Raw genomic sequence first — 144,179 nt, 5'->3', positions numbered from 1 at the left:
ATGCGACGTTTCGAGGCCCTTTTTAGGGCCTTAGATCGATAAAATAGGCTCAGGATACGGATACCGATCGATTTTACCGAAAGTAACGAGTAACGATACGATAGTAACGAGTACTGGTTCACCGAGTAACGAATACATACGGGTACACAATTTCTCGTTACTTCTACAGCACTATTCAGAAGCCATAAGTAGTAGCACGTGATCCTCTCTTACTGCTTTGTACACTTTGCTGCAGTCTTTTAGCAGGATGATATTTAAAGTCATACTGCAGAAATGGTCAAACTGCGGCTCTCCGACACCTTAACTGCGGCTCGAGAGCTGCTTGCGATCCTTTGATTGTTAATTTAATTTCTAATAATACGTATGTAAAAATTTGATAGATTTTAAACTGTTCACTGCTAGCTTATCGTCAGAGCAAGAAATACGTAAAATTACAAATAATTTCATTTCTGGTAATAACTGTTCCGGTTACTCTACTTTTTGATCATCGAATACAACAGTACGAAGTTAATCTAACACGCAATGCTAATAATTTTATTAAATTATTCTCCCTAATATGTTTTCTCTCCAGTTAATTCTACTTCAGGCAGTATTTGTTTACATTTCTGTGTGATTCCATTGCCCACAACAGTTGTGATCCGCCTTGAAAATTCACTGTTCGTTGTAGGGTGGACGATGCTATTCGCACCTCCGGTGCGATTAACCACTTAACCCAGGACTTAAAAGCTCATAGATCGTTTCCCCCTGAAACAGGCAGTGGGGAGTGATGACGTAGCCATGATGACACTGAGCGCGGAGATGCAATTGACAACATAGAAATTAGCGTTTTTAATTTGAAGAACCAGCGTTTAAAATGAGCTGTGTGTGAAAGATAGCTATAATTTTGAAGAGACAATGTTACTGCAGTATGCATTTTACACTTGTAATGTTGCGCGCTCCCAAGCTGCACGCAACAATAGTGGTGACTGCTATGAACTGGAAAGTATACAAAGTCTTGAGAAGGGTTTAAATCCCTTTTTATTCAACTTTAGAAATTACAGATGCGTGCTCTTGACGCTCACAAACTACGCCGACCCGGCGGTAAAATAAAAACAAGAAACTCAAAAAGAATAATGACAAGTGACTAACTACGAGGCTCTCTAAACGTAACTAACCTAACCGCGTTCTGAGATACCGCTGATGATTCAGCAAACTTCTGAATATTACGTTGAAAGATTCAACAATCTACCGAGGCAAGCACATAGGCTGAAACGCGCGGTTCTTCAATTTCTAACTAGCCACCTCCACGCTCGTGAAGCAAGAAAGCACACTTTCGAACTCGTTTCCCTTCTATTTAACTCAGATTACTTCCGCTGACAATTTGAATCCTTGCGCGTTCTACTAAAATTTACATACTCTAGCATTGGCAATTCCAGGGGAAAGTAAGGCTTGACAGGAATGATAGTTTAAACTTAAAATAAATGTTAGTTAAAATAAATATAAACCCTACATTTGTCGCTGCCAGAATTTGGTAAACTTGGAAGCAGGTCCTAGAAACGACCTGTTGAAAAGTTTCCACAATTCTGAACTAAAATTTAAGAGCCTCGTTTACATAAAAAACTGTTTTCTCACAAAAGGTAGAATAAATTTCTGTAGATACTTATTTAACTCTCTCTTCTTACAGCAACCTTTCCTGGACTTCAGCAATCAATCTGTTCTCTTCCTTCCAGCATCTGGAAGGAATAAGTATCAGTATCTTTCTAAATACATTATAATTTACACTTTCTTGACACTGAATAAGTTTTTGTTTCTGATCGATTTATTCTTCTTAGTTACTGCTTAATTCACATTCATTCAAGTATTCAAACATGAATTTAACTTTACCCTGGCTCTCCACCATGTGTGGTGTCAAACGGGAATATTCGTGTTTTAGTATTGCAACACTTCCCCTAACCACAATGATTTGTTAGAATTCAACGACCAAATAGACACACCTTACTCGACATTCTACAACTCGATAGGCTATTTTAACATTCTTAAAATTCAAGTGTAGGTGGAGAACCCTACAAAACACATTCATTCTAACTTCCCCCTCATTCATCTTTAGACATGCAGGCTTTCGCTCTAAAGCATGATTTTATCTACAGTTTAATACTTAAATTTGAATTCATTTCTTTTGAGCATTTACTTTTAGCATCTAAAATTTTATGCTTCTAGACGAAATTCTACTTTTACATAACTTTCAAGTATTTACGTATATTTACAAAATTCTAATCCATATGATTTTTACAATTTACCATAAAATGAATAAGAGAAAAATAAATTTTTACTTTACGCATTCTTCGCCAAGCTGGCAGCACTGAAACTAAATTTCTTATTAATACAAGAATACGAAGTTATTTTTATCTTCGGCCAAATTTTGGCTTTAACATAACAGAATTAGTCTTTCGACCAACAGAAACTGCTTGTTCTTAGATTTTATACTTAAAGAAAATAATACTTTTGCCATAGCTAAATAAAGTAAAACAAAACTAAATCTCAACCGAGACAAATTGACTTCCGTCAAAACATAGAACTTCGTATTTACGCATAACATTTCGGAACAAAAGAAAAAAAATTATAGAAGATTTTAACTTATCTTTTAGTTTTCGATGATTAGAACTCCGACATCCTCTTCTGGCAGAACTGCTCCCACGTTATAGATTTCATCGACGTCAGTCGTCTCCTTAGTGTCCTTCGAGTGTCCTCCACGTTGCTTTTTCTTTTTCGCCCTCTGCATGCTGGCCTCTTGGAGTGGTAGTCGTCGGGTTGCTGTCTTTTTCGTTTTGCCCCTGGACGGCTGGTCTTGGCGCCCTCCGGTCTGGAATCATGCTTGAATTTCTTCTGTTGGTGGTGGTCTTTTCGTTCTTCCTGCTGTCTTTTAGTTCTCGGGAACGGCGGCCTTGTTTGCACCTGACACTCTGGCCCTGGAAGCGTTCTCCTCGATGCAGAATTTCTACTGCGATACGTTGTAGGTGGTCTTTTCCTCTTTACCAAAGCTCCTTTACGCGGCGGCGTTGCTTTCCTTATTTCTTAAATGCTGGAGTCTGAACGTTTTCATCTCTTCTTTTCGGTACCGTCGCATGACTTGTAGAAGGGCTAGGTTTCTCTTCAGTTCTCTGCTTCTTGGGTGGTGGAGCGGGTGACGTTACTTCTGGACCTTCTACTTCTTTTACCCTTGAGTCCTGCAAGAAACTTTTAAGGACTTCAAAATCATTTTGATTATAATATTTTTTCACCTGGTCGGGACTTGCTTTACAGAATTCCCCTCTCTCGTTCTTAAGGTACAATACGACTCCCTTGATTTCATGAATTACATAGGGGCCTTCAAATTTTGGAGCCAACTTTGCAGTGAAATTGTCTGGGGCACTTGATAAAGAAAATTTCCGCTTCAACACTTTATCTCCAACTTTAAAATCTGCTTCACGGCATTTTCTATCATAGTATAATTTTTGTCTATTTCCCTCCGTATCCGAGCTTTTAACCGCCTGGTCAATAAGTTTTTGCGCATCTTTTTGTTTAAATTCTTGCTCTCTTTGTTGCACAAAGAATAATTTATATAATGGCGTAATTAACTTCCGTCCTAAAAATAATTCTGCTGGAGTTTTTCCCGTAGTATCGTGATTTGCCGTTCTTAAAGCATAAGCTAACTCATTTATGTAGCTATCCCAGCGCTTGTGATGTGTGCTAACATAACTTCGAATTATTTTTACAATATTTTTATTAACTCTTTCTGCTATGTTTGCCTGTGGTCTATACGGAACCATTTTGATATGGCGTATGCCAAGTCCAGTGCATATGTTTTCAAATATTTGGCTAACGAATTGTTTACCGTTATCGCTAATGACTTTTATCGGTGCACTGTATTTTAAAATGTATCTGGGTAAGAATGCATCTGCGACTGTTTCGGCTGACGCGCGTTTAAGGGGAACAATTTCTGTCCATTTTGTAAAATGATCTACAATTACTAAAAGAAAACGATTTTTATTTAACTCACTCTGGGGGAAAGGACTAAGAAGATCTATGCCTAAAATTTCATTCGGAAATGTAGCGCGAATGGCAAGCACACAGGCCGAAACGCGCGGTTCTTCAATTTCTAACTAGCCACCTCCACGCTCGTGAAGCAAGAAAGAACACTTTCGAACTCGTTTCCCTTCTATTTAACTCAGATTACTTCCGCTGACAATTTGAATCCTTGTGCGTTCTACTAAAATTTACATACTCTGGCATTGGCAATTCCAGGGGAAAGTAAGGCTTGACAGGAAAGATAGTTTAAACTTAAAATAAATGTTAGTTAAAATAAATATAAACCCTACACACTGAACATTAAAAAATTTAATAGTACTTACTCAATTTTAAAATAATAGATAAAATGCGCTACTCTTAGCATAAAGTTCCTTTTTTTTTTTTTTTTATTTGCAAGGTTTTTTTTTTTAAATGCCTGTTTGTTTCTAATCATTTCTTTATCTGAATGTTAACTAAGAGAACTGTACTACTGCTTCTAAGATAACTATAATAACGGCCATTTAAAATTAATCAAAAAACAACCTTGAATTGCCATAGTTTTAAACATGTATGGTTATATATGGCAAAATTTCTGCTAATCTAAGTTTGAGTTTCAGCCTAATTGTAAATTTTACATTGGCATATTTTTCTCCCGATTCAATATAATAACATATATATTTTTTTAATAATTTTGTAACTTAGGCTTACATCAATATTTCATTTAAATAAATACATGTAAGATTGTTATCTTAATTTAGATAAAGCAACTTTACTCATAGTACCTAAAAAAATTATTTAATTTTTCAAAAGTGGTAGTTAAGGGGGCAGGTCTTCTTATGCCAATTACTTTAATGTTATACTTTATATATTTTTTATCTAGAATGCTAAGCTAGCACAAAATCTAATCAATAATAACAGAGGATACAATAAAAATAACTGTAACAATAACTTAACAGAATTAGTTCTCATTTGAAATATGATTTACGCTATTAACTTCTAAAATGTCATCTATAAATATTTCAAATCAAAACATATTATATATGCTTACTTGTACAGTCGCAATGCAACTACAAGTTGTTGGAACATTATTTATTGGCTGCCACATTCGAAGCAATCCCTTTTTTTTCCTTTTGAGTTGCTTTTCTTTGAAGAAAAAACATATGCATTTCTATTTAATAAGAAACGTATTCTAATAAAAGTTCGCACTCTGCAAAATAAACTAATTGCTTCTTTGTTAACTTCAGGATAATGTTTCTCCAGTTTATTAATTAAAGAGCCAATTACATGCTTCCCTTTATAGTAAGTTGTACCATGAACTGCACAAAATATGTTTTCGAACTCATAAACTGTATTCATCCATGAATGAGAAGGTGTAGTCAAACCTCCTAAGGACAATAATTTAATCCATTCTGAATTAAATATTGGTTCATCAGCACTATTTTTAGATATTGTTCCCAATGATGGGTCTTTGTCTCACACACGATAGGCAATGTAATCTGCAATATATGTTAATGCTCCTTTTTCGGCGGTCGAAAATTGTCTGTCGGAATTCAATTCTAATTCCCAAGCCACAGGAGAAGGTTCCTCTATGAAATCCAAATCCAAATCATCAATAGTATGTAATGGAAAAGCATCTTCCTCCTCAGTTTTCAAAGCCCTTTCAAGTATTTCTGATGTTAAATATGATTCAATATTTCTGCTTTCTTTAGTCATGCATAGTTTTGGATATAAATTTGGCAGCTTATTAGCGAGTATTAATTGCTTTAAGCGGCGTATAACTTCACTAGGTGATGGATGGTCATTAAACATACCAAGCCCTCGAATCTGACTAAAGAGACTTTCAAGTGCATCCTGAGTTAATCTAGAGGTTAAAATATATTTAGCATCATACGATGATCCTGGTGTAGGCCAAAAATAAGAATTTATTGAAATTATTATTCCTTTTTGGAAAGGCAGTAAATTGGCTTTTCCCTGAACTCTTAATCCGCCAATGACGTTTTTCATTAATTCCAAAACTTGAATTTCTTTTTCATGATGTTCATTTAATCCAAATGCTGCTTTAAGTATTTTATCTGAAGGAGGGTATGTTTTGGTACTATTCATAACATCGAAAAAATTGTCGATTAACTCAAAGAAGTCGGATGCTTTTTGATTTCCTGTGAGGTGGAGTATTTTGCGGTAGTTCTTGAAAATAATGTTTTCGCTGGAGCGACTTTTTGTCTCTCGTTTGCCTTGACCATTAAATAATTTGGTTTTAGTTTGTGACACAATTTAATTTCTCCTGAATCTTTATTTAAAACATCTTTAATAATATAAATATTTAAAACAGTTCCATCTTCTAAAACATATCCTTTATCTAAAAAGTGGTTTATCAGTAATTTGAGGTAGTGCGCTAAATCTGCAAAAACCCATATCTTTTTCGTTTGCAATACTGGATTTGGAAACTGAGAACTATTGATCGAAACCTGTAACTCTTTCCACAAAGTACTAGATCCTCCTAAAGCAGACTATTGATTTCACTCCAGATGATTGAATATGTCTTATGAGTGAAAAAAGAAGTTCTTGCTTCATTGGAGAGTTAAAGTAAAAAAATATTGGTTGTTTCCACTGCGAAATGAGACCTCTGATTAAAGCAAACTGCACTTTTTGAAAAGGACAGAGAATTTGGTCCAGTTTAGAGTCATAGCAGAGTTTAGAATCTATGTGCATTTCGTCGAAACTGAGAACGCATATTTTTTCTACAGACTTCAAATATTCACATCTTTCCTTCATTACAACAAGAACATCACTCTGAATTCCTGGACTACATGAAAATTTAGCGCACCATCTGTTTAATGTGCTAGTGCTAGGTAAAGGAATTCCCATTTTTTTCTTTCCAAAAATCGTAGCTTTTAGATGACAGAGCTCTTATGACAATGCAACGTGAAATATCTTCACTAGTCCACCTGATTTTTTCCTTCTTTTATAGCAATGCGTTAATCTGTGTCTTTAAAAATATGCTTTAGATGTTTTTCAAATTCTCCGATCTGTGCTGTTTTTTCCTAAATTTCGCTGTTTGGGATTTTAATTTCTGAATTTCCGATACAAATTTCTTTCTAGATGTCGTCCACCTTCTTTATCGCTGAGCAAACATTCTAAAATTTTTCTTTTCTCTATTTTTCAATATTTTATTACAATTTTCTAAGGATATTATTTTGTTCTTCAAATTACCAATACATTCTTGTTTTCTTTACACTTAGGGCATTCAGGGATATTATCACATAGGGCATTGTCACTTGTGAGCTTTATTTCAAAATCATTCACATTTGATTTATTATTGTCAGCTTTAATTTCGTTCTCGGCCTCAAAAAAAATTTTCTTTCGGCTTAATTCGTAAAGTCTTTCAAAAGCACTCTGCATTAGATTTCTTTTCAAATGTCTCCGATTTCTTGGTGTTATTTCGTTTACTGCACACGATAAATTTACTTTCGGCACAGTATTGCATTTCAACAGTTTCTTTTGAGGCAATCCAAGCAAGCGATTTCTCATGTCTTCTTCATAATCACTGCACAGAAAATCTTCGCTGCAAATTCTTGCGTTTTTCACATTAATAGAATCCTGTCTTCGACATTTATGTATCCATTCTTTCGTCAAAAGCAAATTGCCCTTGGGGAAAGCATGAAATATAATATCTCTTCCTTTCGTATTTCTATAAGTGTTACGGCACGTTGTTACAGCACAAGAAGCCATATTACATAAAGGATACTTTAAATATAGAATTTAAAAGGAAAACTGACTAAAACTATATATATATACACCAATTATTTTTAATATTTGCATTATTAGAAAACAAATATGTATGATTAAACCATTTTATCCCACTGTCCAATATAAATAACAGCTGAAAAATAACATATAGAAATCAATATTTGCTTGGTGCGAATATTTTGCCAGCTGGAATATGTAAGGATATGTATTAGCATCTGCTTGCGTGAGTTATGTGTCTCGCTCCCCTCCTACTTCCTCTGGACATTTTGATTATTCATCGCATTAGTGGGCGTGGTTTGTATCATCTCTTTGTGGTTGCAGAAATCGTTTTCAGTTTACTTTGGACACTCGGCTGGGCATTTTGTATGTGAAAGTACTCTTTCCTTATCATCCTGGTGGTTAATGAAAGCTTTATTGTTATTAGGTGACTTTTAGCGCATTGTTTTTTAACTGTCTTCTAAATAGGACAATGGGACGATAAGTATGCAATTGACGCGTTCTTTCCCTCTTTATAAATAAGAGTAAAAAAAAATTCTAGTGTTTCACCCCTGCTGAGTTATGTCAGTGCAAAGGTTTCTGAAGTTAGAGGAAGCATTAGAACTATTCAATAGTTTAGATTCAGATGAGAGCGAAGTTGAAATTGTTGTGTTGCCACCAGATGCCAGTGAACTAACTGACGAAGATGAAGGGGATGAGAATGAAGTAAATACTGGTGAGATTACTGTAACCGATGTTCCTGGGTCTCTGTAGGTTTAAACTGAAGATAGTTTCCAGCCTGAACCGTCCACAAGCCTAGTGTCCACGTCCTAGTGTTTCCACAACAAAGAGTAAAAAAAAACAAAAAAGCTAAAAAGACACCAGTCATCTTGGATAAAGAATAAATCACCACAATATACAAAATTGAAAACACAGGATGAATCAATTGCAAGTGACTTGTTCAAGCAGATGGAAACTGCATTGAAAGGTAAAACTACATCAGAGCTTTTGAGCGGTTTTATTCTAGTGAAGTCTACGATCTCATTGTAAAAGAAACTGTGCGATTTGCACCAGATGTAAAAAACGAACACGATTTCTTGACCACTGCCAACGAAATGCGTGTTTTTATCGGAACTTTGCTTCTAACTGGTTATCATTCAAATATCTGCGAACGTGACTACTGTCAGATGCGGTAAAGAATTTGGTGCGAGAAATGATACTCCTCTTGGTACTCGGTTTGTGATGAAACTAACACAGAATATTGTGAATCCTTCAAGCTACACTTTATATTTTGATAACTTTTTTACTAGAATTTATCTTTTCAAAAGTCTTGGTGAACAGGGTTTTCGAGCTACAGTAACCATACGAGAAAATCGGATAAACCATGAGTTTCCTTTAGAAGAATCTAAGTCTATGCGGAAGAAAGAAAGAGGTACGTCTGATTTTACATTTGACGAGAAATCTGAGATTTTCCTGGTGCGATGGAATGATAATAGTACTGTCACTGTTGCTACAAATTTCAGCACTTCAGAACCATTCTTTGATCTGAAGAGGCGAGTGAGAGGACACAAAGATAAAATTAACGTAAAGATACCAAGTTTAATTAATTCTTACAACAAACATATGGGCGGTGTGGATCACCACGACTAGTTGGCTGGACTTTATTCCATTAAAATTCGTGGAAAAAAGTGGTACTGGCCAGTTTTTATACGTTCGTTGGATATGGCTATGGTAAACGCCTAGATAATTCACAAAACTCTGAACAAAAATGAAGCTCTAAACTTGAAGGAGTTCCGAAGAGCTGTAACAACAGTTTATCTAAAAGAAACTGTAATAAGAACAAAAGGTAAACCTAGGATCTGGACTGTACCTCCTGATGCAAAAGAAGACATCCGTAAAGATAGTGTTAGTCCTTTTTTACTAAAGCGAAAAAAACAGCGTCGTTGTCAAAGAGAGGGCTGCAAAGGAAAACCAAAAACATACTGTGGCAAATGTGACAAAACACTTTTTCAGGCTTGTTTTGGACCTTTCCACCAAGATTAGAGTGAAATTCATCTGAAAAGTGAACTATCTTGTAAATAAGGAAGTATTAGTCGAATAAAGTAAAATTTGTACACGGAAATCACTTTTCATTATTGAAGAGAACACTAAAAACATGTAAGTGCAAATTTTAACCCCTTTATTCCAGTGTCCTATTTAGAGGACGGGCCAGATTTCTTATATAAAATATAAAAAATTTTCTAATTTTGTTATATTTAGTTTGTTTAAGTTTAATTAACCTTAGAAAATATCATTCTTTTCAAATTTGAACAAAATTAATAAATTGGGATAAAATGGGTTAAAATTAATTTGGGATATGCGACCTCCAGAAAATCGTCTCGCAACTGAATGAAACTACAGTTTTAAACGCGCGAAATCAGAGCAGGTGCAACAGAGAAACGTCAGATTACTTTCAGTTCACCCCCTCCATGAGGCTCGCGTCGGCGAGGAGTCGAACAAAGGAATGACCTAGCCCTTCTATTTAGCCCTGACTTAACCTACTCGCACCACCATTAACCACGCATGCGCATTGAATTATCAGATCCGTAACGGCTTCCACGTACGAGAACTGCCTAATCTTTTTTTTTAAAGGCGAATTACTACTTTGGCGTAGTATATTATTTTTTAAGCAATGGCGACTTTCAAAAGTTTTGAAAGAAAAATGGGTTCATTTTCTTATAAAAAGAAGGAACACATTTCCTTTTATATTTATTTCATAAATAACTTTGAATATGGCATTTGAACCTACAAACATGAGTGGATACTGAAAAAGTGATGTATATATAAGAATATTATAATTTTCAGTAAGTTTTCTTATTGAATAATAAATTCTGACAGTCCTATGCTATAAGACTAGGGTCTAAGTTTGTATAAAAATTCCTCTGTTATATAAAAGAATTTAAGTAATTTCTGTAGCCTTTTTGTCAATACACTAAAGATTTTTTAACTAATTACACGTCCTCGCTTGCAGTTAGAACCATCATTAAATCGCTATTTTATCTAATCATTTCCTGAACATTATCATGTATATAGATTGACCTCGTCTTTGTAACTGATAATTATTACTTGCAAATTATTCTCTTGCTGGTGAACTATTTACAACCCTTTCTATTGCAGAGTTAGGGTTAACAATCTTCGCTCTCGCTATCGCCTGCCTTACGGAAATCGGCGTAAAATGCTGGTACCTGGGCTAATTGTGCGCATGCGCAAACGTAGGTGGTGTGAATCAAGGAGGTTAGAATTGGTCTGATTAGCCTCTTAGCTATTCGAACCGCCGGTGCGATTAGCCACTGCCTTGTAGTGTACTACTTTTATTCAGTCCTTGAATGACGTGAGTAATTGCTGAAGAAACCTGTTTTGCTTTCCAATCCATACAGAGCTCATTTCATCTGTGGAAGAATTTTACGAATATTTTATTTTTGGTGGAGCGAACCTTCAGCCTCTTACTTGTTAGGCCTGTTACTTGTTACTTGTCTCAATTCCTCCTTCAACTCAGTACTTTGCCTCTTCAGCGTCAAATTTGTACTTCAGCCTCTTACTTGTTCCTCTTACTTGACTTGTCCCAATTTCTCCTTCAAAATTTATTTCTTATCCCTATGCAAGTCACGCGTTTTTATGCAGTTGCTTCACGGATTTCGCAACCATTCACAATAATATGCTTAATGAATACTGCTTCCACATGAAACTCTATATTACGTAATAACTCCTTGGTAATCCCAGGCAGAGATAATAATTTTTTTCGCCGATGGTTGTGCATGCTAAAATATTTGGAGTCATGAAAATAATCACTGTTTTGACAATGAATTATATTTTAGTCAAAATGTTTAATTCGCATTTTATGAAATATTGTAATTCCAGTAGAGACCTTTCACCTCAGTTATCAAATCTTCATATCAATAGCGTTGCATCAAGCCATGAGAGATCAACAGAACAAAACATCTCTCTTTTTCAAAGTTTCTCTCAAAATCGGTATATTGATATTCGTGAAATCTCTTTAGCTTGTGATATTTTCTCATATTTTTCGATTTCTTGTTTGATGACCGTCTTTCTTTCTACCTCGCACTAAGTTAAAAGCATTTTGCTGCATTAGGTTAGAGTCGCCGGTAAATATCGCTCTAGGTTAGAGGCATTTTGTTTACGTCTACAAACGTTTATTTTTAGTCTTCTAGAGAAATTAGGAATTTTTTTTAAGCAGAAAATGTGGAAAATGTGCAATGCCCTCGCCAAGACTCGAGCCTGGATCTCTCGAATACGCGCAGAGTGGGCTACCGTTATATCCCCAAAGCATGCAGAAAGGAGGGATAAAATACCTTATTTACTCCCTCTTTTAAAAGACGATTTAAAACTATTTTAGCAATCCCTTTACTTGACCATCTCATTTTCCATTTAAAATCTCAATTTTCAAATTTAGAAAAGACTGTATCATCCTTGCTTTTAGTAAAACCATCAGTTTGCGCTGATCGTGCACATCAGGGTTTCTTAAACTGTGGGTCGCGACCCCCAAAGGGGTCGCAGGACCTGCAGCACGGGGTTGCCAAAAATTTTAGCAGTTTTGATATTTCTTTAATTTATTATAATAATTTTACAATTACCAAATATTTAATAACTATTCCAGTATATATTCAGACTCAGCCTCTAGCCTCCAGGCAATCCAAGGCACATGTAGTAAAAATCCACTCGTCAGGGCCATACAAAAACTAAGATCACCTAAATACTATAGGCCTGAACTCCAGTGGGTACCTGCCCACACTGGAATACTGGGTAATGAAATTGCAGATGCAATAGCCAAAAGAGCAGCAACTGACCCCCACGTTCGCACACTTGACGTGCCTCTCCAGGGTTCTTTCCTAAAAGCTGAGCTCGAGAGAGAATTACTCAAACGTTGGCAACATCTGTGGGAGACAGAGACCACCGGCAGAAGAGTTTACAGATTTTTTCCAAAAGTCTGCCGGCTTCAAAAATCTGGCTCGTCTCACTTCACTCAGTATCTAACAGGACATGGTCCCTTCATGACTTATCTGCATCGCTTCAGACGACGCGAAAACGAGCATTGCTCATGCGGGATGGTAGGAGATCCGTACCACTATCTGTTCGCTTGCAGAGAGACCGCCAAATATCATCTTAGGCAACCAGTAGCAAACCACATCCATGCATGGGCCGAAGCTACTTCAAAAAATCGCAATGAATTGAAACGCATATGCGATTGCATAAATATTGCACGCAAAATCTCAGACAGGGTGGAGTAATTCTCAGCTACCATCCTCGTCACCAGCACAGCCCTTGTATGCTCTGTACCTGTAATGAATTAATTTTATCTTAAGTTAGCTTATTCGGCTTTTCTTATTCCCTGTATATATTTATCTCCTTGAATTGTAAACCTTGAATTATGTATTTTGCCTTATTTTATGTATTGTTTTCACTGTTTTGCCTTTTTTTATTTTATGTATTATTTCACTTTCTAGTACTTTACTTCTTATTACTTTTAGTATTTATAACCAAATATCCATAACTCTGTAAATATGTAACTGAAATTGTTCTTCTCACTCGCAGTGCATCCTTCTTCCATTACTGCACTATCGTCTACGTCCAGCATTTGTTTGCACTGCCCCCAGCAGTCGTCTTGAGCACAATATGTATTTATAAGTGTGTTATTTTGATCAAGTTATTTCCCTCAGCGGGACTACCTGGCCGATATGCTAACTACCCAGTGGACCGGCTGCCTCGGAAAGAAAGTGTATCTCAAAATAGATAAAGATAAGACAATACAGACAAAAAAAAACTTTTCGACACATTCTTTTTATAATATAAACGTTTACTTTCCTTGTTTTGCACGTGACACTGTCATTTCGTCTGTTATTTAAAATTTTCACATTGTTCAATGTCTTAAAATTAGAAATTAAAGTTAACGACCTAAAACTGCGACAATATACAGTCAAAAGTAGTTAATACGGACTCGTCGGGACTTCGGCGATTCCGGATTCTCGATTTTTCCGGATTACAGATCATCAGTTTAAATCTGGTAAGATGGCATGCAGAAATTATAAAATCAAAAATATGAAACCGTAATTTATGAAATAAAGAACAATTATGATCTAAAGGGTATCAAAATTTACAAAAAAAAATAAGCTTAATATTTATTCGTTTACTTTACTTTCTTCGCTATCGGAAGCGAATTATAATGACGAGGACTTAAATCATATGAAAGACGGAGTACATCGATATGAAATACTACATTTAGTAAGGAATTATAAGCCAAATAAAATAAAAACATCTGCCCTGAAGATAAGGATAGTGCTGACAGATCAACTTCCAATTCATTGCGCGCCGCGGCGTCCGCCCGCCGCAGAGCAGCGTGAAATTGATAAACAGATTTCGGAATGGTTAGATAAACAAAGGATATGCCTTTATACATTTTTTGCAGCAATTCCACTTTTTGTTTAATGGACTTGGAAACATACTTTCGCAATGTAGATCCTTTACATATTTGTAAATATATATCGGAAATTCTATTTGACATAATCGAAAGTTCAAGCTTACTTTTATAAAATTGCTCTAACTGTCTGCAAAAAATAATAAGCCGGATCCAATTCGAAGATTAAGAAACAACGCAATCTGCAACATTAACTGAATTAGATAATTTTAGCTTAGCTTATACCGTCCGTTATACATTAAACGCGCATGCGTAAAAGTATTTTGGGCATACGCACACGCATATTCGCTGCCGTAAAGGTCTTACGCGCATGCGTCAACGCGACGCATGCGCAGAAAGTTTGTAGCTTTGAGGTCCGGATTATAGATCATTCCGGATTATGGGTGTCCGAATTAACGACTTTTGACTGTACTACAGTACAAGTGAGAAAATTGACAGTTTCACTCACGCGTGTGTCGAATTTGAGCAATACTTATGGTGTCCGACAAAAGTTGTGTAAATGTTATGAGGTCCCGAGGATCACGGAAAAATTCTCAGTTATAAAAAGGGGTCACGACTGAAAAACATTTAAGAAACCCTGGTGTACATGAAATTGCTGTACATGAGTTGAAGGTGATATATAAAGATGATTTACCCTCTCCGGAACTTCTAAACGAAGAGACGAAACGTTGGCGACAGCTTTGTATGTCTATTCCCAAAGCAAAGCTCCCAAACACACCAGTTTTGGCTTTAAAAGCTTCGAATAAAATCTTTTAACCAAATATTGATGTGCGTTTGCATACAGCAGCTACGCTGCCGATAACATCTTGCGAATGTGAACGTTCCGCAAGTGCTTTGAAAAGGATAGGAAATTATAATAGAGCTACTATGAATGAAGAGCGCAGAAATTCTTTGGCATTAATGCACCTTCATTATACCAAAGAAATATCAATTGAGAAAGTTACTGATATATTTGCCAGTTTACAACCACGAAAAATGGAATTCGGGAATATTTTTATTGTCGAACCAAAATAAAAAGCGAGAAAAATGTTTGCCACTTTTTTAATATTTTTATTTGCAATTTAATTTCATGTGCAAAATAAATTATGTATTTACAACTTTTACGTATTTAATTCAATACCTTTATAGCGGTTCCTTGATAAGAAACCTTTATAGAACCTTTTTATTACGTATTATTCAACACCTTATATCTATATATATGTTACTGGCAAAGTATGAAACGCCGGCATTCTATAGAATGCCTAGGCATTGTATATAATACCGGACGATTTTAGTCAAAGTATGAAATAAGTGAATTATTACTTACTTTACCTAGCATTGTAGATAATACAAAGGCATTCTGCCGAATGGCAAATGCTCTTTAGGCAAAGTATGAAAAATAAGATTATGATAAGGCTATTATTTAAATGACGTTCATTCCTCTAAAAATGTTATTTTGAAAAATTAATGAAAAAAATTAATTAAAATTAATTAAAAAACTGTTCTTCGAAATATGTAAAAAAAAGATAGTGAGGTGATCTTGATACAGCGTAATAAATTTGTATTTTCTATCTGGCTGAGACTAAAAATCTGTAAAATCTACCTGACAACAGAAGTTAAATTCAGAAACAATCGTAAGTTTCACATCAGTACCCTTTTTGTTTTTTTCTGGCAGGGTTCACAAAGGTTGTTGTTACAGTTCAATATTGTTACGAAATGTGCAAGGGGTGAGATAGCTTCCCCGCAAAGCAGTTTTAGGGTTGCCATAAAAGGAAGCAAGGGAAGCAAGGTTGCCACATTTGGCGATATTTGGCGACAAAATTGGCGATATAGCATGGACGGATGGAGAACCTTCTGGAACGAATTCTTACCGGTTTAGCCCAGAATGTGCTCGAACACAAGCCGAAAGCTATATAAATTCTACTGGTCCGCAGTCAGTTAGTGCCTTGTCGAGAGGGCGAGTGCGTGCGTGCCTCGAGAAAACGAGATAGTCTCCAGTTAGTTAGTATCGAGTGTGTGTCTCGTCTAGCGAGCTGATAGTCAATCATTGAGGGAATGTCTCGAAGTCTAGCGCCGAGTGGGTCGTCGAGTGGATCGAAGAATCTCTTAGTGTATCGTGGTTAGTGCATCGTCGAAAGAAGGTGTTAAACTCCGGGAATGACCGAACCGAAGAGTCAAAAGCTGTGCTCTGTGTGTCGTCGAGTGCATCGCGAGTTGTAGCATGGAGAGTCTCGAGAGTAGCGGGGGAGTTCCGAGAACGACCGAGCAGAATCGGGAGCTGTACTCTGGTGCTTTGCAGTGAAGCTGTGTCCACCGTGATAGCCTGATAACCTGAAGGTTGTGTCGCTGATCGTGTCAGCGTGTTTATAGTAGTTCATCGACGGCTGCAAAACGTGTTTTGGAGCTGTCCTCACAATACTGGCTAATAAAGTGTGTTTCGATACTTTATTAAGTAGTGTCGTCATTATTCACTCCAAATCCTCACGAACCCCGTATGAACGTGAAGGAAGAAAATAGCGTAACAACTGGTGTCAGAAAAGAAAAGCGCAACAGTTGGTGTCAGAAGGGGAATTGCGAGTGAATGCCAGTGACCCGCCTGCAGAGGAAAGCCATGACGGAAGAAATGAAGACTTTGATGGACCTTTTAGCTAAGTTGAAAGCCAGACAGGAGGAGATAAAAGCTGAGATCAAAGCCACACAGAAAGAGTTGAAAGCGGGACTATAAGAAAGCCGGGGGAGAAGAAATAAATGTCAGCCAAGAAAAGGTGCGAAAGCTACTCCAACAGCTGAAAGTAGAGCTTGCAGAAGAAATTGGAGCCATAAAAGAAGATGTGAAAATGACAGTAGTGGTAAGAATTGTAAGAATTGGAGGCTCCCTTCAGCCCACCTGGACACAAGTGTCCCCATAGCTCAAAAGAAGGGCCCCGTATCTCCACAAACGAGGGCAGCCAGTAACCCAGCCACCCCCAAACAACAAACAAAAATACTAAATCAAAACTAAATAAGCACATCTAACACAATATTACAGACTAACAAACAAACAAAAAAGTCCATAAACACAAATTCACAACATAGAACACCACGGATATCCAAAACCCATACAAACACAAAATTCAATTTTAACAGAAGATTCCTACCAGCGCCCTATTTTCATTCATAAACTTCATTAGAGCAATAGAATATGATTTAAAAACTTTAAAATTAATGACACTTACATTAAAATCAGTAATGTTAAAAATCTGTCTAATAGGGGCTGTTAAACTACAATCAACCGCGAAATGCCTAGCATCACCATCAACCTGACAACTATTACATAATTTATTTTCCTGCAGTTTAAATCGGTTGGAATAGAACGGAAACCTACCATGTCCAGTTAAAGCCTGATTAACATCAATGTTGTTCATACATTTCATTTTATTTGTGATTTTAATTAGTTCCATAAATCCTTTGTTTCTAGGTGAAGAGAACCACTGTATTTTCCATTTGTTAACGTAATATTTTTTCATTCTTCGAATTGCAATTCTCTTCGAACCTGTTACTTCAATATTCATTGCACTGACATTTGAGACCGCCTGCTTGGCCAGGCTGTCGACCCTCTCATTACCAATAAAGCCTATATGGGCTTTAACCCAATGTAGCTTAATATTTAAATATGAACTCAAAGTTTCTAAATGACTCTTAATTTCGACAATTAATGGATTAAAATTGTCTGGGCGGGAGAGCGCATGGAGAAGTGATAGGCAGTCAGTGTAAATATTTACAGACGTGGGTATAAACAAGGTATTTTTAATCCATAATAAGGCTTGTTTGAACGCTTCACTTTCAGCCTGGAAAACTGAATTATATATATTCAACTTAAACATTCTATAATCCACCTCAGTCCCATAGTAAAAAACAACAAAAGCAGCTCCTACGCTCCCTCCGACCCCAGAACCATCTGTATAAATATCAAACACATCAACAGTTGGATTACATTTATCAAAAACAAAACCAATTCTATTGGAAGGGTGTATTAAATGAATATTAAATTTTTCAAAAACATTCTTTGTAATTAAATAATCTTCATACATTTTCAGTTCCATTCGTCCAGTTCTAAATAAAAATTTCTCATAAAAAAATTCGTATAAAATTGAGAGAGGAGGCAGCCCAGCCAACACAAAGACGGCTTCGGTAGGCACCGTTCTAAAACATCGGGTTAAAGCTAAACCCCAAGCTCTCTGAATACTGTCTAACTTCATCCGTAATCTAACCAGTTCCCCCGCCCTGGATCCCCAGGCTCCAATTCCATACATGATGATTGGAAGCACTACATTTAAGTAAATCTTCAGAGTGGAGGATTTCAAGGCTAAAATCTCAGCTGAAAAGGCTCTTCTATAATTTAATAAAATCAGATCAGTTCGTCTTTGTACCAACTTAAAATGTTCTATAAAATTTAATTTGTTATCAATGATAACGCCAAGATATTTCATATTATCTACAAATTTGATTCTTTTGCCTTGATATTTCAAATTTGGTGGTCTATTCTTTTCACCTCCTCTGGGAAAAAACAATGCACATGTTTTTTCAATATTAAATTGCAATTTTTCTTTCTTTTTACAATCACTTAGTATTAGAGCAGTTTCATCAAATAATTTTTCCATTTTTTCAAGAGAATCGTGTTTCATAAGAATCATAATATCATCAGCATATGCAATTAATTCCACATTTTGAGGAAACTTCTGCTTCAGCAAGTTATCCACAATAATGTTCCAGAGCAGGGGAGCACTGCAGGAGCCCTGAGGGCATCCTTTATAAATATTCATTACTAAGTCTTTACTCTTATCCTTAAAACAATTAAAAACAATTTTCCTATTACTAAAATAACTTTTAAATAAATAAAGAAAGTTTCTAGGTATTTTTAAATCAATTAAACCATGCAACAAGGAAGACCAATCAACAGAGTCAAATGCAGCTGAAATATCTAAATATAGAGAAATCAAAGCTACGTGTTGTTCACCCCTAAAACGTCTGACATATCCAACAACCAGGTAAAGTGCATCCTTCGTACTTCTTCCAAAGGTAAATCCATATTGAAACTCGCTAAGTGGACATTTATTAACCATAAAGTGTAAAATTCTATTAGTTACCAATTTGTCTAGCACCTTACCCAAAATATTCAAAAGTGTAATGGGTCTTTGCTTTCCATTAGGCTTAGGGATCAAAATAATTCGACCAATTTTCCAACAATCTGGAAAAAGAGTAAACTTAAGACAGGCATTATATAGGCCAACAAAAAAATATGAGTAATAGAAAAATAATCTTTTAATCAACACAGAATGTATGCGATCCGGACCAGCAGCAGCCATATTCCTCAAACCCAATATAATACTCTTAACTTCATCATATGTGAATGGTAAGTCATTTTCACTACATTTCAAAACATCATCTTCTAAAATATGTATGTATCCTGGTTCACCCAAATCAAGTACCTCTTTAACATACACAGTATTAATATCTTGCTCATCGCCCATACCATCAGGTCTCTTTACATTCAGCTTTAAATTTCGCTTTCCAAATGCCGTCTTATAAAATCTGTCATAATAAACAACGCTTCTTAAAAAATAATTCTCTTTACATACTCTCTTGGTCTTCCTAATCATACGTTTATAAATAGCCAATTCTCTTTTGTACTTTATCTTACGTAAAATTCTAGTATTATCATCTAATCCAATCACTTGTAAGCTTCTCCTATATGCACGGATACGTCTTTTAAACTTTTCCAATTCGGGCGTCCACCATGAGATTACATTTGGAGTCTTCCTCTGTATCAGCAGATCGCAATCTATTTTCGCCTGAAGCAACATTTCAAAATCGTTTACTACACCAATCAATTGTTCACTGTCATTTACAACACTAATTCTCTCACCAAGCCTCATCATATCGACTTTAATTTTCTTACACAGCCTGTTGACTCTTAGAATATTTCTCGATACCAAGGCCTCTCTTCCATATTGAAGACAAGAACCTGTCATTTTGAAGACAACATAACGATGATCGCTCAGTGAATCATCAGTATTGATTTCAAGTTTGCATTTGTTACTATCCAGATTGCTGGATCCTATAGCTAAATCTATCCAACCTTGTCCGACAGGAGAATTAAAGGTGGCAATAGAATTAAAGTCATTAAACAAAATTAAATTATTAGATACAATAAAATCAAACACCAATGTTCCTCTTGCATCGATCAATTTGGCCCCCCAACTAAAATGCTTTGAATTAAAATCCCCCATAATTAAAAACCTCTTATATAGAGATAAAACCTCTTCCAATTTATGAAGATTCACAGCAATGTCCTCTGCAGGAGAAAAGTATGCTGATATGAAACTCAATTCTTGGTCTCCCATTAATACAGTAATAGCTGTTACTTCATCCATTTCATAATCCACTATAAAATCAATTTCCTCTTTTAAAACAAGAATTGCAGTTCGCCCTCCAACTTCAGATGCAACTCTCCAACCATTCTCAATAAATGCCAATTTTCCATTAACCCAATAGGGCTCCTGCAGTAAGATCAGATCAGGACTAACACCAATAACATTTTGGAGAACAGAGAGCTGGGCAGCAGCTAAGGCGCAGTGGTTTAGGTTGATACTTAAAATAATCATACAAATAAATTTATACAGTAAAATCATGTGAAAATGGAACAAATATACATAAATGAAAACACAGCTGCTAAAATCTAATTATATAAAATACTAGAACCAATAAGTACATACATGCTAAAATTCATAAAAATTAAATCATACTGGTCATTATTTAAAATTAAAGTCCATGTGACCTCTAATAAATTCAATTTCTCTCTTTAAAGAGGGACAGTTCTTATCAAATGCACTGTGATCATGTTTCAGCTCTATACCATACTTCCGATTAGAAACCACACAGTTTACGCATTTTCTACCTTTGTCTTTATTTTTACAAATAGTCGCAAGATGATCTCCAGCACATTCAGCACAATGGACTTTACAAAATCTCTTAGAGTGACCGTATGCCAAGCATTGTGTACACTGTCTTGGTCTCAAAAATAATCTCGCAGAGAAAGCACGCCATCCAATTGCCAGACGTTGCTCTTCCAGTATTTCCCTTTGACAAACAGAATCAACAGAATGTAGTGTCCTACCCAGTCCTTTCGTAGGAATATCAAACAAATGTCTAGCACATTCGGCATTACATACACAGTTACGTTTCAAGACATCTACAAGCTCTTCATTCTTAAAGGTCTCCCCCACACCATAAACAATAATTTTCGGTTTAATAAATCTACGCCTCCTTGGTTTAATATACTTCCTCAAATTTTCTTTTTATTTAATGGCACTTTCAAGCCTAACTACTTCATCTTTACTACCTAGTTTCAACAAAAAGTCTCCATTTTCTCTTCTTATGGACCTTTTAATCTTAACCTTGATATCATCTGGCTTGATCATGCTGCTAAGTTCATCGAATACATCAACGCCATCAGAGGTAGGCTTTATCACTATCTCATCATGACTTTTTTCAAGAACCGAAGAAGCCATTCTTTTCAAGTTCGACATCTTATTTTCACTTAGGCAATCCATTCGTTCCAATAGGGAGACCCTAAGACCAGAAATTTCGTGTTTAATGCTATTGATATCATTTCTATTACCGCGTATAATATCAGCTTCTACCATAAGGACACTCTGTTTTAGAGCAAGCTGAAGAATTTTATCTAATCCCTCGATTAACTTATCTGGCAACGTACTGGCAATTTTCTTTTGGCTTTTAATCTTTTCCACAATCTTAAGTGATTCTCTAGCCAAAGTAACAATATCATTGGCTTCATTCAGAGCTAAATCAAAACCATTATCTTCACCAGTGACTTTGCTCTCAGGTGTAGACATCCTTCCAATATACCCTTACAATCAAAAGTATTACTACTTATATATATATATATGTATATATGAATGTATCCAAGATCATCTCAAAATTTCAATACACCAATTAAAAATCTAAAATTTCATATTTACAATTAAAATTCATAAAACAAATTTAAAATTCACTATATACAATAACATATTTTGCATTTAAAATCATATGAATTCAAAACATCTTTTATAGCAGCCGGTTTTCATAAAAACACACACAATTACATCACCACATTTAACAAAAACACAGAATAATGCCAATATTTTGATAATAAAATCTTATTAAAAAGCACTTCAAAATAATTTTCAAACTTTAAATTCAAAGTTCCAGCAGAAAATTTTAATACCTTGTCCAACGGGCAGGAAACCACTACTGTTAGGCACTCACTGGTTCAAATGTAAACATTAATCCGTCTGGTTAGGCTTAAATGCCTGCAGTAATAAAAATGGTCCTAATACATTAGATATAGCGTGAAGATGCACAATAAGGATTAAATTCAAAACTGGATAAAGAATTAACACAAATAATTATATTTTAGCGCATAAATACAGTGAATAAATTGTAAATCACAAGCACACCGGTCTCCGAACGTCAAAAAATCGCGTCCATGTAGACATCTCTCACTTGAAGATTTAAGATGATCACCAATCCTTAAATTTGGCGTGTAAAATCAAACCAATCACTGAAATAAGTATACGAACGAAGAAAGAACACAAATCAATCGCACTTTTGCACTTTCACAAACAAATCACCTCAAAAATAAGCAAAATAATGCAGCTGACCGAAACTCACACAGTAATGGCGCAAGCATGCGCGATACTTATGCCTAGTATAGTACTTATGCCTTAGTAGTGGTATATGGAGAATCCAGGGATGAAGAAATGAAGGAAGTAGCTAATGAACTGTCTGAGAAAGATCAAGAAATGAAGAATGAAACATCTAACGAGATTAAAGAAAGAGAACGAAAACATGAAAAAACAAAAGACGCGGAAGAAGATTTTGATTCTCACGTGCCTCAAGTAGAGATAGAAGAAAGTGAAAATGGGAGTCAAGATCGTAGAAACTGATAGTGAAGTTACGAAGTCGCAGTTAACAAGTATTGGTTTGGTTTGGTTTATTTAATTATGGCAAAGCACACTAGGGCTATCTGCCTAAGGGGAGGGATGCCTTGTGGAGGACTTTCTAAGGGAAACTGTCTCGTATACACGTTACACATGGGGAAAACCACGAAAACGCCCATGCAGCCAGCCCGTTCGCGGGATTCGAACCTCGGACCGAACTACCAGTGTTCAGCGACTTTACCGCTCGGCCGCTGGTGGGCCGTTAACAAGTATTGAAACATCTGAAAGTTTATATGATGCTGAGATGGAAGAAACTGATGTACAACTTACGCCGAGTGCTCAAGTATTGTGAGAAAATTCACTCATTTCGCCAACTAATGTGTGTGTCTGATAGTGCAGATTGTGCAGACAAGGATTTTATTCTAAACCAGGATACTTGTGTTTATAAAGAATCGGGTTCCGTTCATGAATCTGATGCAGAATTTGGAACTGACTTTCAGGAAATAGAGGTATATAAGCATGAACCATTTGCTAAAAGTATCAAGGTGAACTGTACGCATGATGCGGACAAACTTCAGAGTGGTGAACAAAATGTATCAGATCTTCTTGTGGATGAAAAGTCTGAAAGGACTGAATCTGCAGACTGTAGAAAGAACACAAATTTAAAAGCAAAGCAGGAATACATCTGAGAAATGCAGTGGAAAAGTATTTGACCCGGGTATATCTTAATGAAATTCATTCAGAACTTTAATTTGTATTATTTGAAATTGTTATGTGTTTAATTTGCGTATATAACTTGTACACAATGTAAATATTTGTTTCTTTATATTCTTTGTTTGTTTTCTTATGTTTCGTTTGTATCGAATTTGGCTTCTGACCAAGGGTTGTACTGCCCGGGACATGCAGTCCTTGGGAGGGGGCAGTGTTACGAAATGTACAGGCGCAGTGAGATGGCTTTCCCGCAAAGCAGTTTTAGGGTTGCCATAAAATGACAAAGTAAGGCAGGGTTGCCACATTTACCCATTTGGCGACAAAATTGGCGATATACCATGGACGGATGGAGAACCTTCTGAAACGAATTCTTACCGGTTTAGCAAAGAATGTTCTCGAACACAAGCCGAAAGCTATATAAATTCTGCTGGTCCACAGTCAGTTAGTGCCTTGTCGAGAGGGCGAGTGCGTGTGTGCCTCGAGAAAGCGAGATAGTCTCCAGTTAGTTAGTATCGAGTGTGTGCCTCGTCTAGCGAGCTGATAGTCAATCATAGAGCGAGTGTCTCGAAGTCTAGCGCCGAGTGGGTCGTCGAGTGGATCGAAGAGTCTCTTAGTGTATCGCGGTTAGTGCATCGTCGAGAGTTAGGTGTTAAGCTCCGGAGAGCTCCGAAGCATCGTCGAGAGTTAGGTGTTAAGTCGCGAGAAGGTGTTAAGCTCCGGGAACGACCGAACCGTAGAGTCAGGAGCTGTGCTCTGTGTGTCGTCGAGTGCATCGCGAGTTGTAGCGTGGAGAGTCTCGAGAGTAGCGTGGGAGTTCCGAGAACGACCGAGCAGAATCGGGAGCTGTACTCTGGTGCTTTGCAGTGAAGCTGTGTCCACCGTGATAGCCTGATAACCTGAAGGTTGTGTCGCTGATCGTGTCAGCGTGTTTATAGTAGTTCATCGACGGCTGCAAAACGTGTTTTGGAGCTGTCCTGACAATACTGGCTAATAAAGTGTGTTTCGATACTTCATCAAGTAGTGTCGTCATTATTCACTCCAAATCCACACGAACCCCGTACGAACGTGAAGGAAAAAAATAACGTAACAACTGGTGTCAGAAAAGAAAAACGTAACAATATAGTTACGTGTAACGTTTTTGTAATTGGATGAATGTTCTTTCGACAATCTGTCACGTCGTTCCTGTGCAGTACTCAAATGAGTTTTCATGAAATACAGAAAGTAATTCAGCGTCCGTGACGCAATACTGCATAGTACTGACGCTTTCTTTAACAGGTAAATGAATGTAGTTTTGTTTTCGGCAAACATCACAACCTAGCGATTCTGCGGCCAGTAGTCCCGTGGTTCCGTCTTAGTAGTCATTTTGGCTTTTTTACATAATTTATTAACTTCTGGTAAGTAGTTTCGGTTCTTCGAAACGAACCCGAAATGTATTTTATACTTTGCCGGTTTGTCATTTGGTATTCTATAGAATGCCTAGGAAATGTGTGAAATATGAATCGTTTCATACATTGCCGGCTAGTTTTAGGCATTCTATAGACTGCCGGATTTCATACTTTGCCGGTAACATGTATATAAGCGAAATACCACTGACTCATCACGAGATCTTCAAAACTATACACCCGATTGACTTGAAATTTTCCATAGTTACCTTTCCACGATGTAGACGCGCACTAAGAACGGATTTTACTTAAATCCTGTCCAAAATGGATTATTGTTATACAATAGAACAGGGGTTCTCAACCGGTGGTACACAAGGGAAAAATAGGTGGCATGCAAAGAAGCAAAGTATTTTTAACTATTAAATTCAAAAATTAAACCCCCAACATCCTGATTGAGTTTTTTCTCTAACACTCGTAAATGTATGCGATCTGAAGCTTTGTTCCAGAGTGGTGGTGGTAATAGTACTTTGTAGTGGTGGTACTAAAGGTTTTTCAATTTTTTTTTTTAGATGGTACGCGTTAGTCAAAAGGTTGAGAACCGCTGCAACAGAAGTTTCTCATACATTTGGTTTTCTAATCCAAATTCAGAATTTTCGTTTATTATTGCCAAAACTAGATATGAAATACAATGTTGCCAATGAATGCATTTTCTTTTAAAATTATTAAATTGGTAAATAACTTCCATCTATCCAATGAATACAAACAACCTTTAAATAATAAGGTTAATAATAATATTTATATTTAACTGTTATCATAAGTTTCATGAAAATAAATGTTATTATTAAGAGAAATAAATTATTGCGATGAAAAATGAAAATCTTGTTGTTATTTATAAAAATTGCCTTACATAAAAAATCAAGGACAAATACTCATTGATTAAAACAATTTATAACAAAGATAATAACATTTATTTTCATGAAACTTATGATAACAGTTAAATATATGTAAACCTAGTTTTATGTTGGCAATTTTTCGTGGTGTAGGCCTACTGGAAATCCGGCCACGTTAAATAATGGGGATGCATCCCAATACACATTACCTCATGGGTGATGAGGAAATCTATGTATAACAGATTCACTGACTGGCACTATATTTCCCGACTTTAAATTAAAAAAATTTGCATTAATAATCAATTCGAATTCGTCCATATAAGAAGTCTACGTTCACATTCAAATAGATAGTATGCCCAGCAAAGCGGGCGGGTATCAGCTAGAATAATTATATACAAGAGAAGTATGAATTTTATATATTTATTTACCTTTATAGTTGCATTATGAAACCAAAGTAAGATGAATTTCAAAAATCTTTTAATATTTTAATAATAATGTTTGATTAATTGAAAAATAAAAATATTGAGGTACGCATTTAATATGTTTGTAAGGTAATAATTAAAAATATGATACTTAAATGCAATATATCCATAATTATGTTACATAATTTTATTATTAATAAAATTCATAATATAATTATTATTTATATTAAGATAACTGTCACTAACATAATATATTCGTCACATAATAATTACCTATATACTTGAAGATGCTGTAATAGGTAGAACAGTTGTAGAGGCATTAGGTTAACTGGAAAAGCCGGAGAGATGAAAAATGAGCAAATGCCTTCGCCGGGAATAGAACCACGGACCTCTGGAATACCGGCCCAGCGTGCAGAACCACTACACCACGAAGGCACGCTAGGAAGGCGGGAGAAATACCTTATGTACAACCCCCTTTTAATTGGTGACTGGGGTTTTTAGGGAACCCAATCGCCAAATCCTGGGAGTGGAGAGTCATCATCTGCAACCCTTTTAGTTCGGGCGCCACTGTAGAGTCATTAGGGCTTTTGAAAGCAAGAGAGATTGAAAAATTACCAACGCCTTCGCCGTGTATCGAGCCACGGACCTCTGGAATACCGGCCCAGTGTGCCGAACCACTACATCCCGAAGGGACTCTAGGAAGGCGGGAGAAATACCTTATACAGTATGGCCATAGGAGTCGTAACGGGAACCCCCTTCCTGTAATTTGAGTTGGCTACGCCCATGCTTGAAGAGCGATGAAGAGAAGGAGAGAATGGATTAAAATCGCAATATCAGAGGAAAGAACCAGCTATTTTGTCAAATAGTGTTTTTTAATGTTTTGTAGGTAATATTAAATACTTTGATGAGATAGTATAATAACGCATGAAAATATGCGTAATTCAAGAAACTGAATTATTATCATTAGTAGTATGGAATTATGTTAATATTTTACGGATCACAATATGTTCAGATAAACTTTGAAGGCTGCCACTTTTATTTATTTTTTTCGTATATAATGTTTTTAATATAAAGAAGTGTGGTTAATTCTTTTTTATAAATGGAATGTTTTAGTGCAATTACAAAAAGCCAGTTGCTTTTAAAAAACAAGGAACGGAGGCCTTTATAAATAACTGCTGCGAGCATCCCTTAATCATCGGTGAAAGTTTATACACTAATTCGTTATTGTAGATTTGCCCATAAGAAGGAAAGGTTTATATTAAGAGAAAGCTGTGGGGTCTTCCATTTTGTACAAAATAAGTAAATTAGAAATTTTGGTAATAGTAGTATATTATTTCAAATGATGGTTCAAATGAAAATCTAACTACATTGTGATTTTGTAATGTTAATGGATGTGTTTGTACTTTTTATATTTGAAAAAAATATAAAGGCCTTCCTTAAACAGATATATTTATGAAATTTATTTTCTTATTTTATTTGCACAAAATTATATGGTCCATATTATTATTATAGGGCAGTGTAGAATTTAATATATCTTTAATTTTTGCATATTTTTTCCCATATCGATTAACTAGTTTGAAATTTTTATGGCCGTATGTTATCAATGTAAACTATGATAATTATACAATCCTGGAAGCCAGTTACGTAAGGAATGGATGCTTTTATGTGTAATTGTATTTAAGCATCCCACAGCCATCAGCAAGCTGTCACACTGATATGCATTGTAGAGGATTTGCCCATTTTTATCGAAGTTTATTTTATTGTTGTACAGAATTATATGACTTGTTATGTATTAAGTTCTAAATTCCATTTTGCATTGCTTTACAATTAAGAAAATGTGGATTATTTTATAAATAATTCATTTAAATTTCATGAATCTGTAAAAGAAATTTTGGTCTTATATTGACTACAACAATTTTTACGGAGGATTTTCAAGCTAAGGACTGCAAAATATTATGGTTATGATATTCAAGCAAGGATTTTATAGAACTGTGACCTTTTCCCGTATTTCTTGAAAAAAATTAGGACATTCCTTCAGTGATTTTACAAGAAAATGTACTTGCAGACTTTCAATTTGAATTCATTATTAAAAATGATAGCTATAATTTTTTTTTATTAAAAAAAATATTTATATCAAATACTATCATATTTTTCCACTATTGTATTTTCCTTTCTTTTGCTACTGCTGTAATATTTTCTTCTAAAAAAGGCTTTCTGTCGCCAAGCCGTTTTCTCTTTGACGGGGGGGATATGCAAGATAAAAAATATGTATATCAAAATTATAATTTAAACTAACGATAATCCTTTAATTCTCCCTCTCTGTTTTACAAATCGTAATACCTTCTCTGTATTGCGTCATTTCCAGATCATTCCATTTTGCGCGGCCTGCGCAGCGCTGATGACGTAATAATTGGGAATTGAAACTTATAACTCAAACCAAAAGCTTTCTTTAAAGGACCATATCACACGGCGTTTGTTTCACACGAACAACTGTTTCGGACAGTTTTTCTGCCTGGTTTACTATTGAAAGAAAGACGAACGACTTTTCCCTTCCTTTGGAAAAAAATTGCAAGTTGTCCGTTTTCAACCAATCAGCTATCAGCTTCGAATGCTATCAGCTTGTTTGTAATGGGGAGCCAGTTTTCCCTGTGTTAACCCCAAAGCGATCTATGGTGACTGGCTGATGTGACAAAGCAGAAAAATTGTTCCAAACAGTTGTTCTTCCGAAACAAACCGACGTGTTAGCCTGCTTTAGGCCTTAGCCTTTTAGTCTGCTTTCATACGGATAACTATGCCCTTTAGCTTTTGCCTCTGTAGCGCTTAGACGCTCTTTCATTCTAGTCTGTTCCTATCGCAACAATATCAAAATTTAAATTTTCTTGAATAGGCATGACTATAGTGCCAGGTGATTGTGGCCACAAACCGTCAACTGGAAAATAAAAATGGAATTAAAATCGCCTCGACTGCCAAGCTTCTTAGATATTACGAACTCAACATTGTTAGTATACTACGTAATCAGATTTCTCCCTCTTCAATATGGATCTACGATCTATCGTATAGAGCTATTACGCATCAACACTGCTCCGTCTTTTTATTGCTATTATTATATATATAATAAATAGATAAAAATGGTAGTCCAAACATTGAATACAAGTCACATTGCTTACTGCTACCTTGAGACACAACTTGAGACGATAGTAAATTTCTATATATTTCTTAGAACATCATCAAAAGACAAAAGTAGATATGCATACACAGTTCAAGACTACAGCAGCAAAACAAAACCAAAAAAGGACGGGGATATTCATAAACAGATGCGTTCAAACTAAATAGCAGTAAGTTAGAACTCGCTGTGAAGCTTTAGATAAAAATATTAAATATTTGGAGTAAATCACCAAATGTTACGAAGTCCCGAGTCCTGAATAACGGAATCTTTATAAGCCACAATGACTCCTATTAGTAACGGTAAAAGGAATAAAATTTACTTGATATGATCAAGAAAAATCAGCTTAAATATTTCAGAGTAAGACTACAGAGGGAAAACATTCCTGGAAATAAATCACGAAAGCACAAGTTAAGCTTAAGAAACAAATCTTAAATATAACGGAGCAAACAATAATCCCTGCGAAGACGATAAAATTTAGAAATCTGAGTATGAAAATTTTATACTAAAAATAAAGGAATAAGTTAAAAAATGCTTCACGTTGTAGTGTTCGTCCCTTTTTTCTACTAAGTGTTGAGGAACCTAGTGAACAGTTAAGCGAATAATCCCTTAAGTCCAAGAACAGAAGCGTAAACTTAAGAAGTGTTAATTATCCTGTATTTGCTCAAAATGAAGATATACAGACTGCCCCTTTCCTCAGGGCGTATAAAAAACCTCCACTTGAACTTAACTTTAAATGTAAGAAATAAGAACTATCTAATGACTAACCAAAGTGATTTAGCCTAAGCTAACGCAAATTCTAACCTAGTTGGCCCGTACTATTAAGATAGGCAGCGATGCTATCAAAAGGTAGGAATACGGCCGAGTATAGTGACAGCTAGAGACATAGCCATAAGGCAAACGCGCCTTATGGCTATGTCTCTATTCAGAAATCCTAACTTTCTCTCCCGAAATCAGCGGAACTTTGACTTAAATACTATCTGCAATTCATTTGCATTTAACGCGATTCTAAAAACTTATTCTGGTAAGGAATTGTAATCTGAAGCTAGAAGAGATAGGAAAGGTGCATAAATTTAAAGTAACTGTTATAAAATTAGGATATACCTTTCAACGTACGTGCGCATTCCTATTTTTAAGAAGAAAAATTCTCCCCTTTCCCTCTTGCAACAAATACAAGGAACTACAGTCTTTTATTCCTATGTTTTTCGTGCTCTTCAAGTTTGCTCCTCCAAACTAGCCCTTGATGAAGAACTAAATTATTTAAAAGCAATAGCTATTGACAGGGGCTATTCACCCAACATTATTAATCAAGCAGTTAAAAAATTCTCCTCTCAACACACCAAAAGGCACACTCTTGTTTTAGGAGATTATAAAAATTCTATTGTCATTGCCTTCTTTCCATCAATTAGCTATAAAGTTGCACGTATTTTGCAGAAATTTAACTTTCGGGTCGTTTATTCTCCCATCAATAAAATTCCGAGTTCCATACTTAAGGACCCCATTCTGGATATGAATTCCAGGTGTATTTACAGGATTCCTTGCCATTGTGGTTTAATTTACATTGGCCAAACTAAGAGAGCCTTAAAATTTCGCGTTAAGGAACATGGGGCATATGTTAGAAAAAAGGAAACACAGAAGTCTTCTGTTGCCCAAAATTGTTGGTCCGAAAATCCCACTTTCAAATTTTCTGCTGCCCAAATTATTGAAAAAAACATCTTCCATTGGTGAATTGGATTTTCTAGAGGCATTTCACATTCAAAAAAACTTTCTGTTCTAGTTACGACCGTAATTTCAATCCATCTTTGCCTTCAGCCTTTAAAGAAATTATGTTTTAGTTCTGGTTTCATCAACAGATGGCACCAGTAGCTTATCTCATGTACAGGCTTTCTTATCTTATCTAATCATTATATCTTACCTCCTTCATTTGTGCTTTTGCAGCTGAGGATGATGGTTCGGTAAAACCATCGAAAGTAGTCTTATGAAAATTTGAAAATATGACGCTGATTTTTCTTGTTTAACTTCTAAATTAATACTGTCTTTGTCAAGAAAGAAACCCTTCTTCCTACTTAAGACGAAAGAGGGAGGAGATGAGAATGTAAGCAATTTCCGATAGCGCTGGTACGAATGTAATACAAAAGGGAACTATATGTATACAGAAAGTTTAAAAAAAAAAAAAAAAAAAGAATTAAGATCATAAATGATGAAGAGTAAAAGCTAATATAAATGAAGAAGAGGAAAGGAAAACTTCCTACCTTGACCACGGGAGTTCAGATTATATTCATAATGGAATATTTTAAATTCTTGGAAGGAATAGAGACTTAAGCTAAAGATTAACTTCTGCAACTAATGAAGAACAATAATGCTCGTCAGGGATTGTAAAGCAATTAAATAAAACCCTGAACTTAATTTCCGAATAAGAAAATTAAGAAAAGACGAATTGGGTAACAACTCCAAGACACATCCTTCACACTCTCTCACGCCTCTTGGAAGTTGTAGTGCTATGATTACAGTTAAAAGTTAAAAAAATTAAGGAATATTTTTCGGAGAACAGACTTGGTGGCGATAATTTAAAGACACACATTTTTATTTAGATAATTTGCTTCTATTTTGTATTGTTCTTATAAAGTTAATTAAGGCTTTTAATTATATACGAAAATTTCATCTTCATTTCTTTAATTCATGTGATGTCAGACACAGTAGCGTAGCTAGAGGCGGCTATTCCGCCACCGACAACATAATTTGGAGGCGCCAATTTCATATGAAATAATATTTGATGGAGGTTAGTCCTGTGGATCTTTCAAGCAAATAAAGAGCAATACGATTCTCAATTACAGTATGAAATTAATTTAAGAAGAAAAATTAATTTTTCTGTTAATCAGTATCCAAAGGTATCACCGCGAGATTTCAACAGCTACGCCCTCTTATACCATTTTTATTCATTCAAAACTTGAAAATTACAAATATCAACTAAAGTGTGATCTCGGTGCATTAAGCGCTGTAAACAATTAATACTTTCTATTCGTTCATTGCCTTCTGTAGATTTAGTAAATTTCTTTTCCAATATTTAAAAACGCTGATTCGCTTTTCGATAAGATTATAAACTCAAGGAAAACAATTATTAATAATGAAAGCTAACCCCACCTTTTTTTTTTGTCCTTGTGTTGCACTGGTAATATTTTTATTCTTGTCTTATTTAGGAATTTTGATTTGCGTATCTGCATCAGATAGTATAAAATTTTTACCACAATAAAAGTAGTAGAAGCGGTAAAATAAAAATATAACTCACTTTTATAGTCAAATTTTTTTGTGTGATAACTTAAGATGATCACCTTTTAAAATGACCAGTCTTTCTAAAAATATGCATAAAGCATTGCTTTTAAACAATCGTCTTCATAGAAAACCAAATATTTTAAACAATTTGAAGACTGACTTCGAAAGGCTATATTCTATTCTGTACATATCTTCAATTTAAGTGATATTCGGCAAAGCTAGAACATTTGCCGCCCGGGGCGGACCCTGAGTTTGTCCGCCTAGGCAGTCTTTGAATTTGTCTCTCCTCTTGGTATAAGCAAATGACTGAATGTAAAAATGACATATAGAAAAATAAATTAAAAATCTACCTTTACTTCTGAAAAAAAATTTAATTCCATCATTTTAAAATTGTATTATTATTATTATGTTTGTTCAAAGTCACCTATTATAGAGTACCATGCTGATAGTACAGAACTATTTCTTAAATGCAAAATTAATCATTTGTAGACCTAAAATGAGTTTTATTTAAAAAATTCTTATCACAACTAGAAACACAGCAGTTATGAAAAAAATTCTCAGCAGTAAAAAATTACATTATCTGAAGAACTGTATTTTAGAACAAATAGCAAATTGTCATCAGGACTCATCTTCCACATTCCTGTCTCGTTTTCTTTAGCAATAATAACGGAAATAAAACTTTGAAACACTTCTCTCTAACTGAGGGAATTCTTCTTTATTAACTATTTGATGGTCTCAAACGAGCTCATATTCCAGTTTACGCACTGCAGTGGACGCACAAAATCGCAGCTCATATTACAAATTTACCTCCGATAGATATCGCTCGTATTTGGAAAGAGATAATTGCTCGCTACCCCCGTAGGTTTAAACATTACACAAGTGAAAGACAATCACTGAATGTATATCCTTTCTGCTTTGAAAAAGACCCCCTATGAAGTCTTTTTTCATTCTCAGTATTCTAAATGGTGTTCATAGCTTAAGGGGTTGTGTTTGGTTATCCGGCTCACTAGTGTCAACTCTCTTTGGCAAAAAAATTCCATTTTCACCTCCGCGAGAACCCTGCCAGAGGTAGCAACCCGTTATTCTGATGTCAGAAAACCAGTGCAACGGTCAACGACATCTATTGGCAAAAGGCTACATTCATGTTTCTCAAAATTCACTCTTACGGATGTGGGCGACATTTTATTACGCCAACGGAAGTAAATATCATGTGTATCATCATCTACCATAATAAGCTAATTCTCCCTTTTTTGGCATCAAGGCAGTTCTTCGAAAAATATCGTAATTAAGTTTAAAATTGCATACTTAGCAAGCACTCCCCCTCGTTTTTAAATTTATCACAAATATATCGATGGAAAGACAACCTGCATAAATCTTAACAATATTCTCTAAGTAATACTGGTAAAAGTTTACTATTGGGTGCCCCTTGTTATTTTGGCGATTCTTTTTTGACGCCAAGATCGGCGCAAGGAAGGCACAATTTCAAGTTGGCGCTACACAAAACCAAAATAAGAAGTCAAAGAATTGCACAAACTCTGTGTCCATGTACACATCGATCTGTTTTCACTTAAAAGAACATCCTAGAATTGCACAAACTAGGCATTGCGCATTGCCTTAAATTTGTCCATGTACACATCAATCTATTTTCATTTAAATAAAATCAGGAAGCTAAAACTAAGTTAAAACTATCATGGTAACTAGAAGTGAGGTTTCATCTCCAAAAGTTTTAAAAAATTGTCGCTAATCGAAGGGACCGCTTAATGTCACCGTTAACCTATTTATTTTACTTCTATATGCTAAATATCTCATAACTTGACTCGGGTAGAGTAGATGTTAAGGTACTCCTTGTATTATGGCGAAGTTGTTCTTTGATTTATCGCCAAGTTGTTGTTTCATTTATGGTAGCCTGAGTAGTTGAATGTTATGGAAACCCTATTGTGACGTAATTGGGTGAATGATTCTGGGAAATTTTGAATCATGGGATGTTTTGTAAGCGTTTTTGTGGTGTATGTTGGTTTGATTCTTTAGACTGTAGAATGGCCGAATGTAGTAAGATTAATTTGAATTTTCTGTACCATTTGGAGCGAAAGGGGAAAAGAGCTTTAATTGACTGATGTGTAAATGAAATACTTAGTAGCCGTTTTATATGCAGGAAGGATATGCGTCTAGTCGAGCGTAAAAACCGTTCAGATGGATTTGAAGGAAGAAAGGTTTATATGGTCACTATGTGAAGCGTTCGATCAGAAAGAGTACCTGGTTTGAAAAAAAGTCATTTGAGTATGATTGATATTGCTTTTTACGTGGCTCTGGGTGTACGAAGCGAACTCGAAAATCATGGTAAGTGAATATTTGCTTTTGGTAGTGCTTAAATGTATAACGTGTTTTTCCTTTTTTATGTTATTTTATTGTTTGGTTTAAAATTTATTTTATTGAGACTATGTATTTTTTGTTTGCCTATATTTTAGAATTTGGTGCTCCTTTCACTGGTAAAATCCTAGTATACGGTGCAACCTTGGCGCTATTTTGAAAATTATCGCCAACACCAAAAATGATCCAAAGAACGTCTATATATATACTATACACTATATACTATGTGTGTGTATATACATAGTATATATACTATGTGTGTATATATAGTATATATTATGTATAACCATATATATTCTTTGAATGACCTGTTTACTACTCATCGTATATGTCGCGTTTTTACTGCTCATCATCAAGTCGCCAAAAGTAGCCAAATCCCGTGTGCACCGGATACTAGGATTAAACCCTTTGACTTTTTAAGTGAAAATATATCGATGTGTACATGGACAAAGTAAAGGAAGTGCGCAATGCTAGTTTGTGCAATTCTGGGATTTTTTTTTAAGTGAAAATAGGTCGACGTGTACATGTATAAAGTTAAAAGAGTGCGCAATGCCATTTTTGTGCAATTCGGGGATTTTTTTCTTAAGTGAAACTAGGTCGACGTGTACGTGGATACCGAGTTTGTGCAATTGTTTGTCTTGTTATTTTGGCTTTGTGTAGCGGCGATGTTTGGCACAAAAATCGCCGCTTCGCAAGCCAAAATAACGAGTCAAAGAATTGCACAAAATCAATATCCATGTACCGCCAAAAATTGCCAAGTTTCGCCAAGGGGTACCCTAAACTATAATTTTACCCTTGACTGTACACCGTTAAAATCATGGCTTCCATATGCTAAATATCTTGCAACTTAACTATACATTGCTAATATCACAATCGATTAGCCGTTGGCGAATAAATACACACCACCGCCAACGGATCCTTTGCGGAAGAAAACCCAAAATTATTTCAAAGCACTACAATGCAACTGTATATTCCAACAAGCCACCAGAATATGAGATGGAATTGACAGTTTAAGAATAATACTTGTAAAGGCAACAACTTTAGATGGCCAAGCATTTCTAAAGAAACAGTGTCAAAAAAGTTACAATACATGTTGAGAGGATTGGGATACTCATTTCTATGTACATCATAAAACCAGAACAGCACACAATGAACATTTATACTTTTATCAGTGAAATTTGAAATATTTCTACTTGATTTAATATAGTATTAGTTAACTTTATTTTTCAAATTATTTCCAGTACTTTTTTGAAATCTCAGGAATCATTTGCAATAATTCTGTATACTGCAAGAGGAAATACATAAAATAATGTTATGCATGTTGTTGTTCTACACTGAAATATATATATATTATAATTTTAAGTCACAATTTTATCAGCCTGACAAGCACAAGATGGTTTTCAAAAATGTTAGACTCAAATGTCTGGAACATTATAAATACAGTTGCCCTAAAATTATGTCATGGTAATGATACTAATATTATACACAGTTCAAAATTAATAATTTTTATTACGCCAATTTGTACCTCTTGAAATTTAATTGTTCATAACTGACTCTAAATCTATAGATAGCATGAACTTCATATTAACATGTATTTTTTATATTACAGTATAAATGTCAAAAAGAAAATTGTATGGATTTTCACAACTGAGTTCGCTGTAATTCTAGCTGTGAAATTAATAATTTTTTGGTGATAGATATTTCTTTATTTCATAATAGAAAGCGATAAAAAATACTAAATTTATGCGTATTGATTAAAACTTGATTATAACAGCCACATTATTAAAACACAACGTGATGAAATTAATAAAAATTCAGTGGTATAACATGTTCTATGGCACTGCAATTAATAAGAGAAAACTGGCTTGGTGTTTATGTTTTTGCAAATAAGCAGATCTTGCGTAAATTCTACTATTTCAATAATTTAGAACAACTATTCATGAACTATTAACCGTTTAATCCTAGTATCCGGTGCACACGGGATTTGGCAACTTTTGGCGACTTTTATGATGAGCAGTAAAAACGGGACATACACGATGAGTAGTAAACGGGTATTCAAAGAATATATATAGTTATACATAGTATATACTGTGTGTATATAGTGATAGTATATAGTGTATAGTATACTATCACTATATATACATAGACGTTCTTTTGGTAATTTTTGGTGTTGGCGATAATTTTCAAAATCGCGCCAAGGCTGCACCGTATACTAGGATTTTACCCTATTAACAAATATTTACATTATTATGTTTGCATTTTAAAATTTGGAAAACATTATTCAAGGTCTCGGGAATATTTTTTAACCATTGATATACACTTAATATTCCTAATAAAAAAAACATGAATATTGGTAGGTATTCATGCATAAAAAGAAAATTTAGGAATATTACCTCATTTTCTGCAGAAATTTTCACAGACGTTTTATAATTCATTGTTTTCTTCATTTCTGCCTTAACGCAGCTTATTATAAATGCCTTACTATCTGGCATTACTTTAAAACAAATGTTATTCACATGCTTTTCCTTGAACTAGAGAAGACCCTTTTTATTAACATCAAGAAAAGAGAAATCCTTTCCAAGAGTACTTTTTAATTTTTCGCAATAGCTGTAAATTTCTAAATTAGGAAAACAAATTAATTTTAGTGGTACATCGGCTATAGACTCCATCGTAAACAGCGCACGTGCGGTCATTGTTGTTACTATACCACGTGACCGCTTTTTTCCTCTTCTTCTCTTGTGGAATGTACCTCATTCTACACTAAAGCCCTAATATTAACTAAATAAGTTCTCAAAACTTCAAAAGTGTGTTGCTTAAACTCGTTCAATTCAATATAAATATTAGACACAGGGCTTAATTTCTAAAAGTAGAAGTGCCGGAACTCTGTGGAAGACCGTCAGTATAGAGCAGAAAGAGTAAATAAATAAATAAAATGGCTATTAAAATCATTAATAAATTTAAACTTAAATTGTGAATACATATCAAATGAATTAATAATGATCTAATTGATATTAATAATTAATATTTATTAAATAGCATTTATTAATTCAGAAGTCAAACAACAAAAATCAGCGTTATATTTACAAAATTTTCACAGGACTAGATTCGATGGTTTTACCGAACCACCATCCTCAGCTACAAAACCGCAAATGAACAAGATAAGAAATAATGATTAGATAAGATAAGAAAGCCTGGACAAGAATAAGCAAGTGGCGCATTCTGTTGGTGAAACCAGAACTAAAACATACTTTCTTTAAAGGCCGAAGGCAAATTTGGATTGGAATTAGGATCGTTAACTAGAACAGAAAGATTTTTATGAATGTGAAATGCCCATGTTTTGTAAAAAAAGGTTAAAAACATTTCTCCTAGTAATTTACTCATGGTTTCTTTTGATGTAAAATCATTATTCACCGATGTCCCAGTGGAGGGTGCATTAAGATGTCTAAAAACCAGACTTCGCGAATTTCATTTCTCTTGCATCGAAATTGATGAGCTAATTTCTCTCACTCAACTCTGTTTGAAACAAACACATTTTGTTTTCCAAAATAAATATTACAAGCAAACTGAGGGATTAGCCATGGGAAGCCCCCTCAGTCCCATCCTGGCTGATATGTACATGCATTACTATGAATCAAAATTGTTTGAAACTTTAAACTTCCCGGCATGGTTCCGCTACGTAGACGATACTTTTACCCTGTTTGAAGGTAATAAAGATGATTTGAATAAAGTTATTTCAACAATGAATTCTATTGATCCTGCTATTCAGTTCACTTTTGAACTTGAGACTTGCAATTCTCTTCCGTTTCTCGACATTCTGGTCACACGTAGCACATCCAACTTCAGTACTACGGTTTACCGTAAACCTTCATCGGTTTGCCTTCCACCACAATTTAAATCATGTCATCCGACTAAACAAAAGTTAGCTTCATTTTGTTCCTATGTTTTCCGTGCTCTTCAAGTTTGCTCCTCCAAACTAGCCCTTGATGAAGAACTAAATTATTTAAAAGCAATAGCAATTGACAGGGGCTTTTCACCCAACATTATTAATCAAGCAGTTAAAAAATTCTCATCTCAACACACTAAAAGGCACATTCTTGTTTTAGGAGATTATAAATATTCTGTTGTCATTCCCTTCTTTCCATCAATTAGCTTTATAAAGTTGCACGTATTTTGCAGAAATTTAACTTTCGGGTTGTTTATTCTCCCATCAATAAAATTCCGAGTTCCATACTCAAGGACCCCATTTCGGATATGAATTCCTGGGGTATATATAGGATTCCTTGCTAGTGTGGTTTAATTTACATTGGCCAAACCAAGAGAGCCTTAAAAAATTTCGGTTGATCTTTACATTATGGTAAATTGGCGTTTTTTTGGCGAAAATTTGGCGACCAACTCTCCTACATTTCTCTATCATTTAATTAAAATATAATTAAATTCAAAAACACTACTTAAAATATAAATGAGCACATACATTAAATTAATACATACATAAATACCCATTTCGAATTCACTTTAGTTACGGCCATGGGATCCAAAAATTCACGAACACTGTTTCACACAACACAGAATAAAGCCAAATACAAAATTTCCAGATTTTTTCCCGATTTCCCCCCTTTTCCGATTAAAGAACCGTAATTCGTCCATTAATATCACATGACATATCCCATGATCTCTCATTTCCCTCACACAAAATAATGCGTAATCGGAACTGAGTACTGCTCACATTATTACCAAAGTGCCAGGTAGTAACCTTTATCGCCTCCAAAATGTCGCCAAACTACCAGTTGCCATATTGTAAAGATCAACCAAAATTTCGCGTCAAGGAACATGAGGCATATGTTAGAAAAAAATAAAGACAGAAGTCTTCTGTTGCGCAACATTGTTGGTGCGAAAATCACATTTTCAATTTTTCTGCTGCCAAAATTATTCAAAAAACATCTTCCATTGGAGAACTGGATTTTCTAGAGGCATTTCACATTCATAAAAATCTTTCTTTTCTAGTTAACGATCCTAATTCCAATCCAAATTTGCCTTCGCCCTTTTAAGAAATTATGTTTTAGTTCTGGTTTCACCAACAGATGGCGCCACTTGCTTTTTCTTGTCCAGGGTTTCTAATCTTATCTAATCATTATTTCCTATCTTGTTCATTTGCGGTTTTACAGCTGAGGATGGTGGTTCGGTAAAACCATCGAAACTAGTCCTGTGAAAATTGTGTAAATATAACCCTGATTTTTGTTGTTTGACTTCTGAATTAGTATTTATTCGGCATGTTATTGTGTCTTAAATAGTATTTAGTTTATAATTATTATTTAATTAATTCACAATTAATTTATTAAAATAACTAAAGATTAAATTGATTAAATAATTAGAATTAAATAAAATCTAAAGAGATAAATTAAAATTTAATAAGATATTTTTTATGCAATTTTATTGCTAAAAATAAAATTTTCTGTATCAAATTTCTGCTGAAATAATTGTTCAGTTACATAAAAAAGGTGCCGGAGCCTTCTTATTTAGGGCTCCGGTGAGCTCCGGCGCAATTTAATCTCTGATTAGACCTTCTACTAAGAAATAAATTGCGGGCATGATATTCATGAGAACGATTGCATCTAGACTTTCCTTAGAATCATAATTTCGTTCTCTCTCTTGAAATTCATAATTGTACTTCTTTCTTTGCTTGCACGAGAAAATGATTTTGAAATACAAAAATTTTTGCGTGCTTTCAACATTTAAAATTATTTCTCTGCTGTTCTTATTTAGATATGATTTTGCAGAGAATACTTCATTGTATGTATCACTGCTAGTAAATGTTTAAAAATGTTTAAAAATTGAATTTAGAAATTAGAATTAGAAAATTTAGAAATGTTTAAAAATTGTGGGACATTTAATTTTCTCGAAGTAAAGGATGATTTTGGTGTCTGTACGATAAGCTAATGACTTTTTCAAAAGCAATTTTTTTAAATCCTACATGGGTAGTACTAAGTAGAAATTACACTATATTTTGAAACTTTGTCCTTTTTTTATAATTCTTTCTTTAAAATTTATATACCTTTGTGAGTAGCATACCTTATCTTCAATTTCAATATCTTTCGGATAGTATAAATTTATTGAAGAGCCAACTGCTTACATTCAGTTATGACGTATTTTATTCAACCAATGATGCCACGTTTGACGATTGTAGCCCAACAGTCCCTGCAGAAATCTAAGTTCGCCTTAGTTCTGAAATCGCAGTAAACAGCCGTTGGGCCTCATAGGCGCACGAAGAGGTAGTATCTGTGATGACTTCGGGTCGCAATTTAAATTGGAAAGTTTTATGCAATGAATATTTATTTTCGACAAGTATAGTAACTATATGAGTCTACGATCTAACGTAGATTTATATATTTGCTTATAAATTATTATAATGATATTTTATGTTGTTTGTCCTATTATTTTTGTCTTGATCATCTGGAAAAATCACGGTAGTGAAGGTGAGCGATGTATTTTAATACTTTAGTGTTTAGTTTAAACTGTTGTGAGATTTTCCACTTTAATTTACGAATTGTTTATAAAAATCTAAGTATTAGAAATTACATGAGAAATAGCTCATTTCGCTTTCGAATGTCAAATATCTAGTAATGTTTCATGCCTTGACCTTATACAGTGCTTATTACATCAGAGAAAATTTTTTCAATATATAATATTTGACTTTGTAAATTAAAGCATACCTGTATTATTGGGTGTAAGATCTTGCCAGTAAATTTTGCTTGCATTTTCGTGTGTAAACAAAATGCGAAATGCTGGTCGGTTTCACATGTCCAGAATTCACGTACATTGCTTCCAACATTTGAATATTTTTGAATGCGAGTGCTCATATTGACTGAAAAATGAATTAAAACTATTTTTTGAAGAAACTTTTGCAGTGTGTTATAAATGATTTGGTGTTGAAACATTAAATGTATACTTCTTTACCTTCATTCTTATTATGTATTTCTCTGTTCATAGTCTTTCTAATCGCATTTTTAGCCTTTATAGTCATGCATCTGATAATATTTAGCAGAGCAATAGCATTTAGTAGTACAGTTTTAAAATATTTAATTATAATATTATGGGCTGTTATTCACAAGCAGTCAATGTTGAACTAGACCTGTCTGCTTTTTAATGAGTAACATGTTTTGTATTTTTGATTTTAGTAACTAAACATGAAATGAATCTAGAGGAATATGTATATTTTTTTAGAATAATTATTTTAGCATTATTTCATTTACTCTTTTCATTCATTTATATTTTGTATACTAATTTTGTTTTAAACAAAAGTTTTATTTTGCATAAAATATAATTAATTCCAGTTAGCAGTAATTGCATTTCATGAACGAGTTATGGAATCAGTCTGTACTTTTATTCCAGTTAAGATCTGACATTCTGAAATCATGATAGGAATTCTTAGTAGGAGACTGTAACTCGTGAATGAAAATAATTTTTCGGATTAAAAAAATTGCTTAAATTTTTTTATATGCAGTCATATTTTGTTACAGTATTTTCAAATATTATTTCTGCTGGTGCATTTTTAATAATTTCTTGCAGAAACTATATTTTAAATTTAAAAAAAAATTAAACATGGTCAGTAGAAAAATATATAAAATTACATTTTATAAGGACTATTATTTATATGGGTAGGAATTTTTTATGTAGATGAAAGTTTATATTCAGAATACATTTAACAGCATTTAGTTATATAGCTAAAATATAAATGATAAGGCTATGTTTTAATGACATAATGGCAGTTAGTTACAGTAATTTATATGATCTCATGTATTTTCAGAGGTTTTTATGCTGCGTGGGTTGCAGATGATTTTTCTGTTTTGATATGTGTAATATATGATATCTTTTAAGAATTAAAGGAATGGTGTAGATGTTTATAAAAATTATCTTGAAATATTACAAATCATATGAATTAGATTTATTAAAAATTACATCACTTAAGAGACTAATGAAAGATAAAGATATAATTTGTTAAGAAGTATGCACATTGCTTTTATATTGTTTATTTGCTTAAGCAAGATGTTGTTCTAATATATAATATATTCTAATTGAATGTCAAAAAGCAGTACATCTGAGGAGTGGCAGTTTGCCAGGTGATGTGTCTGCAAAATGAAAGATTATATGTCTTGTGGAATGGTTATACTTGGCATACAGTGTGGGTTATGAAAGCCACAATCGCTTTATGTAATCTTACTTACCGCTAAGTTCTATGTTATCACTCAATTATCCATATATTCTGTCTAATTTTAGCATATTATAACATTCATAATTTATTTTCTTTAGGGTTGTTATTAAAATGCAGTAATGACATTAAACTTCAGAAAGGATTTAAATCAGAATCCTTTTCAGATTTATATAAACATTTTTTGGGGGAGGGAAGATTCCTCCTCAAGTAACCCCTTTTAGAGGGAATAATCTTTCTTAGTTATGTTCAAATAAGTGCCAACTTTTAGGCTATTGATTTTTCAGGGTTCTGGTTTATAGAATAAATATGTAAATTGATTCATTTGTGAGATATATCAAAATAGGTTATGTTTCAAATTGAGCAGAAAAGCTACCTTATAGTTTGGCGTGGATTTTGAATAAAATTATCAGTTTTGAAGGCAATGAGGACCTTGTGTGAATATATTGAAAATAGAGTTTTATTCAAAATGTACGTCAAACTAGTTTTTTAGGGGGGGGGGCTAATTTTAAATTTTATGTTGGCATATTTCTCTTCTATTTTGACATCATTTATAAACTAAAAGGTCTCAAAATATGTTTAAAAATAAATGATACTTCCATATTATCCTGTTGACTGTAAAAGTTGGCTATCCAAAGCTAAACTCCAGCCAAAGTTTTGCTGATTATTCTGCAGAATTCTAACCGACACTTTTATCTGCCTCTAACAATAAAACATTTGTCAGTTTCTCTCGCACAGTTCGTCTAATTCTATGAATTATTCAGAGAATTTGGTGCTGAAATTTTTGACTTGCTTAGTATTTATGCTTCATTAAAAGGCTTTTGTCGTTTTGTCCTATTTTGCTAGACCTTCCGATTTTACCTAAAGTCCTGTTTCGAAAGCCATGACTACAAATTTTCCACAGGTAGATGTTTCAGCATATTACTGTTTTGTCAGCCATATTTAGCTGTTCTTTCCCTTTGCAATAAGTGTTAATTTTCTCGCCTAGCTGTAAGTGAACCAGCGTGCACTCACAAGTGTGATTTTACAGACCTTCAATCCTTCATTTTAAATGCAAGGAAAAATTTCGTACTTGTGTATTAACGCAACCACCTTGATACAGTATGGCTGTTTTTACAGAAGAAAATGGTGATTTGATAAATCTTTGGATTCCAACTTACAATAGGTATGGTTACCTAAAGAACTGTTATGCACATGGTTTTAGTGCAACCACCTTGATTCAGTTTGGCAGTTTTTTCAGAAGAAAAAGGTTATTCAGTAAAGTTTCGGATTGCAGCATGCAATAGAAGTGATGACCTAAAGAACTGTTATGCGCATGGTTTGCCAGAGTTTGGCAATTTCTGCTAAGGTGGTTGTGATAATACATAAGCACTAAAAGTACAGCAGTGGCAGTTAATTTATGGCTTTGTTCATAAAAACAAAAAATAGCTTTGAAAAATCAAACAGGTCAACAAAAGCATAGTTGTTATGATTGTGTTGTGACATCATGCTTATTCATAATTGGCGCTAAATCTCACTGCTTGGATACAGTTCAGGGTCGATGGAATAATACATAAGTACCAAAAATTCTGTTAGTAGGAAATTAAAAGTTTTCCAGTATGTATGCAGACTTTGTTGTGAGAAGCATTGAGTATACTGATGCCTCTTCTTTTATCATTGTTGCTGAATATGTATTATTTACCTCTGCAAAATTGTCAGAAGTATGAAAAATTGAAAATTCACATAGCCTTGCTGATTTCCTGCAGAAATATTGAGATTCATCACCAGTCCAGCAGATTGCAATGAAGGAAACATGCTGCATTCTACATGTTTGTGGATTTCGAATGATTGAAGACAGCACTTGATGAAGACTCAAAACACAATTTATTTGTCAGTATTACACAGGAGAGTTCCAAAGACACGTTTACAGCTGTTGAAAAACAATGATAAACATGCTGAAACAATCAGCAACACAGCCCTCAGACCATCAGGTATAACGGTGAAGACAACTTCTCAGAAGCACTAAAGTTCAAACCACTAAAGTACAGCTTCTGACTCAGTCGATTGCTCTCAAGCTAATCTCTGAACTCAACATACTCTAGAAACTTCCTTACTGTGCATACAGGCAGAGTGTATATATATAATTTTTAACCTGCCTTCGAGAACGTTCTCGGGAAAACTGTTAAGAATTTATTCTAGAGTTTTCTCGCTGCAGATATTGCATATCGCCAATTTTGTTGCCAAATGGGGAATTTCTCACTAAATATGTCAAATCTACCCTTCCTTGTCACTTTCTGACAATTCTAAACCTGCTTTGTGGAGAAGATATTTTACCGCAGCTGGGCATTTTCTAGATGTTCCTCAAAACCATGTCCCACTATAATAATCTCATCTAGGTAGACCAGACAGGATTTGTAAGATAGGCCATGAAGCACTGTCTCCATCAGGCGTTCAAATGTTGCAGGGCATTACAGAGTCAAAATGGCATAACTTGAAACTGCCAGATTCCTTTGCCAGTTGTGAACATAGTTTTCTCTTTGTCATCGGGATGAATTTCCAGTTGCCAGTATCCACTCTTGAGGTCTAGAGTGGGAAGCCACTTGTGTCCTCGTAGAGTATCATCAATCCTAGGAAGAGGGTAACTGTCTTTCTTAGTGATGCTATTTAGTCTCCGGTGGTCAACACAAAATCTTGTCGAGCCATCTTTCTTCCAGACGAGAACTACAGGAGATGCCCATGGACTTATGGATGATTCGATGATGTCATTTTCTTGTATCTCATTCAGATTTCCAACCTATTCCTGTTTAGCAAATGGCAGGCGTCTAGGATGTTGCTTGATCGGAGAGTGATTCCCCCATATTAATTTGATATTGCGTTGGTTTTGTGCGGCCAATATCTTTAGATGTTCTAGAAAATAGATTTCCAAATTCTTTAATTGTTTTCTGTGCCACACATCTTTGTTCATTGGTTAATTTTGCACTCTGTTCTTCCATTAATTTCCCAGTTGTCTCAGTTGGAATTGCAGGTGGGGCTTTGTAAAAGCATGTAACTGGAGTGCATGTCGCTAGCACTTCTCCCTTCTGAATGGTTCTAGGTCTGTGGCTAATATTCACCACTCTCACAGGGGCGAAGTCTCTTGATAGGTCTACTAATGTCAAGGCCATTAATACATCTCTTGGGCTATTTTCAGGTTGTTCAGAGTTTTTCTGGTGAACTGAAGGAATGCTATTTTTCATTTCAAACACAGCTATATCTTCCTTTGCTGAGTGCATCTTTTGTTTAAAGTCTAGTATAAAGTTGTAATCCTGCAAAAAGACCAGTTCGAGTATTAATTTGTTCGCTGTGTTAGTGATAAAAGACAACTGCTGGTAGGTCTCGTTTCCAAAGGAAATGGTGATGATCATTTTACCTTCAATCAGAATCTTATCACCTGTCACTGTTTGCAATGTCACACAGGGTGCAGTCCAGCGCAGCATTTCTTTCAATTCCCAAGCTACATCTGTTCTAACAATGGTTACATTTGCTCCCGGGTCAAATGATCATTTTACAGGGATGCTTATTCACATAATCCTTTAACGGTCCATTATCTCCACTGCGTATTAAAGAGATCTGTTGAACTTTCATGGGAGCTCTCTTCCGGTTTTGGTTCATGTGACAGTTCCTGCAGAGATGTCCTTCCAGTCTGCAATTCCAGCACTTGATTGTTTTCTTTCTCCAGTTTTGCTTTTATGTGGCTTTCTTGGTGCCTCCCGAATCTCTCTCCAAGTCCATCAAAGCCTTCATTCTGTTCGCCATGGCTTTCTGCTGCAGGGGGGGGGTCACTGGCATTCACCCGCAAGTCCCACTTCTAATACCAGTCGTTCCATTCTACAGGTTTGTGTATTTGGAGTGATTTATGAAAAATTGAAACACAATTTATTCGTCAGTATTATACAGGAGAGTTCCAAAGATATGTTTATAGCCATCGAAAAATTGCGATAAACATGCTGAAACAATCGACAACAGAGCTTTTAGGCTATCAGGCTATAATGGTGAAGACAGCTTCATGGCAAAGTGTTGTGTAGCGAATTTAATTTAATTAAGTGATTAATAAAAATCAAAATTTTAAAGTTTTAATTATTCAAAATTTGAGCTACACAAGTTTGGTTATATTCTTTTTGGGCCTATTAATTCTAGTGTAATATATTTTGGCTTTCCGAGTTTACGCGAACTGCGTCTTTAATCTTGTACATGCAGACAATGGATAAGTATTTTTGTTTCTGCGTAATAAACTCAGTTTTTCATGTCAAAAATTAATTTGATTTCTTAGTATTTAATATCATTAGTTGCAGAAAAATTAGCTCTTTAATTTGGCATAACTTTCATTTTTCTAACTTTAATTGCATTTCAGTTATGAGCTTTAATTAGTAGATTTTCTTCGTTTCGCTTGTGATTTAGTTAAAGGGGGATGAAATGCCTTCTTTCCGGTTGAAAAGTCACTTTTTGCGAGTTTTCAGCGTTATTTCGTTGGGACCCTTGCAGGGTTGTTGAAATTCCTAATCTCCCCCGGTCGCAGGTGGCAGTTATTTGGCGAGGGTTTGGCGACTTGGATTTTCCGTTGAGGTTTCAAAATAGTGGTTTTGGCAAGTTTGATAACATGAGGGTATGCTGTGGTTGCAACTATTTCAACTTTCGGCGAAAAAATGGGTTGCGCCAACTTGGCAGTCCGGCGCTCTCCCTTTTAACGGGTTGTTTTAGGGGACGAGCACACTTTTGACACTTTTTGCACTTTACTTCTGTTGCCCTTTGAATTGGCCGGAGGCGACAGCTGACTCCGACGAAGAAAATGGAGCTTCTCCCCGATAGGCCTACGGGCCTCTTGGCTAAGCGCTGTGAGCGCGGGCCGTAGGTATGGGCATCTATGTCTTCAAAAAAAAAAAAAAAATCGAAATTCTTTCATCAGTTTTTGTTGCGGGTGTTTGTGTATCTCAAGGAAAATATACAGAAGTAAATTTCTAGAAAAATGATGCGCACCATTGATTTTTCGTTTCACACGAGACCAGAGCGTTAATTAAAAACCGTTGTTTTTGGAAACCTCATTTGCTCATCCTAAATTCTACTAGAACTTCAAGGCTACCGTAAGGAATCAAACTGTTCTACGAACATTTTTTTCCATTCAACAGGCCGCCAGCACTGTATTTCACTTATCTTGCCGTAATGGAACCTCAATTGTTCATCCTAAAATCTACTAGAACTTCTAGGCTACAGTAATTGAATCCAAACTGTTCGACGAACATTTTTTTTTTCATTCAACAGGCTGCCAGCATTCCTCATGAGCTTCGATGGATTTCTTTTGTTTGATGATCCTTAACAGATAAGTCCCTTTTTCTCTTTGGTTAATTCTTGGTTAGTTAAATATTATAGATTCCTGCAGTTAAAATGATTGAATTAACTTAATTTGTTAATTTGTTGAACCCTAAAATTTTTTTTGTAGTTGATAATTTTATCCTAACTCTATAGAAATCATTTTTCCTTGGTGTATCAATCAAGTAAAAGCTTTAAATGGAATAAAGATTTATAACCTTATTAAAATTATTGTAACTTAACTTAATGGTTAAGAAAATTAAGTTCTTCAGGAAATTATTTACCTTAATATTTTTTTTTTTTTTTTTTGAATTACTCATTGGTGAGGATGATTTGAAATAGTGCTTGTATTAGAGCTTTCTTGTTTCTCAGGACGAACTTGTTTGTAGAATAGTAAATGAGTCAATACTTATCTTATCCGGTTAAAACCATATTTAATTAATCTAAGAAAAAAAATTAAATAAATAAAATTGTTATGTGCAATAATAGTATTTAAATGATTATATTGAGTGCAATATTAAGCAATATTTTTGTTGTATTGATGAATTCTGTGTGAAGTAGAAAGTGTAGCTTGTTAAATTTTTTTTTTTTTATTTTTTCCCCGGGGAGGGTAGTGTTTCTTAAATTTATAGTTTATTTTGGTATGTTTTACCAGATTTGCAATATTAAATTTAATAGTAATTACAAGGATGTAAAATGTGTAAAACAATAGTTCAAATTTTGTTGAATATATTTTGATATTTTTTTTTGACTAATGGATATATATATATATTTATAATTGGCATTAATAGTTAAATAAATAAGTTTTTCTAGATCATTCAAAGGTTAAATTTTTGTGTGTGTGCTCATGATTTTCACCCTTCTCATTCTCAAGTTGATTTCAGGGTTAATCCGAAAACACAACGCAAATGTACAGGGCTTATTGATATTAATATATTTATGTTAAAAAATTTTAAGTGTTATGTCAACAGAGTAGGAAACCATATGATTTTTCTATAACAATTATATGGTACCATGTTTTTTTTTTTTTTTTTTTTTTTTTCTATAACATATTGGTGTATTGGTGCCATTTGATTTTTCACCATAACAAAAGCACTAAAGTAGAGCGTCCGACTCGGTCGATCACTACTGAGCTAATCTCTGAACTCAAGACTCTACTACTGAACTCAAGATACTCTAGATACTCCTCTACTCTGCATACAGGCAGGGTGTATATATAGCTTTTGACCTGCCTTCTAGAAGATTCTCGAGAAGACTGTTAAGAATTTGTTCTAGAATGTTCTCGCTCCTTCTGGGAAATATCACCAATTTTGCTGCCAAATGTGTAATTTCGCATGAAATCTGACAACTTTGCCTTTGTTTGCCACTATCTGATCCCGAAAATCACTTTTGGGGGGAAGCTATCTTACCGCAGCTGGGCATTTCAGAACAGTATTGTTCCCAACTAAACAAACTACTCCCAAGCATATACAAGTTTTTATTGGGAAATAAATATATTTGATATGTCACGAAAATAATTGGACACTAATGTTCTTTCTATACTAGGATAGTGAAAATAAGTAATTACGTTATAAATAAAGTTCTTTGCAGCGGACATTTAAATTTTTAGGTCCTTAAGACTTTGATACTTTTCCATCAAAGCCACTTTTTTGTTTTTACATGTTTCATTAGCACCGGGTTAAAATTGAAATAGCCATATGCATCCTTTGCTCATGCTGGAAAAGAAAAGGTGTCTGAACAAAAATGTGGTTTGTGTGATCAGACATTCTTTCATAACTGTTTTATGACTCAAGGTATCGGTAGCTGAAGGTCTATTGACAGTGCGAATCAAAGCTCGCTTCAAATGAATCACAATGCAGTAGTTAACTGAAATAATTATGTAAGGGGGCTATACCAATTTTTTGATATCTTCACATTAAAAACCATGGACACAACAAAAATGTGGAAATTGATGAAAACTTATTTATGAAAAGAAAAAAATAATACAGTCAAAAGTCTTTAATCCGGACTCGTCGGGACTTCAGCGATTCCGGATTATCAGTTTTTCCAGATTCTGGATCATCAGTTTAAATCTGGTAAGATGGCATGCAGAAATTATAAAATTAAAAATATGAAACCGTAATTTATGAAATAAAGAGCATTTGATCTAAAGGGTATCAAAATTTACAAAGAAAAGGCTTTATATTTATTTGTTTACTTTATTAAACATTTCTTTCAATGCGCGCATGTGTAAAGCATACATTACGCATAGTCGAAATTAGAAAATTGCAACCAGAAAACTATTTGATGTGTATTCGTGATATTTATAATGATGGTTAATTTGATTTAAATCATATCAAAGACAGAGTACATCAAGATGAAATACTACGTTTAGTAAGGAATTATAAGCCAAATAAAATAAAAACATCTGCAATGAAGATAAGGATAGTGCTGACAGATCAACTTCCAGTTTATTGAGCGCCGCGTCGTTCCCCCTCCCAGCAGAGCCGCGTGAAATCGATAAACATATTTCGGAATGATTAGAGAATCAAAGGGTATGCCTTTATCCATTTTTTTGCAGCAATTCCACTTTTTGTTTGATGGACATTGAAACATGCTTTCGCTTTGTCTCCTTTGGTAGCTCCAGAATCGGAAATTCTTTTTGACATAATCGAAAGTTCAAGCTTACTTTTACAAAATTTCTCTAACAGTCTGCAAAAAATAATAAGCTGGATCCAATTAGAAGATTAAGGAACAACAAAATCTGCAACATTAACTGAAATAGATAATTAGATAATTTTCGCTTAGCTTATACCATCCGTTATAAATTAAACGCGCATGCGTAAACTTAGGGTAGGGAAGACTTTAAGGTACCCCGGATATTATGGCGAAGTTGTTGTTTAATTTATCGCCAATTTGTTTTTGTTTATGGTAGCCTGAGTAGTTTAATGTTATGGAAACCCTATTGTGATGTAATCAGGTGCATGATTCTGGGAAATTTTGAATCATGGGATGTTTTGTAAGCGTTTTTGTGGTGTGTGTTAAAACCGTTTAGATGGATTTGAATGGGTTTGTAGGAAGAAAGGTTCAGATGGTCACTATGTGAAGTGTTCGATCAGAAGGAGTACCTGGTTGGAAAAAAGTCATTTGAGTATGATTGATATTTTGATTTTTACGTGGCTCTTGGTGTACGAAGCGAACTCGAAAATCATGGTAAGTGAATATTTGCTTTTGGTAGTGCTTAAATGTATAACATGTTTTTCCTTTTTTTATGTTATATTATTGTTTGGTTCAAAATGTATTTTATTGAGATTATGTATTTTTTTGTTTGCATGTATTGTAGAATTTGGTGTTCCTTTGACTTTTTAAGTGAAAATATATTGTTGGGTACATGGACAAAGTAAAGGGAGTGCGCAATGCAAGTTTGTGCAATTCTGGGATTTTTTTTAAGTGAAAAATAGGTCGGCATATACATGGATAAAGTTAAAAGAGTGTGCAATGCCATTTTTGTGCAATTCGGGGGATTTTTTTAAGTGAAAATAGGTCGACGTGTACATGGATAAAATCAAAGGAGTGCTCAATGCCATTTTTGTGCAATTCGGGGGGTTTGTTTTAAGTGAAAATAAGTCGATGTGCACATGGATACCGAGTTTGTGCAATTGTTTGTCTTGTTATTTTGGCTTTGTGTAGCGGTGAATTTTGGCACAAAAATCGCCGCTTCGCAAGCCAAAATAATGAGTCAAAGAATTGCACAAAATCCATGTACCGCTAAAAATTGCCAAGTTTCGCCAAGGGGTACCCTAAACTATGCTTTTACCGTAAACGTATTATGCGTATGTGTAAAGGTATTATGCACATGCGTTGACGCATGATCGGAAAGTTTGTAGTTTTGAGGTCCGGATTATAGATCATTCTGGATTAAAGACGTTTGACTGTATAGTCTTTGTTCTTTCTGCTACAATGGATTTAAATTAAAGAATGTTCCTTGTTGCTCTTTCCAGTCATTCTGTTTCATCTGGTACTAAAGCAGAGATGTGGGGAAAGAAATAAACCAAAATATGCCAATGTGTTGCTGAAAATCCATAGTACAGTTTTAATGGAAAAGTACCATGTCATCTTATATACATTTCATATAAATAGTAGGAATAATAAATATAAGTAAATTAAAATGTAGTATGTATGTTAAATGTAAGTAGTATATGTGTATTAGAGTGCAAAATAAATTTCAGAGAACTAATAGAGCACTAACTAAATAAAAACCCAAAGCTTATTTTTTTTAAATTTTCAAACATTTTTGGGAACAAGTGTTAGCTTTTAAAATATCGATTAATTTCTTTGATATGGATTCAAAGCAAGCTAACAAAGCTAATTTATTCTAGAAATTTTATTAGTACAGCAAAAGCCTTAAAATGAGAGAGGATAAAATTTCTTACATTGCATACAGTGGAAAATGATGCAGTCAGTATATGTATTTTTAAAAAAGTTGAACTTGTAACATTTAGGAAATTACTTCTTGTGCTAAAACAAAACTGGCAAAAATGATTGTGTACTTACAGTTTTTGTAGAAAGGCATAATATTATGTTTGATATGAGATTTCAAAACTCTGCTAATTAGTTTTCATTTACTCTTTGCTCAGAGATCAAGTATCCTTCATCTCTCACATATGTGGTTTTTAGTTTAGTTCTTACAATATTATATATAATTTGAAATACTTTCTTCTTTTCATAGCATTGAAGTGTCATTGTGACATATGTGGGAAGCCTAATTACACTTGTGAGACTGATGGATTGTGTTTCACATCAACATCCTTGGATGACAATGGAATTATTACGCATTCATATAGGTAAAAAAATAGTATATTAAAAATATTTTGTTCTTATATAAGTTTTTTATTTCCTTCATATTAATTAGATGATGGAGTACTGTAATTGCTCGTGGTACTCTTCTGTTACCAGGACCAGATTCAGAAATGTATGCATGTGTTCATGTGCACATATGTATGTGTACACACACACATATATGCACATACATACATATACACATGCGTACATATATACATTTCTGAATCTGGTGCTGATAAAAGAAGAGTACCTTCCTACCTTTGTTTTTACTAATTTTAATGACTGAAAATGAAGAAGGGAAAATTATGAGAATAGTTTAATTTCTGAAGGATGCGGTTATGGTAAGAATATAACAATTGAAAAGCAGTCATGGTTAAACTGTAGGTAGCTATTCCAATACCATTTCTTTAAAAGCAACCTACATTTCAATAAGAATACGTAGTACTATTAACATTACAGTATCTAATAAGATATCTTCATTTCTGTTTCCCTGTAACTTGAATTTTGTTTATTTCTATTGTTGTCTTTGCTATTCTAGGCCTCAAATAATCCATAAGTAATTAGACTAGGTGAATTTGTAGACTGAATATCAGTTTGTATTTGTCTTGCTGTGATTAGTTTGTTTTTGTATTAGGCTAGTCTGAAAGTTCAACTGTTAGAAGGAAAGGGTTTGTCGTGATCTTCCGTATAGTTTGCAAGGGTCTGTGTTTGTTTACATTGGATGAATCTATTTGACAATTTTATGGGAGCACATTTTCTGAACATATTAAGGAAGGGGAAAATTACATATCTATTTTTAAATTGTCTGAGCATGGCACTAAAAACAAAGGAGAGGAATACATGATGAAATGTGATATTTAGAAAATTAATATATGGCATAAATAGATTTGGTAATTCTTTGATGTGAAGCCGTCCCCCCCCCCCCCGCCCGAAACTGAATCGCCAATCGATCGAGATATCTCGCCGAAATCTTGCTGTTTGTTCTTATACCTCACCTTGTGGTTGTGTATCAGCACTGACTGCATGTTTTTATACTTTGCCACATAATCGTATATTAGCACTCTGTTGCATTTTCACTTTCACCACATGCTCTTATATTATTCATTTTTGTTGAGGTTTTCGAATTCTCATTCTTTATTTAAAAATATATTCATTGCTTTTTTTTTTTTTTTTTTTTGTGTGTGTGTGTGTATGAAGTTAATCAATTTACCAAGTAATTAGGTGGATGCCATATTATTTTTCAAAAAAGAGGTCTTTTGCATGACAAACAAGTATGCGAAAATGGCCACAACATGATACTTTATGTTAATGATGAAACCATTTTTGAGATACAGTGTTAAAAATTGCAAAATGAAGGGGCTGCTGGGTGGAAATCAGTTCAACGTTTCCAGAGTATCATTTGTCACTGATATCAGATTTATATATTCTTGAGCAGAGGACTTGACATCCATGACATGGTGTAACAAACACTGTGAAACGATTAATATATGTGAAAATGTTGCAGTTGACTAGAACAATTACATAAGATCCATTGTTGCAGTTGACTAGAACAATTACATGTGATCCATTGTTGTAGTTGACTAGAACAATTACATGTGATTGATTGTTGCAGTTGACTAGAACAAGTACATTACAAAATAATAATAATAAGGGTAAGGATTCTTAAAAATATTCTTAGGAAACAATATGTGAATATTGTTATTATTATTACATACTGTGTTTATTTTTACATTCACGCTTCACAAGCTTGGTGAAATTATAGCTGAGATCTTGGTGCTAATCTATAATCCTTAAGTATGAGTGGGAGCCGTTATAACAAAGAAATACAATATATTCTACATGTCTAAAATGTGGGATAAAATTAAATAACTTTAATAAGTTTAACTCATAAGCTACATGGTTATTACACTGTACTACTGCAGTGAATTCCAAAATTCTATTTAAATGCTCAGAAATGCGGATTTCTCAAAAATCATTGAATAAATTGGGTGAATATTTTAAATCACAAGATAATGCACAAATATGAATTGAAAATTAAAAAATTACTGTGTATGACCTGAAACATAGAACTAAAGGAATATATGACAGCAAAATTTTACAAAAAATTAAATATCTCAGAAATAAATGCAAGCTTTTGATATTAATAAGACCTCTCCCAAACCGAACACACATATCACAACATGAATTCTTACTTTTCCATTCCTTCAACCAGTATTTTTTTAAGGCAATCTCTGGGAGAAGAATTTTGCTATGCATGCACAAGCTTTTCCAATATGAGATTTGAATCAGATTTGGCTGCCCAATTTTTTCAGTCATTGTTTTCTGTTTCAAAAAAGTTTGAACTTTCAAAAAGTAAGAAGAGGGATTTCATTAAAATGTCTGGAAACTGGGAAGGCTTGTGCTAACCCTCTGAATGACAAGGTCATATATATGTGTGCCCATTAAATTCCAGTACCACCTGTTTAACTGCTGAACGGCTGCATCTATAGTCATAAAAGTTGTGTCCAGGTATAGTAAAGTGGCTACGCGCTACTAGATGAGATAGCTTTCAGCGTCACCTGGTGGAAAACAGTGGAGTTAGCATTTCTATCTTGAAATCGATACAAGATAAGTAGAAAAAGTGAATTACAAAGTTCTAGAGCATCATTGATTTAGTACGAAAAGAGACCCCAAAGACATGAATGTTTAGAGCAGAATGTTTTAAATGCGCATTTGTTTGTTTGCAATTTCTGAAACTGTTATTTCACAAAATGATCTTAGAATGAAAACAACGACTAGTTATCACAAGCTACCTCTATTTTCGATGTTTTAAACTTCTTTCCATCAGCTGAAATGCACATGTGGACCCTTGTTAGAACTTCATGTTGAACGTTTTAGTATAACGAGTGACACGTTTGCACAAGCATCTGTAATACGTCGTTGAAGGTCAAGCAGTGTTTGTGGAGGGGGTCGCATACACCTGCTGTTTGAGGTATCCGTACAGGAAAAGTTCGTTGGATTCAGGTCAGGTGAATGTGGAGGCTACTCTTTCAAACCACTGTACCTGATTATTCTTTCTTCGAATTCCTCCACCGGGTACTACTTTGCTTGTGACATCGTGTTGGAACCATCCATTCGGGAGTTGAAGAAATGGCGTGTTAAAAAAAAATTTCTGGTATTATGTCTTCCAGAAGTTATTGTGTGGCCATTAATGTACGTTGGTAAAATATTGAGCCGATTAGTCTGTTGTTATAAATTTCGCACCAAACATTAATCAAAAACCCTATTTGATGTTGCATTTGAAGATTTTGGTGTTCGTTGAAGAATCTTGAGAATTATGCGTAGTGGTGGGTGTGAACCAAGGTTCCCTGCTACAGAAGTATCAAACTGCACCAAGTTGAAATATTAAACATAAAATTTAATCAGTGTCTTCTATCCTTAAGATTTAACAACATAGATGAACATACATGTCGGACTGCAACACATTAATGAACTGATACAATAGATAACGAGGTACTAGAATGGTACAATGTGACTTGATCCTGTTTAACAGTCCTTTTCATATGGGCAGGTATTTGGCGATGTAGGTAGATAATCGAGAATGTTTGAGTAGATTCTTGTTTCCACTGAACTGTTCCTTAGTAGGGCTCCTTGCATCGTGTTTCTGCACCATGCTTGAGAGAATCGCAGCAGCTGGCCACATCAGCAAACATCATCAAATAGGCATAGCAGGGAGAAAAAAGTGCATCACTTCTTTTGAAGCTTCAGTTAACGCTGTGTATTCTGCTTCAGTGCTTGATAGCACTACAATTCTTTGCTTGTGCGATTCCCAAAAAATCGGGCTTCCTGCCAATATGAAACTAGAACCACTAAATGATTTCCTGTCGAGAGAATTTTCATCCCAGTCTGCGTGTACATAACATTTAAGATTTTCATTTGTTTTACGATAAATTATCTTCACATTTATCGTAGATTTAAGGTATTGTAGTACGTGTTTTGCTTGAATCTAGTGAAAATATTCCGGGTTACTGTTAAATTAACTAAGTCTACTAGCAGAATTTGCAGTGTCAGGTCGTGTAGATACAGCTAAGTAAATTAAGAATCCAATTAATGATTAATAATTAATTTTTTCTGCACTTTCATTTTCTTTGGCGACGTTTGAAAAATTGCATAGTTTAATGTTGGGATCTAATGATGTTGATATAGGATTACATTCTTGCATACCGTATTTAGCCAAGAGTTCTTTTATGTATTTCTAAGTGATACATTTTCATTATGCCCGATGTTAATTCCTAAACACTGTTTTATTTTACCCAAATCCCTCATTTGAAAACTTTTGCTGAGGGTTTTCTTAATGTGTATCATGGAAGATTCATTTTTAGTCAGAATTATCAAATCATCTACATAACTAGTAATTAATGATACAGTAATCTGTTCCTTTTTGAACATATATGCAGTTATCTGACGTTAACTTTTTGAATTTCAGTTTTCGCAAAGTATCATCTAATTTCAGATTCCACATTCATCCCGCTTGCTTAAGTCCATAGATTGACTTTTTCAGCTTGCAAACTTTGCCTTGGAAAGTTACGAAACCGTCTGGTTGAGACATGAAGATATCTTCATAAAATTTTCTCTTCAGATAAGCTGTTTGGACATCCATTTGATGTATTTTGAGTTCATATTCGTTAGCTAAAGCGAGCAATGTTTGTACAGAGTTGTGGTGGGGTGAAAAGGTTTCCGTATAATCAATTCCATTTGAGAGCATCCTTTGGCGCCGAGTCTGGCTTTTTACCAATCGACTGTGCCTTTCACTTTATTCGGAATACCCATTTGTAACCAATGGCTTTTCCATTTTCTGGCAACTCTGTTAACTCCCATGTACTATTCTTCATTAATGAATTGTAGTCTTATTCCATAGCTGCTTTCCATTTATCTGCATCTGGTCTGGATAAAGCTTCTTCTACAGTTTCTGGATCTGCAAAAACTTCCGAATTTACCAAATTAGCTTTAGAAACTTAGGTCTTTCCTGGTCCTCTTTCTGAACTATGATCTTCAATTGCATTTTCTGCAGCTTCTGCTTTCCCTTCACGTAGCGTTTCAGAATTTTCTTCTGCAGGAACAAATTCTATGAATTCTTGTTTGCCTTCAGTTGAAGTTTTCAAGTTTGTTTCGGATTCCGGCAGTTCCAAAAATCTGACATCACGACTTTATGTTACTTCAGAAGTTCCAGGTTTCCATAGACGATATGCTTTTGCTTTCTCAGAGTATCCAACAAAAATGTATTCTTCACTTCTTGGAAGAAGTTTGGTTTTCCTGTTTGAAGTTGTCAACGTAAAAGCTTTGCTTTCTATGATCCTGAAATGAGATACTGTAGCTTTCTTTTAGACCATATTTCTTCCGGCGTTTTTGACCTCTTTTTAGTCGGACATCTGTTTCGAATATAAGCGGCTGTATTCACCATTTCTGCCCACAATCCTTGAAGTAATTTTGCTTTGAACAGTAAACATCTGGCCATTTCAATGTGAGTTAAAATTTCTGTATTTTGTTATATAAATTATTAAAATAACCAACCTACAGGGTAACAACCGAGTGTCCAAAATATAACCCACAACTTTTCTGAAAGTAACATATTTCTGTTAAAAAAAAAAAAAAAACACAATAAATAAATTAAGTGAAATACTTATAAGAAAAGAAGCACGAAAGTTTACTTTTTTATGTTTGCTTATTTTATTTTTAGTTCAAAGGGGCAGTTTGCCCTGAAGGACTATTAATTTCGTTTTGGCATTTTGCGTTGAAAACTATAAACGGTGAATCACTTTTCAAGTTGTTGCCCCCAAATATTATCACCCTGTATTATAACAGAATTAAATAATTAAAAATCTGCATGTATGTATGTATGTTTCTTGCATTGTGATAAAACGACGGTTTCTAGAGCCATCTGGTGTATTTAATTAATTATGGCAAAGCACACTAGGGCTATCTGCCTAAGGAGAGGGATGCCTTCGTGGAGGATTTTATAAGGGAAACTGTCTCGTATACACGTTACACAGGGGGAAAACCACGAAAACGCCCATGCAGCCAGCCCGTTCGAAAAGACCTTCGTAGTCAGTAGGATTTCTAGAGCCATCAAAATTTGAATAATGTAATCTTCCATAGAATACAGGGTTCGTACGGTCCTTAAAAGTCCTTAAATTTTTCAAAAATGATTTTTGGTCCTTAAAAGTCCTTAATTTTGGTCAAAATGAATAAACGGTTCTTAATTTTGCTCATTTGACATTTCTTATCATTTCTAATGATTGCCATTATAAGTGTGAAATGCGATTTCTCATAAATATGGAATTAAAATTACACGGCTCTTAACCAATCTGTTCGCGAATTTGCGTTGCAAATGATAAAAAAAAACAATTAGCTACCCTAGGACGAAAGTATTGGGTGTCTGATTGGCTATTCACCCAATCTTTCGAAACAGGTGTTATCCATAAATTTATGCAGATTGTGATGAAAGCGTGAAGCCGGAAGTTCTTTAAGAGGCGAAAGTGATGATGAAGTTGCTCGAGGAAAAAAAAGGGGGGATTCTGAAAATATTTGCCAAAATTAGAACAATCCTAACCTGGAAGGCCACAACACCTCCGACGCCAATAGGAACGAGATGCATTTTCAATAAACTATGGCTTCATCAAGCTGACTGGATATTGATGGATGACAATCCTTATAAAGCTAAATGTAGTCTTTGTCTGAAACAAATTGAAATTTCTAGAATGGGACAATCAGCGCAGAAATTCACATGAAAGCTAAGTTTCGTTTTATCATTTCAATTTGTTTTTACACGGTTTTGCTTACCTTAATTTCTGTGTTTGTTTGAATTAAGCATAAATTAATTTTTGATCATCTACGGAGTTTATTCTCTTTTGCACATATATGTATGGGATATCGGGATTATGAGTTTATTTCTGCAGAGGGTCTGTTATCGATTTCGCGGGAAATCTATTGGCTCCATTTCGATTTTATGTCGCCAAGGGCAAATTCGGTAACTCTAGCCGAAAAAAAGTGAAGTTCGGAAATACATTTTGAAGCGTCAATAGACAATTAAGTATTTGATTTAATCCTATGCATCCTATGCACAAGGTATCCGTTGCATAAGAGATTTGGCTACTTTTGGCAACTTTATGATGAGCAGTAAACGGGACATATACGATGAGTAGTTAAACAGGTCATTTTAGTGTTGGCGATAATTTTCAAAATTGCACCAAGGCTCCACTGTATACTAGAATTTTATTAAGTATTTTTATAAAAGGAATACTGCTTTCAGAAGAATGTTATTGAATTTTAATATCGCATCAGTTATCCAAATAGTTGGTCGATATAAAATTTCATTGTGATAATGATTGAAATTATCTTTTGTTATTAAGCTAATTTCACCTATTTATAACTAGAAATTAAAATGAAAGCTAAATCCTGAATAAAAAGTCAGTGTTGAAATGATAAGGAAAAAATAAAAGAAACAGAAGATTAATAAATTAAAAGAAAATAACCAATAAGTGGAATGGCTGCTACACGGAGAAAACGTGTTCATGGTATTGCCAATATAGCATTCTTATGGCAATTTTAGCGATGTAACGGAATCTCTGCAGGAATGCTTGCCTAGAATATTTCGCGATGTCGCAATTTTTTATCGATATAGTACATTTTTTAAGTGTTAAGATATAATGCGTAAGAAAAATTCATACATTTTTGTTTAACAATAAAACCAATTATTGCAGAATTTTTATCTTTGCTCCATCATCTGATAGATAAAGAAATAATGTTTTAATTAAAATTTTCTGCTGTTACCGATGGTTGCAAAATGTCCCAGCAGTAGAAAGAGCCATTGAAATATGGGATGACTTGCTACTATACGTTAAAAAAGTTGAAATGGGGCAGTTTAAAAAAATTCATTGAAATCCTTCTCAAATATTTTGGAGGCAACTAAGGATAAAACATTTCTTATAAAATTAAATTCTTTTCTCTCTCTGTCGAAAATATTATTGCCTTTCCTTGAATATTATCAAAGCAATAAACCACTTATTCCCTTTTTTGCTGAAGATATCTGAAAACTTGTAAATAATTACTTTTAGCACTTTAAAATTTTGAAACTAGAATATTCAAAAATAACTAAAGCAGAAAATCTGGTACTATTCGGTTTCGAGGGCCGTAAAAAATCACCAAACTATTGTTGATGCCAATGCTGCCAAAAATAATTGCAGCAACTCTAATAATTGCGGCAAGAAAGGAAGTGTAACAGTAAATAACTATTTAAGATTGATGTTTTAATTTAAATGAAAGGTTAATTTCATATAATACTTTTTTATTATTATAATTTATATGAAAAAGGCTAAACATGACTGAATGGAAGCATAAGAGTAAATAACTATTTCAGATCATTATTATAATTTATATAAAAATTGCTAAACATAACTGAATGGATGCCTGCATCGCTATTTCACTACCGACTTATCGCTAAAGCATAATTTCATCTCGTTGGTTGTTCAAAAGTAATTTTTTATAATGAATGATGCTTTTCTTTTGAAAATATTCTCGGTAAAGTACAGAATCGCTCACTTATTTGTTTGCCGCTTTTTACAAGGGTAAAAACAATTAGATTTTTGTCAATTTTCTTTTTACTTTTTAAGTGAAAATAGGTCGATGTGTACATAAAGTCAAGGGTTGTGCGCAGTGCCATTTTTGTGCAATTCTAGGATTTTTTTAAAGTCAAAATAGGTCGATGTGCACATGGATACCAAGTATTTGCAATTCTTAAAAATGCGTCAAGCAGTGGGTGATTCTGCACTTTACCCAAAATTCTATTGCGGACTTTTCATCATGGGCAATTCCCAAATTGTGAAATCCATAGGATATCAAAAAAGGATTTAAAATCAAAAAATAATTTAAAAATTAAACTAGTATTTCAATGGCGTCTTAAGAAATATAGAACTATTTAAACTTGCACAATCTGAAATCAGCACGTATGCTAGATTTGGCGCGCTGTTAAATGGGTGCATTTGCTAGATTTGGCGCTTTTGCACGTACATTTTTGCTGCAATTTTTTTTACGGCCCTCGAAAACGAATAGTACCGAAAATCTTTATAGATTTAATTTTAATGATCCAAATTGTTATAATGATGAAAGTAAAGTTGATTTGGGATTCATTGCTGAGCAGTTAATGAATGATAAATGCCGCAAGAAGGACATTTCACAAGCTGCAAGTTTTGCATTGAAACAAGGTCAACAATGTGTCTTAACAATGGTACAACACTTTATGGCTAAATGTCCAATAAATTATTCTCTTATTCGAAATGCATCTTGTATAGACCCACAGTTGATGGCTAAAAGTCCAGAAAAAACCCAGAACAAAATGAAAATAGTTCTAACCGTATTAACGCGGAATAAACATGTTTTATAAGATAATTGTGATGAAATTCTGCTGCAGTTTGGAGAGATTCTCGACAAAGTAGTTAAGACAAATTTACATGAATTTTCTACTTTTGATTCTCAAAATCTTTCTCTTGACACAGTTCTCACTTCTTATTTTCATGATTTTCACTATTCTAAAGTATGGAAAATAGTGAAAATGATTCTTATCTTGTCACATGGACAGGCCTTTGTGGAAAGGGGCTTCTCTGTAAATAAAGCAGTTGAAATTGAAAATTTTAGTGACTCATCATACATTTCTCAATGCACAGTATTTGATTACATAAAATTTTCGGGAGGTATTCTTAATATCAAAATTAATAAAGAAATAAGATCAGCAGCAGCTTCGATAGATGCTTTTAGCAGATGAAGCCGAGACCAGCAGGAACATTGATTTGTTTATCAAAACAAATGAACTTAGAAGAATAGTTAAAGAAAAGGAAATAGACATAAATAAATTAGACGTTAAAATATCTGAAAAAATTTCAGATTTTAAAAAAGCATAAATGTTTTGTATCTTTTATTGCATAGTTTATTATTCTAGTATCTTTCAAAAAACCAAAGAAATAAATTGTGTGTTTACAAACCTGTTATTTTAATCTGCAAAATATCCTTACATTGCAATTATAATAGTAGTTGACTGTGTTTAAATAAATATCAAATAACTTAAATAATAATCATGTAAATCTCTAAAATATCTGTGGCTGTTATTAGTGTGAAATACAATTATACAAGTTTTTCAAGAAATTATGTCCTTAATTTAATGTTATCTACTTCATAACTTGTAGGTAGTTAGTTTAATTTTCAAAATTGTTTTATGTTAAGTATTAAATTGAATTTAATAATAGTGCATAATACACACTTCTGTTAGTTTCTTAAATGGATATTTGCTTTATTCTATTCGTGTTTTTTTTTTTTTTCTTTTTCTTTTTTTTCCCTGATAGGTCCTTAATTTTTTCTTTAATGGTCCTTAAAAGTCCTTAACCTTTTAACTGTCATGCCCGAGATTTCTCGGGCACAGCACTGGTGTTCGAAAATGTCACGCCCGAGTATTTCTCGGGGTAATTTTTTTTTTTTAGTGCATCGTATTGTCATACCCGATTATATATCGGGAGATGTTTATTTCGGCTACGTTTGGTTTTTCCAATAAAAAAATTTGACAATTTGTGTACCCAAATCATCAAAATAACTTGACAGTTAAAGGGTTAATTTTCATGTAAGGAAATGTGTACGAACCCTGGAATATGGGCATGTGGAAGTCCTGATTTGAATTTGAAATATGTTTTATTATTGATTTCATATTTTTTAACACTACAATGAATTTTTGATTAAGCCCTTAACTGCCGTGGTCGTATATATTATGCCTTGTTCAGCCGATTCGTTAACTGCCATGAACATATATATATATATATATATATATATATATATGGGCTATATATATATATATATATATATATATATATATATGGGCTTAATCAAAAATTCATTGTAGTGTTAAAAAATATGAAATCAATAATAAAACATATTTCAAATTCAAATCAGGACTTCCACATGCCCATATTCCAGGGTTCGTACACATTTCCTTACATGAAAATTAACCCTTTAACTGTCAAGTTATTTTGATGATTTGGGTACACAAATTGTCAAATTTTTTTATTGGAAAAACCAAACGTAGCCGAAATAAACATCGACGAAACGAAAATGACAGTATTTTGGAAAAGCGTATATATATATATATATATATATATATACGCTTTTCCAAAATACTGTCATTTTCGTTGCCTTGCTACCCATAAAATTATTTACAAAGCTTTGGAATGCAACACCACAATGACCAAAGTATGCGAAGGACGATACTATTTCAGAGAAGAGTGAGGAGAAATTGGAGAGAGTGGTGTGTCTAAAACGGTGAAAGTAATGACTGCGTGGTATTGGCTGGCGTTGTTTGAGTAAAACGTAATGTTTTTTTATTATGTGTCCTTAGTTTTCGCTTACTTTTTGTAGCAGGTTCCAGGAATAAAGAAAGATATAACGGATGTTTCAAACCCATTTATCTTTTTTGAATTATTTTTTGATGAACTGCTCGTGCTTCATACTGTTACTGAAACTAACCGTTTTGAAGACAAGTATATGAACCAACACCTTGCAAACGAAAAATCAAGAACAAAATCGTGGCATTCAACCAGTTCAAAAGAAATATATGTTTTTTAGGCATACTGATTTCACAAGGTATAACACTGAAACCTGATATTACACTTTACTGGTCTAAAAATAAACTGATCCAAACTCTATTTTAGGGATCTTTTTTATTATAAAAACATAATATTTTTAATACTTACATCTTGTTATTATACTTTTACTCAAAACATTAAATTTTGTGCATTCATTTTTTTCTTTTATTTATTTTGTGAAAGTAAACAGGATTTAGAAAGTAAAACTTGCACTTATTTTTCCCCTAATACATCGCATTAACTATGCATGCCTATGTGAAAAATCGTGGCACTGGGAAAATGAATCTTGAACGTTTTCCGCGGCAGCTAAGGGGTTAAAAAGCTAAACGATTTCAAAGTGAGCACTGGCAACACTGTACGAAAAAAAAAAACATTTTTATCACCAGCGTGCGAGACTCTGTATCGAAAATTCTAAAGATATGCCCATTTAAAAATTATTTTGCGATGTTGCTGTTGAACTGAATTTTTATAGTTTGAGTATGTAGCACAGGATTTTAATAAATAAAGGTAACACACAAAACATTAAGAAAACACCCCTTTGGACGTAATTTAAAATCTGAAACCTTTCACATTTTTATTTATTTATTTTTATTGTTTTTGAATGCATGTTGTTGGCGAATGGTCCAGTAGTTGTGTAGAATAAAGAAGAATGATCTATGCTTTTTTTTTTTTTTTAATTGCATCGAATTCTCTAAAATAGTAGCATTCTTAGACTGAATGTTGTCTAAACAGTTGCAATGATATTTTAACTTTATTAGCATACCAAATACAGTTTCTTTTTAAATTAAATAACTTTGTCAGCGGTCTGAAGCACCTTTTCGAATCATAAGATGATTTTTAATAAAATTTGTAATAGTCCAATTTTTATAAATATTCAGAATTACTGAAATAATAAAAGCTAACCTTTTTATAATTTCTTTATCAAAGTATTGCATCTTTGGTCGGCAAGACCTGATTAATAAAATCTGGGAAAGGATCTAAAATTCATATGTCTAAGCAGTAAAAAAAAGATTTTCTCTCTATAGAAAAATGTCATATATGTTGGTAAAGATTTTGCAAGAGATTAATATTTTAGCCCAAACATGATTTTTTAAATTTAATCTCTTGCATTGGAGATGGTTTTTCAAGTATTTTACCATATTTTTATTTTCACATATGCAGAATTTTTATATTTTTTTATTGATCGTTGTATTTTTAATTTTCATAGCATAAATTAAAGAAATACACAACAACTGCAGCCATAAACAGATGAATTAAGATAAATTTGTTTTGACATGTTATACGAAAGAATAAATATTAAATGATTTTGCATTTATGTTCCATGACAGTAATTAGAAAAGAATAACTGTAGATGTTTAAAAAACCTGTACTTATAATCTTCTGTATTTCTAAAGAAAAGTACAAAATGGTTTAGAATAGCAGATGGCTTAGAGATCATTCAGTAATATCATCGTAAGTACATTCTATTCGCATTTCGGAAGAACTACAGCAGTTCTGATTTGTCACAAAAGAGTAATTACACAGATGGGGACTGCTGTACTTAAAGAACGGAAAAACAAGCTTTGAAACATACACATACAAAAGTCGTACCTTTTCTCAACAGATAAGATAATTTGAGCACATGCTTTCAATCTGTTGTTTCCTTCTAACAAAGCGTTCTTGTGCCGCTAGCAAGTTCATAGCAAAGTCGTGTAATAGTCTCTTGTTTTAAATATGCTGCTGTGTTCGAACTTAAATTAAAAGATAAGCATTTAAAAATTTTAATGCTGCTTTTTTTTTTATTCAAAAATTCAATATTTGTTAAAAAATTAAACACATAAATAAACTTGCATAGCAGATCAAAATTATGTTGCTGTGGAAATGTTCCATCCGCAGTTATTTCTTGTAGTTCAGCATAACTAAATAAACCCATTTCGAAATGTGAATGATATTGCATTCATTATTTTTAATTTGAAACAATATCTGATTGTTATTACTGGTTAAAATGGCGTAAAATAAACTGACACATTATATGAAAATTTTTAAAAATAACAATTTGATTCACTTTCTTTTACGGAATTTCTGACGAGTTCTTTCAGAATATTTTAAAGCTACATAATACAGTACGAAGTCCGTAATCTGGACTCGTTGGGACTTTGGCGATTCCGGATTATAGATCATCAATTTAAATCTAGTAAGTTGGCATGCAGAAATTATACAATTAAAAATATGAAACCATAATTTATGAAATCAAGAGCAATTATGATCTAAAGGCTATCAAAATTTACAAAAAAAAAAAACATAATATTTTATTTGTTTACTTTATTAAACATTTCTTTCAATGTAAGCTGTTTAAGTTGCTTCGTTTTTTGTGCTAATACTTTCTCTTTGATTCTATAAACAGACATAATTTCTTGTTCAGTTACAAAGTTCCACTGGTCAAGTCCTGTAATTGCTGTGTCGAGAATACTGACTAACTTGTCAGTTGAAATTTTTTCGTTTTCAATAACCTCTCTGACACTTTTTTCACTATTGGAAGCGGTACATCAAAACATGCTTTCGCTTTGAAGATCCTTTGGCAGCTGCAGAATTGGAAACTCTTTTTGACATAATGGAAAGTTCAAATTTAAGTTTTATAAAATTGCTCTTAACAGTCTGCAAAAAGTAATAAGCCGGATCCAATTAGAAGATTAAGAAACAGCGCAATCTGCAACTTTTAGCCTAGCTTATACTGTCCGTTATACATTTAACGCACATGCGTAAAGCATACAAAGGGAAAAAAATGTGTCTTTGAGGTCTGGATTATAGATTGTTCCGGATAATGGACGTCCGGATTATGGACTTTGTACCGTAGAAAATGTGTCTGCATTTGTTCTTTTTAGTTAGTAATTTTAATTGGGGCTCTTATGTAAGAAGGCTCTTTATTGTTGCTTTTGTGTTACAGTACTTATTTTATTGTATAATGCAAATTTTGCTCAATTGGTTAATATTATAATGCATAGAGGAACTTGAAAAAGAACAAAAGTAATTTCCACCATTATAATATGTCCTTAAATGGTTTCCAATGAAAACATAGCTAACTAAGTAGTATATTACATTATATTAATTTACTAATCAAATAGCAAAAACATTTCAAATTCTAAATCCATCTTTTACTAAGTACTTTTTGCAAATTAATAAAAATTCCAATACCTTTGTTGTTTAAATTAAAGATAAATAAAAATGTTGGTTTTTCATGAAATCCTAATTTTATGTTATTTCATAAAATTGGGAAGTGCAAAATAAAAATCCTGGTGAAATACATATACTTATGAATGAACACAGCACGCAAACATTTCTACACAGCATGAGCGCAAATAATATTTTAAACAGCTTAAAATGGGTCCATGTTATAAGTATTTAATTTGTGATAAACAACGAAAGTTAAAAAACATTTTCCAATCTTACAAGATAAAATGAAGTTATTTCTCAGATAGTTTCACAAATAAACTTACAAAGTAAAAAACACTTTTATTTTTAATTTGCAATATGGGTAGATGCTTTATTGAAGAATTTGCATTAATATCATTCTGGTTTTCATTTTTTCCAAGATTGCCATTATTTTCCACTGATGAGCAATTTGCTAGTTATTAGCCCAATGTAGAGTCCTCCTTCTGTTTTCTTATAAAATCGCCTTTGTAAATTTAGAGTCTCTAGTTAATTAAGCAAAACTTTTATCCCCTAAATGGGAAAATAGCTTCCTTAAGGAAATCTGCCTTGCATTTAGGGATATTTTCAAAAACACACATGCTGCTAATGGGTAAAATGCATAACAAAGGTGTTTTACTCCGTATTCGGATAGGAAAAAATTCTCAAAAATAATATTTTGCTCCTAGAAATACTTTCCAAAAACTGGAATAAATCAGAGTGCAGAATGCCACCTAAAACAAATTAGCTTGAGTAATTATATCAAAAAAATTATTTATGAATGAGAAATAATAAACAAAATTTCTTTCTTATTTTTTTATATAATGAATACGCTAGTTTCCCACAGAATGTCCTCTACGAAGGCATCCTTCTTCATAGGCAGGTAGCCCTCGTAGCTTCGCATTATTTAAATAACTCAATCGATCATGATTTTGATCCTGCTGAGGGTATTTTGAGTTTATCTGTTTCATGGCTTTAAGCACCTAATGAATTCTACATATTAGTATTATCATCAATGATTGGAAAAACCTCCTGAGATATATGTAGAATGCCATGCCTAATGAATTCTACATATTAGCATTATCATCAGTTGATTGGAAAAACCTCCTGAGATATATGTAGAATGCCATGTGCTTAAAGCCATGAAACAGATAAACTCAAAATACCCTCAGCAGGATCAAAATCATGATCGATTCAGTTATTTAAATACTGCAAAGCTATGAGGGCTATCTGCCTGTGAGGAAGGATGCCTTCGTAGAGGACATTCTGTGGGAAACTAGCATATTACACAGGAGGAAAAATAAATAATTATAAATTTCTTTATTTCATTGCATAAAAAAATAAGAAATTTTGTTTATTATTTCTCATTCATAAATAATTATTTTGATATAATTATTCAAGCTAATTTGTTTTAGGTGGCATTCGGTACTTCAATTTATCCCAGTTTTGGGAAAGTATTTCTAGGAGCAAAATATTGTGTGCATTTTATTCTCCTTCGAAAAAAATTTCAACACTTCAAATGTATTTGTTGCCTATTTTTATGTCATACTTTCTCTGTGTATGTATACCATACTTCCTCGGAACGATATATGTATATAGACGACTGTCGTACTTTTACGTCGCATCACATCTTTCAAGAAGCTCGTTTGCTTTAACTGTAAATGATGAACCGTGGAGGATTCTGTTAGGAAATCTGCCTCACATTTGTACTCCACATGGAGAAATCCACACAAATTCTTATGCTGCCAGGCATATGCCATGATTCTGGTCCAGGTCGAAAGGTCAAATTCTTTGAGTTTATCCATTCAGCCATCAGAAGGCCCAGTTTTATAAAAAATTACTTGAATCGGGTCATTGAGAATTTAATAATTTGCTGTTACATAGTATGTGTTAAATAACGTACATATTGCATAGATTTAAAATTCTAACATATTATAGCGGTAATATCTCTGAACACTAGTACTTGAAGCCGGTGTCTAGTTCTGGGGGACAGGCTGACTCTATGGATATTTTCCTGGTTTTCCTTACGTGTTAACGTCAATGCCAGCCAGTTTTCCTTGGGCAGTTCTCCACTAAGGGCATCCCTTCATTGGACAGATAACACTTACTTGCTTTGCCATAATCAAATAAATAAAACTAAACCTTTTGCCATCTTTTAAAGAAAGTTTCACATGCAACATCTGTAACAGCAATGAGATAATTTTACTTGATCGCATATTTCACATTGATATATTTTACCCATTCCAGTATTCAAGAGGATAATTATAACACTATTTTGGTTGATCATAGAAGAGTTAGAAATGGATTATACAGTAGATGGAAGTAGATGATAGAAATTGATCTTTACACAGGTTTGGTTTATTTAATTATAGCAAAGTACACTAGGGCTATCTGCTTAAGGGGAGGGATGCCTTCGTGGAGGACTTTCTAAGGGGAACTGGCTCGTATACACGTTACACATGGGGAAAACCACAAAAACGCCCATGCAGCCAGCCCGTTTGCGCAGATCTTTACTTAGAGCTTGTACAATTGTTACATTGTGGTTGAACTGACTGCTTATAGTGTATACAGGTAGATAACATGCATTTAAGCATATAAAATTTATAAGTAAAAATATTACTTTAGAATGAATATTACACAAGTATTTTTCAGAAAAACTATTTAAAAGAGAAATATTGTGTGATATTCATTCTAAAACAATATTTTCCTCCTTAAACTGTCTTTCTGAAAACCATAACTTGTTTTATATGTAATATTTTATAAAAGGATTTAAAGAAAATTTAATCAATTATTCTTTAATTTTCCTTTAAAAGAAAGTGTATTTAGTGTGTTTCTTCTCAAGGTATGCTATTTAGATTATTTCTTATCTTCCTTTTAGAATACTTACAAACAAATAAAGCTCGTATATTTGAGATCATTTGATGCCTAAACCATATATTTATTTATTTGCAAGCATTTTTAAAAATCTGATGTGAACACTGCATAATTTCCTTGTACACCTAACAGAGTAATCACAATTTTGCTGCACTTCATTTAAACTTATTTCATTTGAAAATGAGATATGATCTTCCAATTCAAAGCGCCCTTTAGCACTGCTGATTGCAATATAAAAGGGAGTTGCACAACTAGATATTATAGCTGTCCCAAATAAGAAGGTTTCAACATTCTATGGCTAATCGTTTTTGAGTTACGCGAAATACATACATACATACGTACGTACAAACATCACAGCGAAACTCGTCCTAACTCCCAAATATAAAATTCCAGCATTTTATGAAGAACCGTTTTCAAAGTTATGTGACATGCATGAGTATTGACGTCACAACGAAACGAGTCAAAATAGATATTTCCTATGAAATCTGAAAATTTAAATTTTTTACGATTGTAATACTTTCTCTACTTCGCGCAAGGAGTTAAAAATAGTAGGGTCATTCATATATGTGAAGCTACTTTGTATTCGGGCCAATACATTATTTCATTTAATTAAGAATGTAGCCTTGGCGTGCAGCATATAACATTACTTGTTCGCTGATAGAACTTTTATAAGAATTCTTTGCTAAGGGGGATTCAGTGAACAAGTTCAGCCAGCAGATATCTTAAATTGCCAATGAACACATTTGCCAGCAGATATCGATATTGTTATTCACCTGACTCAATTATCTTAATTATTAATAATAAAAATTGTTACCCAAAATAATTTCTTAAATTGTTATCGAAAACGATATCATAAATAACTTAACTATTAATAAATTTACAATGCAATATAAAGAATTATTTAAGCCTGATAGTTTAATCTGAAATAAACTTAAAATATTTGAAAATTAAAACATTATATTAAAATAACTTGCGCATAATATATATTTGAAAAACTGGAATACAATAGAAAGAAGTTTTTACATATTTCCTTTGACTATGTATATTTAAAATTATTTCCATGGAAAATGTCCGTAAAAAATGCAAGATTAATTTTTCACCAGTATCAAAGCAATTTGTTAAATAAACTCAAAATTTAAAATATATTACGTAGTTTCTATTAATGATGCATATTGACTATATTTCTGTATTCGGCACATATCCTGATTAAGCTATGAGTAATATATAGCGTACATGTTAGTATCAAAACTATACAATAGCCAAAATATAATTTTGCAGCTGCGCGTATTCCGAAGATACCATATGGAGAAAAACTAATTTCACTCCCTTATTTCAAGGGAGGGGAGAATTACCTTAATGATTTTCACATGTTGGGGCACTCGCTTTTCAAGTAATTTGAGTCAAAATACTAGCCGGTTTTGCAAAAGACCAATCGAGTATACATGATTATTTTTAATGCGGTTTTCGGAAAAAGCCTTGCTGCTCAGAGGCTTAAAATAACTTGATGACTCATTATAAAAAAATTTGACTGTTACAAAAAGCGGCCAAGACATTTAATTTCAAAATTTGCTGTACAGTACAAAGTCCGTAATCCGGACGTCCATTATCCGGAATGATCTATAATCCAGACCTCAAAGCCACAAACTTATACATGCTCATTTGATGCGCTCATCCGCTACACATGCGCGTAAAGCCAGTAAAGCGTTTACCCATGCGTGCTTCCGATAGTGAAGAAAGTGACAGAGAAAAAACGAAATTGAACGTTATTAAAAACGAAAAAATTTCGATTCACAAGTTAGTCGGTATTCTCGACACAGCAATTACAGGACTTAAACAGTAATAGAATTAAAGAGAAAGTATTAGCACAAAAAATGAAGTAACTTAACAACTTACATTGAAAGAAATGTTTAATAAAGTAAACAAATAATTATTAATCTTTTTTTTTTTTTTTTTTTTTTTTTGTAAATTTTGATACCCTTTAAATAATAATTGCTCTTTGTTTCATAAATTACGGTTTAATATTTTTAATTGTATAATTTCTGCATGCTATCTTACCAGATTTAAATTGATGATCTATAATCTGGAAAAACCCCTAATCCGGAATCGCCAAAGTCTTGAGAAGTCCGGATTACGGACTTTGTACTGTTTTTGATATTTTTAATTGTACTTCATAGTAAATATGTGTTCATTAGACATATTTATCTTTAAACTGTATTCTTTTCATCTTAATATGGCAATTTTTTTGTAATGTTCATAACGCATGCACATCAGGAAATGCCCACATTCAAATACACAAAAGTTTGACTTGTTACCTGCTTAATTTCTAACTCGAGTTTGATTGAGAGCATCTTGGGAGACAGATTCATAGAGTCTTATCTCTTCCTCAACTCTCCCAATGAGAATGTTTTGATTAATGACTTTGAGTTTTCCTATTCAGCAGCAAAAATATTGTTTTTTATAAACTTTCAAAGCTTGGAGTATAAACCTAGTGAATAACCAGTAGTCTTCAGTTATGTCATACTGATTGAGGTGGCATATAGTAAAAAAGAATTTATATATATATATTTTCAAATTTAATCAAGTTCATATTCTTTAGCCTTAAATAAATAAATATTGTGTTCTGGAAATTATTAAAGGACAAAATATTTTGTTTTTTAATGTGGTAATTCCAATATTTTCTAGAAAGTGCAAAAGTAGTAAGCTAGATGTAATATATACAGCTTATAAATCCAGACTTATATGAATAATTCTTTTGTATAATTTATCTTAGAGCTCATTTTGTGTATAAGATTCTTTATGAGAACTCTATGTTTATAGTTCTAAGTTCGATAATTTTAATTTTCTGAAATTGTTAAGTTAACTGTCACCTAATTATTTTTTATTTTTCTATCCAGAAAAGAATAAATGCTGATGTGCTAGTGAAGGTTTCTCATGTGATAATTTCTGTTTGTGTCATATTTGCTATTCTTTCATGATGCAAATACTGTTGTTATAACAAGAGAGCAGATTTTAATTTACATAATTTTTTTACTTTTTCTATTGAATATGTGTAAAATAATTTGTTTTCCCCATTCATTATAGATGCTTTCCAAAAAGGGAACTTCAACCACCGGAGCATCCCATGGTTTGCCAGTATTCAGGGAGCAAGCACTCTATAACACAGTTTGTGATAAAATGCTGTCAAGGATATGATTATTGTAATCGAGATTTATCTCCAACTCTTGCCCCTCGGACAATTGTCATGGGTAATCACACTTTCATTGCTGTAGTTTGCTTCTTTAAATTATGTTATGTATTCATTTCTGTAAATGACTGAAGGAATAATCCCAACCCCCTTTTTTAGATTGAGAAATTTATTTCTTGATTGTGGAATTATTCTTTTTTTGTTTGACTTAGAGTTAATTCTTTTTTTGTTACACTTAGTTTTTTTGTTTCACTTACTTTAAAAAGATTTTTAATCAAGTTTTTTAATTCTATTTTAAACCATGTTTACAGGAAGTGATATGCTGGATAAAGATCCTCGGTTAGGTACACTGGAACTTGCCTTTATTATTGCTGCTCCTATATGTGCTGCTTGCATATTTGCTGTAATAGCCTGGGGGTTATGGCAGTTAAGGCAGAAGCATCGCAGATACCAAGTTGATTGTGAAAACTCATTAGAAAGTTGTGAGCCAATGTTACCTCCTAATCATTCAATCAAGGACATGATTGATATGACTACTTCCGGATCTGGATCAGGTTTTTCTTACCTTATTTTTTTCATGTTTAGCAATATTTCATGACACTGAAGACGTTGTGACAAAGTTTATTTAAAAAATTTGCTGTTACAGCAAAATTTAAGTGATTTGTTATAGTTTATTGTTATTCAGTTTAATTTAAATGTCACAGTTCAGCATAAATATTAATTGAAAATCTGTGCTATAATTAATGCTTAGTGACATAATACTGTTTTATAGTTAATTGTTTTGTATTTCTTACGTATAAGAAAATCGGTTTTTTCACTTCAAAAAATACATTAATTTTTATATTGGAATTTTTTTAATTTCTTGTTTTGCAACTTATTTAAAATATTACATTTGACTAATTTTATATGTTTATGTAATTATGAAAAGACAATTTTATGCAGACTTTGATATCAAAAGTAGCATTAAAATATCTGCAATTAGTCTTTGATTAACCTGACACAGTTGGGACTGAGGTGAAAAACCGGTTGGAGTTTCAAATGGTACTGTCTATCATAGCATCATTCTTGGGGGCTGGTCTGATGTCTAGCCACAGTACATCATGTTTTGTGTTGAGAAAAGTCAGTTTTGTTTCTGTTGCAGGGAAAAAAAAAAAAATTGTTGTAATTGAAGCACAACTTTAGATTGTGTTGCAGAGTTGGGATTTACTGAAGTTAATAGCAGAGATTAGGCATATCCAAACTGTGGTTCATGAGTCACGTCTCTCTGTTTCATTAAATGCGGCTTCCGTTGTGGCAAATAGTTTTCATTTAAAAAATAAAATTGGAATCTAAAGCAGATACAATGTTTTTTTATCTTCAATATGCATATTTGCTAGGGGAATGACAAAATTCAATATCTTTAAAGGAAATACATACTCTTTCATCTCCCTGATAAAGTAGCCTTTTCTCTTCAAGCTTGTCAAGTCTACAAGTAGATAGCCCACTATCACTTTGGTAATAACAGCAGTAAACTCCATCCATGATATAGTTCAGTTTCACTAGTCAGTAGTTTACTCATTTACATAAGAAGGTTAAAAGAACACTCCAAGCAACGATTAATTTAGAAGTCAAACAACGAAAATCAGCATTATATTTGCAAATTTTTCAGGACTAGTTTTAATGATTTTACTGAACCAACTTACTCAGCTACCAAAGTGCAAATGAACAAGGATAAGATAAGAAATGAATGGCTAAGCTACTGACGCCATCTATTGATGAAACAAGAAAACTAAAACATAATTTCATTAAAGACTGAGGGTATAGATGGATTAGAATTAGGGTCGTTAACTAGAACAGAAAGATTTTTTTTATTGTGAAACACCTCCAGAAAATCTAATTTACCAATGGAAGATGTTTTTATGGATAATTTTGGCTGCAGAAACATGGAAATTGTGATTTTCGGACCAACAGTGTTGGGAAACAAAGGATTTCTGAGTTTCCTTTTCCCTAACATCTGCCACATGTTCTTTAATGCAAGATTTTAAGACTCTCATAGTTTGACCAATGTAAATTAAACCACATTGGCAAGGAATCGTGTAAATGTCCCAGAAATTCATATCTGGAATGGAGTCCTTAAACTGGGAACTGGGAATTTTAGTGATAGGAGAATAAGACTCAAAGTTTAAATTTCTGTAAAATGCATTCAATTTTATAGCTAACTGATGGAAAGTAAGGAATGGCAACAGAATTCTTATAATCTCCTAAAACAAGAGTGTGTCTTTTGGTATGTTGCGAATTTTTTAACTGCTGTGTTAATAATGTTAGGTGAAAAGCCCCTGTCTATAGCAACCGCATTTAAATAATTTAGTTCTTGATAAAGAGCCAGTTTGGAGGAGCAAACTTGAAGTGCATGGAAAACAAAGGAATAAAATGAAGCAATCTTCTGTTTAGTCAGATGGTGTGATTTGAAGGGTGGTGGAAGGCAAACTGCTGGAGGTTTATGGTAAACAGTATTACTGAAGTTGGATGTGTTACGCATGACCAAATTTTCAAGGAACAGAGGAGAATTACATATCTCAAGTTCAAAAGTGAACTGAATAGGAGGATAAATGATTTCATTATTGAAAGAACTTTATTTAAATCATCTTATTGCCATCAAACAGGGTAAAAGTATTTTTAAAGTAGTGGAACCATACCGGGAGGATTAAAGTTTCAAATAATAATTGATTCATAATAATACATGTAGATATCAGCCAGGATGGGAGTAAGAGGGCTTTCCATGGCTAATCCCTCAGTTTGTTTGTAATACTTATTTTCAAAAACAAAATGCGTTTGTTTCTAACAGAGTTGAGTAAGGGATATTAGCTCATCAATTTCTATGGCGGAGATTGAAACTCATCAAGTCTAGTTTCTAGACATCTTAAAGTGTCCTCCACTGGAACATTGGCGAATAATGATTTACATCAAAAGAAACCATGAGAAAATTTCCAGAAGATATGCTTTTAACTTTTCTAGAAAACTCCATACAGTACAAAGTCTGATATCCCCGGACTCGTCGAGACTTCGGCGATTCCGGATTTGGGATTTTTCCGGATGTTAGATCATCATTTTAAATCTAGTAAGATGGCATGTAGAAATTATAAAATTAAAAATATGAAACCGTGATTTATGAAATAATGAAGCATTTATGATCTAAAGAGTATCAAAATTTACAAAAAAAAAAAAAAAAAAAAAAAAAAAAAAACTTAATATTTATTTGTTTACCTTATTAAACATTTCTTTCTATGTAAGTTGTTTATGTTGCTTCGTTTTTTATGATAATACTTTCACTTTAGTTCCGTAGACAGACATAATCTCTTGTTTAGTTACATTGTTGAAGTCCTGTAACTGCTGTTTCGAGAATTTCGACTAACTTGTCAATTGAAATTTTCTCGTTTTTTACTAACTTCTCTGTTTATTTCTTCACTATCGCTATTTTCTGGATCTAGAACCATACTACAAATTTTAATATTCATTAATTGATTGATGATTGAGAAGCATTGTCATCACAATGAAAAACTTATTTTATATCATCTTCATTTATTACCGCTTCTCCACATTTCTTTACAAAATCTGTTAATTGGAAAAATTTCACCTTTGTTTTGCGATATCCGAAAAACCTATAAAATTAGCGCCTATCATCATCAAATTTAGCTATCCTTCACTATACATATTTGGCTATGCATCATTAGCTTGGCGACTTACGACAAGTTGTTCCGCTAAATTTTATCTTGCTTCTATCGCTTTCTGAGACAACTAAGCCAGAATTCTATTAGTTAAGTTATTCATTATACTTATTTCTATTTCTTGCACATGCTTAAGGCTTATCAGAATTCTGAATAAATAAATTCCCACATATTCTTAAGCGTTATTAAGGGCCGGCGCTAGATATCTTATCACCTGATGCCTCTGTGGGTCCTAAATTCTGTGATTCAATGCAGCCATACGAGCCCTGGCACTGGTTCTGGGTTTATGTGAATAACAAATCAGTTATTCTTAATTCAAATACCCCTAAATGTAATCTTTAGGTCTATCAGTATCATTAACAAAATCTATTTTTAGGATATGGAAAGGAATTTTTGATAAATTTTTCCTCGTCAACACTTTTTAGTGTATTTAACTTAAATCTGTAATCATCGCCAAGCGTAATGTCAACATAAAAGGTTACCATACTCCTTTATTACTAACATAAAAAAATTGTTTTGGCATCGCTACATGAGTCATTACTCAAGTTGTCATGTTTTGATAAACATGTGGTGATGAAAGGAAAGTATAATAAATAATGATTAGCCATGCTGGCATCAGATCAATGATGTATCTATGTGAAATGTTTCGGTTTGAGATGTGTGTCAAGCAGGGATGCAGCAACAGAGCCAATAATGGACGTCCGGATTTCGGACTTTGTACTGTATAATTTTTTATGGTGTAAATGTTATTATCTTATAGAGTTGAAAATGTAGAAATTAAATATTTAGCCAACAGGTACGAGGCAGTGCCTAAATTTGGCACAGTTGGGCGGAAAGCAATACCACTTTTATGAATGTTGGGAAGAGCATATAATCTGGCATAATTCGCAACAGATGTGACTAGTGATTGTTTTAAGTTGGTCGAAAGGATTTGTGAAGATTTGATCGCAGTTTTTATTTTTGAGATGTCTGAAGGTGAAGGGTCTTTAGGGACTGGATTATAAGATCCTTCGTTTAAGAGTTTAGTGACACCATCAATGTAAGTGTTCTTGTCCATGATGATTATCTGGCTGGCCTTTGAAAGGATAATGTCTGGGTTAGACTGAATTTCACGCATTGTAGCTCTTTCCCTCACGTTTAGATTTGGTTTCAAAGGCTTATTATTGAATTTTGCATTATGGATAGTGAGATGCCTAATCATTTCTTTCTGCTGTATGTGAAACTTTACTGAATTTAAAAGCTTTTTCGATAAGAGCCAAAATCCCTGAAATTCAGGGGCTTTAGTTTTGTAAGAAGTTAAAATTATATTTCAGAATTCTGTCTTGTTCTTCTGATAAACTAACACTAGAAATATTAACTATTGGCTTAATATTTACAATGGGAAGAGTTTTTGAACTACTTAAATTGGAAGACTGAAAGGTTTTGGAGCTTTAGTGGAAGGGTATTTTTCTGATGATTAGCTATATTCTCAGTTCTGTACCAGGACTTTTGTTCAGTGGCAGTGAATTTAGGATAAGAATGAACGATGGATTGATTTATGGAACTCGCTAATTCTTATCCAAAATTCACTGCCACTGAAGAAAATTCCTGGTCCAGAACTCAGAATATAGTTAACCGTCATAAAAATACCCATGCATTTAAATTTCAAAACCTTCTTTAACAGTCTTCCAATTTAAGTTATAAACCTTTGTTGGTTTGCCTTCCTCCACATTTCAAATAATGTCATCCGACTAAACAGAAGATAGCTTCATTTTATTCCTTTGTTTTCCATGCACTTCAAGTTTGCTCCTCCAAACTGGCTCTTGATCAAGAATTAAATTATTTAAATGCAGTTGCTATAGACAAGGGATTTTCACCTAACATTATTAACAAAGCAGTTAAAAAATTCTTAACATACCAAAAGGAACACTCTTGTTTTAGGAGATTATAAGAATTCTTTTGCCATTCCTTTCATTCTATCAGTTAGCTATAAAACTGCCCCTATTTTATAGAAATTTAACTTTTGGTTCGTTTATTCTGCTATCAGTGAAAGTCCCAGCTCCATACTTATGGACCTTCTTATGTATACAAATTTCTGGGATATTTACAGGATTCCTTCCCAGTGGGGTTTAATTTACATTGGTCCAAACTACAAGAGTCTTAAAATTTTGCATCAAAGAATATGAGGTATATGTTAAGGAAAAAGAAACACAGAAGTCCTCTGTTGCCCAGTACTGTTAGTCTGAAAATCACAATTTCCATTTTTCTGCAGCCCTGTTTATTCAAAAAACATCTTCCATTGGTGAATTAGATTTTCTGAAGGCGTTTCACATTCAAACCATCTTTCTGTTCTAGTTAACAACACTAATTCCAATCCATTTTTACCCTCAGCCTTTAAGGAAATTATGTTTTAGTTTTCTTGTTTCATCAATAGATGGCACCATCCATTCTTATCACCATATGTATCTCATTCATTTGCACTTTGGGAGCTGAGGAAGATGTTTCGGTAAAACCATCAAAACTAGTCCTGCCAAATTTGCAGATATGCTGATTTTTATTGTTTGACTTAAATTAATGATTACATTTCTTGCATCTTACCAACAATTTAGCATGAGTTCTATATTTTTTGCAAGTGTTTTATAATATGATCATGGTTATTTGAACTGTAGCAGTAGTGGCTATGAACTTTTAATAAGATAAAAAAAAGAATGCATAGTTCTGAAAACTGCCTGCCTTGATCTAAGAAAGTAGTCTTCAAGACTAGTGCTGGATAGCACAGATTTTCATTGCAGAAGTTTAACAATGATATTTTATAATTGCATGCAAGAGTACTTTGTGATACAGTGCTCAAATCATTTAAAGGATATCGTAGTTTTGGATGTAAACTGGGAATGGTAGAATTTTATGGAGGAAGTTCTTGGGTATCAAAAACATAAAATTCATATTTTTGTGTATGGCATTAAATAAGAAATTAAATTTCATGATAGAAAATTATTTTTAATGAGGAATATGGTATCCCCATATAGAATGCAGTATTGCACAACTGTGAGACATGGGATCAATGTGGTATAATATTTAATATTGTTGGCAGCACTAAAATTATACTACATTGAATGGCAACAGTCATTGTTAGTTTAAATATTGTTCTTACAATGTAAGCAATTGTTTTATGTGCAATTTTAGTCAATTAAAGCTTCATTTGAGCTTCTCTTATATTTATAAAAATTTAATCGACTAAAATTAATTTATACTTTATTCTTTTGCAAAATGGGAAACCTATTGAAACCAGAAAGATTTGATGTTGACCCTGTCTGTGTTGGAGCGGAATCTAAATGGAATCACTGGAAAAGATCTTTTTCAAATTTTCTCACACAACTGAAGGAGGCAACTGAAAAAAGAAAACTACAGCTGCTATGCAATTTCGTATCTGCAAGTGTTTATCAATATATTAATGATTCAAAATCCTATGATAATGCAATTAATGTTCTGGATTCATTGTACATTGCTAAAAGAAATGAAATATTCGCCCGGCACAGTTTAGCATCCAGATTTCAACAAACTGGTGAGTCTGTAAATGAATATTTACAAATATTAAAACAGTTGGGTAAGGATTGTGAATTTAAGTCTGTTACTGCAGAAGAATATAAACATGAGTATATTAAAGATGCATTCATCCGAGGTTTGAAGAATCCACGCATTCGAGAACGGTTATTAGAAAATGCCAGTATTTCGTTAGAAAAAGCTTATGATCAAGCTAGAGCCTTGGAACTTGCTGAACATCATTCTGCCTCATATTTATTTAATGTCTTCCTCAGCACCGGTAGCTGCTGTTGAACAGTGTGAGAACAAAAATGATGATAGTGAAGAATTGGCAGTAGTTGCTTCTATTCGATCCAGAAAATGTTTCTTTTGTGGCAGAGACCTTCATTTAAAAAGTATTTGCCCAGTTAAGGATGCAATATGTCGAAGTGTGGTAAAAAGGGCCATTAGGTAAAGGTATGCAAATCCAAACTTGTATGCAGTACTACTAATCCACAGTGGCAGTTTATACACTAGCATCAGCTTCAATGCTTCCTCACTGTCTTGAAAGATCAATAACTAAAGTCCTAGTAAATGGAGTTCAGCTGAATGCCCTAATTGATACCGGTAGTTCACTAAGTTTTATAAATCAGTGTTTTGTAAAAAGATGTCAAATTCAAATAAAATCATATTTTGATAGAATAACCATGGCTAACTCTTCTCTAAGCTCAGATATTACAGGCTGTTCTTTAGTTAATATCAAATTGCAAACCCATGTATGCACCAATGTAGAGGTATTAATTATGAAAAACCTCTCTGCAGACTTTCTTATCGGGCATGATTTATTAAAAGATCATTCTTCTGTTGAGATAGAATTTCAAGGTGACAGACCACCTCTTAGAATTTGTTCATTAGCAACTGCTCTTGTAGCACCTGTGTCATTGTTCTCTAATTTAACTCCTGATTGTAGACCTATTGTTACAAAGTCAAGACGCCAAACTGAAGAAGATAGAACATTCATAGCTACAGAAGTATGTAAACTACTTAAGGTGTAATTGAACCAAGTAATTCTCCTTGGCGTGCACAAGCTTTTGTTGTGAAAGGAGAACATCATAGACCCAGAATGGTAATAGATTATTCACAGACTATAAACAAATTCACAATGCTTGATGCTTACCCTCTTCCCAAAATTGAAGAGTTGATTTCACAAGTATTAAAATATAAAATATTTAGTACAATTGATCTCGGAAGTGCTTATCATCAGGTTCCTATCAAAGAATCAGATAAACACTGGTAAACTCTATCAATTTCTACGTGTTCCATTTGGTGTAACAAATGGAGTTGCTTCTTTCCAAAGAACAGTTGATGAAATAATTTCAAATGAAGAATTATCAGGAACCTTTCCCTACCTTGATGATGTAATTATATGTGGCAAGAATGAAGCTGAGCATAATAATAACTTGGAGGGGATTATGGCTGCTGCTAAGAAGTATAAGCTAACCCCGAATGAGGAAAAATGCACATTTTCCACAAAATCTGTAAAAGTGTTAGGCTACTATATAGCTAATAATATAATAGAACCTGATCCTGATAGACTGAAACCGCTAATGGATTTACCAATTCCTAAAGATGTAGGATCTCTACAGAGAGCACTGGGAATGTTTGCTCACTATTGCCTTCGGATTCCCAATTTTTCTGAAAGATTCGTCCTCTTTTGACTAGAGGACCTTTTTCCCTTAGTAAAGTTGCCGAGAAAGCCTTCAGTTCCCTTAAGAGAGATATATCCAAAGCTTCTTTAGCTGCAATTGAGGATAATATACCAGAGTTGAAACTGATGCTTCTGAATTTGCAATAGGAGCAATCCTGAGTCAAGCTGGTCGTCCTATAGCTTTTTTTCTCAAGAACAGAACTCTTCGGAATGAAAACATTCTTCTATTGAAAAAGAAGTATATGCTATTGTTGAAACTTTACGAAACTGGAGACACTATCTAATTGGAAGACACTTCAAAGTTTTTACCGATCAAAGATCTGTGGCATTTATGTTTGATCAACAGCCCTCCAGTAAAATAAAAAATGAGATGTTTGATCAACAGCCCTCCAGTAAAATAAAAAATGAGAAAATTATGCATTGGTGGTTAGAACTTGCTTGTTTTAAATTTGATATTATATATCGCCATGGAAATAAAAATGAAATTGTAGAAAACACTTTATCAAGAATAAATGCAGCTATAAAACCACAAATAGGTCTAAGGGAACTACATTATGAACTTCGTCATCCCGGAATTACTCGAATGTATCACTGGGTAAGATCTAAAAATGTGCTTTTCTCACTAGAAGAAATTTGAACTGTTAATTCATGTGTATCCTGCAGTGAAGTAAAACCTCGTTTCTATAGATCTGAAGGACACTTAAAGCAACTGCACCTTTTGAAAGACTAAATCTAGATTTCAAAGGTCCTTTGCCTACGGCTTCCAGAAACAATTTCCTTCTTACTATTGTGGACGAGTTTTCAAGAATCCCTTTTGCAATACCTTGCCCTGATCTGCTACTGTTATTGCTCACTTGAAAAATATTTTCTCAATTTTTGGGATGCCAGCCTACATACATTCTGATAGAGGATCTTCATTTATGTTTTGTGAATTAAAATGCTTCTTAACTTCACTTGGTATAACAACAAGTCACACAACTGCATATAGTAATCCTCAAGGAAATGGCCAAGTAGAGAGGTATAATGGAATCATATGGAAAACCATCCAGCTGGCATTAAAATCAAAGAACATGGCTATCGAATCTTGGGAAAGCATTCTGCAACCTGTTTTGCATTTGATTCGGTCACTCTTATGTACAGCAACAAATGCCACACCACATGAACGTATGTTCATCCATGCTAGAAGATCGTATAATGGACGTTCTTTACTTACATGGTTAACATAACCCGGAACAGTATTAATGAAAAACCATACATGAGCTAATAAATATGAGCCAATTGTGCAGGTAGTGGAGCTCATTGAGGTTAACCCAGATTACACTTGCGTTAAACTTCCAGATGGTCATGAAACCAATGTTTCAATACGATATTTACCACCCAGAGGAGATACTCTCATACGTGCCCATGATATCAGGTTGGATGAAAAGCAACAACTTTCAGATTCTTTTGATCAACAGAACAAAGGTCTGGCCACTGAAGCTCCTGAACTCGTATCGAAAACTGTAAGAAAATCGACAGAAGAGGATCCCCAAGGCAGTGATTTACCGTGCCGTAGCAGACAAGAGGATTTTGAAAATACTTCAAATGATAACTTGCATCAGAATGAATCCTTGTGTCCAAAAAGGCAGAGACATCAGCCTTCTTATCTGGCAGACTATGTAACTTAATAATCTTTGGGAGGGGTGAATGTAGTATAATATTTAATATTGTTGGCAGCACTAAAATTATACTACATTGAATGGCAACAGTCATTTTTAGTTTAAATATTGTTCTTACAATGTAACAATTGTTTTATGTGCAATTTTATTCGATTAAAGCTTCATTTGAGCTTCTATTATATTTATAACAATCAATAACATCATTAAGAAGGAATTCAGGTATTCAGTTCTGTTCCTTTTTGGGAAAGGCAGTTTCAGGTGTGGACTGTTTGTGTGGATCATCATTGGCATGTATGCCCTTTTTGTAGAAGAAACATGCTGGATGAAGTTCATGTCTTAGAAAAGTTCTTACGAGTTCATTTGGATGTCAGCATTGCCAAACACAAATCTGCTGACCATCCAAGCGTAATATGGTCTGCAGTTATCATCCATGAAAATGATAGTTGCTTTGAACTGTTTATAAATGTTTAGTTATAAACAGTTTATCTATAAATAAATAGATAAATGTAATATCTATAGATAAAATAGTTTATCTATAGATAAACTGTTTATAACTGAATGTCTAGGTAACTTTCGAAGTGAAAAATATGAAACTGCTGCAACGGAAGATGTCAGTATCACTGCTGCGGGTTTTATTCCTGAGTGAATGAGATCAGTTGCATGCTGCTTTTCATGAATTTCCTTATGTTTAATAGCGAAAATATTCTTACTCATCAGAAAGTAAGTGCCAACATATAAATTATTAAATGACCAATTAAAATCTTAGCTTTAAATTTTACTTCATTGTTGTAAAAAAAAAAAAAAAAAAAGCACAATATGTTCAGCAAGAGTCACTTGAATAGTAGTATATTTTTCATAGAGTTATTAAAAAATGTATTGCATAAATACAGTGAAACTTCAGTTCATGACTTTAATTTGTTCCTGAAGGCTGTTTTTCAAATGAAATGTTGTAAACCAAAACTATTTTCTCCATAGGAATTAATGTTTAAATTCATTAATTCATTTCTGCGTGTATTTAAACTTTACGACGTTACTTTGTCCGCAGGTTCATTACCACAAATTAGAACCAAATATGAATGGACATAACCTAAAATGTTTATAACAAAGAACAGAAAACATTAAGCACGAAACAAAAAAGATAAAACACAATATTAAGCAAATAAAATAGACAAAACCGTAATTTAATTTTACTGTACCAGTACAAAGGAGAGTGACTAGCATAAGTGAAAAATGCAGTGGAAGTTTGTTGTTTGGTTGTGAAAAAATTGGTTCTATGTGATTTGTTGTTGCCTGCATTTTAAAATGTTTCTAAAGTGAGATATTGGCACTGTCACTGAAAATGCTTTTGTTACTGCTTTACCATGGTGATGCTGTCACATGAAAACTTTGCTTCTTGTCCTATTTTGCATAATTTTCAGAGGTCAGACTATTAAGATAATTTTTTCCCTGCTCTTGTTCAGAAAACATTTCGTCTGCAATCACCTTTTAGTGTTGCTTCTAAGGTTGTTTTTTCTTGTTAAGATAATTTTTTGTGGCCCTCTAGTAACTTCTCCATATCTTCATTATTATGGTTTTGTCGAAAGACACACACACGAAAAGTGTCTACGCATTTTGCAATCCAGTCTGGCCATAATTTCCTCTAAGCTGAATTTTATGGTCCTTTAGGTCGTTTGCTGCTAGGCATTGTTAATCAGCTGTAAGCAATGAAAAATATTAAAGTGATGCTTCCTAAAATCCCTGAGTATTAATTATGTGGCAGAGATTGCCTCAAAACACCTTTGAAAGTCATATGTTACTGACTTAAGTATCAGTAACTCAAGACACCATCCATCGTCCAGAGCATATTCAGATAGTTTGTGAAGTGAAGTGAAATGATGTAATCGTGATTCAAACTTCCACTGCAGGACTGTATTTTCTCAAATTTAATGCACGTCTTATCCCCCACATGAATGTTGTGAAAAGAGGTATATTAGAATTGAAGAAATTTACTATATTCTAAATATTTGATGTAATGCTGAATTAATAATTCATAGTTCTATAACTGACTGTTTCATATTTGTATGATATCTAAACTGGTTTCTTTACTAAATTTTCTAGGCCTTCCATTGCTAGTTCAAAGGAGCATTGCAAGACAAATTCAGTTAGTGGAAATCATTGGCAAGGGCCGTTTTGGAGAAGTTTGGAGGGGCCGTTGGAGAGGCCAACCTGTCGCTGTAAAAATATTTTCTTCAAGAGATGAGCGCTCCTGGTTTAGAGAAGTTGAAATATATCAGACTGTTATGTTACGACACAGCAATATTTTAGGATTTATAGCTGCTGATAATAAAGGTAATTTATTAATATCTGCATGTTTTGGGGAACTTCCTGATTACCTTAACCACAACTGAAAAGTTAATGAAAAAGTGTTTATAAGGCAAAGAAATATTTCGGTGAAATAGTTTTGTGGCAATTTCTGATGTTGCTATAAAGTATGTGCATTGTACATATTTGTTTTGACCAGTGTGCAATATAGAAGTTGTATGGAGCCAAGTTTATGCAATTCTCTAGTCTTTTTAAGTAGAAAAGGTTTGGTGTACACATGGCACCAAAAAAAAAAAAAAAAAAAAAAAAAAAAAAACAGTGGCACCAAAAAAAAAAATTTGAAAGATGTGACTTTTTTTATTATGAATCTTTCTTGCATTTTAAATTTTGTTGATTGCTGTTGTATGAACTAGTGCACCAACATTTTTAAAATGGATGTTGCCTTTTATACATTAATTTGTTATTTTTATACATTAGTTAGGAATTTATTTTCCACAGAAAAAAGTTACAAAACGCACCACCAGGGAGGAAATGGCACCGTATGCAATATTGCTAAATGATATAAGATATGAAGACATTGGTTTAAAATGTGTTTAACCGTTTCTGAAACATGTTACAAAACATGTTCAATGTGGCATCCACCAGTTTCCAAAAGCAAGTTGAATCATATTACTGCATTCTCAACAGCATATCAGGAGGAAAGTTACAGACATGCTGCTGTATAACATCGTTCATTTCCACCAAATTGTTTAGATTAGGGGTGTGGGCTGCTGTTGGCCCACTGAAGGTAGGTATTTTGATGGTCCCACATTTGAATTTGAAGAATTTTAAAGAAATTTTGATTTCGAGAAAAATTGCCTTGTAAGCTTTTTGTTGTTAAAAAAAACTTTTTTTTCTCTTATTCTTGATATTTAAAACATTTTATTGGCATGCCTGATATTTGAGATAACGTTTTCTGAAAATAATGAGTTTTTCAAAAATTTCACTGTTTCGTACGTAATTTATCTTATGTAATATTGTTCCAACTCAACTTCAATTAGAATTTATAGATTTACAGTGTGACTCTACAGTAAAATGCAAGTTTCTTGAAAATCCTACATTAATTTATTTTTATTCGAAGTCTGTGACCGAAGACAAGTATTCAGGAATTCATAAACATGCATTCTTCATGCCTTCTACCTTTGGCAGTACTTACATATGTGGACAGCTTTTTTGTAAAATGAAAATCCTAAAATCAAAACCAAGAACACCACTGAGAGACAAACATTTGGATTAAACTTTACGAATTGCAACAACACAGATTCAACTGGATATTGATGCTTTAATCAAGTAAAACAATGTCAAATTTCACATTAAAACTAAAGTAACTACCATCTCCTGCTAATAATGCAAGTTTTTTTTATTGCGAATGCATTTTGTAAAATCATTCTGTACAATCATCTTTATACTTTTTTTAATAGTTAAAAAAAGATTTAAAACATTTTAATTCGATTTCCAATTGACCTTTTGGAACCAGTGTGTGTGTGTATATGTATACAAATCTGTAACACTATCTCTTCACCTTAGAATCAATTGCAGTCTTGCAAAATAAACCCCCTTCTTTATATAAATTTTCTGACTTTTTTTTTTTTTTTTTTTTGACAGACATGTATCCTGCAGATCTTTGTGAATTTATTGATTTGGCCCTCAGGTGTGAAAGGTTGAAGACCCGTAGTTTAGATTATCACCATAAATGGTGCTTTGGAGATAATGCCAAATGTATCAGGGGTAAAGTCTGGTGACCGGGGTGGCCAAGAAGTAGAGAGGTGTTGCCTTATAATCCATTCATTTGTGAAATGTTGCCAAAATAACTGTGTAACACATGTACCAATGTGAGGTGGGCCCCATCCTGCATAAAAATCGTGGTGTGTAAAATGCTACGCTGCTGCAGTTCAGGTATCACGAAACGTCTTAACATTGACGCTAAGTGAGCTGTGGTCACAATGCATGTAACAGGTCCAGCTGTTGCCTGCTCATCAAAGAAAAATGGTCCAATTATGAAACTAGCTGTCATATCACACCAAACAGTGACTTTCGAAGAATGCAATGAAACTGAGTAGATAACATGAGCGATGTGTAAGAAAATGATTTCTGGAATACGCACACCTTTACAAGTGATTTGTGATTGCACATTTTCTAATCTCTAGTTGTGGTTTTCACAGAGGGATTTCTCCGTAACATGGATGGCACACTTGTCCTTTATCACCTTTAACACCTTTAAATGGTAGTTTTGTTTAGGTCAATGTTTCTTAAGGATATACAACATGTTTAACCCATGTAACAAAAGGTTAAGTTAGATTCCGACCCTTATATTGCTTAACAGTATTGCATACAGCGCCGTCCACCCCCCCCCTTGTGTTCAGTTTTTCAACTTATTTAGTTTTTCCATGGAAAGTAAATTTCGATGGATAAATTTAGGTCCAGTAGTTTTCCTTCTACAACCATTTTAGGGTGGAACTTTAATTATAACCACCTTGTGTATATAATAGTTTGTTTTTCTGTCTCTCTCCCTATATATTATGTGTTTATGTCTATATGTTATGTCTTGTATCAGATTATTTTTCTAGTCATTTACTGCAATGTTTTTTTTTTTTTTTTTTGAAGTGTTTGTGCCACTTCTTTCTTTATTACCAAACTGAGTGTGATATTTATATTTTCTCTGAATTTAATTACTGCCACCAATTTATTGTAGCCTTTTTAAATATAATTCTGCTTCCCCCTGAATATCTGCTCCTCCTCCTGAAAAGTAATCATGAAGCAGTGCCTTATGTCAGCATAGGTAACCTATGACATTTGCCAAATATATTTATGTGACAACCTACGTATGTGTACACACACAGAGCAGATGAGAGCTGATTTCCTTTTTCAAATTCAGTGGTCATCATTCTGAGTGTTTGTTTTATTGTATTTGTGTAAAGAATTGTAATGGAACTTGAGTTTGCCAGTGGCTGAAAGCTTTGCATTTCATCAGAACTATGGTGTTTTGCTCAACAATAGAGGATGGAAAAATTTGCATTCCATCTTAAAATGAGATCAGATCATTGTGTATGTGGGGAGAATGACAGTGTATGCAATACCAAGTTGTGCATGATGCCGATTTTATGCAATTCTGTGATTTTTTTAAAACTGAAACAAAGCAGTGTTTGAAAAAGCAGCATGAGAAAAAAGTACAATTTTATCTTGGATGTTTATTTCAATTTTAATTTTTTTAATCATTTGCTGTTTTTTGAAATTCTTAGTGTGCCACCAATGTTGAAAATGGTAATTGTCTTTCAAACTTCAGCTTGATGAGAAATTAAGTACCAACAGTTAGTAACTTTTGGATGGATAATGTAGATAATCAGAAAGTTCAATTTTTTCATATTCTTAATTTTTTTTAGTATGTATGAGTGTATATAAAGACAAAAACTAACTTCACCCCTTAACTCTTCGTTTTAAATTTGGCTATTTCTCTTGTCTCCTAAAAACAGTAACTTATAATAAATTTCTCTCAACTGTGTCATTTCATAATAAATATGTTGTACGATTCTTGTATAACATAGATACATAAGGCTTCAATCTATAATAGTTTTAGAAAGTTATTACTTAATCAATCATAAATGAAGTTAAACCAAATCATTCTGATCCACGATTATGTCTTGAAGACATTGTCTCACTTCAGTGCTGCCAACTTGCTGCTCCTTTCTTCATATATAGTTAAATACAGAAGGTACTCATATAATTCTTCAAGAACAGGCACTCATTGCACCTCATCTGTGTTGGCTTTGTCAATGAGAATAAAGAAGTATTTAAATCAGTTATAACTGTAAGCTTCTTTGCAAAGAAAGTCTATGTAAAGAAGGAAAGGTTCCATAGACGTAATGTAAACCAGTTTGTCTTCTACACCACTAGAAAGAAGAGGGACAATTCGCCAAGGGATTTGCCGACGAAACGTGTTGGTGAGAATTTCCCCCTTTGCGATGTACCTGGCCGAGATTTTCCACCTTCACCACGTGTACAGGAAATTGAGGAAGACGGGTTAAGATGAATCGTTCTTTGACTTTTCGCGATAATTTAAACTCGAATTTTCGTGCTTTTTTGCATTATTAGTTGAACTTGTATTATCCATATTGCAGTTTGATGTCTGATTTTATATCTGTCAATATGTAGGGGGGAAAAATGGAGTCACACAGCTTTAAACTCTTGATAAACGTGACCGTCGAACCTGTTTGAACTTCGACATCAGCTTCGAGCTTTGGCGCTTTTTGGCGACAGATATTGCATGCATGCGCAGTTGTGTCCCTTTTCGTTCGGAGGGAGACACTCCTGCTGCTGCGAAGCTTTCCTTCTTAACAATACATATTCTTTGCTTCTTTATACATTGTCTGTCATCATTAACAACTATGTATCTTCACGACTTCAGCATTGCAGATTATTTGATAGTTTCAATTTTGATGGCATAGAACAGGAAGAAGTAGATAGTGCTGGATGCATAATAATCATTTGTATTTAGATTTGATTTCACCAAATCATGAACACATCATAGCAATATAAGTAATAGAGATGGATGTACCCTGTGTTCAGGAGTTTCATATGTAGGTTTAGCTTGTGCATCCATCCTTACCAGTTCAAGAGAAAGAATAACAGTAGCACCAAGCGTGCAAGCCAGAGAAGCAGGGAAAGAAATGTCTAGATGATACTTGAATGTCTTGATAAGACTGATTTAGTTTCTGTTCAGTTTCATTTTGGTTGATTGAGTGTTGATTAGTAACACTTGTTATTAGCTGAAACATTATATAAGCATCATTAGCATTTTGTTAGAATCAGTGAGAATTAATTTTGTAGATTAATTTTGAAATGATGTAGTTTTGAGCAATTTATCGTAAAGAGTTGTTATTTTTAGGATAGGAAGGCAAAATAACCAAATTAAAAAGGAGAACTAAGGGGCTGTTGCAAATAAAAGCTAGTAGTTTATCTTAGGGTATGCATGTATATACATGGATAAAAAATTAGATATTTAATAAATTAGAATAGTACTTTTAAAGAAACAAACAGAATAATTTAACTAAAATAGGAATCAAATTATGGTATAATCAAAACTGAAGCAAACAAGGCAGAACATTTTTATAAAAATTGGTACATTAATAATGGGAATAAGAATAAATAAATATTCATTCAACCTGATTTTTATATTTATAATTTTCTTTATATACTGTATAATTTTTTTTCAGAGGGGTCGGTATATTCAGTTTGTATTACATCAGAGTTCAATTTTTGTTTTGTTATTCTATATCTGATGCATTTGATGCTTATTTATTATTATTATTATTTTGTTTCATTCATATAGGAAGTACTAAAATTTATTTAATATTTTAAATTTTTTTATGAACTGTTGCTAAACTTGTACAAATTAAACAATTATTCTTGGGATTTCAAAATTTAATTTTAGTCTAAATTATGGTACTTTATTTTCCTTTTATATACATAAATGTGTGCATATATCTTTATATACACATACATATAAAGAGAGAGGCAATATAAGAATGCACAGATAAAAAATACAAAATATACAAATAAGAAGTATAAAAAATTACAATTTAAACAGTCTGTGTAAGGGAATATACAAGTAACTAATAGAAAACAGTCAGTGTTTTAAACAGCCCTTTTTTAAACATGTTTTTGAACATTAGCAGATAAAAGTATTAAATGCATAAAAGTAAACATGCTGATCTGGGAGAAATAGAAATATTTAATTTAATGATTCGTTTCCATCTAAAGCAAAATGATTACTAACAAAAATGTATGTTGATACACTGCAAAAAGTCAAGATTTAACATGGATGTGAAAAGACAATGTGGGTTCCAGCATATGCATAATACTGAAATTATGAAGGCTAAGTTGTTGAAAGAATTTTGGAGGGTTGTATTATGCTTTCTGAAAACCACTGGGGATTGGATACTCAAATATTTGGTCAAGACTTGACATAAATAAGTAACTGTTTTGTATCTCTGTAGTGAGCAACTATACTTGACTTTGACCATTTGAGATAGGTGTCTGATTTCTAAGTAATTTGGGTTTAATTAAACAGAGGAGTTATCTGTCTAAACCAATATTATGCTGTTTGCTTGAATACTAATTGAATTATTGCTGAAGGATTTTGAAGAAAATGTATTTATGTTTGGTAGTTTTATTGTATTTGTTCTTATTTCATTCATTTATTATTATTTTATTTTATTTATTATCATAATATGAAAAATTAAATGTTAATATGATTAAATTATATTTTTAATAGCATTATCTACTTAATTATTGTGTGTGCAGGTGTTAATTAGTTGCTGAATTGATATCTTTTGAGTATTTATTATAAATGCATTGGGTTATCCAGCCTTTTAAACATAATATGATCTCATTTAAGTCTTGCGAGTAAGTAAATTTCTTACTGAACTATTTTTGTTTAACTTGTCATTTTTAATAAAATTAGTGCAAAGCTTCTGAAATTCATGTTATTATTTTGTTTCATGAATTTTGACCATTTTTCATAAATGTAGTGCTTTTACCATTGTTTTTTTAGTTGCATACATTGAATTCTTGAAATCTTATAATGTGTTACAATATAATCTAATAATGCATGATTAATTGTTTAACATGGATCAGATGACTAGTTATGAAATTAAAACGGGCCATCAAAACTGGAAACTGAAATGCATTAAATGCTTTCTGTAGTGTTTTAGATCCATTAACTATTGTTTAATCACTTATTATTTTATTTTTATAATATAAACACTTTCATTTTCATTAGTCTTAAGGATAATCTAGATACAGTGAGCCATAACATCTATTACCTTTATACTTTGAAGTTACGTTGTGCTATTTGTTACAATAAACTCTGAAGATCATTCTTATGTTAGTTGCTTTCATGGGGGACTTTCTAAGGCAAGTTCTTTCATATTCACTTTAAATGTAGAGAATAATACTTTGTATTAGTGTAGTTAGTTTCAATTGCTAGTAAATAAACATAAAGTGAATAATCTTCATAATATTTTGATTATGCTGGAGATCCTGGAAGAGTGTGTTCCAATTTCATATAGAGTCTGACATTGTGTTTGCTGAGGTATATATGTCCCATTTAGAGAAAAATTAGGACTATTGTGGCAAATCAGACCTGAGACCTTTTTTCCTGTAGAGCTTAGGAGAGAGCAAAAAGTGAACTGTTAGTGCAGAGTAGTCTTATCCATGCTGCCACTGGAAAACTCATTGTTCACCTGAATGAACACAGGGCATTCCATAAAAACTGAGGATACAATTACAGAAATTCAAGAAAAATAGGTACAGAAAAACGTTCTTTTTAAAAGTATCTTCTCATAAATGATATGCAGCTGTCTCATCATCCAGTCTGGTATTCAAAGCATCATAGAAGACATTTTGCGGAAGCTACTTCAGTGGACCTTGTACAGCTGTAATATCACTATTTGAATTGAATTTTTGCTCTCCAATTTTTTTCTTTCAATGTAGAAAGAGCCACAAATCATATGGAGTGAGATCAGAACTGTAAACTGTTTATAGCTTGGTTTTAACAGAACATTTTGTAAGAATTTAATGAATGTAAGCAGTAACACGCTAAAAGGCGTTATTGTGATATAGCATCCACTTTGTTATCAGTTCACTTCGAATCCATACTATTTGTTATCTCGGATGCCTCAAGACTGGAATGTAGTAGCCAACACTCACTGTAATGTTTTAGCAGCAGAATGTTAGTAGACAATATCTTCACAATAAAGATTTAAAATGTCATCATCATGTTCACAAGTAATGGTTTGGCTGATGATTTTCTGGCACAGGGAGATGTTTCTAAGATGTCATGTCAAAAACTGCTGAATCATGATTATTCAACTGTGATTATTATTATTATTTTGGAAAATCCAGATCGTTTTAAACTGTTTGTCACCATGTACAATACTGGTCAACTCTGGCTAATATTCGTTTTGCTGTCAGGTAATGAAGGACCCACATGGAACACATAATAAAGCAGTAAACTGTTGTGTAGAGTACAAAATATCAATGTTTTCAAAATATTAGTGAGATTGCACAGATAGTTGCATTTTGTAAGAACACTTATAAGTTGACCAGGCCTAGGATGGAGTTTTGCTGACAAAAGTTAAGTTTTTAAATCACAGTACCATCAATAATCATCAGCTGGCTAAAACATGTTTTTAAACTTGTTTAATTAAATAAACTGTTTCTGAAATTGTTTTGACCTAATGGTAGCAAATTTTATAGCACAATTCATATTATGAATCACTCGTATGTAGTACTGAATACAAAAAAAAAAAAAAAATGTTTTTTAAAGAATTGCTCAGTGGTAAAAACTGAATCATCTGCTATGTTAAAAATGTTTTGCTATAGATTCTTCTCAAATTCATTTTCAGTTTCATTTTTCACTTTTGCTTTGTTGCTTAATAATCTGTTTTTATGGAATATTCTTTATACTTTGTGATATTGTTACAAAGAAAAGAGAATGAAAATGGAAATGAGAAGTTACTGCACTTGAGGGATAAAATCTCAAAAGTAATTCAATTTAAATGCTTGAAAAATTGTAACAAAATATTTGCTAAAAAAGTAGATTGAAAAGCGTTCCCCCTTCTCTCTTGTGTTGCCATCATCCTTTATAATTCTGTGCAAATTTTTATGCCAGCAATTTTCGTCATACATTTATTGTTTCAGCACCATTTATGGTTTTTCAGAGCACTGATCAGTTTGTGAATGAAGAAAGTGGGTGTTACCATTCGAAAATTTCTAAATTTCTTTCACTGAAACCATAATCATGACTATTGGAGCTGTATTGTTTTAAATCATCCCAAACCAATCTCAAATGCATACTTTCAAATAACAATACCTAAAGCATCATTTCGATAGGTTGAGGATATAGGCCACTGGGAGTTTTTTTATAACCACCTTGTACATAAGTACTAATGTTTGACATTATTTAAGTACTTGAATATAAATATTTTCAATTCATGCTTATTTGTATAGCTACATAACATTTTACAATATTTTCCTATTTAGATAATGGTACATGGACACAGCTGTGGTTAATTACTGATTATCATGAAAATGGATCTCTCTATGACTACCTCAATAAGGCTACTGTAGATACAGCTGGAATGTGCAAGATGGCTTATTCTATTGCTAATGGACTGGCACATTTGCATATGGAAATTTTAGGAACTCAAGGTATTTTATTACTTGCTATTTCCTTGTATGTAAGATAAAGCAGTGTTTTATTACTGAATTGTCACCAATTAGGTTACATATATGTCTTCGTGAAAGTCAGAGTTATTTAAATGCATTTATGTCGTGTGATTCTTTCTCCATGTATTACTGAAAATTACTGTATTATTACTGAAAAACACCAATCTGCTTTATTTTTTTTTTAATTATAAAATGTTGCTATGCTGAGGTTTACAGCTTTATAATTTAGATGTTTATGAACAATTATTTGTAAATTGCTGTAAAATGCCCTTAGTTTTTGAAGGTTTGGGGTATGGAGAACTTGTTCATACATAGCTTGGCCAAGTAAAAATTACACTTGATATGACATAAACCTGTAATCTCATATAATGGCATAGATCTCATGTAAAGTAGAACAAGGTGTTTGCCAGTTCTTCAAACTTCTGTGACCAACAAGGACTGCACTGAGGCTTTGGACTAGTTTTATGCTTGAAAATAGTTTGACCTTGAACAGTTTTATGCAACAAAAGGCTAAACAGTTTTCCCGGTCAGGCAAGGATGATGTTCGAAATAATTCTGTATAAACTAGAAGCTGGAATGTATTAACAACCATGATTAACCATGTTGATGAAATGTTTCAAAAAGGACTAAAGCAAAATTTTGTGCCATATTTTGTCTAAGTTTGCATTTGAGTTGTGGCCCTGTTCAGCATATTTCATGGGAAGTTTTGTAGTACAACGCGGTCTATTCCAAATGAATGTCACAGGAGGTATCTATCAAATAGAAAGCTGCACATGATGGCTTGTTTGATGCTCTTGCAGTGTTATCTCTTGAAATGTGGCGATTAGTCTCTGAAGTTTGTTGAATAAAATCTAAAGTATTCTTAGTATACTATAAAGGACAAACTTCTTTAAACAATTTTATTAATGAGAAAACATGATTGAAACAAATGATAAGTAGCCTTTTGAAAACAAAAATCCAATGAATGTTGTATGTTTTGAACTGTCTGTTTTGTTGCCACTTCAGCAAAGAGTTTCACGAAAGGCATTTCAGTATGGCAAATGACGTCCACATCCTTTCCAGTGATAGCATTATATCTCATAGTCTTTCAGGTATGCAGGAATTCTTAACTCTTCGTCCAGGTTTGTGTTTCTAGGATAAATGTGTTTGGAAAGATCATTGTTCCTAAGAAGTGGTGAAATTTTGGAGTTATCAGCTTCAATAAGATTTTGGAGTTATCAGCATTGTTAGATTTGTTATTTCATCTTTAAGTTTGAAATACGGTTTCAGTCTATCTGTCGATATTCTTTTAATTTTTCTTGAAACTTCCACATCGAAAAATTTCTCAAAATGTTGTTTAACTAAATATAGTCCAGGATAGGGTGGTTGAAGACAAGATGAAATTATATTATTATAAATGAATACATGTGAACAGTTTGCTAAGTCCTTGTGTACGAAAACTTGTTTCAAAGTTTCATGTTGACATTCTATTATGAGACTGTGGGTAATAAGCTGTGGTGGTGTTAGCTATGAAACCTAGGCATTTGCTCAAGGATTGGAAGAGTTTGCTGTCCGATGTTATGTTCTCTGCGATTCCAAATCTTGAAATTAGAGTCGTGACGATGGCATTTGCAATGGAATTTGCAGTTTCGTCTTCCAAAGGTACAGCTTCAAACCACTGAGTGAATGTATCGATGATGGTAATCAGATACCTACCTTTGCAAGATGGTAAAGAACGAACAAGATTGATGTTAAGGTGCTTGAAATGTTGATTGGGAACTTTGAATTTAGAAATTGGAGCATAGGTGTGTTTGTGAACTTTGGCTCATTGGCATTGCAAGCACAGAGTTGCCCACTCTCCAGATTTAGACAGGAGACTCTCGATTTTCCACCGCTCTCCTGCCAACCCGATTTACAATATATTTCTCCCGACTTTTTCCTATTCTTAAAATTTCTCACTATTTTTATGGAACTTGGCTTAATATGTTATATGAAAAAAAAAATTATTTTGGACGTCTGAAAGCAATTGAATTTTCCCTAGATCATATCTAAAACAAAACCTTGCAAATCAGATAACTTCTGCTTTGTGAGTGAGAGCATATACGTATCCACAAGGTTCTCCAGTTCTCCAATGGGCATCAAGCTACACTGCGCATCATCTAGCATATATCAGCCAATGAGCACAAAGCAAGCTCAAGGCTGTTACTTGTATGTTCTTTAGTTATTTCGTTCATCTTGTCCTGAGTTGTGTTAGTACACGTGCCTTCTGGAAATAGTTTTAGAAATTATCATCTTTTTGTTATGTCTGTGAGAAAGGTGAAATACTTGTGTACGTTTCAAAAATCAAAAACAGTTGACTTTCCTTCCATTATTTCCTCAAGGAAATGTAATAAATTTGCAATTTTTCAATTTTGCATGGTAGAAGAGCGGATGTTTTGAAACATGTGCGTACACAAAATACACAAGGACAACATGAGTTGTTTTGAAAAACACGGAAAATTAAATTTTTCTTCGGAAACAAAGGACCAAAAAGTTATTAATGCAGAATGTCTGTTCTCTGCCTTTTACTGGAGCACAACATGCCATTGAATGCATTGGATCATGCTGCAGCTTTATTTAGAAAAATGTTTCCTGATAGTGAAATCGCTAAGAAATACTCAAGTACAAGAACCAAAACAGGTGCAATTGTTAAAGAAATGGGTTTGAAAAATAAATATACAGTTATTGATTGCATTAAAACAGCTCCGTTCTACCTGTCTACGGATAGAAACAATAATACCGATTTAAAACTGTATCCAATTGTTGTTTCTTTTTTTAATCCAAAGTCTTCAGAAATTCAGTGCAGTTTATTTTCTGTCCCCACTTTAGAAGGACATTTGACAGGCTTTAATATAGCACAGCTAATTATTAACACTTTAAAAGAAAATGCAGTCCCTCTGGATAATTGCTTAGCATTTGGTGCTGAAAATGTACCAGTATGGGTAGGCTTGAAGACTGGTGTTGCAAGCATCTTAAGAAAGGAAAATTCAGATTTGCAGATTATGAGGTGCACCTGTAGCCTCTTAAATTTAGCAGCTGAAAATGGGGCATCTTCTTTACCAATAAATGTGGATGAACACATTGTTGATATTTATTATTATCTTGAAAGGAGTTCTAAAAGGAAGGAAAAATTGAAACAGTTCCAACAGCCGCATAACAGTAGTTTACAATTAGAAAACTTGGATGAAGTTATAAAATCAGCTAGGATTGACACCCGGTGGAGTTTAATTCGAAAACTGGAAGGTGCTGATGAAATTTTAAAATATAGTGAACTGTCTAGAATTATGTTGGCTATCTTGTCTGTTCTCCATAGTAATTCAGAGTGTGAGAGGATATTCAGTGTTGTTGCGAAAATGATGACTAAATTTAGATCTAATATTAGTGATGACACATTAGAAAAACTTTTATTAGTGAAAGCAGGCCTACGGCCTACGTGGCAATTGCTATGAACAAAATTATGAAGTTTCTTTCTTGAAGAAAGCAAAATCTGCCACTGTTTATAACATTTGTACAAAAACTGATTAAAGTCTCTCTCCTCTTTTTTTTTTTTTTTTTTTTTTTTTTTTTTAAACTCTTAAACGATGCAAGTAATAAAAATGTTTTTTATGTTTAAGGTATTTTTGTGTTGCTTGCATTTAAGAATTAGTTACTATTTAAAGTTAATTCATTATTAAAAACTATATTTTTATCATTTAAAAAGTCTTTTTAACATTGTGAAAAATCTCCTGATTTCTTAAAAAAACTCCTGATTTTTTAGTGTCATAGGTTGGCAAGTATGCAAGCATACTCTAGGACACAGCGTGCAGTCTGTTTATGCCAGGCAAAATAAATCTTTTTATCACCAGTGTCGTTGTTGCTCAAATTCCAAGATAGGATAAGTTATGTATAGAAAAAAGTACTCTTTCGTGAAATTCTTTAGGAACATTTGGCTGTAGCAGAGGTATCACAACAAATTTTCTTATTGCTATCAGGGATAGGAATTTGAACTATTTTGAAAGTGGAATTTGATTTAAGAATCTTGAGGTCTTCATTCTTATAGGGATCTGCAATAACTATAATCAATTGAAGCTGGAATAGTGATGGTTTGATGGAGCTGGAATAGTGATGACAACGTGTCTGCTATGATATTTCCTTCTCCGGAAATGTAGCATATGTCTGTAGTGATTTCAGCTATATAGTTCAACTGCCGGACTTGTCTTGGAGAGGCGTTATCTAAATTCTGCTGGAATGCGAAGGTGATAGATAGGTTTTAGATCAGTAAAGATAGTAAATGATTGTCCTTCCAAAATGTGTTTAAAATGCTTTATCGCTAAGTAGATTGAAAGTAATTCTCGACCGTATGCATTGTTATTTCTCTGTGTTGATGATAGGGATTGGGAGAAAAAGGTTAGCAATAGTTTTTCGTTATTGTATAGTTCATGGATCATGGCACCCACGGTGGAATCAGATGCGTCTGTAGTTAGGGTGATCTGCACCATCTGGTTGGGGTAAACTAACATTGTTGAGTTGCACAGTGTGCTTTTGATATCGGTAAAAGCTTTCTGTACATCTTTAATCCAAATTAAAGGTGGTTGTTTTTGGTTGTTGTTGCCTTTTTTCACTCCTTTAAGCGAGTTTGTCAATGGTTGTAGTTTGGCGCAGTTTGGTATGTAGCGATGGTAAAAGTTCATTATTCCCAAAAATCTGCAGAAGCTTTTGAAGGATTCTGGTATAAGGTATTGTTTAATTGTATCAACGTTTGATGGAAGCGGTTTGATTCCTTCCATTGATAAAAGACCAGTTGAAATATCTATGCAGCCCTAAATCCAGTTCTAATAATTTTTACCATAAGTTTTGATTGTTGTACCATTAGCAGCAAATAGTTCAAGCTTAGCCACAATTCTTTTTTCCAATGGTGATAATGGGATAACCCATATTTCTGCTCCAGTGTCAATTAAAAAATGGGTTGCTGATGCCTTGTCAAGAATATATAGAACAACTCAACTGGACCCCCTTGACTTTTGGTCATTATTGAAAGTCAGGGATTCAGTTTTCCTGTTTCAAAACCTGGTATTTGCATAGTGGGGTGCACTTGTAGCTCTCTCGCCCAAAGCGTTGATGAAAATAAGTTATTTGGGTCACGGTTATTTTTGGAATAATTTGTTGTATTCGATCTATATGTTCATCTTTGTAGACTGAAATTTCTATGCTTGTTCATTTCTGCTATCTGCAGTATCAAGTTTGATATCTGTTCTTTAGATCTTGGGCTATAATGTTATCAGGTGTTGGAGAAGCAATGCGAGCTACCTGGGATGGATTGGAAATTAATTCCTGTATTTTATCAGCCATTGTAGATAGTTTGGACAAATCATGGCTTCTTACAAGCATACTTTCCCAATTAATTCTCATGAACGGGGTCACCAATGAAGTTGGTTAAATAAAATCTGAAGTATTATTAGTATTCTATAAAGGACAAACTTCTTTAAACAATTTCATTAACGAGAAAACAGGATTGAAACAACTAATAAGTAGTCTTTTGAAAACAAAAATCCAAAATGTCTCTTTTTGTTGCCACTTCGATGAAAGAAAAATCACATGCAAAGAGTTTCACAGAAGGCTTCAATATAGCAAATGATGTCGGCGCAGTCTTTCTTAGCCTTAACTGTGACTGAAGGTGAGTTACTAGTCCTTCACTTCATTCCCAATAGCATGTGAGCTTCCATGTAATGGGAACTTTCTGCTTCGCCATGAAGGAGGATGTTTAAAGTAACATCACATGATGAAGAGTGTCTTTTAAAATTCTTCAAATGGAATATTTGCAGACATTTTAAGAATATTCAAACAATGGATTGTTATGTAAGGAACCTCTCATATTAAGCATACAGGATAATTTTACTGTTTCATAAAAATAAATTATTTTGAAATCCAGATCCCTCATAGTTATGAGACCCCTTAAAAATCCACCTTTGTGCAGAAGCACGACCTGTGATGGTTTGTTAGGTTATATGGTGAAAATTAACATGCCTGCAGAATCCTTGCAGAATTTTTTTCATAGTAACATGAATCGAGTGTAACAGTTCACCCGTTCTGATGAAATCTGAAGAACTGTCTGACCCATAAACAGTTATCCTGCCACGATGATTGTAATCTCTTTTCTACTCTAAAACAATATCTTTGTATTTGATGGTGATGTAAAAACTGCTGCAAAAAAGGTGGCTCCATTAGCTGCATCACAGAATTTTCCCTGCAGAATGCATAAACCCACCAAAAGTTTTCAAGAAGTGTTATTTGGGCAGTACCAGGTCTTATGCACCTGGTTGTCATATTTTGGTTCTTCAGTTCATATATTTAAGAAAAATATGCTAGGTTTAGAAAGTAAAAATATTTCAGCATTATCACTTTATAAACATAGGGCGAAATTGTAAATTTTATTGCAATAAAATTTAATGAAAACATATAATTAGCCTTTGAAAATCACGTGTAAGTATGGAATAGATGCAAGCTAATATCATATATAAAAACAGAGCAAAAATCAATGTTTGGATCAGTGTTGGTTTTGCAGAATACTACTAGTACTACAGTTTTAAGGTCATGAGATTCCTCCTCTGCAAGAAAAAACACACCTTTTTTAGCATCTGTTCATTAAATTTGCTTTTGTCAGAATGCCTTTACATCTGAAAACAGACCTTGTGTCTACTATTCCTGTGAATTGATGGAGTTTTCTCTAAAACCAATGTTAACCAATTTAAAATTGATTTTCGCCTAATTTTATGATTCTAAGTGTATTTATTTTGATTAGGTCTGCACAATTTATTTAAACATGTAAATGAACATCATCTTATCCTTCATGGAATATATCTGCTTTCAGTGTGATGCACTTTCATGATAAATTACATTTCAAATTATATATATATTGTATAGTCCTCTTGTTCCTGTTCATTGAGGACTTGTGATTCTTCAGTTAAGAGATGTTTGCTTGTTCACCACTGTAATCATTGTCTTAATTTTATAAGATCTTGTCATCTTAGCTATCATGCAAAGTTTCTAGACCACAAAGTTCAACCCGGCAACTTCTCTCTCAGAGTAACACAACAGGGAAATGGTGTAAAAAAGCCCTTTTTATTTATCACAATTCTTTAACAGAAAGGCAGTCTTTGTGCTTACAACAACGCCAGCTACTTGCAGTGAGAACTTAAGATAATTTAGTAATAAATTCAAAAGCTAAGAGGTGGTGCTAGACTACATGATTTATTTTAATCTAACAGGCTGACTGAATAACCTACACCAGCGATATACTAATTAAACATCCAGAATGTGTAGCCGCTACCAAGATTAATAGCTGTAGGACAAAATAGCAAACGTATACGTACTATCCTAGCGAAATCACGTTGTCAAAACCTTCTTATTTCTAGCATATAAATACTCAGGTTTACCTACTTAATTTGCATTCTGGCTAGGAAATGCAAGAAGAAAATAATAGAATTCGGAAAAAATACAAAAATTAAAGTAAAAGATGATGCTTAGCATTCAAAAATTATTCCAGATGCCCTAGTTTCACTGTATCTCATTTTACATCAATGTTTGTGACTATTAAAATATATTTTTTTCAGCGATGAATTTCTAGTCTATCATAATAATTGTATTAATTATTATGCACATTTTTATAAACCAAGAGTTGAAAATTTTCAATATATGTTAGTTTTTAATTTGTCATCTTAAATACAAGACTGAGTATATAGATATGATCCATATTACATAGAATAGTGTATTGAAATCCTAACATCAGTCTATTTATCTTTGAAATGCTTTTCTTTTTAAATGCGTATTTGTGATAATTGTACTACCAAAGCAAGAGGCAGAAGGCATTTCTTTAAAAGTGTATAATTAATGTACGGTGATATAAAAATGTATTTATTGTATTTTATGAATGCACTGCAGTGTGTTATTCTGCATGTTGTTCCTTTCTTTCTATTGGGGTTGGATGAGATGAAGTTATTACAGTTTCACTCAGCTGAAGTTCAGCATTATAAAATGGCTTTACATCATTATTAATTAAATTTTATGTATAATTCACAATTTTATATCGTAATAACATTTGTGATTGTTTTTATTTATTGCTTTCTGACATTTTATTTACCTTAGGCAAACCTGCAATTGCCCACAGAGATTTGAAAAGTAAAAACATTCTTGTAAAAAACAAAGGATCTTGTGCTATAGCTGATCTGGGCTTAGCTGTTAGATTTGACTCTGTCACAAATTCAGTTGACATTCCACCTAATCCAAGAGTTGGAACTAAACGTTACTTAGCTCCTGAAGTATTGGATGAAACTATCAACACCAATCATTTTGATTCATTTAAAAGAGCTGATATTTATGCTTTTGGATTGGTACTTTGGGAAATTGGACGGCGATGTGATATTGGAGGCAAGTATTTTTGCTTAATAATTGGTAGGAAATTATTTTTGTATATTTCTGTCTTTTAACATTAATTTTGTGCATTAAATGATGTAGCAATCTGTGAACTAACTGAAATTAATTTAGATGTCATTTGCCAGTATTCCAGTTATTGTTTTAAGGAGTGCTCAAAGTTTTTTGTCTCATGTTTTATGTTATGCAATATTTTAAGTAATAATTTTATTTTCATTCATAGTCAGAACTTTTTAGGTACTTGTTTAAACAGTAAAAAAATTTTGCTGCATGCCAGCAGCATAAAATATTTATATGCTAGGAGTAATACCCCAGTTACATAATTAATTATATGGAAATTAATGGCAGCTTTCCTGAAAAAAAGGAGGAAAGAACCCTCTATACTTTCCCATAATTATTGTTAGTTTATTGGCAATTTTTGGAATAGCCAAATGCATTGCTGTCAAGTTCTTAACCTCTCTAGATGGTGTTATTGTTAATTGTGATAAAGTTTTCTTCATCATAAACTGGTTGATGTAAAGTTTTGCAAATCAAAAATTGTATTTTTTTTTAAAAATCTACAGTATTGTAAAAATCTTTATCATGCATAGAACTTGGTTTCAGTTTAATTTGAGCTGAAATTTTATTAATTAAGCTTTAATTATTTATTGATTTACTGATTAGTGCTGTTCTAATGCTTGGCATTCAACAACTATAGCTCATGCTAGTTTCTATACTAACATCTGGATGCAACTAAGAGAATTGTGGTGTCTGGAACTTCTGATAATTTCTGGTTAGCTTTAAGTAATTTATTCTTCAACATTAAAATTAGCGTTTTACTAACATAAAATTGGTATACTTTTTTTAAACTTACCTTTTTCCCTATTTTTGTACTTACTTCCCATAAAAACTGAAAATATAAGCACAGCCTCTCAAGTTTGTAAATGAACACATTGTTATTATTACATTTTTTTCCCTTGGTTGTGGTCAGCCTATTTTATGCTAACATGTAATCTGTGTATTTGCTGTTTTCTATCTTTAAAAAAGTATGTGGTGATGATATACAAAGATCCATGTTAAAGATTTAAAAAAGGATTATTGTAAGTCAAATGGATTTACAATAATCATCTTTTGTGAAAGTCTTACAATAACTTTGCAATGAAAAAATCAAGAACTTTTGGTGACTAACTAACACCATAAGAATTTCTAAAAATTATTGGCAGGATTTCAACTTCTTCATAGCATGCTTTGGGAGTTGATCCTAATGTGAAATACAGCATTTATTATCACCTAGTGCATTGTAGTAAAGAAAGTGTAAAAAATTCCTAGTTTCAGTTACTTAATTTTCCATGTAAGCTGAGATGACAGTAGAACCAATTAACATGATTTCACAAGGTATTGTATGGAAATTATGCTGAAAATGTAAATCCCTATGAAAATGCTTAAAACATTAAAAAGAAAATGATTTCATTTCATTTTTATTTATAACCGTAGTTTGCTTTTCTATAAGTTATTTTATGTATTTTATTTTTTTAGGGATTCATGAAGAGTATCAGTTGCCATATTATGATATGGTGCCTTCTGATCCTAGTATAGATGAGATGAAGAAAGTTGTCTGTTTTGATAAACAAAGGCCACCAATACCTAACAGATGGCAGTCATGTGAGGTCAGTGTGTGATTTTATTTAACCCTTTAACTGTCAAGTTATTTTGATGATTTGGGTACACAAATTGTCAAATTTTTTTTATTGGAAAAACCAAATGTAGCCGAAATAAACATCTCCCGATATATATTCGAGTATGACAATACGATGCACTCAAAAAAAAAAATTACCCCGAGAAATACTCGGGCGTGACATTTTCGAACACAATCTCGGGCATGACAGTTAAAAGGTTAACCCTTTCAGAACGGGCATGTTCCATATATGCATTCCCTAAGAATGTCTCTTACAGCCGGCATCCCATCCACGCATCGCTAGAGATTGCATTCAGAGGATGGGTGATGCGTGTACGCATTTTAAGCTGGAATGTTTTTCTGAAGACCACTAGATGGCATCCTGTGTGCATTACTTTTGAAATAAACACAGTTTTAACTTCCTGACCTTGAGTTTGATGTATTCTGCTTGACTTTGGTATTTTATTCATCAGCTCTTGTGGGGGGAGGGGTTAAAGCATAAACAGAGGTGAGCTCTTTAAATTGCTGCATGCTAATAAAAACATTGGCGTGTCTGATTTATATCCAATTCCTTTTTTTTATTCTATTTTTTCCTTTGTTATGTACGGTCGTTTAGGGTTAGTATGTGGAGTATTGTTACGTTTTGCATTACCTTCAGTTATATTTCTGTTTCTTCTCTTTTTATTGTGGAAAGCCTCACCTTCAGTCTATTATGGCGGGGAGGCGCTATTGATCAGATGAAGAATACCCTCGTATGGTCAATGAACCATTTATTAACGCAAATGAGAGTGATGATTCATTTTCTAAAGAGTTAGATAGGGATACTTCTTCGTACTTCGAGATTTATCGCAGTCTTCATTTTAAACTTTGTTACTTCTTACTGTAAATAATCTCTGTTGTGTTGTTTTATTAATTTTAAATATTGATGGATTTTTATCAATAAAAATTTTGGAATAATTTGAATAGCACTTCCAAAAATTATTTCACAAGATAAGCAATTTTTTAAGTATATTTTCATGTAAAATAAAGATAAAAACGTTTTTAAGTGCTAATTTTAACATGTATAAGAGCTCAAGTAATAATCTATAATGATACCAAAAATTACGATGCTGGAAGTGAAACTTTTTTTTTCTGATTTTTTTTTATAATATTAGGCTTAGCGATGCAAAACCTCCGTCCTGTACAGTGACTGCCTGCGATTCCCTTCCATCCCGCACGAGCATCTTAAACAAAGGTATGCCGTCGCAAAAAGGTTAAATACCACAAAACTTTAGAATTCAATTGTAGTACTTGGCATAAACTAGCCTAAAAGCACACTCACAGCTAAAATGACCAGTTTTGCACTCAGACATATTTCACACATACTGCAGCATTTTGGAAGTTCTGACTTTTTCCCCTCACTTGGGCTCCAAACTTGGTATAATTGCAGAGCTGTTTATAATATTGCAGTGAGGGGAAAGATGCAACTAAAATTTTCGTATGAGCTTATAGCGACAAAAGAAAAAAAAATGTCTTAGATGTATTGCTCAAAATAAAAAGACTTTGCTCAAAAAAAAAGCTCAAAATACAAAGATGATTTTGCATGATCAGAATTAATCAAAATGTAATGAATATAAATTTTTGAGGACCATATACAAATATTTCTTAAAGAAGGTATGTTGAGTTTTTTAAGTATTTATTTCTGTGGGGTACCTTTCACATTAGGAATAAATAATTTAGACACTGATTTTCAGATTAACATTTGAAATTTTTTGTATGATGAAATTCAATTTTGTATGATACCTTAGCTGCACTAGTTTATATCTTTATTTTCTCTGCACTCTGGTCTTTGTCTCTGTATATTTTTCACTGCCCTTCTGAAAGGTATGTTGTTTGATTCATTTTGTGAGTTGGAGTTCTACACCAACTGCTACCAGAGATATGTAGTCCTGCAGTCTTTTTCTAAACACTATGTATAATTCACAATGATTTGCAGCTCTTCCTTTTCTCATATGTATAGTTACTCAGACATACACATGTACTCTCATGCACATACTTATATGCACTTAATATACAACGCAACCGATGGGGCAGCTTCCGACCTGAGGCCATGTTACCAAATGGAATTAAGTACTGCCCCACCGAACTTACAATCTACCATGTTGTGACCCCACAGAGCAAGGGCAGACAAGGCAGTACCCGTACGTTCCCTGCCGAGCCTTACTCTGTCCCGTGAGCCCTCAGGCCTTCTGTGAAGTCTGTTATTATGCCCCATGGTTGAGACTGCCTAGGTACAGATCCTAACCAGTACTCCCAGGCATTTGCCTGAGTCAACCCCCCCGGGGGAGAAGCACTTAATATACACTGACAAGTCAAAGCATTATGACCATTCCACATTTTTCAATGAACTCATTGGCACGTGATTAAGTAGAAATGGTATTTAACTGTTGCTGGAGAAGGTAAGGGATCATACTTGCACTTCCCTTTGTGACTGTTGGGAAAGGCTGCAGATCTAAACAAATTTAATAGAGGTTAGAGAGTAATAGTCAGAAAACTCGGAACAAGTATCTCCGAAACTATGTAACTTGTAGGTTCATGATCTGACGTTAGTAATTACGCAAAGTGGATAAATGATGGTGAAGCCAGCAGTAGACCCCAAGGTGTTGGACGTAGCGTGTCATCAAAGAAAAAGTACGTCAGAAACTGGTCTGCTTAGTACAGCAAAATCGACACCATACAGTGGCTCAACTGACAGCCCTATACAATGCATGTACAACCGCAAGTGTTTCAGAGCACACAATTCAGCAGATACTGTTGGATATGGGACTGTGCAGCAGACATCCCACTCATGTGCCTCTGTTGACCAAGCATCATTGTCAACTAGACCTACAGTGGTCCCAGGAACATCTAGACTGGACCATGGATAAGTAAAAGACAGTTGCCTGCGTGGATGAATAATGATTTCTCATTTATCACATCAAAGGTTGTGCCAGGGTATGCCGTCTTCCAGGCGAGTAGTTTGCCGCCCCTTGAAACAGAAGGTCATATACAGGCTGGTGGTGGTGCAGTATTATGCTTTGGGAGATGTTCTCATGGTCGGTTATGAAACCCACAGTGTTAAAAGAGACCATGAAAGCAGTGGTTTGTCTGAACATCCTTACACGGTGTCTGTCTTACATGTACACTTGGAAAGACAGATGCCATGCAAGGATGCAACAGATCAGTTGCATCCTTACATGGCATCTGTCTTTCCAAGTGGAAATGGAATCTTGCATCAGGACAAGGCCTCATGTAACAAGGCTTGAATTGTATTGGAATGGTTCAAGGAACATAAGGATGAATTCCAAGTAATGCCACCTAACTTGCGGGATCTTAATCTGATACAGCACATTTCGCATGTCATGGAGCAGCAGCTCAGAGCTCAACTACCACCATGTCAAAATATATATGCAGACCAAAGGTTCTGCACTGCATTATTGAGTAGGTGGTCATAGTGTTTTGGCTCTTCAGTGTATTACTCAACAGTATTTCTTTGATTTTAAGATGCACTCCTCAATTTTAGTACTACCAATGACAAGCAGGGAACTGATTCCAGGTAAAAGAAATAGATGAAATGAGCACTAAACTATACCTAAAAATATTTTTATTGTAACATAACTAATATTTAACATGATTACCAAGTTTTTCAGTAAGTATGTTATTAATCACATCTTTTTGAGTCAATATAATAGTCAGATGTTTCTAAACTGTGGATCTTTCAAACCAATGAGAGTGTTGGTAATGAAACATTTTTCAAGGAACAACACATGCAGAAACGTAATATTGGCAACCACTTGCAAGAATGGGGAAAATTTTAAAATATGGAAAGAATTTAAGAAGTGAAAATTTTTTCTAAGAATGTGTTCATTTTTATTAAAGGTGTGATAAGTGTAGGAAGTCGGTCTTAGACTTGGAAGAAACTGGCATTTTTTATTATTCACGTTCATAGAATTGTCATTTTTTGTTTCATTCAAAGAGTTTTGTGAGTGTGTGTACATATATGTATGTATGTTAATGGGTTTTAAAATTTTAAGATCGCACTTCATTGCTTAATTTTAACATTATTTCTGAGAAACTGTCATGTAGGATCACAATTGACTCAAATATATTAATAAATACATTTCCCTTCTTTTAAACTTCCATTTAAGTGACAAAATATGTTTGATTTGTAAATGGTACCAAGAATGCATGCTGTTTATTTTAAGACCTTAATTCATAAAAGGAAATGGAAAAAAAGCATCTAAAGAAATGAAAAGGGCCATATCACAAACCGTTTCATGTCTAAATGAAGAACATTAATCATTAATGTAAATCAAAATCATAAAAACAACCTTGTATTTAGCGTAGGTGTAATGAAACACTCAATCGATTTCGAGGGCAGCTAAAGGTCCCTCCTCATCAGGAGAAAGGACTTTTCTGATGAGGAGGGACCTTTAGCTGCCCTCGAAATCGATTGAGTGTTTCATTATACCTACGCTAAATACAAGGTTGTTTTTACGATTTTGATTGTCACATTAGCATGTTTCTCTTCTAGTCTATTAATGTAAATATTTTATAGTACTTTCTATAAAGAGTAGACTATTTGTTTAGTTAAAAAATCACTATCACTTAAATTACTATCTCCAAATTTATTTGGAATTTTGACTAAAAGCAACCTGATTTATAAAGTGCTTAACAAAAAATGTTCCAAACTCACAACTGACTGTTAATATCCCATCATAAATGGCAAAATCTAGTATTAAATTTAAGATGCTCCTAACAAGGATGGTCCTTCAGCCCCAAAGTCATGAATTTCCTCAAAACATGGTATATGAATCTGCTGATCTTGATATTAATAAAAATAAGTTAGCTGCTGATATTCCGTAGAGAGGCAGTTAAAAACTAAAAAATAAACAAACTGTAATTTGGCTATGCAGGGCTCTGACAAATTTCCAAAGTTTTAAATTCTGTAGTTTTAGATCAGATATAGAAAAGCTGGAAATTTTCTAGAAGTATGACACTCAATCCAATCTGGATTTTTGAAAATTACTAATCTCCAAAAAGCAATGTTGATTGTGGAGTATTTTTAAAATATAAATCTTTTACCATGTTTTCAGTTCATGTCTACCTCTTCCCCTCCCCCCCCCCGTATTTAAAAACAATAGTACAAACATTACCTGCCCAAAACATTCCTTCTAAAGAATCCTATTTATTGACAAAATACAAAAGAGCAGATAATAATTTACTATTTGTACTGGCAATAATGCATAATCATGTACAAATATGTCCTTTGATTGATTGATTGTGCTGTGCTCTCATTTTGTTTTATTTCTAAACAACCAAGTACACATCCTCAAGGAATTTCCGTATTAAAGCTAGATTTATCTGTTTGCTTTGTTTTAAATATCAGATCGTCAAATAGTTGCAAGTTATATGAAAATTATCATTTTCAGAAGTGATTGCAGTTTGCTGAATTTTAGTGTTTTCATAGATATGTGCCATAAAACTTTAGCCATTATTTTCTTGCTTGTCAGTCTGAAGTTTATATTTAAATTTTGCCCAGCTAAGTTCAGGACGAATGAAGTGTTAAATCTAGCTGTACAGATTTCAAGCATGCCCTGCATTTCAAATAAGAATCATGCACATTGATTCAGTGACATTTGACTTCCTGATATATTTGAAATACAAATATCAGGATTTCTTTAAAAAATTTTCTGTGATGAGCTTTTCTAGCTGTTTCTTCCAATAATATAAATTGTGCAAATTTCTCATCTGCCTAAATCTATTTTAGACACACCGCAAGCCCTATGTTTCATTATCTTTCATCTTATATTCTGCAGACCTTTCACTCTTTTATATATTATTAATGTTGATTATAATTTCTTATGAGATAATTCATTCATATAATACATTAATTAATTATTAATGTCGATTATTTTATAGGAAATGAAGAAAAATAATTAAAATTTATATTTATAAAATTAGCTGCAATGAGCACTGGGTTTCTTTTCATGAAAGTTTCTTTTTCAGTTTTAAAAGAAAAATTGGAGTGTAAGTTAACTAAATTGAATGAGTGAAATGAAACACTCAGAGTTTAGTAATTCTATGAGCAGAAACTGCTTTGATGTTAAAATAAAACTTTTTGCTTAAACTGTCTTATGCTATTTTAGCAAAATATCTCGGTAAACTATGTGTTGTTCTTGCATTTTCCACTATTTTCTGATTTACTATCCTCGTGGTATATGGCTCTGTCTGAGTGTCTTATTTGTATCATTTTCCTTATTGTAATTAATTTTTTGGTTTCTAAATGTGATGCTGCTTTATATTATCTGGCTGCTTTACATGAATTATTTGTGGGTTCGAATTTTATAATTAAGTGTAAATTAAGCAATTGAGATGTGAAATTACAAAATTGTTAAATTGCAACCCAAATACTTGGTTTTAGGACTTAAATGTTGAGCTCAGATTTAAAGTGAAATTATTTTAAAGGAATGTAATTTAATATATGAAAGTAGTAATCCTTAAATGTTTTGGGTGTAAATTGTACAGCTTCACTTACATTCAAATTTTTATTTCAACAAATAATGTTAGCAAATATATTTCAGAGATTTAGAGCAGTTTGAAAAATTAGCAACCAAATACCAGTGACCGAGTGGTTAAAGACTGCTGAATGCTGGCAATTTGTCCTAAGTTTGAATCCTAGAGAACAGGCTGGCTGCATTGTGTTTTTTCATGGTTTTATCCATGTGTAATGTGAATACGAATCAGTTTCCCTTAGAAAGTTTTCCGTGAAGGCATTCTTCCTTTAGGCAGATAGACCTTGTATATAGTCAAATTACCATTACCAGCACACAAAAGCAGTACACAAATGTAAAGTAAAACTCGATAATGTTTTGGTGTTTTGTGCCGTTGTTTAAAATGTATGTAATTAGACAGTCATATGATGCTAATATTTGAGTGGCCTGAAATGTTGTGAATATAAGGTAAAAATGCATTGATTACCATAAATGCTTATCATTCTTGCCTGAACAATTCATTAATTCAATAATCCAGGCATTCTTAGTTCTTGCTTAGTTTTCAATCTAAGACAATAATTTTCATATGAAGTACATCAAGTAATTTCGGCATTGCTGTCAAGAGGCAAATTCACATTGTTTGACGAAAAAATTGAATTACTTGAATTTGATACGTACTGTAATTTTTTCAAACATTTCTTTTTTTTACAAAACTTTTCAATTTTGATTTTTAGTGTTTAATGGTTCGAGTAATATTAACAGTGTTTTATTACCTGTAAAGCAAAATTAGTGTAATTGCATAAAGACAAATAATTCAACTGTTGAACAAATGATCAAAACTTATGGGTAAATCTGTTGTAGTATTATAAATGCATTTTCATGTTCTTATAAAAAAGAAAAATCTTTTTCTAACTTACTGTGTTGTAAGAATGCAGCATATAATATGCATGATTAATATATTTTAATCTACTGTTTATGCTGGTAGCATCCACTCAACAACAGATTATTAATATTAAATTTTAAGGTTAAAAAAATTAAGCATGGAGTTGTAACTGTAGGGTGTGAATCCCCTCCCATCTTACTAAAGATTAATTTCTAATATTCCTTCAAAACAAGAAAGGCTTTATTGCCGTACATAATTTTCTCTTTTATTCAGAATAAGGAATGGAAGTGGAATAATTAACCATAATTGCTTAGCAATAAAAGTGTGTTATCCAAAATTCCTAATCATTGTTCCTTCGTTACAAAATATAATAAAATCTGTAACTATATTTGCTAAATAAGGTAGTCATTTTTACACTCATAAATATATAATCATTCTCTGTCATAATGCTGAAAGAAATTATTCATGTTGCAAATAATGGTTTTAAGGATGGAATTAAGGAATATCTGTTTGCCAAGTGTTTCATATCAAAATCAACTTAGTATGTCACTGAATGATAAGTTTGCAATGTGGCATAGCAAGCCATTCAGTTGCTTGGGTCAAAACATTTTTGTACTAAATTCTTCATATCATCACCTCATATGGGGGAAAAACTGCACAAAATTTTAATAGTATTGTTGCTTTTTTTTATTCTTCTGACACCAATTGTTACGTTATTTTCTTCCTTCACGTTCGTACAGGGTTCATGTGGATTTGGAGTGAGTAACGACGACACTTGATGAAGTATCGAAACACACTTTATATGCCAGTATTGTCAGGACAGCTCCAAAACCCATTTTACAGTCGTTGATGAACTACTATAAACATGCTGACACGATCAGCGACACAGCCTTCAGGTTATCAGGCTATCACGGTGGAGACAGCTTCACTGCAAAGCACCAGAGTACAGCTCTTGACTCTGCTCGGTCGTTCTCGGAACTCCACGTACTCTCTAGACTCTCCACTTTACAGCTCGCAAAGCACTCGACGACACACAGAGCACAGCTCCTGACTCTTCGGTTCAGTCGTTCCCAGAGCTCATCACCCTCTCTCGACAATGCACTAATCGTGATACACTAAGAGACTTCTTCAGTGAACTTGACGACACATTCGGCACTCACTGCCCGGCTGTCAACTCAATCGACTCCGCAGGGATTACTTGCTAGAAAGAGACACCAACTCGATACTAACTCGCACTCTAGACGAGGTGCACACACTCGCTCTCTCGATGGGGCACTTACTCTCTGACTGCAGGCCAGCAGGGTTTATATGTGTTAGAGATCATTCTGGGCTAAACCGGTAAGAATTAGTTCCAGAAGGTTCTCCATCCGTCCATCGTATGTTGACAAATGGGCGATTTCTCGCCAAATGTGACAACCCTGCCTTCCTTCGCCATATTATGGCAACCCTAAAACTGCTTTGCGGGGAAGACATCTCACTGTGCCTTGACATTTCGTAACAGTATTTAGTCTAGAAAGCTTCTTAATACACTTGAATCCTGCTGTAATGAAGTACAAGGGACTGAAAGTTTGTACAAGAATCGATTAACATTGTTATATCTACCAAGAATGTAAATATTAACTTTAATTTTTTTAAATTCATATTAAGGGTAGGCGTAATTGTTATTTGCGGTAATTATTCGCTTCTCATTCTTTTTCATTAGCATCATAATTCTACACCAAAAATAGCTTTGCACAAAAGTTACTGTTCATAACCATCCCATTAACACATCTCCCTCTGATATACACATTTTCATTTATTTTATTCATAAAAATATGGAAACACTGAATAATAAAATGTTGATAAATTATGAATTCTGTATACAAAAATTAATTTTATGCAGACTGTAAGAAAATTTTATCCATATTTTTGTCACTGTCACTTTTGGCACTTGTGTCACCGTCACTTGTAATTAATTTAATATTAAAATATACATTGTATTTCTTTTACAAATACAGATTATTTGAATTGAAAGATTCAAGCATGAAAAGCTTGATTACAATCATGATGTAAATCTACATTATATACTTTGCATCTATAAACAGTCTGGCTATGGTACTCTTTACAACAGTCTTTTGTTACAGTTAGTAAAGTCTTTTGTTACTTTTACTACAGTTTATGTAGATAAAAACTGACACAAATCTCAGCTTTTGCATCCATGATGGTAGGGAGTTTGCTTTCTGTGTGTTGCATTTCTTTAATATTTTCATCTTCATCAGAAGAATCATAGATGTCTGCATTTTTTTTTATTATTATTATTTTCCACATGTTATCATCTTCATCACTCAGAACTTAACTTCATTGTCTGAAAACAAATCAAATGTTTTCAGCGGAGTTCAGGTAAGTATAACATGTTTTAAAATTTCAGTTACTTTTAACTATTTAAAATTAAATGCAAAATAGTGTAGAGTTTTGGTAAAAGTATGATTCATGTCTAATGAGATAATTATATGAATCATAGGTAGCATTAAAAAAGATGTCTGTATTGCAAGAATAATTTGATCACACATGCATATGACTAAATGTTATCATAGGTTTAACCCATTAGCCGCTGGTGTTGCGTTGACGCAACGGTCAAAATAAATGTGTATATAAATGTAACTACCTAAGGTATTTTATACCAGCAGATGATTTTGTGTAGGGAATATTATGAAGATTATTTCTGTAAAAAAATATTTGCCTTCAACAATCATTTTGTTTATAATAATTAATCCCATACTTTAAGCAAAATTTTCGACCGGGTATTTTTGCTGAAAATATTTAACGAAGGAATCGCATTCTTTATGAGTGATCTATTTTTAGTCAAGGTCATCGTTTATCAGAATATTACATCAGTCAGATGTTTATATTTGTGTTGGGAAGGAAAAGAAAACAGGTGTTGCGTTGATGCAACGTCAGCAGGAAACGGGTAGTCAATCTCCTTTTTCACTCATTCCTTTCGATGTTCTGGTTGTTTAAAAATGCCTAGAATTAGGTATCTTATATTAGAAGAAGCCCTTCAAAGATTTTTTGATGAAAAAACAGATTATGATAATGTTAATAATGACCAGAATGAAACTGATATTGCTGTTGTTCCTCCAGAAATTGCAGAGGCTAGTGACGAAGAAGAAAGGAATGGCAATGTTTTAAATAATGATAATGTCATTTTACCAAATGATACTGCTGGGGAAGTTCAAATTCACGTAAGAAGTAAGTTTCAGCCTTGTAAAAGCAGTTACAGTCATACTAAAATGTTTAAAAAGCAGAAGACTGAAATCTTGAAGTGGATAAAAAAGGAACTGTTAGTTATGTCTCAGAAAGCGCATGAAGAAGAGATAGAAGAGAAATTATAAAAGGCAAAACACAAGGTAAAACTAGTGCACATATTTTCGATTTTCTTTTTGGTTTAGACATTTACTCTCTTCTCGTTGAACAGACAAATATATACGCTCAGCAAAGAAAAAAAAAAGCCCAGAATTTATTGCATCTAAAGCCTATATAAGAAGATTTATTGCAATATTATTGTTTACAGGATATCATTCTTTACCTCAAGAAAAATTGTATTGGTCTTTTGATAAGGGCATTTCTGTTCCTGTTGTACGAGAATTGATATCACGTTTGCAGTACAGGAATATGAAGCAGAATTTGCATTTGGCAGTAGTCAAATTGACAATACTGATAAATTATATGGGGTGAGACCATATCTTAACTTACTAAATATCACCACTTTTTACTACTGGAAATATAAAGTCTCTTTTAGATTTCAGACGCAAGAATGCATTATTCCTTTTGCAAACTCCTATTGAGAGTGTAGAATTAGCCAGAAATAGATCAGCAACAGGAAGACCTAGTAAATTCAGCATTCAAAAACCATTGCGTGGAGATGGTAGACATTTTATCGTAAAGTCCGTTGATAACAAAAGACTTTGTTGTAAAGAGTACCATAACCAGACTGTTTATAGATGCAAAGTATATAATGTAGATTTACATCATGATTGTAATCAAGCTTTTCATGCTTGAATCTTTCAATTGAAATAATCTGTATTTGTAAAAGAAATACAATGTATATTTTAATATTAAATTAATTACAAGTAAAGTGATTTGTAGATTTATAAAACGTTATACAGCTAAAAAGTAATCCTGCGCTCCACTCAAAAGAAACATCACACAAGTACAATCCTACTCACTCAACATCCGTACATCTTATTCCTCTGACGTTGCGCGAACGCAACACTCACGTTTTCACAGGTAAGAGCTTTTTTTTTTTTTTTTTTTTTAATTTTCAGTGCAAATTTGTGTTATAAATGCTTAATTTAATATTAGTTATTATTTTCATGAGAAAAGAAACATTCCTTGTAGTTTTGGCAGTTAATGGGTTAATAAAAAGATTCTCTTCTTATCAAGGAAAGCACTTTTTCAAATGTCATTTTTTACAATGAATATAAGAACATTTGAAAATATTTTCATAAAATATAAAACTTCATGAATAATTGCATCCTTTTATTTTGACATACATCTGTATTCATGTTTTCAAAATAGCTTTGGAATAAATTTGACATTCGACCTATGGCCATTGTACTAACTACATGAAAACTGGGTCAGGATGTGTTTCTTTTCCCCCAACAGCCAAAGAAAGTCCTTGTGAATTCCCAAAAATCATTCAAAGCTTTTGTATAATTTTTGCTTTATATATATGAAATTGTCTCTAGTAGTCTATGCCAACTAAACTTCTATGGCAGAGTTTCGTTTTGGTGATATTGCAAATAGAGAATAACTGAGAAGATATTAACATTCTAAGATGCTGTATGTATTGCATTTGTTATTTTGACCTTACTTATGTTAGGAAGAAATGTATTAGTTGTTGAAACAGTATAATTCAGCTCTTCATAGTATTTCTTATTTTATTTTCTTAGGCACTGAGAGTGATCTCTAAGGTAATGAAGGAATGTTGGTACCATAATTCTGCAGCTCGTTTAACTGCATTACGTATAAAGAAGACACTAGCAAATCTTGGTGCTCAAGAGGATTTAAAGATATAAAATTTATATAGACGTTTTTAGTTTATCTTCTAACTAATAAATTATATTGTTCGTAACATTGGGTGCCTAACACATCAATTGTAGATCATATGCGTATGTGACTGCAACTTGGCTGTTTATTTGCTTGGTATTAAAGCAAGTAATGAGGAGAAACACTTAATCAGTTGAATTAACTGTATGAATTCAGATAGCTTGCCATTTGTGGGCAAATTTAATATTCATAGCTGTGCATTTAATTCAGACTGGAAAGTATGTGTGTCCATGTGTGTGTATGTATGTATATGAACATGTATTTATATATGCATATATAACTTAGTTGCATTTTTCTAAGGCTGTACTTCAAATTTTTAAATTATTAAAATCTTAAAGTATGTATTTTATATTTTTCAAATGCATTTTGTAAAATTTATTTTAAATTCAAAACTTCATTGCGATGCATTTATAATAAAAGTGCCACTTTATTACATGGTGAATAAAAATACCATGCGACAGTGTGCTAATATTATACGCTGGCAGTTACGAATGATTCAAACTTTTTTTATCTGAATAAAGACTGCACCAGTGGCAAAGAGGTTAAGACCATTGAATACTGGGAGTTTACACTGAATTTGATCTCAGATAAATGGGCTGGCTGCATAGTTGTTTTTTTGTGACTTTTCCTAAGTGTAATCTGAATAGGAACATGTTTCCCTTAGGAAATTCTCCGCAAATTCATCCATTCCCATAGGTAGGTAGCTTTGTGAGTTTTGCCATATTCAAGTTATGTAACCAAACCTAATCTGAATAAATCAAGGAGTTTTATATATATCTATATATCAATGTTGAAAACAAAATTCTGTTAATTTGAAGATTTAATTGATAAATTTGCAGCAAGTATTGCAGAGTCAGTTCTTGCCTTTTAAATGCTGAGGAGCAAATTTGATTCATAACCATTGTGTGTGAGTTTAAATTGACAAGGAGGTGGATGAGGAATCCATGAACTTTTTTAATTAGGAAAATGATTATAAAAAGTATTTGATCACAGTTTTTCACAGTTTAACTGTAGCGAATTCTCCCTTCATGATACAGGCTTATACCTTATCTTGCTAGCAGACATGAAATTCTTGCCATTTAAATGGAGGTGAATATTGTTTCCTGCATATATTAAAAAATAGACCAACAGAAATACAGTTTTGAATGAGCAGTCTTTGCAGCTTTCCCATAAGGAAAATTACATATGTTGGCAATTTCCACCATTTGCTGCCAGATGGCATGTGACCTCTCTAAGCATTTGTAATAATGAAAACATGAGAAATAGAATGTAACCATGGCAACAGATGATATTAACTACTCATGTATTTTTTAAAAATAGAATAGAATAAAGAATGTAAAATTAACTTGAAAAATACTTGCACCTTTTTTTTTTTTTTTTTTTTTTTTTTTGTTTGTTTGTTTGTTTATTTATTTAATCAAAAGTTAAGAAAAGTAGAGAAAATTTTATCTTAAATCAGCTTCTGTGTTTGTCGTCTATTGGTAAAATACCATACTAATAATCATATACGTGTACATTGAGTGCTTGGAATAAAATTCATTGTTAGGTGGTTCTCAAATAGTTATTCTATATCAAGGTATATAACATATGCCATTAAAAAAACATCTTTTGTTTCTTCTTATGATGTTGCAAATGTTTAAAAGAATTATCAGTTAGATATGGTATAAATTATCTGAATTAATTGTATTATAAATTTCATCAGTTAGAGGTATAATTAAAAAGTAAATTTATAAATTTTGAAGAGTATGCATTTGATCAGTTCAGCAATATATTGTTTTAACTTAAAAATAAAGATCTTGAGCATTGAATGGGTGAAACATAAGAGATAAGAACTGATAATTTGTGAAGCCAATGTTGAGCATAAATGCCTTCATCACATAATGATAACAAAAAATGGAAAGATTAAGATATGGATGTTTTAACATCAAACTATAACAAGGATGTATCATAAAATATGCAGTTTGATCATTAGCTAAATGCTTTTGTTATTAATGAGGAGTCTTCAGTACTTTCCGTTCACTAGGAATTCTAAGTGCTGAAGTATTACTAAAAAGTACTAAATTATATTTTATGTATGTGCAAATCTATATTTCTTATTCATTTTCCACTAGAAGGAGCTGTAATTCAAATTTTTTTACATGTACCATTTTATAACAAAGTATATATGCTTGCGATAGCGTAAGTTGTTTTTAATTAGAAGCCAAAGAAGTAAACACTAAAACTGTTTGTGTTTGATGAAATTATGTGTTATCTAATAGCTACTATAAATGTTCCTTCGGTTATATAAGGATGTAAATGATTTAGTAAACACTAAAACTGTCTGTCTTTGATGAAATTATCTGTTCCCTAATAGCTACTATGAATGATTTTTCAGTTGTATGAGGATGCAAACGATTTAACTTTGGTTTAGTTTCAGGAGATTAATGGTAAGTTATAAATTAGTAATAAAATTCATCTGAAAAGCAGCAGCTTAAGTGCAGTTATTTCAAACTGAGGAATTCATTCAAAGCTGCAACTGCTTAAAATGTGTTATCAAACACATCTATAAAAACAATTTGAGAAATATTTTCATTATTAATATGCTAATTTTAACTATCCTAATATTATCAGTAATTGTCTGTATTTTGAATGCATTAAATTACAGCCACTTAATAAATATATGTGAATTATGCATACATACACACTGTTAAGTAATAGGTTTGATTATTGCTATATGATGTATTTGTATTTAAAACTACTGGTTTAATCTTGGATTACTGAAGCACTTAACTGTGCCATCAAAAAATTCAAATTTTCATTCCAAGATGTGTAAATTTTTAAGTTTGATCAAATATTAATTTGTAATATATTTATACGCATTCTGGTGATTCATAATACTTAGTCATTAGATATATGCATGTACAAGCATATGCCTGATATAAATTCAAATGTATGTGATGAGAATTTCTTGACAATATTCATTTGGTGCTCACTTATCCTATAATCTTATAAAAGCCGTCCGAAGAGGCCTGCTAGATAAGCTAGTCTCTTTCAGCTGCTGATTTATAAATATGAAGTTTTTTATTAAAACACAAAATTTTCATGTACATATTTGTAAAATTATTCCTGGTTATATATATGCCCATTCTCCATTTAATGTCTTATCAGTCTCGTTTGCTTTTTAAAATGTTATGTAATGTATATGTGCAGTTTAGACTAGGTAAGACACTCCCTTTCCTTACTTGTCATTCTTTCTTAGGATATTTAATAGGCTAGACAACTTGATAATTCAGTGTCTTAAATTATAATCATTTTAAGAAAATTACAAGCATCATTAATATGTTTTCAAAATTTTATGATTTTAAAATAAACTTGAGCTGTAGATATTAAGTGGTAAGACCGATTTTTTAATATTTGAGTAATAATTTTTCTTGTATATAGTAATAAAAATGGTACAGCTGAATTTATTTAACTGTTCTATAGCTGTTGTTCATTAAACAATTAGAAATGAGTTTAAAATGTTTTATATAAAAGCCCGTAAAATGCAGTTAACGTAAATTATGGTAAATGAAAATTGTTATTAAATGAAGTGCAAATTAGTTTATTTTTTGTTTGCTTGTAGGATGATTAAGCCACTGATATATTCATGATACTTTGTATGAGTATATTCATGCCCATCATCATATCTTGATATATTTTGAGTAACTAACTGCCACCTCAGGCCCATGTTTGTAGTATTCTAAATTTTGTTTGCTATCACTAAAAGCTTAAAAAGAGAATATCTGTTTCTCCTGAAACATACTAGAAAGAACTCAAGTCGGCATCTGCAGATAAGGAGGTAAGGACATGTCATCAATTTTGTGCTAACCTTTGAGTTTAAAAACGTATATTTTGATATTGGTTTATATCTATCTGCATTTAATGTCAAGAACAGTTTTAAAACTGACAGATCATGTGCAACATATCTTCTGTTAGCATAACATATTGCCCTATGCATACTTGACCTTGTATGCACCATAGCCACCAAGTCTTCACCCAGCTTGTATTTTTGCAACCGATGGTCATAGGCATGTACTTTCAATAACAGAAATGTTTTAAATGACTCAACTATTAATGATTTGCCATTTATAAAATTAAAGAAATCAGTTTTCCAAAAATTACTGAATTGAACCTTTTATATGTTTTTCCAGCCCGTATACTTACATTAAGAATCTTTTTTTTTTAAAATAAAACTCGACTTCCGTATGAAAAAAAATTGAGTGAGATATTTAGTATTAAATTTGGAGATCATATTCAGGGTCCATATATAAACTGAAGAGCAAAATGTTTCTATTTGTATGCAATTAAAAATAAAATATGAATTTAGAAAAGGATTTCTGATGTTAAGAAATAAGTGGCAAGCATTTTATGTCGATTATTGGGGAAAATATTGATCAGCATTATTAGCCCAAACGTGCAATTTGCACAGAAGGGGTATTCATTTCATTTTGGCATTTTGCATTGTTTCATTAATGACTGTTCACTTTTCGAATTGTTGCTACCAAATATTAATATTTAAAGAAATTAAATAATGAAGAATCTGCATCAATGTATGTACATTTCTGGCACTGTGAAGAAACAATGGTACCTAGAGACATCAAATTTTGAATAACGTAGTCCTCCACTCGAATGGGGCCATCTGGAAGCCCAAATTTGGAATTTGTTTTAATATCTACAGGGTTGCCATGCTACCTGGAAAACCGGAAAAAGTCAGAGAATTCGGAAATTGACCAAAAAATTCAGGGAAAAGTCAGGGAATTTCATACAAAAATCCTGCCAAAAAAGGCGAGTTTTGCGCCGACGTCGGAAGAGATCACTTTTTTGGCGAATTGTGTATCACGTGAGTGTCATTCGGGCAGCTGGCATAGAGCCAATTTTTGCAGCTCCAATTTGATTGTCTTTTTAGAACGGCAAAGCAAGTTTCCCGCAACTTTTGGTTTCCAGTAACCTCGAGAATCGCATGTGCAGTGCATGAACTAAAGAAAGTACCTGTTCTCGTATAAAACAAAATGGGTTTAATCCTAGTATACGGTACCATGAAGGTTAGAATAAAAAAAATATGTGTTGTAAAGAAGGAAAACCTCTCTGCAACAGACGTGGCTCGGTTCCATCATAGCAGGAAAGAACTGTGCATGCACGATATATCTGTCGCCAAAGCTCGAAACCGGTGTCGAAGTTCGAAGGTCACGTTATCAAGAGTTCATAAAATGAATATCGTTTAAAATGTCTTTATAGGAAAAGAAAATATTTTTGGCACAAGTAAATTAATTCATGGATTACTTATTTTAAGGGGGGGGAATATCTACGAAAATCCATTTTTAAAATTATTGTGAAAAATCCAAGAAAAAACATTCTTTGATAAAACATTTCTTCTTGGATTTTTCGCAATAATTTAAAAACAGATTTTCGTAGTTTTCTTTTTTGTCAAAGAACGTTTCTTCTTAATACGTATTTCTCAATTTCCTGTACACATCGTGGAGAGGGAAATTATGGCCGTTCCGTCGTCAAATCCCTTGGCAAATTTTTCCTCCGCCTTTTTACATAGACGTTCTTTGGTCAGAATAATCTCCATGTATGCTTGCTACAGCGGGATTTGGCGACATGATGATGAGCAGTAAACGGGTCATTTTGTTCTTGGCGACAATTTTCAAAATCATGCGAAGGCCGTATCGTATACTAGGATTTTACCGCAATTTTTTTTTTTTTTTTTTTTTTAATAAATATCTTGTCATTATGCAGTAAAACAAAAAAATAGTAATCAATCATCTAGGATAACCATGTAATATAACTATATTCGCTAAAATATCGTTGATTATTCTAATTAAATTTTTAAGTAATTATCTTTATTTTTATGTTATTCATATCATTTAATGTTGCTTCTTCCCTCTAAATTTATGTATCATTAGTAAATAATATTTCCAAATTTCAGGAAATTTTCTCTGACATAATCCTGAAATTAATTCTAGCAGTATGATGACATCACGAAATTTAATGCACATATTTTTTCCTTATGTATGCTGCAAAATAAATATAAAATACCTCAATTTAGTAAAAAAATATCATTAAATAGATTTCTTTCTTTCGTTTAGCTGCAGAATGTCTGCAAAAAAAGCCTTATGTTATTCCAGATTGGGCAGATTCTAAATCTTCAGTGGAGAAAACAACTCCTATTATAATTATATTTGTGTTTTCAAGTGTTAAGCTGCCTTTTAAGAATACACCTCACACAAATTAAATTTACCTAAAATGTAACCTAACTTTTAGCATTGTGTTGTGATTTATAAGAACCGGATTAACCTCGTGTTGAACTGGGGATGATTATGAGTAATAATTAAATAAAACATACAGTTGTTATCCAATGTATATATCTTAAATTTTATTAAGTTTTTTAAGCAGAAAAGTAAACAAAATTATCAAACAAAGTGTACCAAGAATAATTAAGAATAAATGTCCTCTGGGATTTATTGAATAATTAAGTGAATTTGCTATACAGTACAAGTAATACCATAATTAATTTACCTCTTAGCACAGCGAACGTACATTACACGGATAGACTGGAATTTTCTCGAAACATACCTGGAAAACCTGGAAAAGTCAGTGAATTTCATTCTCCTGTTTGAGTGGCAACCCTGTATCTATTTCATGTTTTGTCAAACATTAAAGATTATCATTATCATGTATCATCATTAATAGTATCTGAATATACAGTAATAAAATTTGAGTGGTATTTTAAAAATAGTGAATTTTAAAGATATTGGTTGTAATTTAAAAAGTTACATATATATGTGTGTGTGTTTGTGAGATGAGAAAGACGTGGCAATGTTAATAGTTTAGCACATAAATAACTTAGATCCATATTGAAGAATTCTGATTGCATAGAATGCTAAAATGTTGGATTATAATGGCTAAGAAACATAGCTAACGAGTAAGATTAAATCTTCATTTTTATTTCAATTGACATTTGTGGCCACAATTTACTTGGCAGTTTAATCGTGTCTATTCAAGAACATTTACATTTTTGATACTATTGCAATAGGAAGCGGGCACAATGAAATAGCAAATAGAGAAGCAGAAGCTAAAATATACAATTATCCAATATTGAAGCTCACCAAGAGAAAGTTCTGTTTAGTTTAGATAGATTTCAGTACTCAAACTTTTGATTTCGAATTCTGAATTAGCTATAGTATCAGCGTCATGCAAGCCATGTGATATAGATTAGTCTAGAAGTGATGCAATCCAGAAAAGTTATTACAGTATAAAGTCCGTAATCTGGACGTCCATTATCCGGAATGATCTATAATCTGGACCTCAAAAGCCACAAACTTACGCATGCATGTAAAGCATTTACCCATGTGCGCTTCCGATAGTGAAGAAAGTGACAGAGAAATTATTGAAAACAAAAAAAATTCGATTGACAAGTTAGTCGGTATTCTCGACATGGCAATTACAGGACTTGAACAGTGGAACTTTGTAACTGAACAAGAAATGATGTCTGCTTATAGAATTAAAGAGAAAGTATTAGCACAAAAACGAAGCAACTTAAACAACTTGCATAGAAAGAAATGTTTAATAAAGTAAACAAATAAATATTAAGTTTTTTTTTTTTTTTGTAAATTTTGATACTTTTTAGATCATAATAGCTTTCTATTTCATAAATTATGGTTTTATATTTTTAATTGTATAATTTCTGCATGCCATCTTACCAGATTTAAATTGATGATCTATAATCCGGAAAAACCCCTAATCTGGAATCGCTGAAGTCCCGACCAGTCCGGATTACGAACTTTGTACTGTACTAGTTTTAAAGTACAGAGAGGAAATACCCAAAAGAGGAATTATGAAGCTGTTACTAAATTAAATTATAAAGCTGATTTACATATTTTTTATATTGCATAAATGGAAAAAAGGGCACTTTAAAAATTTGAACAAATTACTTGTAAAACTGTATGTCCAAGCAAATTTCATAGATATAATGGAAGGAATGAATTATTTTGCATTTATGAAGTCTTGTTAGCATCTTCCCGAAAGGAATACGTGCAGTTATTTACATGTTCAAAAGCTAAAATTAATTTTAACAAAAGCACACACAAAAAAAAATCTCAGATCCAAAAGAGAATATTGAAGGTCAAAGCTCTGTGGAATATTATTTGAAAATATAAGACTTCAACTGCCATCTACTGTTGCTTAAAAATTTAAGTAAAATATTCCGATTTGATTCACACCGGTTACAAAAACACCAATCGTAACTGGTGAGACTATGGGCCTCAAGGTTTGGAACATTGGTCAGATATACGATACCGCGAAGAGAGAATCACATGATCATGATTTTGACCAGAAAAGTGTGTAAAAGGTTAGATTTTTTAATTTTTACAAAACTGAATTTTTATATTTAAAAATGCAATGCTACAATGTGAATATTTGCTATATTTAAAACATTTTTGCAGTAGAAAGTATGTGTCTACAACCAATAGTTGCAAAAAGGCCATGGAGTATAATGTTTTGATTCTGTTTTTGTCTGTTTAATCTAAAAAAAATATATTAATTTTTTAAAGCTTAATGAATGTATGAATTCTCAAAAGGAATGGTACAGACAAATTTAATTCCTATATAAGCAGTGAAAAAGTCAAGGAGCATGAAAATGAAGCTTATTGTCTTGAAACTAAAAGGGGAGCTGTACTCTGTAGCTTATATAATTTTTTATTGAATGCGTTTTTTTATTTGGTACATATGTTATGTCAAAAATTAAAATCTGCAACTGTCTGAAAAGTAGTAGCTAGTTATTATGACAGTATTTAAGCAAAGCATTTAAATCATTGCTTCAGTAAGAGAAGTATGCATATATTTAAACATATTTAGAAGTGTATATATGTGATTAAATGCTTAATTTTAGATAAAATATTTTCATGGTAATTGAAACACAAAAGCCTATTCCTCAAATTTACTTTAAAACTCAAAGTTACAAAGTTAAACTCTGCTATATAGTATGAATCAGATATTGGAAAATGTTATTTGAACTAGAATTCATATCCTAAGAACCACAATAGAGTCCAAAAATAATGTTTTACATTCCTTCTGGGTTACTAGAATAGCTGATAAAACTGGAGATGCAAAAGAAATTGACTGCGTGCTGTTTTGACATGTAAAAACATTTTGATGGTTATTTTTTTTTTAATGTTGCCGTTATTAGGAAATTTAAGAGCAGCAGTTTTATTCTTAGATCCCTTATACAGCAGTTGCCTTCTTGGGTCACATCAAACATGATCCTTCAGTAGGAAAAAAATATATAAATAAATTGGGTGCCTCTTGTAACATAATGTTGGATTTTGAGTTTCCCAATTTATAAAATTACTTTTCAGATGTGCTAGTGTTATAGTATGTTATTGCGTAGGTTCAATTCCAAGAGAAGTCTTGGATGTTTGGAAGTGTACAGTGTCTGTGCAGCATGAGGACACCTAAAATACTGGCAAGACCAGAGTCCCCCTTGAGAAGTTTAGTGGAGGGAAGAGGGGTGGGAGACCCTTGGATCCGTCCCCTGGGATGTTCATCAAATTTGGGGAACTTCCTTTTCTCACATATATAAAATCAATTATTGCCCTCTGTAGGGCACTTTAGGCAACTTTGTGCATTAATGATTGCTGAGTATTGGCCATTCTCAATAAATACCATAAGTTACAAGTGTCTGGCCATTTCAAACACCACCACAACAACAACATATGCTGTTAAGGCCACAGTTCTCTTAAACTCAAGAAAATGATATTAGCCATTGAATAATCAACAGGAAGCTTTTCATGTTGCATTTGCTTTTTATATTACTTAAAATAATAAATACTGGAATGATAAAAATAAAATTACATATCATGGCAGTGTATAATCAATGTATAAAACAGATTACTATATGCAACATTTTCCTAATTTATATAACAATGATATAATGAACTGATTATCATATCCTTTTGAGTAAAAAAAAATATATGTATATATATATATATATATATATATAAAAATTGAATGATTTATTCAAAATATTGTGAAAAGTGTAACTGTGCATGATTTAAATTTCAGATGGTTTCATAGAAAACAAATTTTGTTTTATAATATATTAATGCATTATGTGATTTATAATTTTAAATGTATTTTAATAAATTTTACTACACATTTAGAAACACTTAATGTCATTCCCATTTATGTAAATAAAATCATCATCTGTATATCAGTGGCACAGCCTCCATTGAATTGCACGACATTTAACCTTTTGAGGCCGGGGCTTTGGTAGCAGTAAAAGCTACCAAAGGACGGGGACTCTTGAACCGTATGCTTTCCCCCCTTTAAGAAATCACCTCCTATTTGCAACAAATATTCTTATGTGTAGTTTAATGGATTCTCAGAGGTGTGCATCTATGTCACAAAAGGAAGACCTTTGAAAGAGATAAGTGGTTAAAACCCTAGGGACGTCAAATTTGACATTTCACCCCACTTTTCAGCCTGGAAAATGGGGGCAAAAGGACTTGTACCCTAGTGGACAGCACCGTCTTTTCAAAGAGAGGACTCTATGGCCACTATAATGGCCATCCCGTCTTCAAAAGGTTAATGCAGTATGTTAAATAACTTGGTCAAATATATGTAATGTGTTAGTCTTATCTTTGTTAAAAGTTTCATTAGTTTTTATAAATACATTTAAATTAACAGATTAACAGATTTTTATGTGTAATAAATTAGTGTCACCTTTGTTTACATATTTGCAAAACAACATATGGGAATTGTAATTTACACATATTTTTCAAATGAACTATGCGAAAGGTATTAGCACCAATCAACAAAATATTTTATTCACATATATTAAATTATTTAAATAGTATGTTTTTAATTATGATATTTATGTGACATTACATTACCAAAATGCATAATTCATCTTAATATTGTATACTTATTCATTTCAAAGTTAGGTATGAAATAAAGGGTATATAAAGTTCTTGGCAGTTTTCAGTAATATTTTGCCAGCACCCGAAATTTTTGCTTTGCCCTTACATCTTTAAGTGTAATTTTAATGTCTTTTGAATTCTTTGGCCCTTTTTTGGGGGGAGGGACCGAGAATTTTTACAAATTATTCAGTTTCATATTTTGTCAGTTTAACTGGCTTGTAATGTAATTGAAATAGTCAGTGTCTCACTTCTGTAGTTCTTCCTTTTGCCAATAAAAGATCTGTGATAATAGTTCTTATAGATAAGGTTTGGTACAGTAGTTAACATTAATCTATAATAAAAGTTTAAGTGAATGATACTTGTTCTTTCATTGGTGTCTTGAATAGTGTTATAATCCTGCCTTCTGTGAACTTCAAATGTTGTACCCTTTTTGCAATTCCTAAGCTTGACAACAAGTACTTTTGCTTGGAGGAGGAAAATTTATGATTTTGCATTCAGTTGCTTAATATAGTTATATGAAATGAAGTGGGTTATTTAAGATGTATGTTCGTGAAAATTGAATTTCTGAAAATTCTAATGAAAATCAATCTTATAGACCAGTAAGTAGCCATGATGTATTTAAAAAATATTTAAACATTGTTAAGAATCAGATTTTTTTAATGCAGTGTCGTTTTAATTGGCACTTTCAGTTTTGATAGGATTTTAGAAGTTCGAGTTTTGTTGGCATTTAGCCCATCAAATCCTTTCCAGGGATGTTTAAAAATCTTTGTTTACTAACACATAGTTCATCTCCTCACAGTGTGCAATTTAGATTATCCCAGGCAATGTGTTCACAATAAAAGGAATGTTTATTATAATGCATTGATACCCAATTTATGTCTCAATTCACATTCACCTCGCATATATTGTATTACTGAACTGTGCAAAAAGAGACTTCTGTGCAGCTTAGGTGCACCTGCAGAAAATTTTTCATGCAGATCAAGAAAAGATCCTCATGCTACCTCTGAAAATTCAGAGTTAGAGCATTTTAAAGAAGTAGCTTACAAGGCAGGAGGAGATTATAATGATTTCGGAACTATGCTCGAATTGTTGGTTAAATCTCACTGAAGCTAGACTGAACATCTTTGAAGACACTGATTTAGAAGTGAAACAAGTAGCAGCAATCTGGAAAGGAATAAAATGCATTAAAAAAAGGCAGGAAAGAAGCCTATTTATTAGATACCTCAGTGTGTTGTTCCAGGTTTTAGTAAGAGTTTTCTTCTATCTTCAAAGACTTTTTATCACAACAAGACCATTTGATTTCAAATTATATACATCTGTGTGTATAATTAATCATTATTTTCCACACAGCTGGCATAAATTTTAATTCTATCCATATTAGAATTTTCATTAAATGCTAACAAACACAGAATCTATTTTTTTAATGAAAATTAATTTTCTGGTATAATCCTCTCTGTTTTGAACATTGTGCCTTTAAAAGTATTTGTCTCCATTTATGTCATCAGTCTATAAAAAGAATGTTATGTAATTTCTGGGCTGTACGCTTCCTAATTTTTATGCAATTTACATAGCTTGTATTTATAATTGCATGTGCAGTTGATGTTGTAAATTGTGCAAGAAGAAATTTACAAAATTATTCCTTCTTTTAGTTAATGTTCATATATTTTGACCTGTAAGTTTAAATGTATTTCATTAAAGCTTATTATTGCTTTCATTTTCATGCATCACAAAAAAACTGCATGCATAATTATTTCATAATGCAGTATGTTAGAAAAGTGAATACAGATATATACATTTAAACATATCCCCTGAAAAATTATAAATTTAGTAGCTAGAATCTGGAATTTGTTGAAAAAGGAATAAACACTTTGTACTTATTGAAAATTTTAATGCTTCAGTTGTTTTTTATTGCTGAGGTGTGCTTTCCATCAAGAAATAAGATACATTTTTAAAACTGAATAGTGTATCAGATTGTCCAAAGAAATAGTTAAAACGGTCATTTATTATATGAGAAAATAAATAACATATTGTTAAAAGTATCAGAATGAGTCTTATGAATCGGGTGAAGGCTGCGTTAAGAATGTTTGCTTAATGCAGATAACATTTATTTGAATGGTTTATACAAATGTTTATCATATTGTCAAGGAACTCCAGCTTATTATTGTAAAACTGTTGATCATTTGTAGTTTGAACCACCTCTGTCTGCTAAATTACTCAAAATCACTAAGAAAGACTGGTGTTTTGTTGTGATGTTGTAATAGAATTAAATTAGGAAATCAGTTCATTTCTAGGTTTGCTTGTAAAGATAAATGTATCATATAAATTTAGGTTTTGTTCACTAGAATGCATTTTATATTTAAATATTATATTTAGATAGATAATGTGAAATGATAAACAGATACATATTTAGCATCAGAATTCGAAATTTTAAAGAAATAATGTTGCAAACATAATACAGCTTGGTGTTTGTTACTGCCAAATCAATTCTGTGTTTTCTATTCATCAAGAAGATTATTCAGAGGAAAAAAATAAAGAATAACATTGGAGAACTGGGCAGAAAGTTTTTAGAGCAATGAAGTAATTTGATGAGGTGCCTTTTACTCAGAAGCAGTAAATAAATCATCAGTGTCAAAAGTGTAATTTTTCCATTCTGTGCTTATTCCATTGCATTTTTATGCAACGTTGTACTTAGAATTTTACAAAAAAAGAAAGAAAGAAAGAAAGAATGAAAGGAAAAAAAAAAAGTCTGCATAGCTAAATTTCACTAACATTTGTCTTAAGTATTGATATTATGTGCATGACTGTAGCTGTAGCAAATTTTTAATTGTAATTTATGCCAACATGTTCAAAACGTTTATTATGTTTTTGAATTCGAGATGTTGAATATTTAATGTCAAATGTAAAGTACTGATGATTTTTTCTATTCATTGACAACATGTACTTCAGATTGTAAGTAATGATGTTGTGCTTGACTCTGATATTACTCATGATAAATTAATTTCAATTTGTGTGTCTAAAGAATTTGTATGTAAAAATTTTGCAATGTTTTTAAAATTGGTGTTTAAATATACAATGAAAATTTGACAATTTTAAGCATTATGTTTTTGTACATATTACATTAATGTTTGTCCTATTCAGACTTTGAAGCAGAGATTTTTATCCAAATTATTTATTAATGTATATATCAATCGTATATTAATAAAATGTACCTCAGTATAAAGAATTGAATATAGTCTAAAATGCACAAATGTACTTGTTTCTAAAATACTGTTTTATTATTGTTCTAGACTAGACGTAAGGAACAATGTGAAAATAAAAATAAGTAACAATTAGTTCTGTATCACGATAATTATGTAATATTAGTTAATATATGGTGTTTGTAAAGAATTGTATATTATCACATAATAGAATTGATAGGAAGTAATATTTTAAATCATGGTTTTAGTTGTTTTGTAGGTTTCTAGTTATTGCAACTGAAAGAATATTATGAGATTAAAAAAATTGTGTAAATGCAGTGAAAATTTACCAGTTATCATATACTTTTGTGCACCTTCCGATTGGAAAGGAACTACAATTAGTTATGTCATTCTTAAGAATTCTAAAAAAGTATAAAGCAATGTTTATATTCTTGACAATGTTATTTTTGTTGACTTTGCATATCCTAATTATTTTTTCAGTTTTCCTTGGAGCGTTTACGTAGCAGGTTGATAGCATGCACATGATGTTTTGTGCTGCACTTAGGATATTTGTTGTGAATATATAATTTTAGATGTCTGCTTATTTATTTCCTTGCTTTATATGTATATGCATGTATATAGGCAAAGCATTTTATTGGTTATTTTTATTTATTTTAAAGTTGTGTTTTTAGTATTGGTGAATTACAGTATCCTTTGTAAAAATAATTACAGTTGTGTGTTTTATGCTTAGTAGCCCAACACTCAAAGATGTGCTTCAACATTAATCAAGTTTTATTCTATAAAGCTTTATTTTCTTTGATTTAATGAAATATATAGCAATATATCATATATATAAAACCATTTTTGTTAATCAAGTTTCATTATTCAGTGTAGCTTTCTAGCCTGTAATGGTTGATATTAATGAGTACAAAGAATAATTATGTATATGATAATTATACAGCTGTATTTTAAAAGCTTCATCTTGTAATAAAGAGGTAATAATATGTAAAAAAAGTTCATAATAATATGTATCTTTTGAGCTTTAGGGAGAATAGCAATATTGTGTAAGAACTGCAACAATGATGAGTGTAATATTTTAATTTTAGATTATAACATTTCTATTATTAAAAGGGTGTTATTTTTCATTTTTGGGTTCTGCTTTAGTGGGAGGCGCACAAAAGTATTACCCTTAGAAAAATAGTGTAAAAAAGTGTCAGTCACAAAGTGATTCACCAAAATAAATGACAAAATACTAGCTAAAATATTATTTGCTATTCCAGTTTATAATCGGAGTAAATATTTGCTGGATTTTCTTTTATTTTTAAAACAAATTTTATGCTTTGGAAATGCTACTTTCTGGTGCATCAGTCTATTAATAGAAAATAATCTAACATTAACATTAAGAATTTTTTTAGTAGTTCTGTGTGTGCATATATATGTTTTAGTAAGTTTCTAATGATTGTAATCAAAATAACATATTGTAGTATGATATATAGCAGTGAAATATCTATAAAATACTCTCAGTTCCTCTGGATACATGATTACACGAATTGATGCTTATTGTTAAACTAAAAGAAAAAAATTTATATTAGATACAAATTGATGAAAAAGGGGTGTATAGCAGTAAAATATCCTGAAAATACTCTAATTCTGGATGCAGAATTACTTAAATTGATGCTCATTTTTAGATAAAGAGAAAAAATTTTGTATTAGGTAAAAATTGATGAATAGCTGTTGTTTTTCTTTACTATTCTAAGACTACTTTAAAACATAAGAGAAGTGTGATTGCTCTTTAACACTTTCTTATACCCCTTCAGTGCTTTTAAATGTTAAAAATGCAAAAGTAAAAATAATAAATTGATATTCCAACAGAAGGGATCCCTTTTACTAAGGTAAGGAGTCCTTTAAGTATATGAGAAAATCTTAAAAGAAATGTTAACATTAGGAACCCTGCATTCCTTTAAGCTGTGTAGAACTACTGTTTACTTTATATGAAAAATGTGATATATATAATGGAAAATAAAATTTGCATTTTTCTTGCTTTCTTTGTGAAAATAAATACATTCGTGCTTGCTTTGCTGATAAATGCATTTCTCCCCCCTCCCAACTTTTCTCTTTACGGTATTCTATGAAATTACTCTACATTAAAGTTCTTTCTTCTGAAAACAATTTCATATAATGTTTTATTAGTAAAGGGTTTTCAGTCTGTTTTGCTGAAGTTTTATTTTCGGTCATATCTCTACTTATGGATTCCAGTATTTCTAATGTATTAATTGCTGTAATTAATAAACTTTATTAAAATGATTTATGGTGATGGTATTATGATTTAGTTTTGTCTTGGAATCCTTGTTTACTGAAAAAGAAATTCACTTGCATTTTTACATTTAAGTAAAAGGAATAAAACAGTGATTGTCACTTGAAAAGCATCATGAGTTATAATCTCTCTCTGTTCATTTTCCCTTCGTGTCAAATTTCTTGTTGGGAAAATAAGAAACACTCTCTAGTGATAAAATATTTCAAAGCAGTACACTATATTGAATTATTATTTGATAATTACATATAGTATGCATTGATTAACTACACATTCTTTACTTTTTGTTTATAGTAGAACCATAAACTGATCATCTAATTCATTCAGAAACTGTTAAACTGTTTGGGATTTTTTAAGCAATGATCTTTTGCATTAAATTTTTTTAAATGTTTGTGAACAGATTAATTTAGCTCATGACATTAGTTTTCGTACTAATACTTAGGTGTCAGTCTTTTATAAAAGCCATGTATTTATTGTATTTCCCTCTAAAGGCAAAAATCGTGTTAAAAGCACTTAAGAAGTATATTCTGATTATTAAAAGCAAAGATTTAAAAAAAAATCTGAAATATTTTAGAATGTTTTACGGTTTTCCACATATTTTTATTATTCCATGTTTTTTTTTTTCTTTTGTTTACTGTTGTAGTGAAAGATCCTTAACTTCTGTGCTTTAGTGCATCATTATGTTTAATATAAGGAGTACATTTTTAGGAATGCAGTCTTCTTCGAATTTTGCCTTTATAGAGACTTTAATTTTTTTTTTTTTTAAATTATAATTTTTTTTTTTTTTTTTTTTTTTTTGGCTAATTAAAAATGTGTAAGAAGGTGTGCTTTAGTGGTATTCACTGCTTCCAAGGCAACTTAGGTAGCTGTAATTTTAACACTTATTGTAAATATTCAAATATTTATGTATGAATGACTCATGGCACTGTTATCATGTTATATTGAGTGCATTCTTATACCATTATATTTTTTATAATTCTTGGATGATTGGTGCATGCTATGAATTGTTAAAGAAATTTGGGGATAAAACAATTTTTTTTCTTTTATGTACCATTCCTGTGCCTCTGCAAGTTGCTTGTTTTTTTATTATTTAACTGTTTAATGATTCAAATGTGTTTAAAACCTCAAGTATTGGTGTACATTTAGCAAAACAAGTTTAACTATTGTATACATATGGGTCCAGCGCTTTTGTATTTTATTCATCTGTAGAATTTAGCATTTTTTTATTTCCCATTGTTTCATTTTATTTCAGACTCATATTAAATTTTGTAATGTAAAAAATCTGGTATTATGTATTACGACTGTTATATTAAAATATTGTATTGGAATTGTTTATTAAGTATTATTTATGTGTATGAAGTATTGTGACGAAGATGTTTCTCTAAATTTTTTCCAAACTAAGCCATCCTTTAATTAAAAGGAGTTCTTCATATTTATATCAATTAAATGTCATTATTTTAAATCAAACAGTTTTGCAGAAATATAATTTATGCTTTGCTGTTAATTACCCTTAAAAGATATCTGTTTATTGCAAGATTAGAGCATTGAAACATGATGAAGGGAAATTTAAATTGTAAATAAATACTTGAAAGTCGCTGAACTGCACGTAGAGCAGTTTAAGTACTGATATCTGTAAATAACTTTATTTATGAGAAAAGGACTATTCTTCTCCAGCTGCATATAAGTATTCTGTACCGTGCCACGCGCATAGAGTAAAATCCGTCATAACTGGTTATGCCTTCCAATGACATCATTTTGCCTTGTTTTATATAATGCTTTGGCTTTGCTTGGGTTCAAGAGTGCATCTTTACTGTTTGTTTTCATTTTGATAATAGTACCGAAAAAGTCTATTATTACTGAAGTGCTTTGTATGTGCATTACCATAAGATTACATTCCACACCATAAGATATAAAAGATGCAGGATTTTTGAAGAGAATAATTTTCTTTTCATAATGCTTTAAGTGTTTATGTCGCTCTGTTATTACTAAAATTTATTTCATTTTTACCTTTAGATAGCTGAATATTATACCCTTGAAAAATAAAAGAAAACAACTGTTGAATTTGCGTAAAATGCATAATGATTCGCTACAGGAAAGGGTATGCTTGCTTTTAAAAAAATTGCATGTTTTTATAAATTTCAGCTTTTTAAATATGGAACCTTCAGCGTGATCCTTATTGCAGGTCTTTCCCAGTTTTGACATTGTCTGTTACATTTTCCGAAGCAAAATGAAAAAGTGCTTAATGTTTAATTAAGGCATTTCTTTATATTGTTATGGAAATATTTCATGAGCAAATCGTGTGAGTCCTGTACAGAGCTCTCGAGTAAAACTAGTTTTTTTGGGGGGGGTCGTACTTTTGAAATATGCAGTCACTTATACACAGAAAAGGTTATTAGTTTTGTGATAAAATATGCGGTATTTTCACTGAAAACAATGAATACAGAAATACACATGTTATATCCCCCCAGGTATCAATCAATGAACTTTTGTTAACCTTTCCTGCAACCTGATGCAACTAAGGCGAGAACTTGTGATCATCGAAAGGGCCGCCCATTGTCCACAGAATCCTTCTAAGAAGAGAGATTAAAACAGTCATCCTGCTACATCGGCGCAATTTTTTTTTTATTGGACCCTCTCTTATACCCCCAGAGCTGAACTGTGTAACCGAGTGCTCGTCAAACCACGGGTCTCAGAGACCACTCCTGGGGGAGAGACACCGTTATAAACCTGGAAGTCTGACTGGTCGTCAGTAATGCTCCTGCCAGTATTACGCGGGCAGCCCGTCACCGAGGGACATTACCGAAATACTCGGGCCATCCGAACGTATAAGCAGACTTCCCTTGGGTTCTAGAACTGCCGGGCAAGAACTTTATTTCGCCCCATGGCGAAGCGTGAAGATTCATTTGACCCTGGCTCTGTTTCCTACGATGTTTTAGTACTTTACGGTAGACTACTGTTAGGAGGTTATAGTGGGTTAGTGCTTAGCACAGAGCTTTGCCATTTTCTATGATTCCTGTTCTCGTATTTCGCCATGAGTGAGAAACTACTCGACTGTCTTGCAGTTCTCGTCACCGAACTAGAAGAGTGACCTGATGAAGGAGAAACTGAAGCTCCGAATGGTACCAGGATTTAAAGAGTCCTCGCGTGACTCAATCCACAAGAAAATCAGCGAACTTCGAGTCAGAGGCAATCGACATAAATGGTATGATCCAATCAAGGTCTTAAAATAAAATAGCATAACTTTAGTCAAAAAGATTACTCTGCTGAGATGGTGCGCGATGGAATAAAAATACTACTTCCTAACCCGAATGTATACTGTCAAATCGAGATGAAGGTGTCTACTTTAACTCCTTCCAACTACCTGAAACTGATCATTAGAAACCTGCCGGACTGAGAATATCCAAAAGGAACTAATAGAACTTGGCTTCCCAATCGAATGGTGAAATTGCAAAACTCTTTCGTTTCCTCGTCACCCTCCCAGAGCATTCCAAGGAACTCAACCGTGTTCAATATATTCTGCAAATGAGAATTAAAATCGAACCTTATAAAGGTAGAGCTGAGCCTCTGCAATGCTACAGATGTCAGGGGTTCCACCACACCTAGAGCAATTGTAACCACGAACCTAGGTATGCCCGATGCAGACAAAATCACGAATCATCTCAGTGCCAGAAATATCGTAACGAACCCCCTGACTTGTGCAAACTCCTAAATTTCTCACACAACCTACTAGATGTTGCAAGAAGTTCCCAAAAATTAAAGACACCCCCAAAGTAAGGACCCATTCTGACAGATTTGTCACCAACAAATCCTACGCCAATGGACTTGAAAGCGGACTTAACACTAGTCGGCCTACCACAGGCTAAACAAGTCCTTAAAAGTCTCACGGATCTGATCTTCAACATCAGTGTCAGCAATCCCTCTCATCAAAATCAGCGACAAAAAAAATCTAACTCGGGAGCAAGGCCACAATTCAAATAATGGGTCAGTATACAATTAGATGCCCGCGATGGGGAATTATCACCTGAACTGCTGACTAAAATTCTACCAGGAGATGCTCCTGTAATCGCCGCCAGCAATTTTAACGTCAAGCATATCCAGTTGGATATGCAAAAAGAGTAAGCTCGATGGAAAAATTCTCACTAATTTTATGCTTAACAACCTTATTGCGCTGGATGTCACTGGAGAATACGCCTAACGTCCAATGTTTAATGCTTTATTAGTCTACAAGGTAGGCTATCGACAGCTCTGTTGAAGTAACGCCCACAGGACACATCACGTGAAAGCAATCAATTAGAGCCCCACGATGGGGAAACGGAGGTAGATAAGAAAAAGGGGAGCAAGTCTCCTTTGAGTAAATCAAAGATCAGAATCGCACAAGTAAGTAAACACGGGAGGAGGAGGCTATCTTTACAAAAAATAAGTCATGTTCAGAAACTCAAAAAATATAAAAATGCGTAAGCAAAATGATACATATATACAAAGTATAAAAGTGTATACAGAAGCGGAAACAAGATAATGAAAGCAACTAAGTAACGAAATTGTGATCGCTCAGTCTGTACGCTGTGTATGGACGAATATGAGTATCCGTCGGATCGATAATGTAATTTAAAGAGTCACAGAAGTTTCCAGCATGACTACTCTGTCCTTTTTTGAAGAAATTGTCATTGATCCTAAGTACGTAGCTCTCCATGGCCTCTATCTTAAGATCGTCATGTAGCAGCTTATTACGGATATAAAAATGAGCACTCGTAATCATCTAATAATTTTGTTTCGCACTACTTGAAACCTATTTTATATTGGCCTTTGAGCAGGCAGGGTAGGCATAGGTCATAATGGGCCTGAGAATTGTATAAATTTGCCTCTTTCTGTTAAAATTTAAACCTGAACTTTTGCCCAAAAGTATATGCAATTGATTGGCAGCAGCACTTGTTCTACCTACTACATAGTTCGTATGCGTATTCTAGGTCATGCTTTGATTAAGATAGACCCCAAGATAACTAACTTTGTTAACACGAGGCACCAAATTCTGCGACGAATCCAAAGAAGTTTTGATTTACTTGCAATAATTCAAATCCCCCATTTAACACACCACTCCTCAATATGAAAAGTCATACAGTACACTTATGGTTCTGTTGGGCTGCATAGATCTAGCAGCTATAGCAGTATCATCTGCGTAGCACGCCAGAATCATGTTTCTTTGGAGGCTCTTGTTAGGAAAAAACGTAGAGCATTGTCCCCAAACACGACCCTTGCGGGACGCCAGCATTGATATATTTTCCTCACAGTTCACCGCATAAAGCCTGTTCATAAGGTTACGACCTTAATAGAAGAATAAACTCACGAGAAAAGTCCAGATGAATCAATTTGTATAGAAGTCCCTCATGCCAGACGCGGTCGAAGATTTCACCATGTCTAGCATGAGGACTGCTGTGCAGCATTTATGATGTAAGGCAAAGCCGGCAAATTCAACCAAGCGGCGCAACTGGTTTGTAGTGGATAAATCACTCCTGAAGTCATATTGATAGTCGAGAAGGGGATGAAGAAAGGGTTCAATTCTGAGCAAGATGATCCGCTAGAAAATCTTACCAATCGTGAAAGGAAAGCTGATTGGCCTATGGTTCTCAGCTTTAGAAGTGCCCTTTTGAGGCTTCCAAAGAAGGAATATTTCGGCAATTTTCCATTCATCTGGAAAATAGCAGAGTTATTAAACACGCTTTGAAAGTTAACTGCGTTACTAGGCAAGTTTCGAATCATATAATTATGGATGCCAATCAATCTTATCGCCCAAGTAATCTTAACTACTCAGATATTCTGGATTTACTTGTGGCCATGACTTGCTATTATTATGGAAGTCAAACACGAACTAAGCTCTGATCACGTGTCTGTGATCGCTGTACTATAAAAAAACTGAAAAATGAGAACATTGATGTGGCAGTAAATAAATTCACTGCCAAAATTCAAAATGCGTCTGAAAAAGCACGCAACGTTGATCGAATTCTTAGACTTCCCATCCATATCAGAAAGGCAATCCGCGATTGGCTACGAAAAAATTATCACCTGACTTGGGATTCAGTTATCAAACGCATAATCAACAAACTGAACAGAGAAATTAAGTAATTAATTTAGCAATATAAACAGTATCTCTGGGAACAACGCATGAAAAACATTGACATTACTGACGGCTCGTTTTGGAATGCTATCAAAAATTTCAACGAAAAATTTCCTGTAACTGACCCTGTAGGGTTTTCCTTAATTTGCATAACAAATTTATTTTAATTTTACCTGTTCTCAACTTCTCAAACTTCCCCTCACATTCTCTCGCCAGGATGTAAATTTTAAGTGAAGTGAAGTGCTATTTAAACGTGTGATTATCTCAGTTTTATTCAGAGCGTGTTTCGCTAGCTTAGCGCACGTTTCGTTGTTATTTTCGCGGTAAATCGAGTTAGGCACTTTGCAAAGGCGTAGCTAGGGTTTTCAGCGCCCGGGGACAACTGAAAATTTTGCGCCCCTTTCTCTGTGCCAAGAACGGAAAAATTTCATTCTAAAATTTCGTAACATCAATTTGGCGCCCCCTGAATGCGGCGCCCAGGGACAGATGTCCACCCTTGCCCCACCCTAGCTACGCCACTGGCACTTTGGCCGTTTTCAGTTTAGTATCACGCCGGTTAGATCTCTGTGAGTCCATCTCTTAGGAGAAATTTTGAAGTGCGTTCTTGCACTCGTTTTATTTTTCAGATTTGATTTTGTATTCTCTCTACGTTTAAGTTATCGCAAGTGAACGGTGTTTTTGTAAACTACGAAGTCCGTGCTGTCTGTTATTTTAGTTTGAGTTAATAAAGGGTTATTATCACCCTTCTTTTGTGCTGGTATTTATTTCACGCCTGTGCGAGAATTCGCCAGGTTCATCGTAGGATCTAAGTTAATGCATGTGGACAGTTAGAGATAGATCTTACAACCCATCTATAGTGACAATCAAATTTGTATTACTAATGAAAAAAATTGCGGATTTTTTTTTATTTATTTTTTTTTAAATTTTTTTTAAGAACCTTTAAGAAAAGTTCACGCCTAGACAATCAGAATGAAGCATCCTTTTCAAATTTTCTGATTGACTGAGCGCTCCTACTGAATGTAATGCCCGCCCTGGCTTCACCGGCTGAGATTAAGGACATAAGTAAAAGACTAAAAAATCTCCCAAAAATTTGTGGAATTTCGAGCGTTACCATACGGAACCTCCCAGTGAACATGGTAACATGATTTACTTCCACTATAAATGCATGCCACTTCAATTCTTAACTTTCCTAATAACTGAAAAAAGGCAAAAATTTTCATCATCCCTAAGCCTGGTAAAGACCACTACAAATCTGAAGGTTATAGCAAGGCCAACTAGATATCTAGTTGGCTTTGGTTATAGACTCATTAGTGTCCTACCAGGTCTCGGGAAAATCTTCGAGAGAGTTATTTTATAGAGGATGAAACCCTACTACCATCTGCTCCCTCCAGAATAGTTTGAATTTAGACAGCAACACTACAGGGGACAAGTGAATGCAGGGCTGGACGCCTATTCTACGATCACTGGGTCCGTCTACTACTTGAGCGAACAATATTGACTCAAAAAACCGGTATGGACAGCCGTTTTCGACTTATCTGCGAAAGCCATTCTGTAGTCCTCAGTTGGTGGGTGGGATGGGTCCATTTGACTTTATTGAAAGGGACAAGGCTTCAAGCAGCTTTAGACCAATCGCAGTACAGACGAGTGACGAAATTTATAGAGTGCGCTGGCTGAAGTTCTAGGAGTATTTTGCTAATATTTCACTAACTCACACGCTGCGTTTGTAGTTCGAAAAAATGGCACAAAACAGTATTATGACCAAAACGCAGCAGAATATGCTGCTGTGTTATGTGAAGGAAAATCCCGTTTTTTAAGGGGAAAGTTAACGTAGGAAATTAGGGCTAAGAAAATAAAGAGAGATGTGGATACCATGAAAGCAAAGGTAAATAGATAGGATTAAATAAAATAATTTTACTTCAGATCTTTTTAGCAATAAATAATTTTAATCTAATTTTCATTGCAATCTAATAGCAAACAAAGTTTCTTTATGCCCCCCCCCATGCTTGCATTAAAACTACGTTTTCAAGCAATTTATTTTACAGTTAATATTAAAAAAAATGGATTTTTCTTCTCTTAATCTATACAATCTCCTCACAGTAATGACATGGGAATAAAAAGGGAAATGGGAATATGTTATATAGAAGGTGAGCCAATAATACCTCGCACTTTTAATCGGCTGTAAAGCTCTCGGCCTGATAAGGAAACGAAAGAAGCATCAAGATAGCACTGGTTGACGAGGCGGTAGGTATGTTACACGCATGTGAAATTATACTAACTAAATGAATGAATGATTGAATAATGGAGTAATAATTAAATAATTGAATAAGTAATAATTAAAGATTA

At 33.1% G+C, this 144,179-nt stretch overlaps 1 protein-coding gene across 1 annotated transcript; it reads left to right on the top strand.

Moving 5' to 3' along the window:
* The first annotated feature begins 41,596 nt into the window (after positions 1-41,596).
* On the top strand, positions 41,597-137,060 carry LOC118186832 (TGF-beta receptor type-1-like). Its single transcript, XM_085807509.1, has 9 exons — positions 41,597-41,850; positions 53,614-53,728; positions 74,504-74,667; positions 74,918-75,160; positions 87,272-87,502; positions 96,557-96,724; positions 104,882-105,163; positions 106,682-106,812; positions 119,147-137,060. The coding sequence occupies exons 1-9, from the start codon at positions 41,784-41,786 to the stop codon at positions 119,270-119,272; spliced, it is 1,527 nt and encodes a 508-aa protein (XP_085663635.1). The 5' UTR covers positions 41,597-41,783; the 3' UTR covers positions 119,273-137,060.
* The last annotated feature ends 7,119 nt before the right edge of the window (positions 137,061-144,179 follow it).

This window comes from Stegodyphus dumicola, chromosome X1, assembly GCF_044657685.1.
Source record: "Stegodyphus dumicola isolate Sdum_Otavi_A_Nest chromosome X1, ASM4465768v1".
NCBI lineage: Eukaryota > Metazoa > Arthropoda > Arachnida > Araneae > Eresidae > Stegodyphus > Stegodyphus dumicola.
Note: the sequence above shows the minus strand (reverse complement) of the source record. Positions and strands in the feature narration are given on the sequence as shown.

What these genes read in the sequence shown, in the direction of transcription:
- LOC118186832 (XM_085807509.1), top strand. Translation starts at nt 41,784, where the DNA reads ATGATATTTTATGTTGTTTGTCCTATTATTTTTGTCTTGATCATCTGG. An exon ending in TATAGCTGCTGATAATAAAG is followed by an intron (nt 87,503 to 96,556) that starts GTAATTTATTAA and finishes TTTCCTATTTAG; the next exon opens with ATAATGGTACATGGACACAG. An exon ending in ACGGCGATGTGATATTGGAG is followed by an intron (nt 105,164 to 106,681) that starts GCAAGTATTTTT and finishes TTATTTTTTTAG; the next exon opens with GGATTCATGAAGAGTATCAG.